Source organism: Theobroma cacao, chromosome 2 (assembly GCF_053813885.1).
Source record: "Theobroma cacao isolate CCN51 chromosome 2, ASM5381388v1, whole genome shotgun sequence".
NCBI classification, from domain to species: Eukaryota; Viridiplantae; Streptophyta; class Magnoliopsida; order Malvales; family Malvaceae; genus Theobroma; species Theobroma cacao.
The window spans coordinates 41,842,817-41,955,496 of NC_142640.1; the positions used below are offsets into that span (position 1 = coordinate 41,842,817).

At 32.7% G+C, this 112,680-nt stretch overlaps 9 protein-coding genes, 3 long non-coding RNA genes and 2 pseudogenes across 22 annotated transcripts; 4 read left to right on the top strand and 10 right to left on the bottom strand.

The window, feature by feature from the left end:
• The first annotated feature begins 9,150 nt into the window (after window positions 1-9,150).
• LOC18609480 (type 2 DNA topoisomerase 6 subunit B-like) lies at window positions 9,151-15,245 on the top strand. 3 transcript variants are annotated; one of them, XM_088803279.1, is made up of 12 exons: window positions 9,151-9,220; window positions 9,362-9,464; window positions 9,782-9,865; window positions 9,965-9,991; window positions 10,542-10,650; window positions 10,725-10,800; window positions 11,498-11,518; window positions 12,019-12,215; window positions 13,090-13,234; window positions 13,395-13,603; window positions 13,734-13,851; window positions 14,769-15,245. In XM_088803279.1, exons 1-12 carry the CDS (start codon window positions 9,185-9,187, stop codon window positions 15,063-15,065), a joined length of 1,422 nt encoding a protein of 473 aa, XP_088659405.1. In that variant the 5' UTR covers window positions 9,151-9,184; the 3' UTR covers window positions 15,066-15,245. The 3 variants fall into 3 exon arrangements, with proteins under 3 accessions (XP_088659405.1, XP_088659404.1, XP_088659403.1); XM_088803278.1 differs by lacking the exon at window positions 13,734-13,851 and having other exon boundaries at window positions 13,395-13,509; window positions 14,769-14,956; XM_088803277.1 differs by lacking the exons at window positions 13,395-13,603; window positions 13,734-13,851.
• A 1,210-nt stretch (window positions 15,246-16,455) lies between these two features.
• Window positions 16,456-18,560, bottom strand: GOLS4 (galactinol synthase 4). Its single transcript, XM_007044611.3, has 4 exons — window positions 18,076-18,560; window positions 17,244-17,564; window positions 16,984-17,118; window positions 16,456-16,797 (listed from the first exon to the last, which is right to left on the bottom strand). The coding sequence occupies exons 1-4, from the start codon at window positions 18,400-18,402 to the stop codon at window positions 16,570-16,572; spliced, it is 1,011 nt and encodes a 336-aa protein (XP_007044673.2). The 5' UTR covers window positions 18,403-18,560; the 3' UTR covers window positions 16,456-16,569.
• Window positions 18,561-27,132: 8,572 nt separating this feature from the next.
• On the bottom strand, window positions 27,133-30,152 carry LOC18609483 (ADP-ribosylation factor 2). The gene is made up of 7 exons (XM_007044613.3): window positions 29,994-30,152; window positions 29,311-29,481; window positions 28,696-28,766; window positions 28,415-28,534; window positions 27,820-27,938; window positions 27,655-27,736; window positions 27,133-27,422 (listed from the first exon to the last, which is right to left on the bottom strand). The coding sequence occupies exons 2-7, from the start codon at window positions 29,456-29,458 to the stop codon at window positions 27,417-27,419; spliced, it is 546 nt and encodes a 181-aa protein (XP_007044675.1). The 5' UTR covers window positions 29,459-29,481; window positions 29,994-30,152; the 3' UTR covers window positions 27,133-27,416.
• Window positions 30,153-31,370: 1,218 nt separating this feature from the next.
• On the bottom strand, window positions 31,371-39,964 carry VPS34 (vacuolar protein sorting 34). Of its 3 annotated transcripts, XR_016024767.1 has the most exons (18): window positions 39,642-39,964; window positions 39,242-39,356; window positions 39,006-39,102; window positions 38,038-38,196; window positions 37,738-37,947; window positions 37,127-37,305; window positions 36,637-36,784; window positions 35,991-36,086; window positions 35,220-35,355; window positions 34,314-34,435; window positions 33,809-34,003; window positions 33,534-33,704; window positions 33,293-33,430; window positions 32,842-32,996; window positions 32,554-32,697; window positions 32,226-32,373; window positions 31,943-32,135; window positions 31,371-31,853 (listed from the first exon to the last, which is right to left on the bottom strand). XR_016024767.1 is itself a non-coding variant. In XM_088803983.1 (17 exons), the coding sequence occupies exons 1-17, from the start codon at window positions 39,751-39,753 to the stop codon at window positions 31,998-32,000; spliced, it is 2,463 nt and encodes an 820-aa protein (XP_088660109.1). In that variant the 5' UTR covers window positions 39,754-39,964; the 3' UTR covers window positions 31,371-31,997. The 3 variants fall into 3 exon arrangements, 2 of the variants coding, with proteins under 2 accessions (XP_088660109.1, XP_017971708.1); XM_088803983.1 differs by having other exon boundaries at window positions 31,371-32,135; XM_018116219.2 differs by having other exon boundaries at window positions 31,371-32,135; window positions 39,242-39,338; window positions 39,642-39,963.
• A 22,140-nt stretch (window positions 39,965-62,104) lies between these two features.
• LOC18609485 (uncharacterized) lies at window positions 62,105-64,733 on the top strand. 2 transcript variants are annotated; one of them, XR_001926849.2, is made up of 3 exons: window positions 62,105-62,265; window positions 62,855-62,980; window positions 64,470-64,733. It is a non-coding gene; the product is annotated as an uncharacterized LOC18609485 (long non-coding RNA). The 2 variants fall into 2 exon arrangements; XR_016024459.1 differs by having other exon boundaries at window positions 62,106-62,265; window positions 62,900-62,980.
• A 4,620-nt stretch (window positions 64,734-69,353) lies between these two features.
• On the bottom strand, window positions 69,354-73,012 carry ECHID (enoyl-CoA hydratase/isomerase D). The gene is made up of 9 exons (XM_018116586.2): window positions 72,633-73,012; window positions 72,415-72,537; window positions 72,211-72,312; window positions 70,762-70,800; window positions 70,532-70,630; window positions 70,299-70,346; window positions 70,085-70,180; window positions 69,845-69,967; window positions 69,354-69,718 (listed from the first exon to the last, which is right to left on the bottom strand). The coding sequence occupies exons 1-9, from the start codon at window positions 72,882-72,884 to the stop codon at window positions 69,602-69,604; spliced, it is 999 nt and encodes a 332-aa protein (XP_017972075.1). The 5' UTR covers window positions 72,885-73,012; the 3' UTR covers window positions 69,354-69,601.
• Window positions 73,013-73,742: 730 nt separating this feature from the next.
• Window positions 73,743-79,312, bottom strand: LOC148764294 (uncharacterized; annotated as a pseudogene).
• On the bottom strand, window positions 74,794-77,485 carry LOC148764295 (uncharacterized; annotated as a pseudogene). The gene is made up of 4 exons (XR_016024486.1): window positions 77,284-77,485; window positions 75,869-76,366; window positions 75,562-75,787; window positions 74,794-75,469 (listed from the first exon to the last, which is right to left on the bottom strand). The product of XR_016024486.1 is annotated as an uncharacterized LOC148764295 (transcript).
• Window positions 79,313-80,202: 890 nt separating the features above from the next.
• Window positions 80,203-85,500, top strand: LOC18609488 (uncharacterized). 3 transcript variants are annotated; one of them, XR_016024647.1, is made up of 5 exons: window positions 80,203-81,138; window positions 81,221-83,637; window positions 84,197-84,257; window positions 84,804-85,069; window positions 85,198-85,500. It is a non-coding gene; the product is annotated as an uncharacterized LOC18609488 (long non-coding RNA). The 3 variants fall into 3 exon arrangements; XR_016024645.1 differs by having other exon boundaries at window positions 84,804-85,057; XR_016024646.1 differs by having other exon boundaries at window positions 80,248-81,138; window positions 81,221-83,021; window positions 84,804-85,057.
• On the bottom strand, window positions 81,993-86,749 carry LOC18609489 (Pectin lyase-like superfamily protein). Its single transcript, XM_018115968.2, has 7 exons — window positions 85,961-86,749; window positions 85,173-85,304; window positions 84,737-84,964; window positions 84,599-84,643; window positions 84,305-84,512; window positions 83,415-83,605; window positions 81,993-82,591 (listed from the first exon to the last, which is right to left on the bottom strand). The coding sequence occupies exons 1-7, from the start codon at window positions 86,336-86,338 to the stop codon at window positions 82,199-82,201; spliced, it is 1,575 nt and encodes a 524-aa protein (XP_017971457.1). The 5' UTR covers window positions 86,339-86,749; the 3' UTR covers window positions 81,993-82,198.
• Window positions 86,750-93,057: 6,308 nt separating this feature from the next.
• LOC18609492 (Pectin lyase-like superfamily protein) lies at window positions 93,058-96,816 on the bottom strand. 3 transcript variants are annotated; one of them, XM_088803711.1, is made up of 10 exons: window positions 96,799-96,816; window positions 95,878-96,134; window positions 95,387-95,515; window positions 95,039-95,209; window positions 94,912-94,932; window positions 94,586-94,793; window positions 94,313-94,394; window positions 94,029-94,137; window positions 93,725-93,841; window positions 93,058-93,600 (listed from the first exon to the last, which is right to left on the bottom strand). In XM_088803711.1, exons 2-10 carry the CDS (start codon window positions 96,112-96,114, stop codon window positions 93,286-93,288), a joined length of 1,389 nt encoding a protein of 462 aa, XP_088659837.1. In that variant the 5' UTR covers window positions 96,115-96,134; window positions 96,799-96,816; the 3' UTR covers window positions 93,058-93,285. The 3 variants fall into 3 exon arrangements, with proteins under 3 accessions (XP_088659837.1, XP_017972106.1, XP_017972107.1); XM_018116617.2 differs by lacking the exon at window positions 96,799-96,816 and having other exon boundaries at window positions 95,878-96,524; XM_018116618.2 differs by lacking the exons at window positions 95,387-95,515; window positions 96,799-96,816 and having other exon boundaries at window positions 95,878-96,531.
• On the top strand, window positions 93,596-95,205 carry LOC18609491 (uncharacterized). Its single transcript, XR_001926861.2, has 3 exons — window positions 93,596-93,922; window positions 94,544-94,746; window positions 95,065-95,205. It is a non-coding gene; the product is annotated as an uncharacterized LOC18609491 (long non-coding RNA).
• LOC108661004 (PPR superfamily protein) lies at window positions 95,943-98,913 on the bottom strand. Its single transcript, XM_018116619.2, has 2 exons — window positions 96,799-98,913; window positions 95,943-96,053 (listed from the first exon to the last, which is right to left on the bottom strand). Exons 1-2 carry the CDS (start codon window positions 98,755-98,757, stop codon window positions 96,042-96,044), a joined length of 1,971 nt encoding a protein of 656 aa, XP_017972108.2. The 5' UTR covers window positions 98,758-98,913; the 3' UTR covers window positions 95,943-96,041.
• Window positions 98,914-99,301: 388 nt separating this feature from the next.
• Window positions 99,302-102,124, bottom strand: LOC18609493 (Peptidase C15, pyroglutamyl peptidase I-like protein). The gene is given in 7 exon segments (XM_018114633.2): window positions 99,302-99,610; window positions 99,612-99,718; window positions 100,044-100,091; window positions 100,253-100,357; window positions 100,918-101,271; window positions 101,565-101,729; window positions 101,981-102,124. Coding segments are annotated over 5 exon segments (642 nt in total). The 5' UTR covers window positions 101,179-101,271; window positions 101,565-101,729; window positions 101,981-102,124; the 3' UTR covers window positions 99,302-99,489.
• Window positions 102,125-112,680: the final 10,556 nt, after the last annotated feature.

The window sequence follows — 112,680 nt, forward strand, 5'->3', positions numbered from 1 at the left end:
TCAAACTCATTTACAGTAAAAATGGGATAATGATGATTATATATGCATGGGACACATTTTAAATGAAATGTCGGATGCATTGTTCGATGCATACCAAAATGAAGCTAGTGCAAAACAACTTTGGGACAAATTAGAAGCAAGATACATAGTCGAAGATGTAAGTAATAAGAAATTTTTGGTTAGTCATTTCAATAACTACAAAATGGTAGATAATCGTTCTGTAATGGAGCAATTACTTGAACTTGAACACATTCTAAATAGCTTTAAGCAATATAGTCTTAAAATGAATAAAGCTATTGTGGTATCTTCTATAATTGATAAGCTTCCCTCTTCATGGAGAGACACTAAGAAAACTCTAAAACATAAGAACAAGTAAATGTCTCTTGAAGACCTTAGTAATCATCTTCAAATAGAAGAAAATTATAGTAAACAATAAGAAGTCAAGCAAGATGAAAAAGAAAATGATTCTAATGAAAAGAATCTTGAGACTTCAAAAGTCCATGTGATGGAATACAAACCATCATATAAGTCGGTTTTATGCAACAAAAGAAAATATTCCATTGGTATGAATGACCTAAGTCATAAGATCAAAAGGAATAAAAAGGGGCCATGTTTTCATTGTAACAAACGTAGACACTTCAAGGTGAAATGTAAACTTTTGAAAAATAAAACACAAGGTATGAACAACAATAAGTTTATGGCTATGGTTTCCAAGGTCAATCTTCTCTAAGATGATGGAGCATGGTGGATTAATACTAATGCAACTAATCATGTATTTAAAGAGAAGAGGTTTTTCAAGACTTTAGAAGCAGTTAATGATGGAACCGTGCTAGACATGGAAAATTCCTCCACTACACAAGTGAAAGGAAAAGGCATTGTGGAACTCATGTTTACTTTTGAAAAAATACTTGTATAAAACAATGTATATTATGTATCTGAAGTTAAAAAGAATCATGTGTCAAGTGGTTTGTTGAATAAGTATGGCTTCAAATTAGTATATAAAGCGAATAAGTTCGTCTTTACAAAAAGTGGACAATATGTAATAAGTGGATGCATATGTGAAAGTATGTTCAAGCTTAATATTAATAAAAGTGCTACTAGTTCTACTTATATTAATGACTCCTTTAATGTTCATGATAGTAAAGCAACATTGTCTAATTTATGGCATAATAGATTAGTCATGTTCATTATAGAAGAACGCTAGATATGGCTAAACTAAAGTTGATACCTAATGTTGATGGAAATAATGATATGTGCAAGACATGCATGGTTACTAAAATCACAAGAAGCTCATTTCCTAAGGTAGGAAGAAACTCCAAATTACTTGCATTAATACATTCCGATGTTTATGATTTGCATAGCACTCCATCTATTAGTGGAAAGAAATATTTTATAATATTTATAGATGACTTCTCTAGATATTGCTATATTTACTTATTGTATGCTAAAAATGAAGTAATTGAGAAATTTAAAATCTATAAAAATAAAATTGAATTGCATTGTAAATTGCTTATCAAATGTTTATGAAGTGATAGGGGAGGTGAATATTATGATCTCAAATATTTCGAGTCCACTACTATAACTCATGAGATTACTACTCCATACACATAGAAACAAAATGGTGTAGCGGAATGTAAGAATCGAGTTCTTACGAAAATGGTCAATACTTTGCTTTCTAATTCAGGTTTTAGAAAAGGATTTTAGGGCGAAACCTTATTAACGACTTGCCATATACTAAATAGAATCACAAGCAAAAGGAGTAAACTACTCCTTATGAGCTATGAAAAGGCAGAAAGGCAAACTTCAATTATTTAAGAGTTTGGGGATGTCGAGCCATAATAAAAGTTTCGGAACGAAAGAAAAGGAAATTGAGTGAAAGAGGAATTGAATGTATATTTGTAGGATATGCTGAACATAGGAAAGCATATTATTTCATGGTGATAAAGTTTAATGATTCATATCCTATTAAAACAATCATAGAATCAAGGGACATTATCTTTGATGAAACAAGCTTCAATTCAATTCCAAGACTTAAAGAACTAGTAACGGAAAATGATAAACTTTTGAAAAATGGTGAGGAAACTACTAAGCTTCGAAAAAGTAAAAGAATTAAAAAAGTAAAGACATATGGATCTGATTTTCCTAGATACTTAGTAGAAGGTGCAAGAAAAAAAACATGTGAATAATTACCTTACTGCTTAGAAGATGAAGGTGATCCTTAAGCTTATGAGGAGGTAATGAAGTCTCAAGATGCTTTATTTTTTAGAGAAGTAATACAAGATGAAACGGACTTGATAATAAGAAACAAAACTTGAAAGTTGGTAGACCTTTTTTCGGGTTCCAAGCCAATAAGCTATAAATGGATTTTCAAAAAAAAAAATGAAAGTTGATGGAACCATAGATAAATTTAAAGGCAGGCTAGTGGTAAAAGGCTTTAAATAAAAAAATGGTGTTGATTATTTTGATATATATGCACTGATAGCAAGAATAGCTAAAATTAGAGTGTTTATAGCACATACATCTATACATAAGATGGTAATTCACCAAATGGATGTTAAAATAACATTTTTAAATGGTGAATTAGATGAAAAGGTGTATATAGAACAACTTGAAGGGTTTGTCTTTCTTGGCCAAGAAAGGAAAATAAGTAAGCTTGTAAAGTCCTTGTATGGATTAAAACAAGAGCTTAAACAATGGCATCAAAAGTTTAATGAAGTTATGCTAGTTAATGGCTACAAGATCAATCAATATGAAAAATATGTCTATAGTAAGTTCCATAATGGTAAAAGTGTCATCATTTATTTATATGTGGATGACATGTTAATCTTTGGTACTGATTTAGAACAAATGAAAGACACGAAAAGGTTCTTGTCAAAGAATTTTGACATGAAAGATATATGTGTGACAGATGTTATTCTTGGTATAAGAATAATGAGAGAGAATAATGGCCTAACATTGTCACAATCTCATTGCATTGAAAAAATTGTAATGAAGTGTAGTAAATCAGATTGTACGCCAATGTCCACGCTTTATGATTGTAATCTAAGGCAAGTACCCAACAAAGACAAATCGATAGCACAAAATGAATATGCAAAGGTGATTAGATATCTAATATATGCTATGGTGTGTACAAGGTCGAACATTGCTTTTGTGGTTGGGATGCTAAGCCGATTTACAATTAATCCAAGAAAATAACATTGGTATGGTATTCATAGAGTTATAAGGTACTTAAAAATACAATGAATTATGGTATTTGTTATTCAGGTTTTCCTTCAATTTTTGAAAAGTATACAAATGCTAGTTGGAATTCAAATAGAACAGATCTTACTTCTACAACTGGTTGAATTTTTATAATTGGTGGGGGTGCTATTTCTTATTGTTCTAAGAAACAATCTTCTTAAATGGACTCCACCATGGTGGTTGAATTTATGGCCTTAGAATCTGTCACCCAAGAAATGGAACGGTTGAGGGATTGACTCTATGAAATTTTGTTATGGCTTTAAACCAATGGTACCAATCTTGATACATTGTGATAATGAAGCAACGATATCAAAGTCATATAATCAAGCATATAATGAGAAAAGTCTAAATATTGGATTTTGACGTAGCATTGTAAGACAAAGAATTAGTGATGGTATAGTCACTATAAGTTCTGTGAGGTTTTGTGACAATTTAGTGGATCCGTTTACCAAAAGTCTGATAAAAAAAAAACTTAGTGATAAAGACCTTAAGAGGGATAGGTTTCAAGCTTATCAACTAAATCTCCAATGGTGGGAGCTCACCTTGACATTTGTGGCTAACTTACAAGTCTTGGGTATCGACCATTATACCACATCGATGATTGTAAGTACTAATTTATATTTTCCATCCCAATGTGTATAATGCTTGGTTTTTGTAATGTGTAAGGCAAAGTTGAACAAAAGTTCTTAATAGACCCATAACATGTATATGTTGAAGTATTATAATTACAAGGTACTTTCAATGAGGGCTACCTATGCAAGTGGAAGTGTGGCTGTTTCTGGGAGTTAAAGGCTTGACTCTTACAACACTCATGAATGGATGCAAAACACCAGGTCATAAAACATGTTGGCAAAACTAGATACAAAGTGAGCAATGAAACTTGTGTGTGTTTAATGGCTCGACTAGTCAAATGAAAAATCGATGGTTCAATGCTTGGTCAAATCACTCAATTTAGACTAGAACCAACCACACTCAAGAAGTGAAGGTTCCGGTGAGATACCTTCATTTTTACAATAGATTCTCAAAGTTATTGGTATTTGGAAATTTTGAAAATTGTGGGAGATTGTTGGTGTATTTTCAAAATAAAATATTGTCTCACATAATGGAAAGCTATTTTAACTCAAATGTTATGTCACATAAAGTAACATAGTATGACTATTGAATTGTAAGTAGGTTTTTCATGTAAATGTTTATGTTTGTTGGTAAAATTACATATTAGTAAAATACCTTTAAATCTAAAAGTTATGAGACAATTGGAAAAGCACCATATCTTAAAAGTTTGGATATAAAAAGTTATCTTTTCATATTGTAGCTTAAAGATTATATCTTGTGGAATGAATGGTCGTCCTTTTATAAAGTGATTATTAAAATAATACCTTTATCCAAGAGTTATGTCTTACAAAATGCAAAAGGTATATTTAAAACAAAGAGATGTCTTGATGAAAGGGTTATGTCTTTGAAGAAGAGACACTTGAAAGCCTATATAAAATACTACTGTGAACCATTTTGACACATCAAAATAAAAACAAAACAAGAGTAGAAAAATCGAGAGTAAGAGAAGTGTTGTGTTCTAAAAATTAATATAAACACTTAAGTTCTCATCAACTACAAAAGTGTCCAAATTCCTTATAATCTACTTGCTGTAGAAAATAGGCTTTAAGGCCGAACAACTTTATAAACCTTATTGTGTATCTAGCAATCTATTATCATAAAGTGCAATACGAAGTTAAACATTGGCTTTATTGTATCCCTAAGGCAATTCACATTATTCCTTTTTGCATGCTAAATGGTGGGGACGAAATAAGTCTTAAGGATAGTGTTTATTGAAAGGCTCACCTTGAAGTCAATTTTGCTGGTTCCTTGAATTCCATCTAAACCCCATTTGCACCAACAACAAATCTATTTATGTGATCTTTCTTTGAGAAGGATCTGTGGTAGCCATGTTTGCAACCATTGGAGGTCAAGTAATTGAGTGGCTTGAGTTCTCTTCCTTTCTTATGGCGTACCATGGGTTTAAAGAAGGAAAAGGGATTACCATCATGATCATGATATCATTTAGCTAGGTAATATTATCTTTCAAAATAGTGCATTTGTTTTGATTGTGTTAAAACACCGAGGAGATCCATGGGATACAACGTAAGAACTTTCGATTTTATTTTATTTATTTAGTCCGTTGTGTGTGTGATTCAATCACACGCTTATGATGTTTTCTTTTAGTTTTAGCATGCACAACTAAGTAGATCGAATGAGAACAAAGGCAACTTAATAACTTTAAAAGTCTAAAACTAAATATTCAAATGAGATTTTTTTTTATTATTATTGAATGCTTATTGCAAACAACAAATGAAAGTCATGGTTTCATAAAAATACTCACATAATAGGCTTCTTATGTGTTTTTTTGAAGAAATTAAAGTTAAGGAACAAAGAGCAAATGAGGAAAGAAGAAGTCATAAGTGGATATTATAAATTGAAAAAAAATATTTTATATATAGAAAAAAAAAATTACCATAATTATCATTATCATATGATACGCGATATGTATTGTACGATATGATACAATATTAGTAAAAAACGATACGTATATATAGTTGTATCGTATTTAATTAAGTATAAAAAATATATCGTACGATATACGACACGCATCTTACAATACGGGACATATCATACAATACAGTCAATACACTTTTTATAAACTTAATTTTAATAAATTATTTAAAGTTTTATTTTTTTTATTTTTTTGAGTTGAAACATGAAAAATTATATTTTATGAGTTTTAATCTTTAGAGTTTAAACAAAAAAGTACTAAAAAAATCGAATTTCCTTTTAATTTCAACATGATAAATGTTTTTTAATTTTTAATTAATAAATTAATATGAAAATTTGTATATTTTATTTGAAAATCTTTATTGTTAGGGAATGTGTTGAGAGTTTAAATTAAAAAAATAATCTTTTTAGTTTACATCTCATAATCTTCAATTCTGTTAAAAAATATAATATTTTTAATTTTTTTTATTTTACATGTATAAAATATTATTTATAATTAATTTTAAAATTTTTTATTGTATCTTATGATATGATATGATACTCGATACTAAAAAGTAAGATTTCGATACACGATACGTATATCGATTTAACAACTATAGGTATTACTAAGAAATAGTTGAGAATTAATGGTATTGTGAGAATTGAAAAGTGATAACAAATTAAGATTTATTAGATACATAATTATAAAAAGTGAAAGAATATATTATTTATTAATTATTTTAATTAATTTAAAATATTTTTAATGAAAAATGAAATAAATAGTTGAGAATCAATAAAAATGTAGAAAAGGAGAGAATATTATTATAAAATTATGACAACTATGAAAAATTGGTACCGACCATAAATGAGAAACAAGAAAAAATAATTTGGGTCAACTGTCAAGATTGGCTTTTTATGTTTATTTTGTTTTAAAAAAATTGTATACATCCTCATGATTCACCCGAAAAAAATATAAATATAGCATTATAATAGGAGTAGAAGTAGAATGACCCTTCGAGGAAGTTGGTTTATCCCTTTGAAACTGATCTTCATGCATTTGTTGAGTATTGACTAGCTTTGATAGCTTCAACTGACGCTAGCTTTGTTAGCAACTTAGATTTGACTAGCATGTGTAAACGCTGCAAAAGCAACATTGATCATTGACTTTGTCTAATGACCTACCAAATGCTGAGGCAGCAGCTTGGAATGGTTGGGTCTTTTTTTGTTTTTTTTTTCCTTCAATTTTTTTTTGAAAATAACAACAGAAAACACATTTAGCATTATGTTTATTTATTACAAAAATAGAAAACAAAAACGAAAATAAAATTTCTAAAATTGTTTGGAAGCAAAAATGTTTTTTTTGTTGTTTTTGAAAATAATATTTTCATGTCTAACATTGTTCATAATTAGTTAACTAATCTTTTGATTACTTTATTAGGTTTTATTGTAGTTTTTTTTTTAATTTTTTTGTCTTTTTTAATAATAAAAGCAAAAAAAAAAAGATTTTGGATATAAAATAAATGAATAATATATTTGAAACAGTACAAATAAAATATGTAATTTTTTTAATAAAAAAAATACATGATTCTACTTCTATATTAGAATTGTCCATTGGTTTTGTTGCTCATCCAAACTCAAGACATAAGTTTTAGGCCCGAGCTCGACCTAACTTGGTATGAGAGTATCTTATTAATAAATAATATGTTTTATTTAGTTTTAATTTTAAAAATATTGTTTAATATTTTCATGATAAATATAACGTAAATGGGTTAATCAAGTTCGGACGCGACCTTAGTTTTTCAATGTGTTAAGTAGACCTTGACAGTCCGTTCGGCCCATGAACATCTTTTTTTTTATATAAACTAATTACGTTTTTTGACAATAAAAAAAGAGACTAATTAGGTTTACATCTTAATTATGTGTGCAGTTTTCGTTATTTACTTTTTATTTTTTCTTTTGTTCTGTAGTAATTTTTTTCAAAAAAAAAAAAGCAATAAAAGTATTTATCAATCAAATGAAACTTAATTATAAATTATTCATGGTTATTGTAGATAATTCTAACACTTGACAAAGAAAAATGATTTTTTGTTTCTTTTTTCCTTGAACAAAGACAAAATATGCATGCAAAATGCGTTGAAAATGCACAATGCTGTTTTTTCCTTGGAAAAATAAATTAAAAACATGCATGCAAAATGCTTTGAAAATGCAAAATGCTGTTTTTCCCTTGGACAAAGAAATTAAGAACATGCATGCAACATGCATTGAAAAAAATACAATGAGACACATTTCTTTATTATTTTAACAAATGAGCGATATCTGGGTGATCAGAAGCATTTTGGTTAGAATGATTATAATTAAACTTATTAAGCACATGATTAATGCATCTTTATTCACGACAAGTCCAGACAATCCTAGCTCTTGAATCTCGGACACGAGGATCGGCTCAACAGGAACCAATCTGTCTGGAAAGTAGACTCCTACTCTTCTTGATTGCCGATAATCATTAATATCTATGTGTTAGAATGAAAAATAATTGGGTTATTGAGTGTTTATAGGTATTTATTAAAATTAATTAAATTATTATTTTTTAAGTAATAATATTTTATATAATGTATTTTTCACTAAATTAAAAAAGAAATAATACCTTAGTTAAAGTTCTATTTAGACACTAATTAATGTCGATGTTTCTGAAAACAGAAAGCCTTTTTGATGTTACAAGTCTCCACCCACGAACGCATCAACCACCTCTTGTCTTTCTTTCTTCCTTCCTATACATATATATATATATATATGAAAAGAGGAAGCAAAATGTTACATAATAATATTTTCTTTATTTAGCAAAACAGAAGAAAATCATGCAATGATAAAGAAAAAGATGGAGAAAAAATGAAGAACAAAGTAAAGTGAGACAATGACTTCTATATCCCTGGATAAGTGTCTGTTTAGAGACCATTTTTATATATTAGTATAGATAAATTTATTTGAAGAGAAAAGGTTAGAATTGATAGCAAATTGTTGGTTGAAAATTTCAACCCAGACTTGAAAGTCAAAAGTGCAGCCCACATAAAATGAAAGAATACTAAATCTCATTCACCACCAAGAAAATCCTTTCAATTTTGGTTTAGACTAGCGGTCAGTTGTTTTCGATAAATGCACATGATATGACAAACACTTTTGAACCATCGACATTATGGAGAAAAGTTTTACAAAATAAAAAAACAAATAACAAACTCAAAAAACAAAATAAACAGAAATCTAAATTAATGTTTGGGCCCAAGTGGTGAGACAACCCAAAACTCTCTTTTGGCCCAACTTTTTAAATTTCTTCTGTAAATTTGAAATCAATTTCTGGAAGTGACCTATAAAACAAACAATACGCGAATTTGAGCTTGCAAGTGCGCGGGAGTGTGTGTGTTTCGAAATGAATGTTTCTTCGATTCAGAAGCTTTGCACTCATGTCAGTTGCAAATTGGAATCTTCACATTAAGCTTCCAGATTGGTTTATCGATCTTTCATTGTTAGTAATCGTCTGTTATCCACCCTAATTCCGTACTAATTTTGATTTTCTTTTTTTGCTTTCATTTTTGTATTTTGGCAGTTAATTTCTTCCGCATTTCAAAGATGTCGTTTATCCAAAGATCTTTGCCGATTATCAGTCGTTCTCGAGAGCTCTCCTACTACTCCTATGATTCGAGTTTCAAGTGAATACTTCCTTTGATTTTTGCCTTATTATTCCGCTTTATTTGCTTCGTTTTTTAGGACGTAATATGCACAAAAATTCAAAATAATCTGCCTTGGAAAAAATGCATTGAAAATGTGAGAACATGTCATTTAGAAGTTGAAACGGTATAGTTTGGCTGTTTTTGATTCAAATGAGTTCCTCAAAAGCAATTTAAATAAGATTTTAAAAATGATAGCAAGGTGTATGAAAGGTAAATATTAGCAGAATTTTAGTTAAAATGGTAGAGATATTTTATTTTTATACATATTATATATTTATTTGTGTTTAAATGAACAGTATCAGATACGGGCATCGGTAGTTGCTTGGAGGAGTTCCAGGACCTGAAATACACCAGAGAAGGTATTGGAACCGAAAAGTGGGGTAAGTAAATGATGACCATGGCATGCTCATTTGATTCTAGACGTAAAGATCCGGATACATATATAAATTTGATGATTATTTGCCTTTATTGTGGCGCAGATGGGTTGCTCTCTGTCATAACTACGTGTAAGTTTTTCATGCCTCGGGATTTTTTTCCTTGCATTTAGTGGAAAAAATTTTGGACTTCCTAATGAAATGTACCTGGTTAAACGACTTAAATTTTGACTCCTAACTTTCTCCACTCCTTTTTGTAAGTTATATTAGGGGAAGAGGGAGTTAGAGCCCTGGACCTCCTTTTTTGAGGACTGGTGTGGTTACCACTAGGCTATGCCTTGGTCCATAAGTTGATTACTGCTGTAGATGTTGTTGATTACTGCTGTAGGGTTGTTGTTTCTGCTTCAAGTTTACAATGCTTTGCAATATGTATTTAGGGATCTGAAAATTTGATTCATTCATAGGGATGAACAACTTATTCTGGTGCCTGAGTTAAATTTACGCTGTCAAGTTCAGAGGCATATATATATGTTTTTTTCTTTCAATTTCTTGCCATCAATTCTGTCAGTTAGTGGAGGTTAACTAACAATACATGTCTATTCTTAGATTCTTCATTTGTTTTCAGCATTCTATTTAATACATATGTATCTAAAGAAATCTAATTTGTGTCTGGAAGTTGCAGGCATTAGTGATAATGAGATATATCATTATCACTTAAATCTTAGGGAAAGTGTCTCTGCCAGAAGGCTCACTAGGCTGCCTTCAAATCCTAAGAATGGTGCGAAATTCAGGCATGCACTTTACTGAAACTTTTGTCTGGTTTTAGATTTTATAGAACTTGATGATTTTATCTGTTTATTTTCAGTGGAACTGAAGTATGTCTGTCCATTTCTGACACTGTTGATTCCTTGCTGGCAGAGATCAATCACTTCTTTCAAAAGGTTTGTTTGTATTTGACTGACTTTATTTTTGGATCACAATATACAAATAGATTTTCTTGGACACATTTTTCTCCGTTTTTCTTTCTGTTATTTGGTTTTGGCTGTTTAGTGCAACTTTAGTATAGGCAGAAATCCTCCAAAAATTATGGCTGATCCTAATATGAATTTAGAAATCCAAGACTCTATATTTGTTTCACTGCTGTCTCTGGATGATAAGCCTAATTACTTAAATCAGCTTGATAGAGAGTCATTAGACAAAGCCATAACTTTGTGGATAAATCAAATCAGCAGCTAAGGTGATGTTAGAATGTCACCTTTGTGACTGTAATATTTTTTTGCTAAGGTATTATTTCAAGCAGCCTCTTTGGCAATGCTTGAGAAATCTCACATAAGCTGATGGAGGCAATAAATCGCTGTCAGCAATCATATGCTAATATGGAAACAGAAAGTTGAAGAACTTAAGAGTCAATTCATCAGGTTCTTGATTTAAAAAGGGCCCATATTGGAAAGGTTTTGTAAGAGACTGTCATTCATCAATCTTCTACAGTGGACCTAAGAAATTTCCCACAGATGTGTCTTCTCATAATACATGGAAACTGCTGTGCATTTTTCATTTTTTTACCTGTGTGGATTTTAATGTCTGCTGCCTTCTCTCTCCTTTCCATTTACCAAGTCCAAATCTCTTTTGGTTTTGCAGATGCTTATTCTAAAGATCCCGGTAAGTTCAACTGCTACTTCGATGCCTTATAATCTGTAAAATGAAAGGTATGGTCAAAATTTTGTATTTCAAGGAAACTTTTTTAAAGTAGCTGAAGAAAGTAACTTTTTTCAGTTTGGGTTACCCATGGAAAACTGACTGGATGGAAAGGAAATTTTCTAAAATGCTCAAGCACCAATTTCTTAAGTAATCTGAAAATCTTTGAAGCTTCTGAGATACCATGGGACCTTATGGTAATGAGGCTAGCAATGAATTTTCTTTAGTTATTCTGTTATAAAGGGAACCAAAAGTGGGCCCTTGACTTTAGTAGAATACTGTTTTCTTTTGTCTCTGATCTTATGATTTCAATTAATAGCTTTTTGGAGCTTTTTGGAAATCATTTACTATTTACAAGTGGAACTTAAATTCATACGGCAAAATGGAGAAACTGAGACATCTGCTCTACCATTATGAAAACTTCCTATTACAAAGGAATTGACTAGATTTGGATTTTTGTCCAGAATGTTGCTGCTGAGCTAGTGATTGAACGAGGGGATGTTCTTGGATTGCAATGTGAAAATGTCTTTTTAACAAATGAATGCAGTTCTTTGCGCTTTTCAACCTCAAATGTTGAACGACTAAAGTCAGGCCTTGAAGAATATGTTTTAAAGCATGGAAATAGCTTAAACATTAAATGTGACTCTTGCTTCTGCAGTAGGTAAATTCAAGCTGAATTCATTCTGTTTTCTGTTTTGAAGTGACTCTATATCCATTGATTTTGGAGCTGGAAAAATTTTGGTGTGCTTTGATCCAACTTTTGGTTTAAAATTACTTTATAGTAGTTGACTGCTCACCGCTGACCTGACACATAAAGAGAATGTCTTGATTCAATTAAACAACTTGAGGTTTGCATATTTACTTTTCACCCAAAATTCAAGGTTATATTTACTACTACCAATTGCCTGTCATACATTCTGTTCCAAACTTCCAATTTTTCTTACAATTTTCAATGCCCACAAGTTTTGCCTCCTGAATCACTTGCTTCTGGTACTTGTCACTATTAAGACATGGCCATTAATTAGTACAGGGGTGGTGCATCAGGGTCCCTTTCTCTTATGTTGCACTATCTATTGGAGTTATATTCTTGCCAAACGTTTCAAGGGAAGAGGATAGGCCTTCATTTGACTGATTTACAAATTTTGCTTGATATTCATACTTCCACCTAATATTTCTGCCAATTGTTTAAATTTCTCTATATATACTGCCATGGATTTATGCATGCGTGCATCTTGATCTATTCCACTAGAGTTTTGGAAGATCTAGGTTAGTTCTTTGAACATGACCACTTAAAAATGGAGTGAGTGAATTGTATTTGAGGTTGGTATTTGTACTTATATTATGTTCCTTATTTGTTAGTTAAGAATGTGTTTTGCCTTTTGCAGTCTAATTTTCTATTTGTGATTTCAATGTAGATTTCTTTCGGAAAATTTGTATGATTTGCTGCTCAGTTATGTAGTTATAGTTCCAGGAGTAAGTAACCTAAGGCTACATGTCTTCAATCCCCTTAACAAGTATATTTCCTTTCCTACTAGGGAGCAACTTAAGATTGGTACTGGAGTAGCTTGCAGCCTGGAAAGCCATAGGAATTCCGAACTACTGATGGAAGCAGTGATTGTAATTAGTGAAGTTTCTGAGTTAACCACTTCTTGCTTCAGGTCATGCAGCAATAAAACAGAGGTTTGTATCTGAAGTTCAACTCTGACTAGCACACCTAAATGCTTCAAAGGAAGAGCTTTTTGCTCTGTTCATTTGCATTAACTTAGTTGTTCGGTTTTTCATTTTTTTTGTTTGAATATTTTATAATTAAGTTGATTTAATTGACTACCTCTATATCCAGGTTCTGCATTTTAAAGACTTCTCACCATGTTCAGTATCCCAAGCATCCCTCAAAGCATTGACTAGCATTGACTGGAGAAATTATGGGTTAACTTTGGGGAGTGTTGTGGATCAAGGTGACCATGCATTGATAGAGTGGGAAAGTTTACCCCCTTATCTTCATATTGATATGGCCCTCCACTGCTATCATAAGCAATATCCAATATCCAACATCATATTAAATGATTCAATTTCTTCATTGCTCATGACCTTTACCCCAAGATGCTCTGCTTTTGTAGCTTTTTCTTGTCTCTGAAAATGTTATATGTATTCCTTGACTTGTTACCAAGGTCATGATATTGCCAGGAAAGTATAAAACTCAACCTGATAGACATCTTATTAGAAAGGCAGTCAAACTAGCTTTAGATGATTTGAAGGAGAGACACACAGGGTTTCTTCTAAGTGCACATGCTGTGAAGGTAGGCCATGTGATCCTCTTGGAATAAAGCATTGCTAGAAAATATATGCTTACTTACAACTATTGGTAACAGTTTAGTTTATTGAACAAATGTAGCTCAATGTTCGGATTAACTTGGTGTTTGGCTCTCTATTTCTAAAACCTTATAACCAAGTTCTTCCTCGATCTACTCCTAAGGAGGAGTTGATTCTCATAAAGCCTTTGTCTTTTGAAATTTAACCTTTACCTTTGTGGTTGAGTGCTTGGTTGTTATTAACGTTATCAAACTCCATCTACAAAACATTATTTTGAATTAATCATGTACATTGTGTAATAAATATGAACCTATATAAAAGCTGCTAAAGTTCTAAGTGCTTGTTCATCAGTTGGTCATTGCCTTTTGAGCATTCTCTCTGGGTTTCCTTTTCTTCTCAAATTTGATGTTAGGATTTCTCACTCACCTCATCTTTGTCTCTCTCTAATGCTTGCTTTCTGTTTATAAATTAGGCATTGATTCAGGAGTAATCCCTTAAACTGCTTATATTATGCTGCTATTTTAAGATACATTTTCCCCGGGAGTCCATTTAGAGGGGAAAGGAAAGCGAAAAGGGCTTTGCCTTGAATGGATATAAGACGGTCATTTATGAAGAGACCTTATTACGAAGGTCATTTCTCACAATTTTCAATTATTTTTTTAGACAAGTTTTCTATGAACAAAGCATCAACTTAATCACCTGTGTGAACTAGGAACTTACAATGACAAGAATATCTGTATCTTCATAATAAATTTGGCTATTTTCTAGTTTTTCCTATTTTTTAAAATTTATATGCTCCAAATAATGGTTATCTGGCATGCATAGTATTCATGATTAATTTAAATTTTGTGAAAATTAGATCAAGTAATTTATCACATACATAACTTGTTGCCATGAACCCCAGATTTGCAGTTACGCCCCAGACCTTGCAAGCACAATTGCTGGCCTCATCTTGTCATCTAATGACTCAGACTTCCAAAGCGAATGCATCTCACTTCTTGGAATACAGTCTCAAGAGATTGTAGGGGAGGCCATTGAAGATTGTATCGAGAAAAAGATAATCTCAGTCATAGAGTCAAACGATCAGAAACCAGAGAAATGCAAAGAGGCTGCACTTTTCCTATTTGAAGATGACTGTCCCCAGGGCCCATATTTTGAGGTATATGAAGAAGGTGAGGATGTTTTTAGTTCCCCAGATTGAGGGATGTTGTGCTTTAGCCTTATGCAATTAATTCACATTCCTGATACTTACACTAATTTTTGAGAATTCTGCATCACTGTTAAGTGTAGATAAGGTGTTAATAGGATAATAGACGAATCATATGCAGCTTGAATACGTGAGGTTTATAGTTTACTCCCAAACATAACTCGTGTTGAGCCATGAAGTCAATGAAAAAAAAAAGGCTGGGTGTGAAAAACAAAAAAGGGGCTGGATCATGGACTCATCAAAGGGACCTTTAATGTGTGCCTTAATCGTAAATGTTCAGTGAATATAGATAGGCAATAGAAGAATCCATATCGCAAACTAACTTAAGCCCAAAAAAGGTTGGTTTTATGGTTGTATTCAGAGAAATGGTCCAGTCTCACTGCAAACTACCGCGTGTGTAGTGAGATAGATGTGAGCTCCATGCACTCAAACCCAAGGAGGGAAAGGACAAAAAAGGTTGGTGTCGTTTTATATCTTTTTTTTCGTTGGTTCAATTCTTTGAATTGTGAACTGAACTGATGAAAAGGATTATTCTATATATATATATATATCAAAGGGTGGAGAATTTAATCCACAACTAATGCGTGAGATAATTTTCTTGAAAATTATTTTGATTTGGAAAGGTGGAATTTTTTTCTTTTTGCCTTCGGTGGATCCAAAAGAGCAATGGTCCTTTCTGAGGTCACTTTTAAATTTTGGCCACTTGGCTTGGAATAGTTTTTTTTAATTTTTAAAATGATTTTAGCCATAACATTTTCGCCAAATTACACCTCTCTCCTGCCATCCACCGAATTGGCGTTGTTGATGACGCAAGGGCAACAAGATTGCACCGTCGGCTATGCTAAGGGAGAAGAAGTGGGACAAAAACAGAAAGAGGAGCAAAATAAAAGAGGTAAGAAAAAAAGGGAAACTAAATTAAAATGCTCAGTAAAAAAAGGGATAGGAGTTTGGCCTCAAAACTTGTTTAGGAAAATCAATAATTCACATGAAAACTTCTTGCTAATAATCTTCGTATTTTAATATAATTCAACAAAGTACAAAAAATATTAGTCAATATCATAAAAATTACCTAAATATGTATATCACACGAATAAAGCTGTTAGCATAATTCCAGACAAAAGCAGTATTAATACAAATATTATTTGTTTAACCATATATGAAAATCCTATTAAAATCATTATTATAGAGTATATATTTTCTTGACTTTACAAGAATAATGGCGTATACATAAGTATTCGAGAGAAAAGCTCTTACACTCTTTTGATACTAGAGTTTATATGTATGATTAATGCCACATGCTTTTATAAACTCTTAAGCATATATATATATATATATATAAATACTCACTATATATTTGTGTAGTCTTACAAGAGCAACAAGGCAATAACTAAAACAAAACCCTTTTATAACGAACAGTTGTCCAAGCAGACCCCCAAAGATAGGAATAAATAATATTACAGCAACTTTACTTTAAGACGGTGTCTTTTAATTTAGGCCTTTAAGCAGCAGAGGGTGCAGGAATGTAGGAAACGGCAGGGTCAGGCAGTGAAGCCATGATTGATGGCTTTGATGAAAACGTTTGGTCTGCCTCTGGAACTGGGTTTTGATCTGCATTCATATCCAGAGACTCATCGTTGTAAATGTCCCACCATTTTGCCACTAGCATCTTGACGTCCTCTCTGTCCATGTTCGCCTCCTTTCCTGTGTACCTCCATGGTTTTGATCCCTATTTGATTTCCACAAGATAACAACAAATTAATGCAGACAAAGGTTATTTATCAAGTTGAAATTTCAGTACAATTAATTAATTGTGGTTATTGTTAGATAATTAATTCAGTGGCATACAATATATACTTAAATTAATTTGTATAAGTAATACAGCTGATGAATTTGAAGGTAAGACAACACTTACAGCTGCACAATAGTGGACCACCTTTATCTTGTCAAGCTCCACATTCTCTGGGTGGCGCCATAACATTGCAAGAACCAGGTTGTATACGAGAGGGATGGGTTTGTACACTTTTTGGAAAAACATATTCAAGAAATCCTGTCAATTTTTGCAATCAAGAAGAAAATTAGAAACATATATATATATATATATATATATATATATTTATGATTTATTAATTTTGTTGATATATAGAAACCAATTAAGATTTAAGTGATCAGTACCTGCTCTGCAAATGGAGTTGGTGGGGTGATCTGCAGAGTCTCAAGCAGGCTATCGTAAGTCAAACAGCTAGGCTCAAACACGAACATGCCGGCGTTGAAGTACAGAGGAGGAGGAGATCCCATCTCCGCCGGCCATGTCACCTTATCAGGGCACTGCTGGCAGTAACCAATAGAGTATTGGCGTGAATGGCTCCATACCTTCTCGCAAAAGCAGTCCATTACAGCATAGAAGTAGCCGTCTGGTGTGTCAAGAAGATGGTCTATGTTCTCGTACACTTGAATATCCGCATCCAAATACACCATCTTGCTGTACTCCTCGAACTGTTAACATGATCGGTTGTATCATCAAAATTTACGCCACCTCAGACTAAAACCATGGATTTCTTTTACAATATTCCATTAAGACATTTAACTCAGGGTTTTTATTACTTGAATCTGCAAACTACTCTTTGGTTCCTAGATTCTGGGATCAGAGATAGACTGGATTGATGGGAGATCAAGCTAATTTTATTTACTTACTAAAGATTGAATTATATATATATATATATATAATATAATATTATTGGTAATAAAGGAAAAAGCTTACTGCCATGGAGATAATTAGGTAACTAGACACAGACTAAAGTAACAAAAAAAGATGCTTCTGAAATTAATAATATGATATTGATGCCTTTGTTTCAACTTTGGATTTAAATGTTGTGTAGATCAAATTAAACAAAAAAAAAAAAGGAGTAGGTGGTATCTATTTTCGTTTGTACGGACTTTATTCTATAACGAATCAATGGAATGGATGATATATATATATATATATGTTGGTTTTACATTTACTTACGTTCCATATACGAAGCTTGGAGTAATTGATGACGTAGTAGGCCATGGCAAAGTGAACCTGGTTCTGTGGTGGATAAATAGGCTCGATCTCCCGAACAATGCAACCTTGGGACCTCAAAATCTCTCGGTGTTCCTCAGGCACATCGGGCAAGATAGCAACTACAAGAGGGTATGCACTCTTGACCTTGCGCAAACCCTTGGCCAATCCAACCACCCCTTTAACGTAATCACCATTACCAGCTAAAAATGTTACGTAAGCCTTCTTCGAGTAGCCTCCGTTAACCTTGCCCGAGGTTGAAAAGACGTCCAAGGGCACTCCCGGGGCCATTTCTACTGCAAGCTTTTTAAGTGATCTATAGAGGTGATGATCAGAAAATGTGGAGAGGGGCCAAGAGGCTTAGTTTTGAGGAGTGGGAGGAAAGTAAACCAGCAAACTTTTAGGATGCTTGCCACCCTACTAACCTTTACTTCCTGACTTGTATAATGGCACCGTTGGCCTCCTTAAATACAAGTAAAAAGTGGCCTAAATTCACCCCCAAATGAACTCCAAATGAAACTCAAATTTAGTATTATTTCGATAGTCCTTTTCATGTTTTCCTTTAACTATTATTATTTCCTTTGAAAGGTCTAATAAAAATTAAAGGAGAAAAAAAAAACACACACAAAAACGAATGAACATCCTTTACTGTTCAACCTACCATATACGTAGCCTTATCATCAAGATAGACGGTTGACATTTTACGGGTCCAAGTCGTAATCGGCTGAAGATCAAAGCCCATTACATTTTTCTATTTACTTACTAATATATCTAAATAGGAAGGAAAATGCAAAAGGCATTCAAGTCATTTTCGTTTGTGGAAAAATAATAAAGCAAAGAAAACATATAGCATCCATTTTACGTGTAGGCGTATTGCAGTGGGATAATAAGCCAGCTCCGAGGTTGGCCTTAATTTGTGAGTGGAAATTAGGGGACACTGCAATATTAATATATGGGAAGATCAAGGAGTTTTAACTCAAAACTATGAAAGCTAATTAGCGATTAAGGTTGAATTAGATTAAAGCTAGCTTTGCCAATTAAGCAAGACAAAGAATATACAGTTGGAAACAGACACAACGTAACGACAAGGTACAACCCATAACAGGATTCGTAACGTCTTGAATAATGAAGGATGATACAGTAGGAAATTAGGAGCTAGCTCATGCTAGAACTGTCTTCCCAAACAAATGATGTCTTAAATCGTAACTAATTAATCAATGTATAATTAACGACGTGATAATTATTAGCACTTGTATACATATTATCCAATTACGAATACCACCTAGTGATAATTATATGTTGTTTCTGAATTAAGTGAAGTGTTGAGAAAGCAATAAGTTTGTGCCAAAAGTTATGGTCGACCAAAGTACAAAATGATTCAAGTGAAAAACAAGTCTCATAGTATCTACTGCAATTGTCAGTGGAAGGGTAACGCTCTGCTACCAGATTTAATTCATTGATTGGGTTTGAGGTTGCTTTGCAATTTAGACTTGGAGACTTCCAATGGTGTTTCCTTTGGAAGCATTTGTTGGGGTCCACACTCCAAAGCATCCACTCCATTTTTCTTCACACCTTGTTCTTTTTTCCTTTTGTAAAGGTTATTAACAAGTTAAATGCCTGGGAACATTATATGACTATGAAGATGCCCTGAAATTGAGCTGAGAGTATAATAAGTACAACAAAGCAAATTGATTACTTTAGGTTACTTGCATTAAGCCATTTAATGTCTTGATTCCTAATTATGCAGTTATAATAATCTGCTGCTAATATGCATGACCCTTTTTATTATTTTTATTTGTTGAGACATTAGGTAATATGTAAATAAAAATATAGAAAGATAAATTATCTTTTTAAAAATGTAGGTGACTTTGAACTAATCAAAATATGAAGTATTCAAATGGCTCAAGATGGAAGCGGTCATTAACTGATGACTGACGATCTGAAGTCGAAAACAAATTGAGGACTGATCATTATATTAAAGCAAAAGGTTTAGGAAAAATTATGTGATTGCTTTCAGAATATAACAAACTAATTTGGATCATAATGATTAGTAGGTGCGGGCCATGGCTACGACAGGTAAAGTGAAAGTTAGAATAAAAAAAATGTTGAAAGAAATAAACTTGCTTTCACTGAATTATCTCTTCTTAATTTATTTACTAGCTATACCTAGCTAATAGATTATCACTGCCGACAAAGCTTTTATTTTTATTTTTGAAAAGCAATTTTATTAAGCTTATCACCGGTATGTCTTTATAAGTCTGTGGGCTCGTCGACGAGCTAAAGCTAGCTTTTCAAAGGATAAAACACATGGGAGTTAATCAACTTGGAGAAGAGTCTAGGCAAATAATTAAATTAAGAAACTTTGGATAAACTTGTTAATTATATATATATATATATATAGACGAATTAGAATTCAACCAGATTTAAACTACTGAGAGATATTTATGATGGAAACTTGACACCGTGCTTAATTATATTCCGTGTGCTGATATTTAAGGAATTGGTAAAAACAATGGTGAGATATTTGTTATACAAATACGGAATAGCAGTACTGAAGAAGATTCTGAGGAGTGAGGCGGCGTTAGATATAGGTAGGGCTGGGTTATGGGAGCTCCAGGTTTTATTTAGGGTTGATCAAGACTCGCGGCCCCTCTGCCTCTCCACAGTCTTTTTCCGAGAAGGTTTTGTAGGATATTTCTACAATCCTACATCTCAAATCCAATGCTAATGTCGCAGCGTTCAACTGCGCACGGGGACCCAATGCTTCCCTCTTGCTCATTAAGTTAACTCAGGTCCCTTAACTTTAATATACATTTTTTGATATATGCAACCTACTTGGGGAACAAAGAATTAAACTGTTGCAAACGCTTTGTGTATATAAGAAGGGTGAAAAAAGAGGAACAAGATTGAAGAAAAAAGGAGTCCTAGTCCTTGCTCAGATGGTGTTGCATTCACTCCAAAAGGAATCTCAACTTTTGCCAACCTTCGGAAAATAAATATAGAAAAGAAAAAACTGAAAATATACGATCGAAAGCGTATGTGCGTTACAATATTATCATTTCAGTCTTAAGGCTGTCCAATTTGTTCTGCAACATAACAAATCTACTAGATTCAACCCAAATGACTAGAAAGTAACAAGTTTGGATAAAAATCTTAGATTTTATTTAAAGTTGATTCGCACTTGCATGGACAGGAAAGCAAAAAACACAGGGGTTCATGGCAATGGGCCGTAACAGATTCGTTTGATTTTGACATTCACAGAAAATCAATCCGATAAATAAGTCTCGACTCTTTCTGGGTGTAGACAAATGCTGAAGCTGTCACTCACGTCGCCAACAAAGCTACCACACATTTCCTATAATGCTATCAACTTACTACAATCTCCATATTCCAAAAATCCTGCAAAGTCTCCAACAAGCTTCACCGGTAACTTATTGAAAAATAAATCTTAATTGCTACACGAATCTGTTACTGACATTCTGTTTTAATAGTAAGAATGGGAGACCAGAACTTTTTTTATTTCAAATTCAAATTTCTTATTTGATTGTGAATGTAACTTTATACTACTTATAAGTGTATCAGCATTTGATAGGATGTACTGCACTACTCCATGGTAGAAGTTATAAATCATAAATTATGGGCTTTGAGACTTGATATGAATACCTATTTCAAGATTTTTTTTTTCCTTCTTTTGCTTATCAAAGATAATTTTATTTTGAAACATAAATAATTCTTGTTCTGTGGTCTTCTCTAAAATCAAACAATTTATTTGTCTGCTTAAACATATATATGTTTATATATACATAAAAAAAATTCTCTTTTGATAAAAAAAACCTTGTTCATGTATGAAAAATTTTCTTTTCTCATATTTCAATTAGAAAAAATTTCATGCAAGGGCCAACAAGCAAAAGAAATTTAAATTTTTTTTTTTGAAAAGCAATAAAGAGAGAGAGAGAGAGAGAGCAAACAAGAAATTATAAAAAGAAGAAGAAAAAACTTACTTGTTAAAAAAAAAAAGATTCATAAAAGAACAAACCTTGTTTTGAATTTCGTTTAGCTTGGAGTCTAAATAAAGAAAATTGTTCATAGTATTGTTATATGATTAATCAACTATTACACAAGACAATAACCTGTTACTACTTGAAGCATTTCTAGTTACGGTGTTACGGTCTAAGGTGGTACTACCTAAGGCAGTATGACCTGAAGTGTTACTGTACAATACATTATAGTACAAAACAAAAGCTTTACACTCTAAATTAATACATAAGAATTATTTTTTAAAAAAATAATTCTTATACAGGGAATAAAATGTAGATAGTCGATTTTGATTAATACCTATTTTTTAAAAAATTATTTTAGAGCATAATATTGTACAGAGAATAATGAGAACAACCACTACAAAAAAAGTACTACTTCACATAAAACAATTAAAATAAGTGAAGTATTACTTCACACGAAACAACTAGAATAAGTGGAGCACTATTTTGCACAGAATAACCACTTCACATGGATGACTGTGGAAGTAATTCGAAATAAGTGATAGAGTTTATGAGTTACTTTCATCTTGGGATGTTCCAAATAATTTGGCTTGATGGTTCAGACGTGGAGGTAGTTAAGAGGTCTTTCTCTTAAACTTTTCTTGAAGTACAAGTATTTCTCCCTCTTATCTATTTTTCTTGTACTTTTTCTCGTACACTTTCTTCTTTTAACTTGTTCTTGTATAGCTTTTCATGTATACCCCTTCTTTCTTACTTGACAACAAGTTTTATTACACCAAATTACTTCAACAATCACATATTGAATTTCTAACCGTTACTTATTATATGCAATAAAATCATCATTTTAATATCCACATAATGGATTTCAGTAACGGTTACTCACATTAAAACTCTTCATAATAATGTCATTCATTATGCACATTAAAACCAATTCTTGAGTAACTGTCATTTTTGGCACTATATATAAAAACTTCACAATTCATTTGAGGGATCTTCACTTTTCAAAACTATCTTACTCTCACTCAGAGCTTCTCTCTCTAGCCATCTTATACATTCTCTACCTATTCTCTTCCATCTGCAACGACACTTAATACTTCAAGAACTACTCCGACCTTCTTCTCCACCGCTTCCAATACATCTCTTACTTATTTACAACGTTTCCTCTTCCTATCACAAGAACCACCTTTATAGATTCAAAACAGATTTTATTTTGTTTTCGGTGTTTGCCAAAAAATATTTTATAGGAAGCACTGAAGCATTATGTGAGATTAATATTATATTAGTAATTACTAACAGTCTGCACGATTAAAAAATAGCCAAAGTTGGGAGATAACTATTTGAGAATGTCCTTGTTTTTCCCTTCCCACTAAGATAATTTAATACATAAACAAATAAAAATTAGTGAGGCATGAAACTTGAAGCTTTCATGCAGGCAAGTGGTGGTACCCGGTAGAGCCTGCTGCCATTGAAGTGGACAGTGGACAGATGTGGGGCATGGCTGGAAATTTAAATGCGTGTCTTTTCCTTCGCCACCCATGGAATGACCACAAGCTAGCAGCGTTTAACGAAGCGATTTGTTCATTCAACTACTCATTCGATGTGTGTTTCATGCACCAAAGTTTATTAGTGAGTAGGAGAGTGAAACATACAACTCATATCAGCTACGAAGAAGGGATATTGAAACTCCAAAAGAATTTCATGACAGATATTATGTTCTTGCAATTTTTTGATTCTTACTCTTCCAATTCTAAACAATATTCCCAGCAACTTTAATATGCATGTGGTCAACTAGAAAGTGAGATTTGAAAATGGATGACTGCAAGACAAGAAGATAATTATGTTAGAACATACGAATGTCTTTCTGCACAAGAAAGAGATTATTACTAGAGCAGTTTTGATTGCTTATGCAGCAATTGATCCTTGATTAAATTGAAAGATTACAAGGCTCCTATTTGAACATGAAAAAAGGAAAGCTAATTTTCGACTAGTTTTTCCCATCAGAATCCATTCATAATCATTTATAAATCACAATTGACCCCATGTTTGCTTTGCAGCAACAGTGAAAAAATTTCCAGGAATCCGGCCACATTCTATGCCATCAGATGGAGTAAAATCACATTTTGGCATCTCCTGTTCACTGTAATTGTCTCATAAGCATTAATCATGCTGGACTCTAAATAAAATTTTCTTGTCCTAGTCCAGAATAAACTACAAAGTAAAATTTGGCCACCAGAGAAAGTAAGCAAAAACAAAGAAGAAAGAAACAGTGTTTAATTTTGTTCACATGAATGGATATTTATGCTGTAAGCTTGCCCTTTTATCCTCATGTGGACCCAAACATTGTTCTGTTTTGATTGTCAGGTCTCCCTCTGGAGGGTCCCAAACCCAAACTATAGAAAATGGAGGAAGCAAGAAAGAAAGCGACTCTGAATAGGCGCTTGAGGTCAAAGACTTTATCCTTCACAACGTTAAAATACGTCCTTTAGTTCAAATACGGCTTAGCATTAATTGGCAGTATTCGGATGTGTGTAGGAAACCAGAAACAAAGGCTCAGCCACTCATCCTGAGCCTGAGGGAATGGTAGAATCTCAATCACGCACTTCCTGCTTGGAAACGAGACCTCCCAAATAACTCAATAAGGTTTTTAACTTTTTGGTCCTCCACGACTTATTCAGGATATTCCCGCTCAACTTGTGCATCAAAAAGACTTTCCTACTCATGTTGAAGTATCTAACTTGTGGTGGAAACTCGAAAGGCACGCCTGCCATTACATGATTTGGCAGATTGCATATATATCTTATTGGTGTGTGCATATAATTAGCACGTTTCAGATTTGCCTAGATTCTGCAAAACCAATGACCTTCTGACACTGTATAAGCTCTTAAGCAGGCCAAAAGAAAGAATTTGCAATTTAATTGTATTATTGTGGTACCCATTTGTTACTGAACAATCATTTAAAATAAAACTAAAGCGCCAAATGACAGAAAAAGCAACCAGATCCATTCAACAAAGTAGAAGTAGTCTGACCTGGGTTCGGTTTGTAGCTATATGAAGAATTTCAAAGCTGGCATATTCCGTTGCGATTCTCAACTGGTATTTAGTTTGGAGCGAAGTGATGGTTCGCTGGCTAGAGCACTCTAGGAGGGGCACATGGCTTGATATGCGGGTCTTTGGAGATTGTTTTTTGAGAGCGACTGTTTGCTCTTTCAATTATTTGTGATTGAAGAGGTGTCCGAACGCCGCACAAATCTGAAAGACATTATACGTGTAAAGGCTTTTATATTCAGGGAAAAAAACATCTCTAATCAGTCCAACTCAAATAATTATTCCGAAAAACTAGTGAACAGCAGAATTCCGGCGTTCACATATAAGAAGAATCCTAAATACCAGGTGCAAAACTATAGCATTTTTAAAAAGAGTCAAATAAAAAAAAAATTAAACAGTTAAAAAAATTATATATATAATTCAATTACCCTTCGTCTAAAAGATTAAATAAAATTTAGAAGACATTAAATATATAAAAAAAATACACATTAACAGTAATAATGGTGTTATTTATATATATGACTAAATGGAACTATAAAAAAGAGTACCTCTCAAACTTTGAGCACAAAAGTGAAAAAAAAAATAATTTTTCAAACTCGAATAAATTTCCTCTTTACTTTGTGTGTTCTACTTTTTTCTTATTTTCTATTTGCCTCATAAACTATTATTTAACATATTAGGTTATTGAATTGAATAATATGTTATGATAAGTTATTAGGTTAGACTGTTAAAATATAATATGCTATGATAGATTTAAATTTATATTAAAACTTAATGAGTTTAGATTAACAGAATTAATTTTTTTTAACTTTGATAAGTTTAACATATTAATTAATTTAGGATTTATTTGCTATGCTTAACTAACAATATACTAATCGTAATAATTCTAATTTTATTAAACAGTTTGAATAATAAAATTAATTATTAAATAAAAAATTATTTTAAGAGCCGTGACAAATATATATAATAAATAAAATTATATTAAAAAATATATAATTATTTCATTTTATCAATTTTTATGTATATTCTTGTTATTTAAAGTCTGTAATATACATACTAGAATGTATTGATTATTCTAAATAAAAAATAATATATTGATGAAACTCTAAACAACAGATAATACTGTAATTTATATTTGAGAATTATATAATAATTTATTTATTTTTAAAAATTAAAATTATAAAAAATAAAATTTATAAGATAAAAAAAAATATGACAAGTATAAGATAAAATCTATATATGATATAATAATAATAAAAAATTAATATGATCGATGGTTCGTAAAAATTTGTGAAATAAAATTTATAGAAATTTAAAACACGACTAAATAAAATAAATAAATATAAATAACAATTATATAAATTAAAAAAAACTAAAACTGAATCAAGCATATAAAATTATTTTATTATTTTTTATTGGTATTTATTATTAAATAATATTTTGAGGGGGTTATTAAGAAAATTTATAAAAAATTTAAAAAAGTTTATATAGTATACAAAAAAAATTTTAAATTTTGGGGGGCCGGGCTCCGCCCCTGATCCTAATGAAGCTAAGCGGAAAGATAACCAGGTCAAGGGAGGCGGGGCGCCGTAATTCTCAATAATCCAGTCTCCCTCAATCTGTTGAGGAATAGGCAAATCTGTCTTGCAGAGAACAGCTTCCCCAATCTCTGCTGGTTTTAGTTGTAAAAGGCAATGGTTGAGCTTACATTCACACCACCATATCAGCCTCAATTGATCCAAACAAAACACGCATTCTTGCATTTAGGTTAAGGAAGGCACCACCTCATATAAAAAGCTTCTACTCGATCTCGATCTTGAAAGAACGACAGGAGACTGAAATTACAAAGCTCTATCACAGAAACGTCATAAGCACAAGCATTTTAACCTATGAATCGGTAGGGTATCAAGTGAACGTGTGCGTCAAAGCAGAAAATGCAAATTTGAATCGTAAAAACCCAAAAATGTAAATGGATCAATTGCAAAAATGCACAATGAGATTTGATTACAGCCAGAAACATTGCATCCAAAAGGTGTAAATCCAACCGACTGTTTTTTGTTACAATATAGCCTTAAGGTCCTAACTACAATGCGCATCACCAAACGAAAAAAGGGCATAACAACAATCCAACTGTCTCAGATGAAAATTGGGGGAGAAGGAGAACGATATTATATAAAAAAAAAAAAAAAAAGAAAAAGAAACTAGATAATATTCACCCCTGCATCCAGAATTTCCCATATTGCAAAAATCTTCTCAATAGCTTCAGGCCTGCAAAATGTAGGTAAACATAAGAAAACGGTAAAAGGTAACTTAAGTGTAATTTTTCAAAACATGCATACTTCAGTCTAGAATCTTGCTGCAACCTACGGTTCGAGAAAAAGAAACACAGAATGTACAACACAACAAACATCCAACTGTTTGACCATTAAACTTATCATTCAAGGATGTATAGAATAAGTAAAATGATCCATAAAGATATTTGTGCAAAATCCATTCTTACCTTGTTAGCTATGTTGTTTGAAAGCCAGTCCAGGCCCTCATAAAGCCCCTCACCAGAGGTTGCACAGGTGCTCTGGATGTACCTGAAAAGATCACCAAGGCCCATTAGAGGTCATGAACAAGAAGATTGCAAATTAGTGGAGGAAAACACAAGGAGAAAGCTTACCAGTGACGCTGTCGAAGGGAATGGAGGCCAAGCTTATCAGTAATTTCTGCAGCATTCATTGCATTTGGAAGATCCTGCTTGTTTGCAAATACAAGCAAGACTGCATCTCGCAGCTCATCCTGAAAACAAGGAGTAGTATACTTGTTAACCATGAAAATCCAGTAAACCAAGAGCAGAAGATTCAACTCATGCTCCTAAGTTTACCCTCAATCTTTTAGTATACATCCCTTTTCCTTGATAACTATCCTCAAGGACTCTAGATGTCAAAAATCATTAATTTAACATACAAGATGCTTTGAGAACATTAAACTACTTTTGGTCAATAAATATTTAGAAGAAAACCAGCAGCATAAATAAGCAAACAATTTTCGTTGAAATTAATCATTAGCTTATAAAACTTATAATTTTATATGCTCAATTATTTCTTTGGATTCACATATCTATCAACACCACTTTGCTTGTGTATGGCTACTAAATCTAATTGCATTTGAAGGCAGCAAGGATAGCATCCAAAGCACTTATAACAGCAAAGGAATACATGCATAAACAATGACCATAAGAACACCGGTAGTTTCACTTAAAAGTAACTACCCACCTCATTCAACATTCTATGCAATTCATCCCTAGCCTCAACAACACGGTCTCTGTCGTTGCTGTCAACCACAAAGATGAGACCCTGCGTATTCTGGAAGTAATGCCTCCACAAGGGACGAATCTGCACAATTAAGAATGAAAAACTAGGAAGTTATTATTTAGCTGTTCCTTGAATATCAGAATATGTAAAGACCCATAAACTACTACTGTGTCAGAAATTACATGGTTACTTACAATGTTTCTGATATAACAAGGCTAAACATCAAAGTGAAAAGCTCATACCTTGTCCTGACCACCAACATCCCACACGGTGAAACTGATGTTCTTATATTCCACAGTCTCCACATTAAACCCTGAAAAGAAAAACACATGACTAGTTAACCATCATAAACCTGAGTATGAATCTACACATCACAAACATGAACTAATCAATGTAGTAAGCAAATCACAATATGCAATACTTGTCTCAAAGCTAGTTCATCATCTTGGATCTAGAAATCATAGGTGTAACTTGGTTGCATTCATGTTTTATACACAGGACTCTCCAGTTCCAACATCTCAAATATACAAAACAATAAAATAAAAAGGATCTCATTGGACTCACATGCTCAACTTTCCAAACAATCCTATAATGAAAATCTACTATCTATAATGCAACTAAAGTTCCACAGGACTAAGAAAGTTAAATTCTAATACTCAAAGACAACATAGAGACAGAACAGACATGCTTTGCCAACTAATTTTGTCCATGGAGTACATGTCAAAGACATTGTATAAATAAAGTGCAAGCAGATCATAACAATAGAAAGAATTATCACAGTTCTAATACACAATTAGACATAATCACCAAAAGCAGAAATTTAAAATAAAAAAATGATTTCGAATAAGAGCGCTTACCAATGGTAGGAATTGTGGTGACAATCTCTCCTAGCTTGAGCTTGTATAAGATGGTAGTCTTACCAGCTGCATCAAGACCCACCATCAAAATTCGCATCTCTTTCTTGGCAAAAAGCCGGCTGAAAAGCTTCGTGAATGTCAGCCCCATTTCTCTTCCCTCGCTGTTGATCCCTAAATATTCGAATTCACAAATATTATTTCCAAATAATCCGAAACGAATAACTCAATTCTACCATTTCTCAATCAATTATCAAATTTCAACGAATCAAATAGATCTGAAGGTACAGGCGCTAAAAATCAATGCCATGACGGCATTTCCATAAAATTCCTTTGAGAGTTCGAATAAAATCACATACAAACAAAGATAAACGACAGATCTAGAATAATTCATCACAAAAATCTTCAGATCAGAAAGGCAACCAACAAGAAAATCTTCAGATCAGAAAGGCAACCAACAAGATTTCTCAAAATTCGACTCGCAAGCCATGAAACGACTACTAAGCAGCGAAATCAAGACACGAATCGTTCTTAACCAACGAAATTCAAACGATGATGAAAGGCGTTCAAAGCCTCGCGTCTAAAGTGAAGAGAGGATCTGTGAAGCGCATTGAATCGGTTTCTTTACATTTCTCGCCTGCGAGATCGAAAAGCAAAAATAGGAATAGAGATTTGAGTTATTATACCTTTGGAGATAATCGCAGAGGGATCTGTGAGAGGAAAACGCGAGAGATTTTGATTTTGAACCAAAAGGGGGAAGAGAGTCAGAGAGAATTTCGAGAAATGAAAGCTTGAGACCAACGCGGAACATGGGGTGAGAAATGCCAATTTGGATGATTTATAGTGGGAAGGATGCAAGGAGCGGGCCGCGTGGTGTACCACACCAGAAACTTTTCCCGATCCTTTCACAGAAAATAACCAAATTGCCCCCCATAAAGTATAGCCGTTAGGTTCCAATCAGTCATCGCCACGTCACAGTCACTGTTGTTCACAAAATGCGTGCGATCTCAGACTCCCCAGACAACCAGCTTTGACCTCTGTCATGCACAAAGACATAAATTTTAATTTAATAAATAAATTAATCATTTCAAAATTTATTATTAAAATGATTAAAGATAACAATTAAAAAACATTGACATGAAATATATAATTAAATTATTGTTTAATTTTTTAATATAGTAAAAAAATTCATTTTGGATATTAGCCAATCTTATTATTGCATTACAATTTAATACAAACAAATCTATCACCTAACAATGCATGGTGAAATATTTAAAAATGTAAGTTAATATTATCTAAAAAAAAGAAAATCCAACAACATGCATGACCATACCTGCCTCATATTTTTTAAGTGAATGGCAATCATTTTAGTAAAAAAAAAAAAGTAAAATATATTATTTTTGTTAATGTTTCTTTCATAACTGTATAAAAATAAAAAGCATTGTTAAATGCATAATTACCATAATCAATTTTTAAAAAAAGTATTTGATTATTAGGTGAATAGTTCAATAGCTGAATAAGCAGTTAAACTGTATATTTAATTTTTTATTTAAACATATTGATATATAATATGTTATTATATATTTAAATAATAAAATTTAAAGAATATTTACAAACATTTAAGGGATTTTAATTTAGTATAATTTTTTGACTATGAATCAACCCGAGTCAAAATCCGTTTAACCATATGAGTTAATAAAAAAACCCAACAAGCTTGCGAATTTGACCAAGTTTGACCAGTTCAATAAGTTGGATTAACGATTTGGTTCAATTTTAATAAATATGGTTAAATGCACATATATATGGCGACCAAGTAATAACATACATGTATGCTGTAGACCTTAATCATGGGTTAGTGCTTTACGCTCCTAAGAAACTGCGGCAACATCACAATAAGCAAGCAATCTTGTAAATCTATCCCCTGCCTTAAAAAGGTGCAAGAGATAAGAAGCATAAAACATGCGTTCATGGGTTTATGCAGTTGACGTCACAGTTGCATTGGTCTGGTAGAAGGCTTCTAAAGATTCAAAACCACAACACCAAGCCATATTCATATCCCATCATTTGAGGAGACCAATATGTAACTATTAATTAATAAGGGAAAGAAAAGCGACCACAAGTAAATAATTAATCGATACGCCCTTATGTACAGTGAATAACACCCCAAAAGGAATATCTTCCAAGCCCACGTCTTGGAGTGAGGAGCATCTGAAAGCTAGGGCATCCTGGGCACACAATTACTATCACAGTTTGCTGCCATGCAGGTGGTGATCCACGTGGGAATCATCATACATATAGCTGGTTGAAACGAAACCATGCAGTACACCCACCCATGAGGTTCAAACCTATATCCAATGACACGGCCAGAAAAAGAATATATTTACTATCATTCACAATTGCAGATCAGGTTTACATCCTCAATAGCTGTCGCAAAGAGCCTTGTTATAAAATCCAGAGTATTGTCTAAAAAAGCACAGCGGCTGTTGGAAAACCTATCAGATCTTGTGAGTGATTTTTGGCCCAGTCAGCTTCATCTACTGTGGAATCTGTTTGCCATAACACGCAAAACCTCAAAATATTGAAGGGTTTGAGTCCCAAGTGGGGAGAGAGTCCAGGGGAGGCAAGCTAAATATACCATTGACCATTGTATTTACAAAAGCCAGTGAACATCCCAAACTTGTTTATGAGGATCAGCGCCAGTATTGAGCCCACCGATGAATAGTCTCAACCATTTGAGGAAACAAGGCACTAACACTCTCATTGATAAGATCTTGGAAGAAGTGTATGCAGGCCTCATCATCCAAGTCCAACCGAAATTTCTCCTGGAGCTGTATTGCCAACAGAATTGGTCATAACAGGGGGAAAATAAAATCATGTTCCAGCATGATCATCAGATTTGAAACATTAAGAAAACTCACCTTAAGGATGCCCTTTTCAGGGTCACATGCTATGTCAGGAATGTTGGAACCGGCCATAAGATGGAAAAGATTTAAAATAAGGTTGCTAGATTTGCGAAGAATGTTGTATGCTTCACAACAATAGGATTTGAACCTTGTATAATACTGGCTGCAAAATGAAATAACTAATCAACCATCCCATTTATGCATATCAATGTCACAGCACAACATTTAAGTTACCTTGGTCATGACCAAGTATGGGCATGTATAAATCTAATAGAGCTTATCCAGCAAGAAATAGGAGAAAAAAAAGGTTGAACAAAATTTGTGAAAGGAGGAACAAAAATACCTCTCTGCTCCACCCATAGCTTCAACCATTTCTTTGCAAAGTTTCATTGGTGGTGGAAATGGTTTAGGATCTCGGCCAAGAATAAAACCAAAATCAACATGGAAAAGGCGTCCATCATCCCTAAGCAGAAGATTGTCGAGGTGTCTGTAACCCATAAAGATTTGTCTTCAGTAATTAAAAACCACATGACAAAATCCATGGCTAATATTGGATGCCAATCTGCATTTTTTTGTACAAAAATGGCAATTTGCATGAGTTATTTATTTATTATAAATAATAAAAGATCACCTGTCTCCAATTCCCAGTATATATGTGATAACAGAATAGCCAGCACAGCTTTTTATAAAGGTTTCAAGACAGATAGCTGTAATTCCAAATGGTCCATGTTCATCAGGATGAAATTTCTGCAGATAGCTTATAATGCTACGATGCTCTGAAATAATCTGCATATGGAAAGAAGCAAATATCCAAAAAGTCCTTAGCAAGATCGCAAGCATTATGAACACATATTATGGAAAACTTACAAGTAAAAACATCAAGGCAGAGTATTAATAATTCATAGAGGCTATGCATATGGAAAATCTACAGAGTATGCCTATGTGTACAGAGTGCTTCATCAACAAGAAGAACAAAAACAAAGCTTTGCAGCTAAACTTGTAAACAAAACAAAATTGTTTAGTGTTAAATGCGGTGACTAAAACTCCCACAATGGAGAAGCATCATTTATAGGATATAATACCTGTGCCAAAGAACGGGATGGTATGAATTCCAACATGCCCTCATCTTGTCCAGTTGCCAGCACCTTATATGGAGTTAAGTGCAGGTCAAGATTTTCCAACTTGAGTAATCTATCCATAAGAGATACCATTTGAATAACCTAAAGGAACCACATCAGTTACATTAACCAAATGAAGAATTGCAACCACCTCTTCTGATCTTTCTATTACAATTTGTTAATGCAACATAATTTTGTCAATTACCAATTGGTCTTGCCGAATATCATCACCCTTCTTAAATATGACCTTGCATTGTCCACCGTTAGCAGTTCGGAAAGTCAGTCGCAAAGGATGCAGTGCGCTTTTGAATATTGACGACTCTGAAGGCACAATTCCAGTGATAAGGACATTTGGAGCCAGGGGTGACCGAATTGGCTGAAAACATGATTGAAAGCCAAACTTTGTAAAACTTAGCAGACATTTGTTCAAATAAGCCTTAGAAGGTTATAAAATATGGAAATTCGTGTCAATAGAAATACCTCATCAAAATAAGTAAGTTCACTAAGAAGACCAGAAAGAAGCTGTCTAAGCTTTTCAATTTTCTTCTGTGTATTGCCACGCACATTTCTCACATCTCTCATTATAGAACACAACTGGGCTGTCAATTCTGTCTGACGTACTAAACTCTGCCACATCTTAAATCCATCTTCTTCTCCATTTACACCAGCTGTCAACTGTAACAACATAACTGATTAACTAAACCACGGAAAGAAAAATCAAGTTATTCAGTGCTGCAAATCATAAGGTGGAAATAATAATGCTAAGATTGGTGCATTAACAAGCACCAGTGATCTAGTGGTAGAATAGTACCTTGACACAGTACAGACCCAGGTTCAATTAAAAAAATTCAAAAAAAAAAAAACTTGCACCCTTCAAAAATGTAAATTAGAGACCAATCATTGATCATGATGGTACAAAAAATTTTCATTCCTAAACAGAAAAGTAGATGGAAATAACGCGGCAATTTAAAATTGGAACTCATACCTTCATCATATTTTCTTCTAGGAACTCATAGGTAGAATAAAACCGTTTTGCATAGGCAGGATCATGAAGTTCCACAGCAACAAACCAGCGTAGAAAACTAGCCAATTCAATATTACGTAAAGCTGTAAAAATTCAAGAATACTTTCAGATGCTACCAACCCATAGGGTGTATTGTTGTTTGTGAATCTTTTTAACATGAGATAAATATCCAATTTAATTACATCAACAGAAAATTTAATTTACTTAAGTAAATGGTAAATAGACCCTTTTTATCTCAAGAAAATAAAATATACTGTAATTTTTATGGATCACTCCCAACCAAACATAATTCCATAGTTAATTACATCACAAAATGACAACCTGCAATTAAAGTTTAGAGCATAATAAAAGAATTAAACTAAATAAATGAAGAACATTTGAAACATGTCATTTGAATGGAATTATAATTTTTATTGCTCTTGAGGAATTGAGTACCCAAAAAAATAATCAAGAGGTGAAAAACTTGATACAGGAAATTACAAGAAAAGACTAAACTTACTTCTCCTTCTACCTGTAATTGTCCATTGAAAAGGACAAGATACGGCTAGAGAGAGAAAGGAGGGCAAAAGAAAGGTTTGATGAAAACAGAGAAACATTCAACTTTTGTTTTTTTTTTTTTTTGAAAAGTGAGAAGCATTCAACTTAAGGGTTTTGAGAGGAAAGACAGTTCTTCCAAAGACATTTGTTGAGAAATAATAGAGAGAGAGAAAGGTGAATCTTGGAATTTGTAACCAGGAGAAAGGAAAAGAAATAGCAAAGCTTTGCAAAAACAGTGTCAACAAGTGTACTAAAAAAATTCAGCAATATTGTGTTCAAACACAAAAAGACACACAAACATTATTTTCAAATGCGCATAAAGTAACATACAGCGTTGCACAAGGAATTGAGAAAGGCGAGATTTATCAGTGCGTTCAAATCGAAGTGCCTGAACTAGTTGAAGCAAGTAACATTGGAGCTCTTCATCATCAGCTCTTTCAAGTACGCTAACAGCGTATGCACGAACCTGTTAAGAATGATCAACACTTAAACATTATTCAATCAAGAATAAGATAGTGTAATTATCCAGTTCCATAAACTGTAGACAACTAGAAGGATACTTTAGTTGGACTCATTCCAGATCAGCCTGTCAAGTATAAGGTAATAGATTTTGGTCTGAATAAATACATTTGTGCAAATGTTCCCCCCCCCCCCCCCCCCCCCTAACTTTAAACCTTAAAAAATGATGTGTACCTAAGCTTGTGTGTGCATACACTAAATTTTGTGAAACAGGGATGCTAAACAAAAAAGATGTGTTTTAATACTTATGAACGATGAGAAGAAATTACATTAAAAACAAAAATAGAAAATTAGTAAGAGTGCAGAAGTTTTATAATGTATAAAGAGCGAAAACATAGGAGAAGTGATGTATTATGTGGAAAGATGTCATACTCACTTGAAATATTTAAAAGGAGACTAAGATGGTGAGAAACCAACTCAGTTTGGCACATTGTATATTAGAATAGATTTTAAGACCTTTACAGTTAATAATACAGTAAAAAAGCAAACTAAGATCTAAGGGTATATTATGCAGTTTCTGGTTCCAACAGTGGTCCCAAAAGATATCCCCACAAATACTGGCCAAATCTTACTTAGACCTACCTCTTCACTTTCAAAAAGAGGTGATAGAAGCTCTAGAGCATCACAGACATCAATCGTCTCCCACTTGCCCATAAGTTCTATTGCCTGCTTTGCTTCCTGCAGATATACAGACCACAATCTTCAAATATGATCTTTTTTTGTTTAATAAGAATAGTTGCTATCTATTTTGTTCAGTAACCATATTAAAAAAAAAAAAAACATATAGTACATGGAGCAAGGCAGCAGTTCAGAACTCTAAATATGAGCTTAATGCCTGCTAATCCCTACCAAATACAAAAACAGATCCATTTACAAATTATCATATCACATATAACAAGTTTCTTTCTTCCCCACCTCTTTTATAATTTCCAAAAAATAGATTGTTTATCAGATCCAAAAACAGAATTCATAAAACAATATATTGGTTCAAGGAAGATTCTCTGACCCACCATGTAAGATCCAGTATTAGATAAAAGGTGATAGCATATAGAATAAGAAGATGCTACCATGATGAATTAGAAGAAATTGATTGGGAAAAAGGAGGGAGAGAAAGAACTTTAAGGCACAAGAGATACAAGGAAAGAATAATCAAGGAGTAGTGTTCCCATATATTAGCCCAGACATTGGAATTTACATAAAAAAACAAGAACAGAAAGGAAGTGCTAACCTGAACATCACTCCATTCAACACATCTAAGGAATTTCGTGAGGGCCCTCTTCTCAGACATCAATGAAAAGCGAAATTTCCAAAGGAGCTGCCTCTCATCTCCGCTCAAAGCCCTTGTAGGTGGATATTTCAAAATTCTTTGTATTGACCTTGCAAATTAAGATAAATTATATACCTCTTACTCAAAGAAAAATTGATCAATGAACACAATTATATCAAAGAAACAATTAGAAGACTGCACACTGTAGGTATAACAAAACAACCCATCAGAGTCTCCAAAGAGTTGTTGGTCACATATTGCTCAACAGAACATCAGTAAACACTTGCTACAGAACTATAAACTTCCATGCAAAATCAGATGAATTGATGTAGCATTCTATCTCAACTATAATATGCATGTCAGAAAGGAAACATCCAGACTAACAGACAAATTTGCAGTATAGAAGAAGCTTGAAGTTATTTTTAAACTTTGCACAAAATTTCTAACTTACTTTCGTTCATTAGAGCTTGGCTTAAGATCCCTGTCAATGATACCACGAGTTAAACTCCTTGCCAGCTTCAGTTGCTTGTGCTCAGAGGGGTTTATCTTTCCCACCTCTGGGTCCCACACAATGACCAATTCATTTGAAGAAGCTATTGGAGATGGTAAAATGAAATTGGCCCCTGATTCCTGCACACCAGAAGAAAATAAGGTAGGATTATTCTGGTTGGTAAACAGAAATTGGCATTAAATGGTTAATGCAGTTTCCTTCAAAATATGCATTTCAATGTAACTGTAGAAACGGTCAGAGATGCCATTAATATGCTAGATTTACCTAATAAGTCCTAGACAAATCGAGTATAAGAAAGAAGAAAAATACAATATTGTTATCAAATATCAGATTTCAGCTTTTGAACCAATATTAAATCATCTTTTTATAGAACTAATAATAAATTATTCAGTGATTAATTGTCATAATTAAATTTGACCAGTATATGATTAGTGTTACGAGAGAGAAGAAAATCAAACTCAGGACATTATTGTTGAGAATATAATTATATCAATTGTAACAATTCAACCAAAACCACTGCCCAGTAAGTTTATTATGAGCACGGATAATACCTGAAAAACAACTCGATGTTCAAAACTACAAAAGTCAACAACTAAGTATAAATGAGAGCTTCCATTTTTCAAGCTTTCCCGTTCCTTGATTCTTTCCATAGCCTTGAAGGTAAGACGGTCCAGCCAATCAACAGGTTGAATCTGTCCCCTTTCATACTTATTTGCAAGCTTTTCCAGACGCTCCAACTCTCCACACTCTTGCCTGGGGACCTATAGTGGGATATATTACAGTACACTTAAAAAATTGTAACTGTCCAACCAAATGCCAAACAGGAAACATTATGCACCAATAATCAGAACCTTTCCAGGAGTAGTCGTAGGAAATGATCCATCTGCTTGCTTTCCTAACCAGAGCCTAAGTTTCTGTTTCCCCGTTTTGAGTTGCGCTTTGCTGTTAAATAAAAGAATAGTAGCCCCACCAATTAATCCATCATCTTTCCCACATGAAACATCCCAAACCTGAGCATTCCAGAAGACTGGCATTAAGTAAAGGCCAAAACCAGGGAATTTCAAAATATTCTTTTTTTTTTTTGGAAAAAGAAAAAGAAAGATAAAGGCAAAGAAAAGTTACTCTAAAAAGCTCAATAACATTAATTTTCAATGACTTGCGTGACAAAGACATAAGTCTCCATGCAAGCAACAACGCAAACTCCAAAAGTTTATATCTTCAGCACTGAAAACAGTTGAACTTAGGTAATCTCCATTATTATCTGTATGAAAAATAACAAACAAAATCTAACCCCTAGTGTGGTACATGTCCATGAAACACTTTAAGAGCATTCCAGCTCAATCTCAAGAATAGAGACCTGACCTCTAGAAGCTAACTTTTTGAGGGGTTATAGATAGGTGATCATTAATTTTAAAGGCTTTGACAAAACATGTTCAGTGCCCAACAAATGGAGTTCTTCTACATTTACAGAACTAACCACAAGGACATCATACCAAGAAAGATACCATCATATTCATACTAAGAGAGACCAATTGATTCTTACTAGCATTTTGAAAAAGCCTTTTCCATTTCAGAATTACGCAGGAATTCCTATAGAAAGATAACACATCATGCGCAGCTAAGGTTTGCCCCACCTTCCTTGAAAGAATCAAATAAGGGAGGAAGTTGATACCATGGATGTCACAAAATGTATGATAAAATTCTCATTGCATTTTCACTCATAACTGACACTCAAATCCACATTGCCAACCCACACAAACACAAAATACAACCTACGCAATGAAATAGCAAAGCAACTTTTTTTTTTTTTTCTACTCACTGTCAAAGCAAGTTGCGAGTGTGCAGTCAAGTCTCGATATTTAGTACTCAATGTGATGAGTTCGTTCCAGCAATACAACGGTCCTGTAGATTCCAACCTGATACCGAAACAAGATATGAATACCCTAACACTGATAAACTATATGAGAATTAAAAAAAAAAAAACTTGAAACGCAGGTAAAGAAACTGATTAATTAGTTGATTAATGGGAATTTAAATTGTAACAAAAAGAAAAACCTTGTTTTTGTTGGAAGGCCAAATGGAGCACCATCAATGTACAATGCACACTCCACATAGAGCTCCGCTTTCCTCTCCTCTGTAGTGGAATCAATTCCTGTAAAGAAACCGAAAGCTAAATAGAGGATAGATAATTATACCGGTATTAGAAAAAAAATGCTAATTTCAGATATTTCAAATTGAAAGTGAATGAAAATTAGAATTTCACTACGCTGCAGCATACAACTTTAAAAAATTTAAATAATCCGCTAAATTTTGGGTACTAACTGTAATACTGAAATTACCATAAAATTGCTATAAATCAGTCGGAAAGATGACTTATAAATTCACAAGTTAAAACAAAGTGATTAAAATTCGCAATAGTAACTGAATTAGGACTCAAAATTTGACGGTTGGGTACCTGAATTGGGAGATTTGGTGGAAGGCAAAGTCCCTTCCAATCTGTCGACGCGAAAGGTAACAGGAAGATTGATGTCGCAAGACAAGAAGAATCGAAATTCGTTGCCACTCATTCTCTCTTTTTTAGGGTTTTGATTAGCTCCTGATTTTCATAATTAATCATAGAGTAATAACTGATAATGGAACTTTTCAATACAGAAAGGTTTTTCTGGCGTTGAAGACAGACAAAACCGACATTGATTTCGGCTTTTCTATTCAAATAAAATACTAGTATACCTTATTGGACACTGAATTCAACTTGATTTGCAGAAGTAGAGAAGAGAGGAAAGCGGATTGGAGAAAGGTGCAGCTACGTATTAACAGAAGTTGACGTGGAAATGCCACGTAGGATCATAAAAGCTGGGCCCGCAATCCAGTGGTAAATATCAGATAGAGTTCGACTTACAGTACGATTAAGGTTAACCAATGAAAAGAAATTAATTAATACTACTATTATTCGCTATTTATATATTATTTTCTGTTGTTATAAGTGATAGATTAAATTTGTAAGATCACACAACACAAATTACACCACAAGAGTTGTTTATAGCCATAGGTAATAATGCCTCTATTTTTCATTTGAAAATTTCATTAAAAATAAGAAAAATAAAATAAAATAATTAACATACAAAAAGAAAACCCTTTTCGTTGCTTTGTAATGTGATAGTATTACATATTTGGTTTCTAATACATAAGTTTGGGGTGTAAAATCCATTTTAAAAATAAATTATGCATTTTTTATCCATATTAATAATGACATTCATAACATGTCCTTATCAAATAAATGAGTACAATAGTTCTTTAAAAAAAATTTTAATTCATAAAATCCATATCTATAATTAATATTAAATTAGTGTAGCAATACTTAATTGACCCTCGATTAAGGGCCTATGGTCTCTAACAACTTTTAACTAGCTCCCAATTGAGAGCCACGAGGCTTTTTTTTAATTGAAAGAGAGACAAGAAAAAAAAAAGCCCCACCCTTGTTGTTGTCACTGTCAACAAGGACACGATCTATGTTAGGAACAATATAAGAGCATTAGAAAATCCAAAATAAAAATTCAAATAATTTCACATAAATCACAAATCAAACTCAAGCAAAGTGAAAAAGGAAAAAAAGTGTAGAAAATTCTCAAAATTACAAAAAAAAAAAATCACGATAAATCATACAATCAACTTTTAAAAAAATTTTCAACAGAATTCAAAGCACTTCTTACTTTTTTAATCAACTTAGATTTTTGAAAGAGTCAAGGAAGGAATCAACTATAACACTAGTGCAAATAGTTGGAGAGTAGTATGAAGAGTATAACTTGTTGGGACTATTTATGAGGAAGATGGCTACTAGATCTTAAAATGTCATAGTATTCAGAAAAGCATATATGTGCACTCCATATCCTTATCACAACCAACTTTTCTGTAAAGTGGATTCTTGTGATAGTGAGAGGAAGTGTTGCAAATAATTAAATAATATACTAGAGACGGTAGAGAGGAAGATCGAAATAGTTTTTAAAATACTTAATGTCGTGACAAAAGGAAAAGAATAAGTAGAGAATCAAAGGGTAGAAGAGAATTAGAGAGAAGCTTTGAGTGAGAATAAGATAGTTAGAAACAAAATCCCTCAAATAAATTGTAAAGGCTTTATATATAGTACTAGAAATAATAGTTTCTCAAAAATAGGCTTTAATGCATGTAATGAATAACGGCTTTAATATTGGGTGACCGTTATTGAGTTTTAATATTGAGTAACTATTAAAAATCCATTATGTGACTATTAAAGTAATAGATTTTATGACCATTAATAATATAATGAGATTTATTCTTGAGTAGAAGGTAAATGGAAGAAGTATACAAAAAAAGCTATATAAGAACAACTTAAGAAAAATGTGTACGTGAATAGATACAAGACAAGAAGGTAAGAGGGAGAAACTTTGTATTCAAGAAAAGGTTAAAAGAAGACCTCTTAACTATCTTCATATCTTAGTCATCAAACCAAATTCTTCAAAATATCCCAAGATTAAAGTAACCTGTGAACCTTGTCACTTATTTCAGGTTATTTTCGTTACCCTCCATGTGAAATGGTTTTTCTATATGAAGTAGTTGTTCTACTTATATTAGTTGTTCTCATTATTCTCTATATAATATTATACTGTAAAATAATTCTTTACAGCATGCTTGGTTTACTGAAAGAATAGAATGGGAATAGAATAAGAGAATAATAACTATTATGTAATTTCGTTAATGAGAATGGAATAGGATAGAAATTGCTATTATTACTTATTCTATTATTTGGTTGGTAGGAATAATTTTAAAAATAGTTAAGAAATAATGGGTAAATGATAAAAATATAATTTTTATTAAAATTTTAAATTTTTTAATTAAAAAACAAAAATACTATGATAAGAAAAAATACTCTTTATAAAAATTAAAGAATTTATTTTGTTAAAAGATAAAAATATTCTAAGTAATAAAATTAAAATAACTTTTACTATAATTAAAAAATATTTTCATCAAAATACAAATATATTTTTATTATAATTTAATAATATTTTGTATTAGAAGATAATTAAACCTTTTATTATAATTAAATAATATTTAATATTAAAAGTAAAATATATTCTTCATTTAATTAAATATTTATTACATTTATTATATTCAAATAATAATATTAAATAATATTCTTTATAATATTTGTTATAGTTAAATAATATTAATATATTAAATAATATTTAAATATTTTTATTTTCTTTTTTTTAAATGAAGTAAAATATTTTGTCTTCTTTGCTTTAGAGAGAGGAGTGAGGAAGAGAGAGAAAAAAATAAGTTTAGTATTTTTTTATAATGTAGTTTTTTAAATTGTTAAATGATATATTTGTTTAATAATTTTTTTTCTTATTCCCAACAATTTGGAATAGCCATTATCAAGGGAGGCCTTGGTAATGGCTATTCAAGCTTCTCTTGGAATGGCTATTCCAAAGAATAACTATTCCATTGACTCGAATGTAGCTTTATCTCAAGAATGAGAATAGAGGAGAAATGACTATTCCATTTTTCCCAACCAAGCATACCTTTAAAAAATAAATATTAACTAAAATCAAGTATCTATATTTTACCTCTTGTATAAGAATTCTTACTTAAAAATAATTCTTATGCATTTATTTAGTGAAAAGTTTTATTTTGTACTATAACGCATTGTACTGTAACACCTTAGGTAGTAACGTCTCAAGCAATATCGCCTTCGACAATAACACTTTAAATAGTAATGCCTTAAGTAGTAACATGTTACCATTTTGTGTAAGGTGTGATGCTAATATCTTGTGTAATATTTGATTGATTATGTAATAATATGTTTTTCATATAAAATAAGATTTTCAAGATACAAGTGGTCAAAAGAAAGTTATTCTTTCTCATTAAAACCTTAATTCTATGTGCCTTATAAATACGAAGTTACTATGAACAATTTTCTTCGTTTAAATTCAAAGTAAAGCATAATTCAAAGAAAAACAAATTCAAAGCAAAGTTGGTCCTTTTGCAAGTAAGTTTTTTTCCTTCTTCTTGTAATTTCTTACTTTTCAAAAAAAATTATAATTTTTCTTGCTTGTTGTCCATTGCATGAATTTTTTTTAAATTAAAATATGAAATAAAAATTTCTTTCATGCATATGATGAAGCTTTTTCACTAAAAGAGAAATTATATATATATATACTCAGACAAATAAACGTATTTTATGATTTTAGAAGAAAGACGACAAAAATTAAAGAAAAAGCTATTTTGATAACCAAAGGAAAAATAATTCTTCTTGGAACATGGATTTTGTCTTTAGACTTAACCTATTTGACCTGACTTTTTTTTAACTTAAAAACTATTATGAAGTTCTTATGAAATATAATAGCTTTAAAAATTAAGTTAAAACTATTTGGTAAGTTTACTTTATAAGCTTTTTTTATAGATAAACTGTTTGACAAAACAACTTATATAAACTCTAATTTTGGTTAAAATTACTATAAAAGGTTTATTTTTAATAGATGGGGACTTTTTTTTTTTTTTTGAAAGGGGTGATTTGCAGAGAAAAAGAAAGGAAAGGAAAGGGAGATCGATTAAGAGAGAGGGGCCATTTGCAAAAAGATGGAGAGGAGAGGGAGATTGATTGAGAGAGAGGGGGTATTTTTTGAGAACGTAATGTTGGGATTGTTTTTAATAAATGAGAACATTTTTGGAATAAAATGAAAAATTTTCCTTAAAAGCTTGCGTGTTTTTAAAAGAAAAGAACAAAAAACTCCTTTTTAGGGCTTTTCTTGAAGGTTTTTTTCTTAGATTTTGTTATTTAAAACAATTACTTTTTTTAAGAGTTTCTCAAAATCTTATTTGGCCTAACTTTTGCTTTTAAGAGGTAAATAAGCTGAAAAAAAAGTTGAGCCAAAAAGACATGTAAGACAAGCAAAATAATGCAGGGATATCTTTTTCTCATTTAATTGCCGCGAGCCTTTTGTTTTGTGCCTCGAGCTTTTTAATTGAAGCTTGCTGCATGTGTCGCAAGCTTTTCTATTATTATTATTATTTGAAGCTACAAATTTTTTCTTTTTTTTTTGTTTTACTTATTTATTATTTTTTATTATATATATTTATACTGCATATTTACAACTTTCTTATTATATATTATTAAAAATCAAAACAATATCAAAATCTATAATTTTGATAAGTTTTGCTGTTTTACTTTGTTATTGCTATTATTGTTGTGTTTTTAAACTTAATAAATAAATAATGAAAAATTATTGCGTATATATATTTATCTCTTTTTCCATGATCATGTTTGTAAGCTTCCTTTTCCATCTTCCTCTATGCCTAGGATGTGTTTCCCCCTAAAGATCTATTATGGTGAACCTAAAATGGCTGCAATAAGGAAAAAGTCCACTACACATGAAAAGAAGAATACTACTTTCGAAGTAGTTTCTCCCAAAAGGATTAGAGTAAAAAAGAATGGTAAAGTTCTTCCTATTTTTGAAAATTGGGAAAATGAAATTATTAGAGAGAAAAAAAGATCGTTTTGGGAAGAAATTCGTGCCAGACAAGTTGACGCACATCTTTCTGAATCCGTTGGCTATGATCAGATCATCTATGCTCAAAAGCACCTTTTCATTAAAGAATTGGTATCCTAAGACTATCAATTCTGAAGTTCAGGTTTGAGCATGGTGAGTTTTCACTTTTCGTTACTAAGCTAGGCTCCAATTCTCAATTGTTCATGGTTGGGATGAATGGAAAAACAAAGTGTTGAAGAATCTTACTTATGTTAAACTTCTCTCAATTGCTTGAATACTTGATGTTGTATGTGTCATCTCAAAGCTCAACATTCGTTGAAAGAAAATGATGGATGTATAGCGTGCTATTCTTACAAGGTGGAGCATTTTTTTCATATTATGATTACAGCATGGGGGAACTTACTTTCACTTTGGAAAATGTGTGTGTTCTCTTGGAACTTCCTTGTATGGGAAAGCATGATTTTCACTTTATCAAGCTTTCTAAAGAGAAAGTATGTATTCAAGACTCGTTCCTCGATCTACTCAAGAGTCTAAGTAAAATTTCAAAAGTTACACAGTTTTTCCCATTAGGTAGAGGTAATTTATAAAAAGTTCAATGTTAAAAGAGTTAAGATTGGCCCTCCTGAATACCAAAATCATGAGCACGAGCTAATGGTTTTAATAATATTTTGGTTGGCATGACACATATTCCCAAGATGTCTAGATGATGGTCTTCAACAATCGTTCTTTTAGCAATAAAGATTGTTAAAAGAATACGTTTTCCTTTTGCTCCACTGTATTTAAGATCTCTATATTAGAGGCTAAACTTGTACCAACTTAAAACTGACGAGTCAGTTGGGCATTACAAAATTTTGACTTATGTGGATGCTTCTTTCATTCAAATGTGTTTATCGAAAAAGTTTGGTATTTGCGCTCTTGTGCCTAATGCATATCATTTTACATTTTTTTTTTCGTGAATAACCCCTTATCCGGGAACAACTATAAGGCTTAGGCATGACATGATTAGGCTTCAAAAGGTAACGTTCTTTAAATGATAACTGTGACTAAGGAATTCAATCTCAAACCTTATGTGCAACCTAAAAGTGGATTCAGTGATTTTGGAATTTATAATGATTGCCACTCACCACAATCTAGAAGGATAAGCTCACGAGGTATTAACTTTTGTGTATGGGTTCACAATTTCAAGATTTCCTTCTATGATTGAGAGTTCTAATTCAAGTGGAGATGGAGACTTTCCTTTCGTCGAGGTGTATTCTCCTTATAAAATGACACACCAATTTGGGTTTGACTAGCCAACTCCGCCTGACTCTTTTTCATCTATCAGTTTTTCTTCTTGTGTTTTCTCATTTCTCATAACGAGACTTTAACTTCATTTAGATAGTAGTAAGAGTTGTACTGTCCTAGTTTTTTATAGAGATGATATCTAACCTTATTGATAGTTTGCTTATTAGAGAAAGTGTCTTGACGAATGAAGATCTTTTATTGTGCCATTAGCTAATCCCAAAGCTAGTTTCTACACTTCTCATGTAAGTAACCCCAATGTATCATTGTGTTTAATTCCTCTTATAAAGAAGAAAAATATAAATGAAAAAGAAGACGTTGCTCCTCATGCTCCTACTCATTGAACAAAAGATAAACATGCCTATCAAGAAGTAGATTCATCTTTTGCTTCTTTTACCTTTTTTTTTATTTTGTTTATTTATTTATTTATTTTTAGAAAAAATCAATTGTAAGAGTAAAACTTAACTCGGTTGAAAAGAAATAGACTTTTAAAGTTGAGATTGAAGAGGAATCATGTGACTTTGAACATAGTGATGAATCTGATGATCAGTCTGTTGATATTGACGAGGCTGAAATTAAGGGTGAGCCAACCATTTTGATGATTTTGTTGATTCGAAAATTTTATTTCCAACTCATGCTCAAATTTACAAAATAAATCAGGTAGAAACATATTATTATGTTACTCTAATTGATGTTGTTTCATTTTTTTTTTGTGAAACTAAGATCATTCTTACTCCTTAGGTTACTCAAGATGAGGTTATTCCTGACACTGAACTACTCCTATTGTTGAAGTTTTCCTTAAAGCTACTCTGAATTTTGAGGTTATTCATGATGCTAGTGTTGATGAATTACTTCGAATGTTGAGGTTGTTATGTTGTTGGAGTTGCTACTGATGATGCTAGAGTTACTCTAATTGTTACGACCCGGAACTCCCTATCGAGCCCGTGACAATCGCCGTGAAGCCTCGATAGACATTTTTCACCCCTAATGCCAATCGAAACCTCGCAAGGCTCTCGTATCAGCTTTCGCACTTCCTCGATGAGCAATAGTTATCAAATATCGTAATTCAAAGGATTATGAGTCATTTCCAAATCAAAACATAACATATTGTTTTCTGGCTCACAGGGGCATTTTCGTCATGTTTCGTCGAAAATCTCAAAACTTGCTAAAAATGTAGTAGGTAAGCATAAAATATATATTTAGTGATTTAAAAATAAATTAAATATCTAAAACGTTTATTTGAAGTGAAAATTTGACCATTTGAATATAATAAAAATATTCAATAAAATAAATTATTTTCTTGTAAAATAATTTTTATAAAGCTATTAGTAAATAATTCTTATAGCGTAAAAGTTAATTATATTCATATATACTATAAAGCAAATAACCAAAGCATAAAATTATTTTTATAGTTACACATGGGCCCACATCTAACCAAAATATATCAAAAGCTGAAAACCTATAGCTTTTGCCTATTCAAGTCCAAGTGAAGGTCCTTGTCAAAGTAAGCTAATTATGGAATTCCACGAGCCTGAAATGTAAGGAAAAGAGAGTGGTGAGATTATAAAATCCTAGTGAGTAAACAAACACCATCTAAACTATCTAAAGGCGAGTAAATGGAAACGAATTAAAATAAGTCATCATATTATAATTTCATTACCTTTCAACTCATTTCAACCAAATAAACAACTAGGCTTATGATTTCCTGAAAAGCTTGGCTCGTGCCAAAAATCATTCTCATACTCAGTTATCAGGGATACCTTGATCGAGGGTTATCCCAACCGAGTCCGCCAAGGCTGTTAAATGTCTTTACATCCAAAATTTTAGCCATGCCTTGACGTTGGCTGAGTTTCACTCTCACGCGGTGGTCCACGTGAAGTGCACTCAAATATTTACCTCAGGAGATACTTCATCCAACATCTCCCCCCGGAGGTAAATATATAATTGGGTTACCGTGCCTCTCTCATAGGCAGTCCATAGAAACCCCCACCACTGTAGTGACTATGGATTATTTTATATACTACATGATTTATAAAATCTTTTTTTACATGACATGGCAATTTATCGCAACCTAACCTCTCAAGGCTGAATACACAGTACAAATAATTCTAACACCAAAATCAGTTTAGCCATTCATGCTCATTTATTGTCATAAGCCATTCAATTTAAAACCATAAATTTACAACACAAGCAGGCAGTCTCCAATTACTCTATTTTCAAAACCAATATTCAATTTTTCATAAAATTTATAAAATCATTTTATGAAAGCACAATTTCTCCTAAAACATAGCAATTTACCATTTAAATCCATTTTTCATAAAATCACACAATTGTATAAAACTACTCTAGATAATTAAGACGATGATAGGTTTACTCACAGTTCTAGGAGTCAATGTACTCATAATCTCAATCTTCAAGCACAATCTCTATACTTTTACCAGTGTAATTTGCTCACCACCTATCCACAATGTACAATACATAATTCACCACATTAATGCTTGACCATTATAAAATCAATTCAGGCTCGGTGCATATGCATGATATGATATGCAACTTATCCAACTACCACTTAAATGCGGTGCTGACCTAATTCGACCTATTACCTGATTAAATGACAATTGTGTCCAATTTGGCTCCAAATTGCTCCATTTCATTTCTAATATTTCAATTCACTAAATACAATTCCAATAATCTAAAATTCAGCCTAACAACCTTCACAATTCTTCTTGAAAATTTCGGCCATTGTGGTGCACTATCACTAAAAATTTTCTCATTCCATTTTCTCACCATAAATCATCATTTCATCAATTTTTCAACCAATTAACTTGATCACAAAATCAATTAATTACTTCTACACTTCACATAGGGTTCGGCCATTGAAGGTTCATGGGGAAAATGGATTCTTTTCTTATTGTTTTACTTCTAAATATGCTAAACTAACCTTAATCACTAACATAACTTAAAATCAAACAATTCCAACTTCATTCTCTCTCCATACCCATTTTGACCAGCCATGAATTCACCATGAAAGCATGCTTTTCAACCATGGAAATTAAGGAAAAATACATAGGAAAAATAGTTCATAAACTAAAAACAAGAAATTTCACCTTTTTTTACTTGATTTCCTTGAAAATCCACACTTTTCCCTTGAAATCCTCCACCTAGGTTTTGTTCTTGTCTTTCTTTTCTTTCCTTTTGTCTTGGCCGAATATGAAGAAGAAGAATGGGATAAATATGGGCTGATTTTAATGGAAAATAATAAAATATTCATGCTTGACACATGGCATGTTTCTTATAGTAAAAATATATTAAGATATGAATTAGGTGAGTGGATTTATAATAGAATGAGATAGAAAAATAGAGTTGATGCACTAAGTGTATTGAATTTAAATGGTTGCTAGGAAAGAGTGTTGAACGAAGTAGGTGACAGGCAATTAGGTATAATTATACACGTATATGAATCAATAGCGATGTAGAAATCCCGTTATTGTGAGGTGAGTAACCTTACTATCATTTTAATTATCTAAAGTATATTTTTATTCGATTTTGGTGAAATTTTTGAAAATGAGTTTAAATAGTAAATCTTTGTGTTTTACAAACAAAATGTATTTACATGAAAGGATTTTATAAATTATCTTAAAATCGAATAATGATTTTGAAAAATAGAGTAATTGGAGACAACTTGTTATATTGTAAATTTATGATTTGAAATCGAATGGCTTATGACAATATTTGCATGAATGGCTGAATTGATATTTGTGTTGAAATGTATTAAATATGTATTTAGTCTTGAAAGGCTGTGAATTACAATAATTGTCATATCATGTTATTGAATTTTATTGTATGGTAGGTTTAGCTTGCTGCAGTGGGCGAATTCTGTGGACCAACCTATTAGAGGGGCACAAAATCCGGATATATATATATGTACCTCGGTCGGAGAGGCGCGTAGGGTATCTCCTGAGATATGGATAGAGTTCACATCACGTCGAACCACCTCGTGATGATGAACTCCTCTAACGTCAAGGAACGGTTGTGTTTTTCTCAAACTAAAAATATGTTTTACGTATAGATGAAATTTTAACAACCTTGGCGGGCTCGAGTGTACGCCTCTGATGAAGGCGTTATCGAGTACTATTTGATGACATGAGCCAAATGTTTATGGAAGTCATAAGCCTTAATGAGAAATTAAATGAAATACAACCGTTTGCATGGGTTGGGATAAATTTTCAAATTGTGAAATACTTAAAATGATGAGATACTTTAATTGTCTCCTTTTACTTGGCTTTAGCTTATTTAAATGATGTTTGTTTACTCACTGAGATTTTATAATCTCATCACCCTCCTTTCCACCCATTTCAAGCTCAGAGTAGACTGTAGATAGCTGATTCCATTGAGGGCTTCCATTAGACTTGCGTCCTCTGAACTGTAGGTTCACCATTTTCCTCACTTTTAGTCATTCGTGGGCCCGCTTGATATTGTAAATTAAATTAAATTAATTTAAATGCATTGGTTTACTGTGTCATAGTATGAATGAAATTATTTTGCTTTTATGTTATAAAAAAATATTTACATATAACTCTAAAATTACTGTTTATAAAAAAATAAATCATTTTATTGAACATTTTGTTTTATCTTCTCATTATGTTCAAATAATTATAATTTCATTTTAAATAAAGGTTTTAGATGCTTAAACTTGTTTTTGAATGTGAATTATGCGATTAGTACTTGCTTACTAAATTTTTAACTGGTTTCAAAATTTTTCAGTGAAAAATGATCAAAATGCTCATGTGAGACAAAAACTTTTATTTTATTTGTTTTAAGTTGGAAATAGCTCAAAATCCTTTGAAACATAAAATTTAGCAACGGTTACTCACCGGGGGAAATGAGAAACTGATATTAAGCCTTGTGGGGTTCCGATTGGTATTTCAAAAAATGAGTGTCCATCGAGGCACCGCAACGATTGTCATGGGCTCGAGGGGAGTTTCGGGTCGTGACAATTGATGAGTCCAATCAAATCAAACACCTAAGTAAGGAAAGGCCAAGGAGTAGTAATACTATGAAGTTGTACAACCAAAGCATGTACAACATTCCCATGAACTTGACACGGGTAACACTTTTTCGCATAATTCACTGCATCTACTTCCATAGTAAGCCAATAATACCCAAGATTCAAAAGCTTTTAATAAAGCTTTCTCCCATCTTCATGTTCTCCACTACTACTTGCATGCACTTCTTCCAACAATGGATTGACATCAGTTGAAGAAACACATTTTAATGGTGTTATTGCAAATGAAAGTCTGAACAAGTCATTCCTTTTGAGAAAAAAATGTTGAGCTCTTCTCTTAAGTTGTCTTGCACCTTGAAAGTTAAATGGTGCAATCCCATTTTGGAGAAAATCAATATAAAGCCTATGTCAATTGCCAACGCTTCCCACAAAATGACATTTTTGTACATCGGGTGGTTTAGAACATCTAGTGCAAGACTTTTAAAGTTGTAGATAATCTTTAGATATAGATGGTCAGAAATATCCCACTATTTGGAGTAAGTGATGTAAAGGTGGTCTTTTCTCCCCACACCATTGTTCATGAGCTATTCTTACTCTTTCTTTTGGCTCTTGCTTTGAAATACATCTTTCTAAAACTCTATTATTGCCTTTATGGTGAAGTGTACCATGAATTAAAATGAAGTGTTTCAAGCAGGGAATAGCAGCAGAACATAGATTAAGCATCTCTTCTATGATAGGTTTCCTGCTAGGAATGATATTATTAGAACATCAATACAGTAGATTAACAAAAATTGAAACAAATTTAAAACAATGTTCCTACCTTTGGATCACCTTGATTGTTTACGCAAAGTTAAATACCATTGAAAATCATAAAAAAGTTTTTACCTTTCCAAAAGATATTTTAATCAAATAGATTTCTTTTAGTGCCAAAAAAAGTGAACACTATCTTGTGTAAAAGAATCCCAGCCACTCAATCACTTGGCCTTCAATGTTGCACTCACGATCGTAATAGATCCTTCTCAAGAAGAGAGCTTTATGCCATGGGCTCGTGCTAACAAGTGGACAACTTTTGTCTTATTTTCTTCTTTAATTTTCAATAAAGAATCAATGAAGAAATTTTCTAAAAAACCCTCTCAAGAGTGACAACACTTAAGAGAAAAACTATTAGTTTTTTTTGTTGCCACATAAAATAATGGCTATAATGTGATATTTATATCTAGGTTTAATTTTATTATTAGACTTATTAAAATTTACAAAATAAGTCCTTAATATTATAACAATTATAATATTTAATTAATTCCTAATTAAATTCTTTTAATTAAGTCCTTAATAGTTAAAACCTAGAATTTGATTTAAGTTTAACTTGAATCATCACATTCTCAATTTAATCCAAGTTGCAATATTTGTGTGTGACCCATTAGGTTCCTAACGTGTTGGCAATCAAATTGAATTATAATTTTATCAATTAATTAAGTTAAATGAATCATATTCAATTTCAAATTAACTAATTCAATTCCATAGATCAAGATTAGCATCTAGCAATCCATTATGGCCACCCAATTGTTAGAAGAGTCAAAGATTTCTTTGACAATCTTTCAGTGTACAGTTTATCAGTGTAATTCATTCCCTCATTATATATCTTGGAGATGATAAGAGCTTGGTGTAGTGCCTACTCTTATTAACCTCCATATTTGTTGTTGCAATTAGATTGTTAGTTTTATGGAGACTTATGAAACTCATTTCATAATCTCCTAATCACCTTAGCCAAGGATTTGATTAAGCTAATGTCAACCAAGAACTAATGAGATATTTCCTCTTGAATCACTTAGGATGATGATTCCTATCTTGACTATTCATTTGCCTTCATATGCTTCATATTATACATAAAAATATCTTGTTTTGGCATACTTGGCTAGGCACCCGTAGGAATGAAATCAAAGCATAGTACTCTACATACAAGACAACCTGATGTCTCAAGTCTAGGGAGTAGTTACATAATTAACACATGAGAAGTATTGCATAGACACTTGAGTGAGATATCAAACGCACTTCTCATGGTTGGTCATGTTTAGTAAACTCGCTCTCCCATAGCAAGTACCCACATGCTAGTTCTAAGTATCTTTGTACTTCAACTTATGAGAGCAATTGCTTACTTCACAAGTAAGGAACATAGCATGTGTCGATCATTGAGTATTATTGATGCCCTGTCTCAATAATACAATGATCAGAAACTTTTAGAAATAATGCTTTTATGCATAAGGATCTCATAATTGTATCCCAATACAATTCCTTTACAAGGCATATATAGTTCCATAGTCTTTATCTACATAACTACAAAAAGTAATTAAATCACAAATCAATGGATAAAGAATTACCTCATAATTATTATAAATTAATAAAACGTCATGCATGAATAACTCAAAAGGTAATTCTCATACAACCAGAGATTAACTTGCAAGGCTCATACCAACATTTTTGCCAATCCTTTTCTTCATAATTTAGAGGTTGTAATAGCTCACTAAATGGACGTGGGATAGTCTTCTTGGGTACAACTACATGAATACTTTGTTTTTCTTTGGAATATGGATTTCAGAAGCCAATGTAACAAGTGTATCTGCATAACAGTTTATAGTTCTTGGAGTATGTTCACATCTCTTTTAAGGAGAACTCACCATTGGTCTACTTCACAATAAGATTGGAATCTCCATGAATGCAAAAATTGCTTACTCCGATTGTTGTTGCCTTGTACAAACCCAAAGCTAATGCTTTATAGTCTACTTGATTATTAGTGCATGGGAAATCTAGCTTGAAAGCTAAAGAGATAGGTCCTCTACCTGACTCTAAAGAGTTTAACTATAAACTAAAATTTAAGAATTCCCATCTTTACTTGATGCTTTAAGACATATAGATCTTTTTCTTTCAATGAGATATGACTTTTACTTAAATGAGATGAGGTTAACTTAGAATTTTGTATAAAGGAGTTATCTTCTTTACCTACTGGAATGAGAACTATTCTATCACCTCCTCCAAAATTGTTTAAAGAACCATCAAAGTATAGATTCCATTCCCCTTTTCTATATTCACTGAACATACCTTTTCATGAAATTCAGCTGGAATAGCATCAAGAATAACTTTTTCAAATTAAGAATGGAAATATGCTAACAAATTTGAAAGAGCTTGAGACTTGATAGCTTTCGGTTGAATAACTAATATATCGAATTCTCCCAATAAAAGAACCCGGTTTGTTATTCTTCTAGATAAAGTTGACTTAGAGAATAAGAACTTTATGGGGTTTAACTTTGTCACTTTTATGAGCTTGTAAGCCAAGAAATAATATCAGAGCTTTTGAGTTGCGTACATCGAAGCAAGACATTACTTCTTCATAAGTGGATAATTTAACTCACTTTCGTGTAAGCATCTACTTAGGTAGTGTATAGGTTTTTCTTCTCAATCCACTTCTTGTACAAGTAAAGCACCAATTGAACGTGAAGTAAAAGTTAGATACAACATCATTGGCACTCCTTTGATAGGCATGGTCATTGTTGTAAGAGAAATAATAATCTTTTTTATCTTCTCAAATGATAGTTATTGTGGTTCATCCCATGTGCATGGAACACCTTTCTCAAGCAAAAGTTGAAAGGCACAAGGATTTCTCTTAAAGTTGGAATGAATCCCTTAATATAAAAGACTTTTCCCAATAAACTTTTGAGTTGTTTCTAATTCATTGGAGACAGAATGGATTGAATAGCCATTATCTTCGCAGGATCAACATCTATGCTTTTTCTATGAACCATAAAATCCAAGAATTTTCGGACCGTTACTCTTAATGCACACTTTAAAGATTCAGGCAAAGATTGTACTTTTTACACCGTTCAAATACTCTTTTCAGGTCTTCAAGGTTATTGGGAGCCTTCTTGGACTTCACCACTATATCATCTACATAATCTTCCATATAGTCATGCATATGTAATGGAAGATTGCTATCATGGCACATTAATAGGTTGCACTTGCATTCTTTAATCTAAATGGCATCACAGTGTAATAGAAATTACCAAATGAAGTTCTAAAAGTTGTTATCTCTTCATCTTCCCTGTGCCATCTTTATTTGATTGTATCCACTGAATCCATCTGTGAAGGAGAACATCTCATGACCAATTGTAGCATCTACTAAAGTATTAATATTGGGAAGAAGAAAGTCATCTTTTGGGCATGCGTTGTTCAAATCTATGAAATGTACACATACCTGAATTGTTCCATTCTTTTTCTTCACAAGAACTACATTTGCTAACCAAGTAGGATAACGTATGGGTATGATGAATCCAACCTTGAGAAGTTTGTTAATGTCCTCCTTTATCTGATTCTCTATTTCATGGTGAAATACGCAAGTATATTGCTTTGCTAGCTTACTTTGCTAAGAAATGTGTAACTCGTGAGTAATGAGGTTCTTTTCCAGTCCAAACATTTGTTAATAAGTCCAAGCAAACACACCTTGAAATTCTCTCAATAACTCAATTAATGCAATTCTTTACTCACGAGAAAAGCTCTTGCTTATGAAAAGTGGCTTAATCGTCTTTCCTTTTTTTGCCATATTTATTTCCTCTAACTCATTACCCTAGGGCTTGGTTGATCTTCAGCAAAAGCTTAAGAGAAGACTTCTTAACTATCTCCATATCTGAGCCACCAAGCCAAACTATTCGAAACATCCTAAAATCAAAGTAACCTATGAACCCTGCCACTTATTCCAGGTTGCTTTCACTACCCTCCATATGAAATGGTTATTCTATGTGAAGTAGTTATTTTACTTGTATTAGTTGTTCTCATTATTCTCTGTATAATATTATGTTGTGAAATAATTCTTTAGAGAATAAATATTAACCAAAATCACCTCCTTACATGGAAAGCACTAACAATGAAAATCTTATTATGAGAACATATATTTATTATGGGTTTTCAATGAATCTCATAACCTTCTTCACCTTAGAAGTGATGAAATTAGATTTGAAGAGTTTACGTTGCCCTATGACCATCACTTCTTCTAACAATAAAGAGATCACGACTTTGGGATAAGTGATGATGAATTTCAAGATGGTGTCAATTCAAGATTATATTTGCTTCTATGTTATTGATGCGATTATGGCTTAACATGCTCTCAAAAGAATAAAAAAATTCTTACACATATACGACATCATTCCTTCCTATAAAGGATCATTAAAAAAAGGAAAGAAATTTTCATTCTAGCCACTAAGACATCGTTCAAATGATAGCAGGTGAATTGTTCGAAAGTTTTTTTCTTTAAAAATCTAGCAAAATATGAGAAAATAACTATTGCTTAATCCATGAGTGTTCCACTTTCGCGATAGGAAAAGTATTTTTAGAAGAAAGTAGAGAACAATGGAAAGAAAAATAAGCAATGTGGGAAGAGAAGACAAGAAAGCACTTATGGAGATAAGTAAAAAAGAAAAAAAGGTCATTTACTAAGGTGACCTTTTACACTTGAAGATGGGAAAGCAATTTACTAATTTTGATGGGGTGCGGGGTCTGGGGAAGCATTTTCTCCAACTTCATACAATGGGAACCACTAGACGAATTACTATCTTGCCTTTCAAGTGGAAGTGAACAGAGAAGAAGTATGTGGAGCTACTACAGTAGGACACTTCGAGACCTACCCAAGTCTTGAAATGATGAGTTGAAGGTGATAAATATGGCTGAAAAAAGAAAGATAACCAAACCATTATTTATAAGCAAGATCTTTTTTGGTAAACAAAGAGTTACATTAAATCAACTATTAAGAGAATTTCAAGATATGTTTGCTTAGACTTATGAGTAGATACATGTATTGGAGAAAAACCACATTACCCATGAGTTACATATCTTTCCTAGAAGTAATCAGACAAGTAACATGCTTGACTATTTTGTCATAAGATAAAGAGCTAGATAAATGAGGAGATCAATAAACTCTTTAAGGTTGGGTTTATCAAGTCGTTACACTACCTTACTTGGCTAGCAAACATGATTCACTTGCAAAAGAAGAAGAATGGAACAATTCAGGTAAATGTAGATATTAAAGATCTAAATAAGGCATGTCCAAATGATGACTTTTCTCTTTCAAATATTGACACTTTAGGTGACGTTACAATTGGGCATGAGATATTCTATTGTAGTGGATACAACTAGATAAAAATGACACCAAATGATGCAAAGAAGACAACTTTTAAAACTCCATTTGGTAATTTTTATAATATTGTCATGCCATTTGGATTAAAGAATGAAGGTGCAATGAATTTGCATGCCATGACAACAATATTCCATGACATGATATACAACTACGTGAAAGACTATGCAGATGATATAGTGATAAAGTTTACAAGAACTTCTGATCAGTTAATGGATAAAAGAAGAGTGTTTAAATAGTGCAAAAAGTATACATTTAGCATAAATCCTATGAAGTGCGCATTTGAAGTCATTATTGTGAAGTTTTAGGTTTTGTGGTTCATAGAAAAAGTATAGATGTTGATCCTACAAAGTTAAAAGCTATTCAATCTATGCCACCTCTAGTGAATTAGAAACAACTCAAAAACTTGTGGGGAAAATCTCTTACATTAGGAGGTACATTCCAACTTTAAGAGAAATCAGTATGCCTTTTCAAATTCTCCTTTAGAAAGAAGTACCATTTGCTTAGGGTGAAAAGCAATTGAAAGCATTTGAGAGGATTAATAAAATTCTAACTTCTCAAGCAATGATGACCTGCCTATCAAAGACAAACCAATGATGTTGCATCTCATTTTAACTCCACATTTAATAAGTGTCTAACTTGTACAAGAAGTGGATGGGTAAGAACGTCCTGTGTACTATTTAAGTAAATGTTTACATAATAGTGAGTTGAATTATGTGTGGAGAATTACAATCTTTCCTTGGTTTACATAATTCAAAAACTCAGACATTACTTTTTGGATACAAACTCATAATAGTGACTCAGTCAAATCCTACCAAATTCTTACACTCTAATCCTTCTCTATCAAGAATAACAAAATGGCTTCCTTTAAAGAGAGAAGTTGATATATCAATTGTTCAGCCAAAAGCTTTTAAGTCTTTTACCCTTTTAGATTTGTTAACACACTTCTCATTTTATTTGAAAGAAGTTATACATGATATTATTTCAAATAAATTTCATGAAGAGGTATGTTCTATAAATGCAAAAGAAAAGAATGAAACTTATATTTTGATGGTTCTTTAACTACTTCTAGGGAAAATGCTCGATAAATTGCAGATTAGGTTCTTACATTTTAAAAGTTTGTTAATTGAATAAGTCCTAGAGCTATTAGGAGGTTAGCTAATTAATTTCCTAGTCAGTAGGAGTAGTTCCTACTTATCTACTATTTAGTTCCTATTTATTTGCTATTTTGTTAGATGTAAAGTTTATTTAAAGACTCTCAATAAATGGAAGTATCATCATTGAATCTTCAATTTAAGTATTAAGCTAAGGTCATAATTTCCTCCATCAAACCAATCATCTTTTATTTTTATTTTCATCATAGGTTCCCTTAAACAAAAAAAGTAGTCCATATTAAAGTGGTATTAGAGCACAGGCATGGATGAGTGGGTGGAGCAGGTCGAAAAATTGAATGGCATTACTCTCCTTCGGCCAACATCAAATAATGGAGCGCATCAACAATCTGTTTGGGCAGCTTAGCATGAGTCTAGATGACCTTAAATCTAAGGGCAACATGCATGAGGATGGTGAAGGTTCAATAGTTGCAGCAAAGGGCAATAGTGGGCAATCCAACAATGCTTTATAAACTCACTTTTACAACATTTTAGCACCTAATGAGGGTAAGTTGGATTTTGTGCATTATAATGGTGAAAGAGATCCTACGAGTTAGTTGTGCAGAGCTGAAGCATTTTTTAGTGTCCATATTATTCCAGAGTCCGAATAGGTTTCAATAGTTGCATTCCATTTAGAAGATGAGGCGCAACTTTGGTACCAAACTCTGAAACAAAAGACTACAATCATGCCATGGGAAGAGTTTAAGCAAAGGCTCTATGCGCGTTAAGAGGTTGAATCAATTTCTTGATCTTTTTAGAGAATTTGCCAAATCGCTTCAATCTAGATAGTAAGAGAATACTAAGCCTAATTCGAGAAAATACTTGTTGAGATTAGGACCTTACCGTAGGCACAACAAGTGAGTTGTTTCGTTCGTGGGCTAATTGATTCCATTCGAGTCAATGTGCAGGCCAATCAACCCACCACATTGTTCTTAGCTATTAGGTTGGCACGTTTATATGAAAGGTGTAACACAACAAAAGGGCAGTCGTGTTTAACATCTACAATGACTACCAATTCTACAACCACCTCCTAATCTTTGATAAAAATGTTAACTTCGAAGCAAGTTAGAGAATGTAGACGGAAGAGGCTTTTGTTTTAGATGCAATGGGAAATTTGTTCTTGGATATTGGTGCAAGAAGTTGTTCCTTATCCAAGCATGCCGAGAAGACAACAATGAAGATATGGAGATGAAAGTTGAAGACAACAATAGCAAAATGCCAGAGATCTCTTTACATGCTATGGTCGAGAACAATGCACCAGAAACCATGCAAGTTATAGGGAGCCTACATCAGAAGGCAATTACTGTTCTTATTGATTCTAGAAGTACTCATAATTTTATGAGTGAAAGGGTGGCAAGGAAGATGAGGTTATAGCTGAATTCGTGCAATAGATTTGAGATAATAGTAGCTTCTAGTGAACACTTAACAAGCTCAGGTAAATGTTCTCATGCTCAATTAAATTTACAAAGAGTTCCAATGTTTGTAAATTGTTTTAACCCCTTGGGGGCTATGACATTGTGTTAGGTGTCCAATGGTTAAGCACATTAAGACCAATTATGTGGGATTTTTTAAAACTAGTAAAGAGGTTTACATTGAGTGGAAAAAAAGTTAAAATATTGTGAATGAAGGTTTTAAAAAATAGAATGGTTGGCAACTCTCAATTGCAATGTGCAACTAAGAAAAGAAATGAAGGAATTTTGTTAAAGCTGCATTCCATCAGGGCTCCGCAAGCTGATCCAATTATTCATTCCCAAGTGCAGCAACTTATGAAAAAATATAAAAAGGTGCTAGTTGAACTTACAAGTTTACCACCTGGACGATCACGAGATTCCACTACAACGTACATTACAAGAAAACTGGTTTTTTCTGACAGAAAAAATTTGGTTGGAAATTTTCAATGGATTTCCAACGGAAATTTATTTTAACTTTTTCTTATGGATTTTCGGCAGATTTTCAACGAAAATTTTTCCAACGAAAAATTTTCATTAGAAATTCATTGAAATCTTTTTTGGTGCAAAAAAAATTTACTCCCCTAAACTTTCAGACGGAATTTTCGACAGATTTCCATTAGAAATCCGTTAGAAAATTTAAGGCATCATCAAAATTTAAACTCCATTAAATTTTCCAACAAAATTTTTCGCTTGAAAAAACTATTACCAACAGAAATTTTCCAACGAAATATTTCGTTAGAGAATTTCATCAGTATTACTATTTTAAAAATTTTTAATGTAAAAATACAAAGAATTTTTTAAAAGTTTATTAATCCTTTATAGGAAATATGTTAATAAATTTAAATATATACATATTGAGTTTTATAGTATTAAAAATTTAAATATGTTTTCCTTTGCTTATTACTTTTTTATATATTTTGAAAACTTTATTGAATCGTAAATTATAAATTAATAGTTTCAAATTTATTATTGTTATAAAATTAAAAAGTTTAAGAAAATAACATAATAAAATTTTTAATTTTATAAAAATAGATGAAAATCATAATCATATTATTAATTTTTTAAACATTTTATAAAAAATTTTTAATTTTAAAAATATGTTATTACCATTAATAACTTTATTAGTTATTATTTTAGTTTTTATAACATATTATTTACAATTAGTGATTAGTTATAGAAACTTTGTAATATATAATTTTATAACATATAAATTGTGTCATTAATATATATATTATAAAGTAATATATCATTATGTTTTACATTGATTAATCATATTCATATCAGATAATTCTTATATTACTTTGAGTACGTCGTCTTTTACTATTAGTTTCATACTATAATTTTAATAATTGAAATGATGAGTATTTATAAATATATAATCATATAAGGTCTACAAAAATAATAATACTTGATGTATACTAATGTTAGTTAATATAAATTAAGAAGAATGATAGTAAACTTAATTAATAATATACTTAAAACATACTAATTTATTATATGTGCATGTACAAATCATAATTATAGCAATTTAATATTAGCTAAATATATGTATATTTATTTATAAATCTGTATTAATATGAAATTACAAATTATATACTTTAAATTATATAACTTATATGTTAATATTAATATATGATAGTAAATATCATATATATATTAATATGTTATAATTATTACATCTATATATAGTAATATTTTGTAATATAAAATGTTATGAATATATATATGATTGAATAAATATATTATATACGTATATATTTAATTTATACATAAGCATTACTATAACTTATAATAAACTTTATTATATGATTACACTTAATAACTTTATTAGTTGTCACTATAATTTTTATAAGATATTGTTTACAATTAGTTATTATTTATACAAACTTTGTACTACATAATATTATAGCATATAAGTTGTGTCATTAATTTCATGTATATATAATAAAGTAATTTATATAAATATATACTATATAAAATTAATATATTACTACTTATTGAAATATAAGTAATTAATATTTTATAAAATAATAAATTTAGTTAATAATTAGTAAAACTATATTGTAAATAAAGAGCAAAATAATATTGGTCTTATATATAATTTAATAATATTAAATATTATATTATATATTAATATTTAATATATTATAAATATCTAAAGATATTATTTATTTTTACAATGTTTATAGTTTATATAGTAAAGTTTAATATACATATATTAAAATTTATTACTATTAATAATTATTCATTTATTAATAAAATATAAAATATTTAACTCTACAACCCGTTCAACTTAGATTAAAAATTTACCAACTTAGTCTAATTTTAAACCAAAGCAAGGACTCAGATACTAAGCCCTAACCCATATGGGTCAATCAATTTACCAAATTTTCGTTTCTAAAATTGATCCCTACCCCGTTCCCTACTTTGCCCTCCGAACTCTTCACTTCCTCTGCGATTCCGTGGTTTCGATCTATAGTTTTGGAGCTTAAGGTCTTTTTCTTCTTCTCTCTCCCCCTTTTTCTCGTTCTTTCTCTCTTTGTTTTTTTCCTGTTTGATTACCGAGAAATATGGAGGAAAACTAACCCTAAATTGATTTTTTTTGTCTGTACCTTACAATTTCAACGATTGAATATGTTTTTCTGTGGTTTTTGTTTGTTTTGTTTTTTCTTTTTATACGTTTTGGATTTTCGTGTCTTAATTGTTGCTTGTTTGCAGGGTCTGTTTATCACTGGTTATCAAACGCTTATCATTATTGTTGCTCGAGTTTTTATGCTAGATTTCTTTTCTTGTTTCTGGTTTTGGAATCCTGGAAGCGTAAGGAGTTTTGTCTTTATTGTTGCCGAGTCTTTACTGTTTGGTTTTGGAGCTTTTATTGAAATATTTTACATTGATAGCATTAAAAACAATGACTGTCATAATGCCTATGGAACTGACTTGCTTATGTAATGGGCTTACTTTTGTTGGCAAGTGTGAAGCTATTGACTTCTTCATTTTGCTAATTTTTTCCTTTTAAATATTGCCTTGTTTAGGAGTTTTATTTCTTTAAAGTATCTTAGTTTATGAAATTGTTTGTTGGCAGGGGATACCACCAGTTAGTAAATTGTTGAATAATTCTGATGCACAGGTGACTGCACTTTGCAAGAAACTTGCCACGTGGTGGCCATGGGTGAGGCAAATTTTTGCTATTGGATATGCCACCTTCATGGTAAACTGGATGACTTTATGATTTTTATACTCTCACTGCTTGTAATGGGTATTAATGACAATACTCTCATTGTTTTAACTAAATCTGTGCTTTATCCTTGATGTCAAATCAAGCTTTTATTGAGGCTATTTTACTTTGTCATTTCATCTCATTGGCAAGATAAACCCTTGACTAGCAAGATTGCAGCAAAAGTAGCTATTCACAACAGTATTAATACTAATGCCATTTCTGTTGTGGAGAAATTGCAAAAGGTAAGGTTGAAATTCCCTTTTCCATCCTCTGGTAAATTATTGGTGTAGCACATTGTTTCATGTGCTTTTGTTTTATTTATTGTATCTTTTAGTAAACTCATTCACTTTATTGTGCATATACAATTGATATAATCCAATGGTGTGTCATAGTTTCTTGATGAATTTCAACTTTTGACTATAAACTTGTGTACGTGGTTCTATCTTTGTTCAGTTTAATAGCTACCTTTCAACATGTTTACTAGAAAATGTCAAGTTTATAACTTCACTTGTATGTTGAGTGATCGGAAATGATGAAAGTTCTACCACAGGTTTAGACATAATGGTTTTAAGTAGGTTTCATGTTCTACTTAATATTTAAAAGGTTTAAAAAAAGGCTTTTAGTTCTTATCCTTTATAAAGTTAAGGCTTAAGCAAGTCAATCGTGTAAAGGTAAATCTTGCTATTGATATGCTCTGATTTTGCTCCATAGTGGTTTATTGATGTTATGTTGTTAGTCTAGCTAAACTGTAGCACTTTTTCTTATTAAATTCACATTGATTGACTTATGATCTGTTTTGTCATGTAAAATATGTGATAGAACTGATTCTTAAATGCTTGAATTTTGCATTTGTAAGAGAGCTTGTTATTATTGCTGATGAATACAGGAATTTTTTAGTTTTTTTTCCTTGACTCAGTTTGCTTTCAATATAAATTGTGCATTTATGGTAAGAAAGTTTCATTTACTTCGAGATTTTAATATGCAAATGAATTTGACCGTGCCATTGATGAGGCTATAACAAAGTAAGATTTGTTTATTCTTATTACATTGTTTGTTTATTTTTATCTTCTCAACTATCTTTGTTGATATAATCATATATACTTCAAAGATGTAATTTTTGGAATGTGCACAAATATCTTTCAATAATTTTACTTCTGCAAAAGTTTGCAAATAATAGGTTCTCTAGCCCCATCAACATATAAGAAGTGATTTAATTTGGCAAAACTGTTAAAACTGCTGGGTTGTTAATGTCTGTTACCTTTTTTTGAACTTTTAATATTGGCTCAATGTATAGTTGTTGTGTATGGTTGTGGTTCCACCTCAATTGAAATTGAACTGTTACTTCTATTTCAACTGAAATAGCCTTTACTTAAGAATTTCCTTTTTAGATGGGAGGTTACACTAAATAGCCAATTTAGACTAAGTGCTTTGCTTTCATGGTTTAACCATTTATTGGTTGTGGCTTCAAATTGTGGTACAGAAGGAAGAAGATTATTAAGGAGCAAAGGTGGGGACAGAACCTTGCGAGGCAAACATTTGCATTCAATGGAGGTTCAGATGCGGAGGGCTCAGTCATAGAAGGCAGTTCAAATGGGGTAAAGGGCCTGGTTTAGGATTGCAATGGCATATTTAGCTTTATGTTTATATTTGTTTGACAAATTTAGGTGTTTTGTGTTTACGATGATTTTTAATTGCATGAACTCGATTTTGAATTTTAGATTTTAATACATATTTTTCTTATAAATTTTGAATGTGAATTGTGGATTCAATTGATAATTTATTATCGAAATTTTGGTTAGTAATTTTCATTGGAAAGGTATATTACTAACGGAATTTTTAATGAAATTTTTCGTTGGAAAAGTATTTCCAACGAAAATTCTGTGGGAAATTTTTCAATGAAATTTCGTGGGAAATGTTTTTCCAATTAAAAGTTCCATTGGAAATTTTCAATGGAATTCCATTGGAAATGCTTTTTCAACGAAAAATTCTATTGAAAATTTCCAACAGAATTCCGTTGGAAAAACATTTCCAACGAAAATTTCATTAAAAATTTCTAACAGAATTGATACAGATTGTCGATAGATTATATATATATATTTTTTATGGAATTTTGTAACGGAATTTTTCATTGGAAATTTTTGATGAATTTCCAGCAGAAAGTATTTCCGACGATACTTTTATTGACGGAATTGCCAACAGAATTTTTTGTTGGAAATCTGTCGAAAAAAAGTATTTTTAATAGAATTTTAACTATTTTCAATAAAAAATTTCGTCAGAAAAGCTTGTTTTTTAGTAGTCATAGGTAGGGACTTGTCTTGGTTAAGCCATATCATTATCCACATTTTCAAAAAGTGGAAATAGAGAAAATGATGGAGATGTTGTCTTCAGGAGTAATTCATCCAAGCATAGTCCTTATTCTTCCCCCGTGATCTTGGTGACAAAAAATGATGGTTCGTGACAAATGCGTGTGGATTATCGGGCATTAAATCAGATTACCGTCAAGGATAAATTTCTAATTCCTGTGATTGATGAGCTTTTAGATAAATTGAATGGTGCACAATTTTTTTCGAAGTTGGACCTTCGTTCCGGTTATCATCAAATACGAGTACATCCAAGCAACATTGAGAAAACTACTTTGCATACTCACCACAGTCACTACGAGTATGTAACGATGCCTTTCAACTTCATATATGCACCATAAGCATTTCAAGCATTATGAATGAGGTATTCAAAATTTACTTAAGAAAATTTGTCCTTATCTTCTTTGATGATATTTTAATATATAAAAAACATGGGCAAAACATGTCAAGCATCTGGACATTGTATTTTCAATTTTAAAATATCATCAATTACATTTAAGAATGGAAAAGTATTATTTTTTTTTATTTTTTTATAATTGGAGAGGGGATTCAAATTTTGCTTTTTGGACAAAAAATCATGCATCAACTAATGAGTCAAATGTTCGGGTGCTGAAAAAGTATTATTTTAGTCAAAAGGAAGTTAAATACCTAGGCCATCTAATCTCAAGTGTGGGAGTAGTTGTAGACCAAGAAAACATTGAAGTAATGTTGAATTGGCCCAAACTATAGACATTAAAGGCATTACTTGGGTTTTTGGGGTTAACAGACTACTACTGTAAATTAATTCAAAATTACGGTAAAATAGCCAGCCCTCTTACAAAGATGTTGAAGAGAGACTCATTTCACTAGATTCAATCAGCGGATGAGGCATTTGAAAGACTCAAGGAAGTCATGACTTGCACGCCAATTTTAGCATTACTAGATTTCATAAAAAAATTCATTGTGGAGCGTGATGCATCAGGATTAGGTGTTGGTGTAGTTTTACTTCAAGAAAGGCCAATTGCTTTTTTCAGTTATGCTCTACAGGAAAGGCATTTACTCTTATCTACTTATGAGAAAGAAATTCTAGCACTCGTTCTTGCAGTTCAAAAATGGAGGGCTTATCTTCTTGGTCGACAATTTATCATTCGAACCGATCACCAAAATTTGACGCATTTGTGGACGCAAAAGATTACTACAACAACGCACTAGAGGTGGCTATTCAAATTGATGGGGTTTGACTTTATAATTGAGTACAAAAAGGGTCGAGAAAATATGGTAGCAAATGCCATCTCTAGAAGAAAGGAAAATTTGAGTGAGCGAAAAATGTTTGCACTATCTGAACTTATTCCTTCTTGGGTAGAGACGATTAAAGAAGAAAATCACTCGAAGCCTATTCTTAAGAGGCTAGTATGTTTGGTACAAGATGGAGAGGCAGTAGAACCCTGGAGATATTATGAAGGAATTCTTTTCTTTAAGGAAAAAATTTACTTGTCAAAAGACTCTAGTTTGCTCAAAGAGATTATTGGGCAATTTCATAATGGCACACTTGAAGGTTTCCTCAAAACTCTCCATAGAATTCGTTCAAATTTCTATTGAAAGGGTATAAGAACGTATGTTTGAGATTTTATTAAGGAGTGCGATGTTTGTCAAAGACACAAGGTGGAGCAAACCAAACCTACAGGGCTTTTTTAGCCCCTAACAATTCCAGACAAAATATGGGAGGGCATCTCCATGGATTTCATTGAATGCTTGCCAAATTTAAGAGGTAAGAGTGTTATATTTGTCGTGGTAGATAGATTGTCAAAATATGCCATTTTACTGCCATTTCCTATCCACATTATTGTGCCACTATGGCTCAAGTCTTCTTTGAAAATATTTTTGCTTTCATGGAATGCCTAAATCCATTGTTTGCGATAGAGATCCCACTTTCACTAGTTTATTTTGGAAGGAAATCTTTCAATTGCATGGCACTCAGTTCAGTTTTAGTCTAGCATACTGCCTCATACGAACTGACGGTCAAATGGAAGTGGTAAATCTCACGTTGGAGATGTATTTAAGGTGTTTCACAAGTGCTAAGCCAAAGATGTGGCTTAAGTGGCTCGCATAGGTAGAGTATTGTTATAACACTAGCGTCCACTTTACCATCAGGAAGTCTCCATTTGAAGTTGTGTATGGCAGGCTTCCACCCACCTTGTTATCATACGTTCCGGGAACCGCTAAAGTGGCAGCAGTGGAGCAAGAATTAATTGAGAGGGGATGCAGTAATTCAGGTGATCAAGGAAAAAATTCACCAAGCTGAAAATCGAATGAAACGTGTGTATGATGCAAGACATCAAGAAAGGGAATTTGAGGTGGGAGATACAAAATAAAAAGCTCTCCCTGTAGAAGAATCTCAATTTAGCTACAAAATATTGTGGTCCGTTTAAGGTTTTACAGAGAATTGGAGCAGTTGCTTATAAGTTGGAGTTGCCTGGGGATGTTCGAATACATCCTATATTCCATGTACGCTTCTTAAAAAGCATATTGGAGCTTAAGTTACGGTGCAGATCCAACTGCCAGCCATAGATGATGACAATAAGATATCAATTCCATAACCAATAGCTATCCTGGACAATCGTATGAAGAGAAAGGAAAGGGAGTTCTCATTCAGTGGCATGGAATGCCCCCATCAAAAGCTACGTGGGAAAGGTTGAAGGACATCAAAACACAGTTTCTTGATGCTGCTCTTGAGAACAAGAGCAAATTTTAAGAGGAAGGGAAATGATAAGTTACAAATCAAGTTCCTGCATTTTAGGAGTTTGTTAATTGAATAAGTCCTAGAGCTGCAATGAGGTTAGCTAATTTATTTCCTAGTCAGTAGGAGTAGTTCCTATTTATTTGCTATTTTATTAAATGTAAAGTCTATTTAAAGACTCCAAATAAATGGAAGTGTCATCATTGAATCTTCAATCTACGTATTAAGATGAGGTCCTGGTTTCCTCCATCAAGCCAATCATCTCTTGTTTTTATTTTCATCATAAGTTCCCCTAAACAAAAAAAAAAAAAGAAAAAAAAAAGAAGCAATTCATACCAATGCTGGATATAGTTCTGATTCCACCGAATAGAGAAGTTGACACATTGAGTTTTGAGTTAATCTCCTCTTATTCAAGTGAAAGAGACGTCTCTTCAAAGGGAAAGGATCTTCATGTGGACTCATTGACGCATCGAGTAGAGAAAGGAACTCCTTGATCCCAAGTTTAGAATTTAACTAGAGAACATCTCTCTCTAGCCCCCAAGTTAGACTTCATGTGCACCATTAATCAAGTAGAATATGAAGCGTTAATTTTAGACTTATACATCGCAACTGTTATTAGGATTAGCAATCTTTGCATTCACTAAACCTTTTCAACGATTATAACTTTCAATAATAAAAAGTCACTTCAACCATTTATATTTTTTTCAAATACGTTCATGTTTAGTCCACTATCGTAAATGTTTATTCAACAAACTTATATTGTCTAGAAATTAGTTCCTCAATTGGTTGACTAACTAATCCACTAAATTACTCTGAAAACAAAATACAATCTTAAAATCATATTTTAATGGATTAAAAGCAGAAATTAGTTGATTAACTTGTTTAAAAGTTCCAATACTTGATTGCTATGATGCTTTAATTTTTTTTTTTTTTTGGAAGATCAGAAAATGGGGATTATATTATGAACTTGAAGCCAAGCTCAGGAATACATGATCTTTGTTTACAATTCTTGGACTTCAGACGAATCTGCGAAAGGTCTAAAATGTAAATTCAGCTCCAGATCCAAGCTCATAGCGGTGCTGTATAAATGAAAACTAGTAACCCAAGTTGCCCCTTGCAACGAAGCCTTCATGCAAAAGAACATTTGAGCCACCAGCAACAAGATGCTTCAATTGACCAACATAACAACTTAACCTATTAATGTTAGGTCTCTATACAATTTTTTCATTCTTTTTCTTTCTTTCTTTCTTTCTTATAATTAACACACACATATACTACTATATAAGTATATTATAAAATTATTAGTATTATTACTAGGAAACAACAAACCACACATGGGCACATGATGCAATGGCGTAGTCCAAATTACAAACCATTCAAATCCCAAGCCCCCAATTTCCTGTTTTTGTTGATGCAGTTGTCTCATTTTCATGAATTGAAAAACATAGTTTTAAATACTACTTACTGAAATTTATAGAAAATGAGACTACAAAAGTTTGACATTTTTAATGCAAATGCAGCTGCAAGATTCAACTTCTAAGGTCGCCTAGGAAATTTTGAAAAATCTGGGCGTCTACGTTGCACATATGCTGTCTTCCCTTCATTTCCTTCTTCAGTGCCATAAAAAAGGAGTGTGGCATTTCCACCAAGTTCCTGCAAAAGTAAAGGAAATGAAACCATAGTTATTTTCATATTGGAAATTGTTATTAGAGCGGTTATTATGATCCAAATCAGTTTAGCCATTGGGTCAAAACAGACGAAAACAACAAATGCAGGTACCTGGAGTCCAGCATGGCCATCATCAACTGCATTAAGAGCTGATTTGAGCACTCGAATTGCTGTTGGACTATTTCGTAGGATCTCTCTGCACCATTTAATCGTTTCCTGCTCTAATTTCTCTAGCTGGATAAAATGACGAAACAATTATTAACTATTTTAGAATTGATCAATGGTAGAAAATGAGGAATTGGTAAATTAGATGGAAGATGCAGAGGGACTCTTCATAACAGAACAACTTACCGGCACAACAGCATTGACAAGTCCCATTTTCTCTGCCTCAGAAGCTGTGTAAAATCTTGCTAGAAACCACATTTCACGTGCCTTTTTAGGTCCAACCTGTTAATCAAAATTCATACCCCACACACTATTCAGATTGCATGTAAGACACAGAGTAATATGATTACAATACAAGTATCATGCCAGATCAATGGTGACATTCTTCTTTAGTGCTTACCAAGCGGGACATAATGGAACTTCCATAACCAGCATCAAAACTTCCTACCTGTGGCATGTGCAGTTAGATAAAGGTAACCCGGGGAACAATATTAACAGCCATTGACCGGAACATCAGCATACTTTGCAGTTTGGACCAGCAACACTATCCAACAAGAAAATCACAATCAACCAAGCAGGGCATTTCTTGTGAGCTTTATTACAGAAATAACAGAGCAAATGATATGTAAGCACCTTAGGACCAGTTTGGCCGAAAATAGCATTATCCGCCGCAATGGTCAGATCACAAACCATATGTAACACATGTCCTCCTCCAACAGCATAACCAGCAACCTGGTTTATAGAAATAGACAGTAATTTAGTGACCAAAATCAAATTGGAAAGCATGATGTAATCCCACACAAAGAAACCGCCAAAGGTTGAAAATTGTCATCATGCTGGAATAAGGGGAAAACAAAAATTACCATTGCTATCACTGGTTTCGGAAGACGCCTAATTTGTACCTACAATTGGACAAATATCAAGAAAGATACAGTAACTAATACAATAAAGATGATTAGTGCCATAGCAATGGAGGAAAATATAAGCTGTTGCCTGTTTTATTCACAGGTCAGAAGATTAGGCATATTTTGTGAATTCATAGGAATGTAAACAGTACTAATTAGTAGGGGTGAGCAAAATCAATCCAGACCAATTATCCATCCAAACCAAATGTAATTTGGGTAAAACGGTTCAGTTTAATTGGTCTATTGGATCAATTGGTCCAAAATGTTTTGTTCAATTAGTTTTTTGTTCGATTTTCGGTTTTAAAATTCTTGGACCAATCCACCCAAAAAACCAAACTAGTTATATATATATATATTAATATATAAAATCCTTTTATATATATTAAGAAGAATTAATAGTAAACTTGATTAATAATATACTTAAAATATATTAAGGTATTATATGTACATATACAAATCATAATCATAGCAATTTAATATTAGTTATATATATTTATTTATAAATATGTATTAATGTGAAATTACAAGTTATATATTTTAAATGATATAACTTACATGTTAATATTATAATATATAATAGTAAATATCTTATATATTAATATGTTATAATTATTACACTTTAGTAATGTTTCGTAATATAAAATGTTATGAGCATATATATAATTGGATAAATATATTATATATACATATATTTAATTTATACATAAACATTACAATAACTTATAATAAACTTTATTTATATGATTATGCTTAATAACTTTATTAGTTATCACCTTAGATTTTATAACATATTATTTATAATTAGTTATTATTTATACAAACTGTGATATAAAATATTTTAACCTACAATTTGTATCATTAATTTTATATATATAATAAAATAATAAATTCTATATATATATATATTTAATTTATGTAAAAGCATTACTACAACTTGTAATAAACTTTATTTATATGATTACACTTAATAAGTTTATTAGCTATCACTTTAGATTTTATAACATATTGTTTATAATTAGTTATTATTTATACAAACTTTGATATAAAATATTATAATATATAAGTTATATCATTAATTTCACATATATATATAATTAAAAATGAAGTTTATAAATTTTAATGTTATAATTTGCAAAAAAGATAGTGATAAAATTTTGATCCATTGATTTAAAGCCGAATCAACCAAATCAATTTTATATATGGTTAGTTTGATTTTTTTTTTATATATTTGATCAGTTTTGGTTGATTTTTTAAAAATGATTAATTCATTTAGTCCTTTTTAAGTATGGTGGACCAAACCATCTAATCCACCCATTTGCTCACTCCTACTAATTAGACCCCAGCTTCCATCAAATTTTGGTTGAAATCAACTCCATGCAAATTTACAACATGTAAAAATTGCAATACCTGAAGATCTAAAACATTAAGGCGGCCAAAATTTTCAAAATCAGCATAACCATCTGCTTTTCTTAACTCCTGGTCACCCCCACTACAAAATGCCTTGGTTCCCTACACCAACAGATCCCCAAATATCAACAGCCCAAAACGGGGAATAGAAATAGACGGCATCTACCAAAAGATAAGAAATTTATGGGAAATTGAAAACTATACCTTCCCAGTGAGAATTATGACTCCCACGGAACTATCATCCCTGGCGTCATTAAAAGCACGCATAAGCTCCTTAATTGTCTGCGGCCGGAACGCATTTCTTCTCTGTGGCCTATTTATTGTAATCTAAGAAAAGGCAACAACAACAACAACAAATTGAGAACTTGTTTCAGTCAACAATACTCTTTTTAGGTTTCTAATAAAGGTCAAGTTTAATGTACCTTTGCAATGCCCTCATCCACTGCCTTTTCACAAATAATATCGGTGAACTCTTTCCCATGCTCATCACAAGCAGTTTTCCACTCAACCTCGTGGCTCGGAACTTCACCATGGATTCGATGATAGCTATCATTCATTGAAGCATTACAGAACCCGATGGAACCACCGCTCGAACCGACCGGTAGTAGATGGTTGGAGAAGGTTGCGATCCTCCTTGTGACGGCGTTGAGTTCCTTGTCTGAAATCTGCGCCATTGTAGGAGCTCAGAAAGTATTGGTGAGAAAAGAGATAATGCGATCTTTGACTTTGGATTTTGAAGATTTGGTGTGATTTAAAAAGATGGCTATCGAAGTGAAGAGTGGACTCGAAAGAGACGGAAGGGTTTTATTTTATGCGGTTGGTGGAGACTTGCGCTGGCGTTGGTGGCGTTGGTATGGTCGCTGGCGCATTGGTGATTGAGACCTCGTGCGTTGGTGTCGTAGCCAGTCTTAGAGATCGGATAAGATAAGAGATCGGGTTACGATTTACCAAATCGTTCCAAGTGGCTGCGTCTTGAACATTGGCGGGAGTTCGGAGAAACGCACCGTTTTGTTAACATATATAAGGTCTGTTTGTTTAACTATAAAATAAGCTGTTGAGAGAAAAAAAAAATTTATGTAAAATATTTTATAACAAAATTTAATATTTTTTTATTATTTGGATAAATTGTTGAAAATATTTTTTTTTGTTTGGATCGTCTTTTGCAAAATATTTTCCCACATCACTAAAATTATAAAAATTATATAAATACTAATTCTCTAACATCTTAAGTCTGAAAATATTAATATTCATTAATTACATATAACCTCCAAAATTTAATTTTTAATATAAAAAATATGATATAATAATAAAATACCTAAAAATCTATGCATCAGTCAAAATTAATAATCTTGCATAATAAAAACATTTCACATTAATAATAAAACATATCATTAATCATCCTACAAATTCATATTGCATATATAATTAAAAACATCTGAAAAATATCTAACAAACATCTTACAAGTATTATCCAAATTAATAAAACCTACAAGTAATATAATTAATTATTTTACATAAACTTACTAGTAATATAATTAATCATCCTTCATAAACTTTATTAGGAATATAGTTAGTCATCATACATTATGGTTCCTACATATATAATTAAGCATCTTACAAATATCCAACATATATCCTGCAAATCATAAAATCTAATCGTTAGTCCCGCGAAACATGATATCGTCTAGCCAAGTTCTTTTTAGATTGTCGCTCCTGACCATGAATGCCCTTGCTTGCTTCTCATGCTCTATTAAATAATCAAATGCAGAGATAAGAAAGTGCTGATCATATCCATCCATATTCATCACTTGAGCATAAAAAAGACTATCATCAATTGTATCATCACTTAGCCTTTTGATAGTAGATGCAATCTCTCTCAATTTTTCGGACATGAATATTATGCTATCATCTTCAAAAGACTGATTGTGCGATCTTTTGAGTCCAAATCAGGGTAATAAAGTTTCCATTGATAAGATGACTACCCCCCTCTCATCCCTTCATCAACATCCTTGTCCAAGTCTACAAGCTTCAGTATTAGTTTGAAAATCTATATCAACAAATAATTTGGCGAAGCTCCTGATTGCCATATCTTTTCCAACAATTAATGTCATTTCATTAAACATGTCGGTCATCTTGTTAATGAAAAGTTCATGCTTACGATATGCCTACAATATATATATATATAGAATTAGCTTTCTAATATACAATATGAAAAATGTATAATAAAACTTAATAAAAAAAGTATTAAAAATATATATACAAACCATGACTTCATCCTCATACACCTGTCTATCTATAGTGATCATCTTGAGGTTGTCATCCTATCTAATTCCACTCTTGGCTAAAATTTTTTGGATAGTATTCCATGTATTTTTCACTGTCCTAAGATGATTCTCCACATGATTTGTCTCATATTGAACATTAAATTTTTCATTTATTGCTTGTAGTACTCAAGTGTATGGTGAAGCATTCAAGACATGGAAGGTTTATGTCCTTTTTTAGCCTCATCCGCAAGGATCTCAAGTACCATATGCTCCATAGGTTTTGTCCATCGCAATTGCTTTGGCTTTCTATCTCTACCATAATGATTTATATTAAAAATAAATAAGTCACAAAAAATTACAATAAATAATCAAACATAAACATATATTGTAAACCAACAATAAAGAAAAAAGTACATAAAATGTTAATCACAACTTAAATGTTCAATACCACAATATCGAACAAGTAAAAACATACATAATATAAACATTAGCAACATATTAATGTTCGAAACATAAAATAGAAAATAGAAAACAAAATAAAAATTACATTATCCTAGCCTCATAATCAATCCACATAACATGTGTAATTTCATCTCTTTTGGTCATCCATTCTCTAGTTGCTTCTCTTTCTTCATGAGTTATTAGAACAATTATTATCCTTTCAAACTTTATGTCATTTAATGATAATTGATTAAGTAAGTTAGTAGGATCAACTCCCATTATGTGATTATGGAGGATATAACAACATAAAACAATATCTATTTATGTGCCATAATTCCAAAATGGTTCGAAATCCAACACTTGAAAATGCTTCTTCAAAATCCCAAATACTCGTTCAACAGTTGTTCGCAATGATGAATGGCGAAGATTAAAAAGTTCTTTCTCATTTTCACGACGAGCATTACTAAACTCTTTCAAATGATATCGAACACCTTTATATGGACTTATAATTCCATTTCGAATACCATATCTAGCACCAGCAAGATAATTTTTGCTTACAAGTTTACAAAAATTATTTTATTGCTAAATAAATTAGTTATCAAATGAATGACAACTCGTTATAAATTTTTAAAATTCATTATCTAACCTTTCAAAATTCTAAATCCTCTTGGCCTTGAAAGTGCATCACTCAAAATACGAGAATCGTGTGCACTACCTTCCCAACCAACAATCACAAAAGTAAATTTCAAGTCAAAACTAATTGTAGCTAATACATTTTCTGTGGTTCCCCTTTTTTGACCACAAAATCTTCCTTGAATCTCAAGTGGCACAAATGCACAAACATGAGTACCATCTAACGCTCCCACACAATCCTACTATTATTGTACAATTTAAATATAAATCTTTTTTATACCAATAAAAAAGAAAAAAAAAGAACTAATATTAATTCGTACCTTAAAGTATGGATAAAATCTTTGAGTATTCCTTATCTCAAGTGGAGTAGAATCATCAGGTAGCCTAATCATATCTTTATGTAATTTCAATAATGCTTTCAAGACAATTCTAAAGTATCGATAAACTGTCCCAATTGATCTAAATATCTCGATCCAATTACTCACAACCTTACATTATGACAAATTATCTGCAAAAATATAATCGTTTGTTCTCTCACAGACACATATCTACTTGATTGTAACAAACTGTTCCTATTAAAAATGTCACACAACTTAAAAAATGCTAGTGGTCTCATCCTAATTTGGTTCATACAATAGAGATCACTTTTATATAAAACACTATTAATGTACAGCTCTCTCTCTCTGTTGATCTCGATTGACACTAGGCTCACTAGGTATATAGTCCTTAGATTTATATATTTCAATAAAAACAACTCCGAAAGCTAATACAGATGCAGTTGCACCCATAACTGCTGTGAGCAAAGATTTTTTATCCATCTACAAAACATAAATATAATATCACATATATATATATATATATATATATATATATATATATATTTAAAGAAATCACCAAATACGAAATTCCTAAACAAAGTTGTTGGAAGTTACACCACAAAACAGAGGACAGAAAATGAGTCATGGATCATGCATACACCAATGAACATTACTACTTTCTCAAACAATTACCTTCAAGTATTGTTAATGTCAACAGGACACCAACTAGCATGCATAAATGATACAAAAAATGTGTAACTAATTTGTTGATTCCTCTTTTCATAAATGATACAAAAAAAATATTTATTTATGCTCATAGTGATGATGAGAAGTTTGAGTTTGAATATGAATCTGGGAATACAAACATTTTGGTAAATAATTATACCACTGACCTTGAGATATCCCATCAGGTGACAAGTGTAAATTTTTTCTTCAATGTTTTGATGTCTTCTGGGTATAGAAAAAGTCAAATAAAAAAGCTACTTGTGAAAATGTGTGGATAAATGGCTTTATGGTTTTGCCTTGTCAACTAATATTTATGAGTGCAATGTGAGGAAGAAAGGCACATTTGAAATTCCAGGTGAAAGAAGGACAAATAGGAGAAAAGTGACATTGCCAAAGGCTCTAGTGTTTACCGCATATGCATTCCTAGTGGTGTAATCAAACTGAGAAGTAGATCTGATAAGAAGCTTGAGCTCAGCTTGAGATACAATCGAGCTACCCAACCATGATTTGATTAGGTTCAATTATCATCAACTTAAGTAAAGAGCTAAAAACATTCAACCAAAAAAGATTTTGGGTTAATTGTTCAATCATATATTTTGCTCAAAAATCATAGATCCCCAATATATTTTGGTCAATCATACATAACTGAAGGAAATTTCAATTTAAGAGGGAGGAAAGAGAGCAAAGCATACCTAGTTGAAAGAAGAGAGATTTGCCATTAGAGGAAGCTTTACCACAACCGATGGAGGAATTCGAGGAGGAGGGATGGACGGTGAAGAAGGGATGACAAAGCTAAGGACTCAGGCTTTAGAGCAAGAGTCTTTCTTTTTTTTAACAACAGTCTATTTTTTGAGCCTTGAGGAAATTGTCTTATGCCCTTCAAAGGCGTAAGACAATTTCCATAGTCAATGGGTGTTGTACCCATTGACTTGTAAAACATTTTCTTTTAGAATTTCATTTTCAGTCTTCCAAACACCTACATGTCCAAAAAGTGTTTTCCAAAAAAACCTTTACTTCAAAACAAAAAGCTTAAAATCTATATCAACAAATGATTTGGCGAAGCTCCCAATGGTCATATCTTTTCCAACAACTAATGTCATTTCATTAAACATGTCAATCTTCTTGTTGATGAAAGGTTCATGCTTAGGATGTGCCTACAATTATATATATAAAAAAGAGAATTAACTTTCTAATATACAATATGAAAAGTGTATAGTAAAACTTAACAAAAAAGAATTAAGAAAAATATATACAAATCGTGACTTCATCTTCATACACCTGTTTGTCTGCAGTGATCATCTTGAGGTTGTCATCCCATCCAAATCCACTCTTGGCTAAAATTTTTTGAATAGTATTCCATGTATTTTTCACTGTCCTAAGATGATTCTCCACATGGTTTGTCTCACATTGAATATTAAATTTTTCATTTATAGCTTGCAGTACTCGAGTGTACAATGAGGTATTAAAGACATTAAAAGGCTTATTTCTTTTTTGAGCCTCATCAGCAAAGATCTCACATAACATATGCTCCATAGGTTTCATCCACCGAAATTGCTTTGGCTTTACTATCTCTACCGTAATGATTTATATTGAAAAAAAATAAGTCACAAAAAATTACAATAAATAATCATACATAAACATATATAGTAAATCAATAACAAAAAAAAAGTATATAAAATGTTAATAACAACTTAAATGTTCAATAGCACAATTTCAAACAAGTAAAAACATACATAATATAAACCTTAGCAATATATCAATGTTCGAAACATAAAATAGAAAACAGAAAACAAAATAAAAATTACATTATATTAGCCTCATAATCAATCCACATAGCATGTGCAATTTCATCTCTTTTGGTCATCCATTTTCTAGTTGATTCTCTTTCTTCACAAGCTATTGGAACAATTCTTATCCTTTTACAGTCTATGTTATTTAATGATAATTGATTAAGTAAGCCACTAGGATCAACTCCCATTATGTGGTTTTGGAGGATACAACAATATAAAACGATATCTACTTGTGTGTCATAATTCCAAAATGGTTCGAAATCAAACACGCGAAAACGTTTCTTCAAAATCCTAAATACTCGTTTAACAATTGTTCACAATGATGAATGGCGAAGATTAAAAAGTTTCTTCTCATTTTCAAGATGACTATTACTAAACTCTTTCAAATGATATCAAACACCTTTATATGGACTTATAATTCCATTTCGAATGCCATATCTAGCATCAGCTAGATAATATTTCCCTACAAGTTTACAAACATTATATTATTATTAAATAAATTTGTTATCAAATGAATGACAATTCTTAAATTTTTAAAGTTCATTATTTAACCTTTCGGAATTCTAAATCCTCTTGGCCTTGAAAGTGCATCACTCAAAATACGAGAACCGTGTGCATTGTCTTCCTAACCAACAAGCACAAAGGTAAATTTCAAGTCAAAACTAATTGTAGCTAATACATTTTGTGTGGTTTCTCCTTTTCGACCACGAAATCTTCCTTAAATTTCAAGTGGCACAGATGCACGAATATGAGTGCCATTTAATGCTCTCACACAATCCCATTATTATTGTACAATTTAATTATAAATCTTTTTTATACAAATGAAAAAAAAAAAAAAAGAACTAACATCAATTCGTACCTTAAAGTATGGATAAAATCTGTGATTATTCCTTATCTCAAGTGGAGCAGAATCATCGGACAACCTAATCATATCTTTATGTAATTTCAATATTGCTTTCAAGACAATTCTAAAGTATCGATGAACTATCTCAATTGATCTAAAATATCTTGATCCAATCACTCGCAACCTTACATTATGACCAATTATATGCAAAAATATAATCATTTGTTCTCTCACAAACACATATCTACTTGATTGTAACAAATTGTTCCTTCTAAGAATGTCACACAACTTAAAAAATGCTAGTGGTCTCTTCCTTAAATTCAATACAATAGAGATCACTTTTATATAAAATACTATTAATATACAGCTCTCTCTCTTGATCTCGATTGACACTAGGCTCACTAGGTATATAGTTCCTAGATTTATATCTTTCAATAAAAATAACTTCGAAAGCTAATACCGATGCAGCTGCACCCACAACTACTGCGTGCAAAGATTTTTTATCCATCTACAAGACATAAATATAAAATCACACACACACACACACACATATATATTTAAAGAAATCACCAAATAAGAAATTCTTAAATAGAACTACTGAAAATTACATCACAAAATAGAGGACAGAAATCGAGTCATGGATCATGCATACACTAATTAACATTACTACTTTCTCAAACAATTACCTTCAAGTGTTGTTAATGCCAACATGACACCAACTAGCATGCATAAATGATACAAAAAAAATTGTAACTGACTTGTTGATTCCTCTTTGCATAAATGATAAAAAAAAAATTTATTTATGCTCATAACGATGATGAGAAGCTTGAGTTTGACTATGAATGTGGGAATACAAACAATTTGGCAATAATTATATTGCTCACCCTGAGATATCCCATCAGGTAACAATGTAAATTTTTTTTTCAATGTTTTAATGTCTTCTGGGTATGGGAAAAGTCGAATAAGAAAAGCTACTTGTGAAAATGTGTGGATAAATGGTTTTATGGTTTTACCTTGTCAACTAAAATTTACGAGTGCAATGTGAGGAAGAAAGGCACATGTCAAATTCCAAGTGAAAGAAGGACAAATAGGAGAAAAGTGGCATTGCCAGAGGCCCTAGGATTTACCACATATGCATTCCTAGTGGTGTAATCAAACTAAGAAGTAGATCCAATGAGCAGCTTGAGCTAAGCTTGCGATACAATCGAGCTATTCAAGCATGATTTGATTAGGTTCAATTATCATCAACTTAAGTAAAGAGCTAAAAACACCCAACCAGGAAAGATTTTGGGTTAATTGTTCAATCATATATTTTGCTGAAAAATCATAGATCCCTAATATATTTTACTCAATCATACGTAACTCAAGAAAATTTTAATTTGAGAGGGAGGAAGGAGAGCAAAGCATATTTGGGTAAAGCAAGAGAGATTTGCCGTTGGAGGAAGCTTTACCACTACCGATGGAGGAATCCGAGGAAGAGGGATGGACGGTGAGGAAGGGATGACAGAACTAAGGACTCAGGTTTTAAGGTAAGAGTTTTTTTTTTTTTTAACAGCAATCTATTTTTTGAGCCCTAAGGAAATTGTCTTACGCCTTCAAAGGCGTAAGACAATTTCCACAGCCAACGGATATTTTACTCATTGAGTTGTAAAATATTTTCTCTTAAATTTTCATTTTCAATCTTCCAAACACCTATATATCCAGAAATGTTTTTCAGAAAAACTTTTACTTCAAAACAAACACACCCATAATATGCAAAAATGCTGCGGGCTGCAAGGTCAGTGACCTTGGGGATAACTGCAGAATGGAGGGGTTTTTTACGGGGGAGAAGGATCGAGGACGTCCAAGGAAAAAACCAGAGAGAGAAAAGGAAGGAAATGATGCCGGATCATCTCCTCGATCTATCGGTTTAGGTTCCCTAATTACTCTGCTTTTTTATTATTATTTAATTTAAACTCAAACCTATTGGTTGATTTTGTGTTTTTTTTTTTCTAGGTTGTTGCTGCACTCTGAATTTACTTGAATTGTCTGTTTAAGAAACGAGAAACGAAATCGGGTGCTTACTTGAATTATTTATGTAAAGTAATTATTAATCGATCTGGTAAATCATGAAATAATTGTAGTTGTAGTAACAACTAAGTTTCATTCTGACTCAATTATCAGTTATATATATATATTAAATGTGCGAATGATTCATGCGGATTCAGAAAACAGATCAAATCCAAGTGAAAGAGCTGATTCCCACCCCCTGCATGTCATCTAAGATTGCAGTTCATGGTTGTCTCATTGTTTTTTTATTGATATTTAGTGTTTGTCTTAGCTTGTGCCTTTTGTCTCATAATTGACTTCCCAGGACATAGATTTCTAATGCGATCTTCATGCTTGCTTCTACTGTAATTCTTTGTCAGTGCCTGACCAAACTTGCATGCTTTATAAGATAGACAGTTTGTGCAAGTTTAATAGTGTTTAACCTTATGCTTACGCCTTGTCCTTGTAGTCTTTTTAAGTGATTGTTACATCTGAAGAAAGAAATGTAGACATATAGCAATTTATTGATGCACATCTAGTTGATAATGCATTTGTATAATATCTCACAATCAAATAATCTGCCTTAACAAACAAGGCAGTCTTTGTACTGCAGTATTGGACTCGACCTGATAACATGCCTGTATAATCTCACATAGTGGGAACTGGGAACGAGTGTAATCCCATCAAAGAAGAATGCCTTGCCTGTATAATCTCACATAGTGGGAACTGGGAACGAGTGTAATCCCATCAAAGAAGAATGCCTTGCCTGTATAATCTCACATAGTGGGAACTGGGAACGAGTGTAATCCCATCAAAGAAGAATGCCTATAAACTAGGATGATGCCTAAATTTACACTCTATACCTAATAAACCGATGGTGTGAAAGGGGTCAGAAAACCATGCCGACCTCACAAGCGGATACACCATAAATTACCTAGACTAAGCTCAGCACACATCATGATCAGCTTGGACTCTGTTATTCGACGGCTTGCCAATCTGTAAACAACTGATTGGAGGGACAGTGGGGGTGGTCAACTCTCCAAAACTTTGCCAGCAAAATGGATCATATAGGTGGTAGCGTTCCTGCAGTGGCTTTAGCTCAATGGCAGATAGAGTTACACCTATACATGGAAGGCTGTCGCTACAGGCTAAGTGCACAGGTTTTACTGTGTATGTCCCTCTTATTTTTTCATAGGTGATTCCTGATAGAGCAACTGCAGCGGTTTCATTCTTACATGCCCTTTTGTCACAGTAATATTGATCAATCACAATTGGAAGTTGGACCTCAGAAACTTGAATGTTTGAGAACAGAACCCCCTGCACAGAGCCCGATCCACCCTGCAGATGTGATTTGAAATTATATGAAAGAAAAGTTACCATCAACATGAAGTTGTAAAAGAACTTAGAATGTTAAGAACTTGCATTAACGGCTTTTCTCTTGGTAAAAGCTAGGATTTGTTGGACCTTTTAAAGAAATGAAATAACATATAAAGTTGTAGGGAAAACTCAAATTACATTCAGTTTTCAAAATTTTCAGTAAAACTGATATTAATTGAGAAGGGAGGTGAATTCAAAACGATCAAACTTATTTGAAACTGTCAAACGCTGTATATTATGTTTGGAAGAGGATTTTTCTGGAAATCTATGAAATACGGCTAAACCCAGTGTTGACTGATTCCAACATCAGACCTTGTTGAGGCAAATCTCAGGCAGCACATCTATACTATATGGATAACTGAGCTGCAAATTTACCAAAAACTTGAATAAGGTAATAATGGATCATATTAGATAGGGACACATTAGTTATTTTATTCATATTAAGATTATGTCTTTACTTCAAGTATTGCTGATCCTGCTTCTGTTTATTTAAGAAAACATGCAAGTTTCTTGTAATTTTTCTCTCTCTCTCTCCTTTCCTCTTGCTTTTATCTGTCTTCAATTTTGCTTTTACCTGCTCATGTATGTGAGTGTGCAGGTGGTCTGTAATATACTACATTATCTGAAGCCAGTCTTGTTATGAATCTTGATTGAAATAATAGTTTTGGATGTGTTTGGATTTAATTTAAAGCCAGTGTGGCACATTTACTCAAACAGTGTTCAATTGCTGTATTTCAAACTTGATGAGTTTTTGATCATGTGGGAGTGAAGATTGTGTGGTTACCTGCCATGTTTTTATTCTGACACCATTCATCGTGTTTTGCATAATGATATCACGGACAGTGATGTTTGAGACACAGGCTTTGGTATTATCCTTTCCCAAGCTTCCAATGCTGATCCCATGCCCTGGTCCACAGTTCACGTTGTGAATGTATACATTTGAGCATCCTGTTTGTATGGAAACACAGTCATCACCTGCACCAATTATTAGATTTTTAAGAGCTCAGGTTAGCGTAAACACAAAACATAGATGTCTTTTATGTTCATTGGCAATTAGCTCTGTGTTCAGGGCTGATTCTATATAAGCATTTATTGCCTGCCGAAAGCATTAGATTTGTATGGACTTATTATCTTATTAGAAGTTGTCATGAGAACCTATTTCTAAGCAAAGTAGACAAGAGACTATGGGAACAAAACAAACGTTCTAGCTGTTAGTGGAGACAAAGAAAATTTGAAAGAATAAAACAAAAAATGTATTCTTGTTGTCTCTGTGGTTCGACCCTAATACTTTTTTGAGTGGTTGATGCCACACCAATTTTTAGAATTTGACATGTGTCAAGCGACAAGTGGCTGTAACTTTTAAAATTTTGGATATTGTTGGCAGCCACTTGTCAAATTTTAGTGGTAAGGGAGAATGTGTGGAATAAAATTGTGAGCAGGATAAGATTGTGATGGGTTTCTTTCAGGATCCTAGCAGAGATACCTCAATTCAGCACCTTTTCTATGATGCCGTCAGTTGTTCACAAGTTCCTAACTTAACCCTGTATCCTCAATGTCGACCTGCAGGTCTTACTCCTTGTCAATACCGGAGCTCAACTTGCGGTCCACCGTTGTTTAACTGAATGTGGTATGGCAACAATATTTATTTAAAAGCAAGACAATTAAAATAATTACCACAGGCAAGATTACTGCCATGAATTAGCACATCTTTGGAGTTTTGTAGGTGGATTCCATCTGTGTTAGGACTGTCCCCAGGAGATGAAACGGTCATATCATGCACCACGACTCCCATGCAATTATCAAACTTGAGATGGCATTGAGGACTGTTTTGAATTGTTATGCCTGTGACTGTCACATTAAAACTCCCATAAAACCTAAGTGCCTGTGCCACAGAAAGAATGAAAAATGTCATAAGACTGCATTGTCATGAAGATGATTGGTTTTTTGGTTGTTTCAAGTGGTCCTTACTGTTGGTTTGATGCTTGGCATTTTTCCACTAAGTTCATTTCTGACCTACCACCCAATTAACGGGAAAAAAACATGATTAGTTACAGATAATCAACACTAGAGTTTTAGGGGTAAGTGGAAACTGTTTTAGCTAATTACCGGCATTGGTGGCATTTCTTGAACTATGCTGTTTAGTGGGATTATGAGTTTTCTTTCATCATCATAGGGATCTTCGTATGGGGCATCTTGCCACCACCCTGAGCCTCTTCCATCAATGATACCTTTTCCCTGAACTGTTATACCTCTCAGCTTTGAGAATTCAAGCCATTGTAAAATTCCTTGACCCCAGGGTTGAGAGTCAGCTGGAGCAATTATTGTACCATCCAGCTGAGAACAAAAAAAAAAGAAAAAAAACAGCTCATCAGCGTTGATCTCAGGCCTGAATTCTACTAGTATGACAATCAGAAGGTGCAGCAGCAGGTATTTTGCTTGGTATCAAGCCGTAGTTAACTTTTCTGTCCTTTTTCTTTTGATTGTTTTATATGGATATGCCACTAACTCATTGTATAATGTAATTAATGTTCACACTTTTTACCTGAAATACAATGTTTGCTTGGCAGTATGGACCAGAGAATGAAATGGGTCCTACAAGGAACACGAATTCAGCTGGAACGACAACCGTTGATGCTTCCACTTTACATGCAGCTGCCCATGCGGATTGGAATGCCTGCGTTGCAGCGAAGCAGATCAGCTATGTGGCCACTGTGCGAGTGCGACAATAACTAAATTCATAGAATTAGGGTTGAATCTTGATTTGTGCCGAACTGTAAAGTAATTACTGCTCCAAGCTTGACTAAACTACGGTAAATAGAATATTTTTCTTTATTTAGAAGTGGACCCGCCCGGCTTCGGCTATTTCTGCTCTCTCGTTAGTGTACCACATATTTTTTTTATGCATTTCTTTGTTTTTCCATGAACTCTGTATTGTGCATTTCATATTTTAACCAATAAATAAACTCTGCTGTACCCAATTTTTGTAATTTTTCTTATAACCCCAAAAAAGTTCTTTCTTTTTATTAAAAAAAAAAGAAAATAATAAAACAATGCATGAGGTGTACTTTGAACTAGAATTGATTGAATCAAACTTCAAACTATGGAAGTTTGATTTAGCCAAAAAAAACAACAAAACAATGCATGGAAGTTTGAGAATTTTGAATGCCTTCCCTTCATGTTGCTACATAGACCATTTTGTTGTGTGATTTAGAGGGAAATATTAAAAAGTTTTTGAGAATTGGTGAAATTTAAAGAGCCTTGTTGTAATGATGGAGAATTTTTAAGCAGCATGGAACATTGTGGTGAGCATAATTAAGGAGCGGACATCACCTTGGTATCATCAGTTTTCCCATCACCCTTGGCGCCAAAATCTACCACGTCGAAGACGTCAGAATGCTGTCCGCTGCCGTAACCTTTCTGGGGCGGTGGCGTTGAAGGGACTTCTTCTTTGGGCTTGGGTGATGGAGGAGCTTTCGGCTTAGGAGATGGAGGAGTTTTATGAGAAGGAGCTTTAGGCTTTGATCCTCCTTTGTGGTAATTGTGATTACCATGACCTTTTCCTTTCTTCTTAGATAGTGAAGCTGCTGTAAGCCTGCTCCGCCTCCAATGCTTGCCTCTTCTAGCAATGCAAGTTTCAATACTCGAAGACCACACAAGAAAAGCAATCAAAAACAAAAATGTGAGGCTTTTGAAGCTGAGATGACTCATTTTTCTTTTCCTTTTGCTAATTTTGGTATCTCTCAAGGTTCTTGAGAAGAGAGAGAGAGAGTGGGAGAGGGAGAACTAGTGCTTGGGAGCCAAAATAAGTGATGATGTTTAAATAGGGAGAGGACTCCAAAGCAATGACACTATTTGGACATATGAGCAAAAATAAAAAATAAAAAAGGTTTGATAATACCGGGTATTTAACTTTCATTCCTCCTAGTCCTTCCCTTCTCACTTTTGTGTATTGGTATTAATTATCATATTCCCCTTTGTGTGAATATTGGTTGGGATTTATTTAGCTGAAACAACAGGTACTTGCAGAGCCTATTTACATGCCACATGTAACACTGTTGTTACACGTGACTCATCTAATTTCCTTGTGCAAACCCTTCCTCATCAATTATCCTCACCCAAAAAATGCACCTGGCTATCCTCCTCGCTACTAAAGAATTTTCTTCATCCTTCCACCTGTTCAATTCTAGACACACAATCTACAACTCAGAATATCAAATTAACAGAAAAAAACAGAACAGTTCACGAGGATCAGGAAAACAAAGAATGAAAAACAATGTGGTTGCATTATTTTTCATCATAATTGGAATGCTTTTGCAGTTGCAATTCTTCTCATGTACTTAATAAATTGCAAGACATCTCAACAAAGCGTACACAGGAGTAAATAAATATGTGAGGCGAACCCTCTTAATCTCTTTTTATAATTAAAATGAGCATTTCGTAGAGAACGATTTAAGCTTAGAATCTAGTGTTCAAAGCAAAGATATGATGTGACTACTAACAGAAACAAGCTTGGACGACCACTCTCTCTTTCTATCTGCTATACTTGCAAAATGGTGGTTGGTTTGCCATGCCGCGGCTGCCATCCATTATCTTTCCTTGAATGTGTTTTAATTATTTAAGGTGGATTGAGAATTTGATGTAATAAAAAAAAGGCCAAAAAGGGACACGTGAGTGGGTCTATATGTTGTCCAAAGGGCACTGATTATAACAGCTCTCTATCGTCACATGCAACGTTCACGGGCTAGAGTTTTTTGCTTTGTCTTCTTAAACCCACAACGTCGGCTACAAAACTCGAAGGCTTTCTTTCTTTTTTTTTTTTTTTGGCTCTCCTCTCATTCATTTTCTGATAGTATTTTCTTTTGCCCTTTCCTTTAAACAGAAATTCTGCAATTTCATTTTTCCCAATGACCCCACCATGGCACAGAGAAATAGTGGAAGGAAAAAAAACTTACTCTCGCAACTGAAACTAACTGTCTCCCAAAAGAAACTGATGGTCTGGCCTGATGAGTTTTGTTTTTTCAATTGGAAACAGAAATTTATCCTGCAACTCTGCATACAGCTCCAAGCTGCATGTAAAACTTGACAGGAACTTTTGAAAGAAACCCCCATGCGCCCATAGTTTTGCTCTGCTCTTATTCTTACCACGTTCATAGAAATAGTACAATTGTCCTACCTACCTACTGTTGCAAAGAATATTGAAAAACATTTACACAAGTCATATGTTTAATTATATGAAAGTGAAAGATATGGAATATAATTACAAAGAAAAGAAGGGCAGGAAAGATTTGTCGCACATTTTTTTACCTTGTGTTAACCATTGCTTGCCTTTTTAGGTATGCTTTCTTTTTGCTAGCCGTAGATTGGGAAACATAAACTTCTCTTGACGACAAATTAAGGAGTTACCGTGATCTTTAATTGACAAATCAAAATGCATTGGATATTGGACTTAATTATCACATGAATTTTACATGACAGTATCGAAAATTTTATAATATCGACAAAAAGAGAGTTGAATGGTGTTACGACTATTTAATTACATGAACAAGAGATTTTTTTCAAAAATTAATTCAGAGCATGAAAAATAATCAAAGAAACCGAAATTGGCAGATTTGGTTTGATTACTGCTCTGCATGCTTTTGTCAGTTTCCTTTTTCTTTTAGCAAGCAAGCTAGCTAACAATATATATATACACACAGGGACGTTATGTATCGCCATCCTTGTCAGAGAAAAAAAAAATATGAGAAGGTATGGATGTTTGGAACCACGTCTCATTTTCATCACCCAATAATGTCTTTCTTGAGCCCCTTGACCTTTTCCTTTGGTCTCTTCCCCTTCCACAAAATCTCTCTCTCCTCTCACTCGTTCGGGTGCATCGATGCAGGTGAACCCTTTTCTTGAACTAGTATAGCTTAAGGTATTTAATTAATTCCTCCATCAACAGCGAAAACCTTAATTAGATTGAATGGACACTGCTCTTTGCTTTCGTTTGAGCAATTGAGTGGACATCCAATTTAATTAAACTCCATTTGTAATAAAATGTCTTGAAATTTATTTAACATTATTTTGACACTTTATAATTTAAAAAATTAAAATAATATTAATAAAGCCTCACATGTATATCGGAATTGGAAGACTACAATTACAGCTTGAGAATATGCCAGCTAATTAATCTATATACGTATCGTACACCTTCATTTGTCCTAATGAAAAACCGTTATAGTCAAAATTTTTACATTTTCCGCCATACATGTACTTTGTCTTCGTCCCCATCTTTATTTTATACACTATTTTAATTAATCCCACCCTAAAAAGAACAACCAGAATAGTACCCAAGGAGTAAAGTCCAGTGACTTCATTGGCAAATTAAGGAGATGACAAAAGAGGAGTTCGTGTTTTATAAAAGTGCCTTTATTTATGCTAGAATTAAATAAATATGGCACACATCTCCCGTACCTGAGGACACGAAAGCTAGCTATAGCCGCATATACACAAAACAAACTGGTGATTAATTACAGTAATTATTTGTATTCCAAATGGCTTGAGAGTTTGCAAGGCCAATTTTTGTTGCTTTGAGACAACCACAAAATGACTAGGAGACACAGTTTTGGAACCAAGAAGAAGAGTACGACCTTCGTAGCCGTCGTTTTGTGCACGCATGTAGGCTCGTGAACTATGTTCCTCTCGTGAACTCCTTGCGTAGATATATATATATTTATATATATATATATAATTAATTATTAGGGTTACATCATGTTCATCCCCGCTAGCTCCATTATTAATTTCGGGTCGATAGTTTTGTCACCAACTGTGGCACGGAAATTCATGCCAATGGCTTCAATTTCTTATTTCTCTTTTAATTTTCTAGCCACCTAACAGCATGGGAAAAAGCAATATCAATTTGAGGTTTAGGGGTTAAGCTATGGTTGCATAAAGATTTCATGCATTTTCTACCTACTTAATCTGATTATGTTGTGGTTAGGAATTTTGATCCCCATTTTAACAAATATTTAAATTTTCATATAGCAAGCTGGATACTTGTCATATTCCTTGTCTTTATAATCCATTATTACTACGACATATACCAATAATGTTTCTATGTAAGGCTTGAGAATTAAGCAACAAATTATAACTACAGCACTAGTGATTAAATAATAGCACCTCAAAATGAGCAACTACGTACGGTAAGTAAGTGCTAATTCCCGAATTATATACTCCAAGGTTAACTTTTGTTGCCGTCAAGCGACTGTTAATTAAATTAACAATTGGATCCTCAATAGCATTAACCAAAAGAAACCTAAATAAAGCACATCATGAACCAAAATTTGAAGAATAGTAACATAATTTCACTTCAAATAGATATTGCATAACTTGGAAAACCTCAAATTGGCAAGTGATTGACCACAAAATTTGATAGAAATTAAGCAAAAATTTAGGAGAAAGTTTTCGATTCTCTTAAAGTTAATGTTCAATGTTTTATGGAGGCGAGAATATATATTCTAAGTTTGTTAAGAATAGGTAATTATAGAATGACCTACATGGAGTAATTAAGAAACATCCTGTTCAGAGATCCCCCACTAGCTATTGGGACTCAATAGAGTTGAATTGTGTCTAAATTCTGAATCCTTCCCTGACACACACTCTTTTAGAAAGTTATTTTTTGTTCCTCCCCCTCCCAACCGGAAGAAAGGAAAAGTAAACCATGACCCACCATAGATTAAAGGTGAAACAAAAGAAAAAAGCACCGGAAGAGAAGGCTGCCATCATCTCCTTACCATTCAATTTCTTTTAAGTGGGGGAACTGTGCAAAATGCAACTGATTCTTAATCAAGATAGCAATCATGATTCCAGCCAAAAAACAAAGATGAAGAGGTCGAAAATATATAATTAAATAAGAGTTCACGGATCGTTCTAGAATTTTGAAGCTGCATGTATGATTCCTAATACTTTCAAATTCATTAAGTACACAAACAACAATGCAATCATGATCATAAGCTAGCTAGAGATTAGATTTTCTTTCTTTCTTTTGTTTTTGTGGGTTAAGAGAGTTTCTCGTTGTTGTGTTGTGGGTGCATGTTTAATGCAAATAATGTTATAGATGTGGAGAAGTGTTAATGTTGGGCATGTGAAATTTCAGTTGGGGAACACAGACCCCTCTACTTTGCATAACTGCAAGATCAGATCTCTTCTCTGATTCTTAGATTCAGAAAGACAAAAACTATTTTTGTCTTCATTACTTTGTTTGTATTACAAGACTCTTAATTCATGGCCTACGCAAAAGCAAGCCTTCCTACCAAATGTCACGGATCTTATATTGAGCCCCTAAAAAGCTCTTCCATTTGCCTCTCCTTTCATTGCTTTCATTCTTTCTTTGATTGACAAAATCACACCTCGGTCGCTTTTCTCTCTTCTTCTTCTTCTTCTTCTTGATCGATCTTCCTGTGACTTGGGCTTGTAATGCAAGCAATGCGTAAAGCAGCAGAACCCACATGGGGGACCAAGCCATGAATCCTGATCAACCTCATTTACAACCATATCGCCCAACTGACAGTACCCATAAGGCCATAAACTCTGCCATCACGTCCTCACACTGTGCATACACATGCAAATTTGATTTTGCAAAGTTGGAATGTTCTCTCTTGTCGAGATTCGGGACCCCCCCTCCCTCCCTCTTTTTGCTTTGCTTTCATTTACATTTTGTACGAATATCCACCAATAATTTCAATGGTCAATATTGGTATATGAGATAGCCTACCCGATGGTTACAATGTTTAAACATTCAAACTTGGTAGTAGAAGCACCTGAATGCACTCCGACATTTATGTAGAGTACTCATGTCCATTTCACTCCATTTTAAATTGAGAATCCAATTCCCCTCCAAAATCAAAACTATACCTCCAAGGAAAAATTAAAAAAAGAAAGATGCACCAAGATATATTTTGTGAAACAAAAATACACATGAATGAGCGTGAGTTGTAATTGTGACTTTAAAATAAGTCATCCAACTTCCATGCGTGACCTTAAATGCAAATTCATCAACCCTGGCTGGCTGGCTGACTGACTGAGGGTGAAAAGAAAGAGAAAGTGTGGAGCATACCACAACTTGTGTTCGTTAGCAGTCTCTCGTGACTAGCCAGTGGTGTACCTTAATTGGCTTTGCTCAGTTACGGACACCATGTAATAATCTCTGAGACAGAAATCTAACCATTTTTCTTGCATTCCAGATGAATTCGTACCCTAATTTCATTAGACAAGTTCTGATGTTTACCCCGAAAACCAACGAAAAAAAAGGGGAGGTTGGAGAAATCTGTGCTGGGCCTGCTGGCCGCCGGGAACAGACATCTCTCTTTTTAACTTGGGGGAAGTTTTTTGGGTTTTTGTCTCTCTAATCAGTTGACTGTTCCAGTTGGCCTCTAAATGCCAAAAATATTGGACCAGTTGATGGGTAAACAACTAAATTGCGGACTATTGGGTCTGTTCAAGATAAAAGTGGCACAGCTTCAGAAACAAGTTCATATGATTATTATCTGTTTTTCATGTCTTTTAAGCGTATATACGCATGAAAACAGTTGTCCATCCAACAAACATTATTCAAAAATCAAAATCAATGTTAAAACTTGTTTCTGTTTTTCGTGCCCATTGAGGAGGTCATGGACCACCTTTGATTTATTACACGAGATGTCACGCATTTGTCACTTTGCCATCGACAGGGAAGCTGAAGCTCCATTTTTTTTACTATAAAAATTTGGTGGTTCTTCAAGCCAACCAACTTTTAATTTTTTTTCACTTTTTTGGTGATTCTCAGTTAATGTTTATATTTGAACAGTGAAGCTGTACCTCAGTGGTCCCTGATTGTCCTTGCTTCATTCAAAGCACTCAAATCGATCTCTTCATAGCCACAGCATTCGCTGGTGTATTTTCCTCACCTCCTAACAGGCATAACAAACATATGGTCGTATGGCTATTAACATTTATTATAAACCCTTTCTTGTGAGGGAAACCTGAAAAAGATGTTAGCAGCAGCCGAAAATGTTCGAAAGTCTGGATCTAAAATAAGGTGAAATATTTGAAGGATAAGGTGGTGGCCAGGCCAATTCTGGACAAGAAGCAGAGTCAGTGTTCGATCTTAATATGGATCATTTTTGGACTTTCCTTCTGTAGGGATTTTATACCTTGTGTTTACAAGTTGCAATATGGACACTATTGAAAATAAGGGTACTATTTAGGAATACTAAAGGAACAAGTTCGCGGATGCTCGATCCAATAACATAGAATTCAAATATCCTATATTAGGGTTTGAGATGAATTCAGGTAAGATTTTTAATACCTGTCTTAGGTTCGGTTAGTTTCAAATATCACTCTTAGTATTGATACACTTTCACATCAATAAGTAAAAAAAATTTACAACATTAGCAATCAATCTCATTAAATTGTTTTTTCTTCTTTAATATGAATAGGTATATTAACCGCATCTTAAATATCCTTGAAATTGTCTGGATAAGTTTCAATGCAGTTTGTGCATAAAACATCAATGACATCCGCAACTTCCCATAAAATTTAACTTGTGCCTCAAACCTCCTCGGACCTCTGCTGCTCTAGTTATGTTACTCTTGGTGTAGTAATACTATGACATCGTTATTTATATGCCTATAGGGAGCTTAGAGTTCTGTGTGAGCAATATGATCTCTGGTGGGTTCAACAAGCTCCGCATTTTCTTTCTGATCAATAAGAATAGAGCCTTTGTCGTGGGAACTTAGGCAGTCAGCTGAAGGATGCACGACACCATAGCCAAAGCCTTGGGCGGAGTTGCAGTAGGTCTCCACCGTGCCATCCTTTTTCTCTAAGTTTATATTGCTCAGCACTATATTGAGGCAGGGAACAGTATCACTGCAGGCAAACTTCATTGCTTCTGTGCTTTTTGTTATCCCACTAATGTTTCGGTACATAATCTGGCTTATTTGCACTGCTGATGTCTAACAAATAAAAGAGAAGAACGAGAATTCATGTGATCAGTGTTCTCATTGGGTGGAAGACTCATGCAAGAATCAGGAATCTAATCTGATCACAAGACATGACAGACAAGAACTTGGACTGCACCTGGTTTTGGCAGGTTGTTGGTGAATCGCAGTAGAATTGATCAATAATGATGGGGTTGGCAACATCTTCCATCCTCACATTTTCGAAACGCACCCCACGAACATAACCGGAACCACCCTTTATTTAAGAATCACAAGGAGATACATGTCATTCTCAAAGAGATGAATTGGTATGAGTGCTATATTCTTGTTTTTTCAGGTATGTTAACTGAAGCCCCATATAGTCTTCTACTTTCTATTTTCCTAATATTGGGTATTCTTATTGATAAATGGTGCTAGGTTTACAAGATATGTCATCACAATACCTGCCAAGTTTTAATCCTGACCCCATTGCTAGTCTCCCTTAGAAATGCTGTATCCAAGACCACCTTCGTAACAATGCCCATGGAGTTATCCTTCCCAAGGCTTCCAATGCTAAGTAGCCAAATTTCCCATAAAAGAGAAAAAAACAAAAATAAAACATATAACAATCAATTTACACTGTAGGGGATGGAATGGTCAACAAAGCACCAAATGTCTCTCTTGAGTGGATGAGGAAACAATCTGTTGACTTAGTTTATATAATCTAACTGAAAGTTTTGGAACACACCTGACTCCATGTCCTGGTCCACAATATATTCTCTTCATCTTGATAGCAGATGAAGCATTGACAATTGAGATGCAATCATCCCCTGAATTTTATATGCACAATTAACATAAAAAACTTAACCAGTCAGTATGCTTCCCCACATTCAATATGCACACATGTAATTGTTTGTATTATCATTTCTGTAAGGCATTCTTTCAGCTTAGCTTAAGATGTACTTATCTTTTTGCACAGAAAAACAGATGCAAGGGAAGACAAAAGACAAGGTTTAAGAACCTGTTCCTATTTTGCAGTCTTGAAGAACAACATTAGTTGATCCAGTTATGTGGATCCCATCAGTGTTTGGACTGTCTCCTGGAGATGAGACTCGTACTTCATATACTCGTACAGATTCAGACTTGGAAATGACGAAATTCATCTGTTGGCTGTTCTGAATGGTAAGGCCTTTTACCTTAATAGATGAGCTTGAATCTATAGTCAGTGCCTGCAACAAACTCATATGTTAAATCTAATTTGAGAAACATTTGGTAGTTCACATGCACAACTTTGGCATGCTGCTTAATGGAAGCATGACTAGTATAATTGTGGGGAAAGATCCTCACTGTTGGTGCCCCTCTGCAAGGCTGTCAAAATAAAAGCAAACAGAAAAAGAAATATGTGTTACATTCTATTTGTTTGACTTTTAACTTGAGCATGAAAGAATTTGCAAAGAGAATCATAAGGAATTACATTTGACTTGTTCTTTTTGCAAGAAGATGCCCACCATTTGCCGCCAGAGCCATCAATAACTCCGTTTCCTTGGAACGCCACTCCGTGCAGCTTAGAAAAATCAAGCCAGAGTCGTGCAAGATCTGGGTCCCAGTTCTTAGGTTCATCTGGTGCTACTATTGTTCCATCGATCTGTAAAATAACAATAATGATTTTGATATAATAGCTAATAGAAAAAAAAAAAAACAACTGCAATTAAAGTTAAAATTAATATCAACATTGAATTACATGTGTAATGATTTATTCTATAACATAGATACTCAAGACATTATTTCCATATATGTCCAATTTGATGTATATTGACATTACCTGAACAACTAACTTATCTGCACATGGCCCCTTAAACTTCGTAGCATTAACTAAATAACTGCGTCCAGGAGGAACCAAGAAAACTGATTTTGGAGTAGAGCATGCTGTTTCCCATGCTTTTCTAAAAGCCTGATGATGATGACATTGCAGAAAGACAAAATGCCAATTTATCAAATGAGAAATTTGCTTATATTTTGATGACAACAAAAACATATTTGGTCAAACAGTAATACACTAAAAGTTTAAAATTTTCCAGATCATATCAAATGCTAAAGTTAGTCAAAAAAAATCTTCACAGCAAACTATTTTCTTAATCCTTGAGAGAGCTCATGTGTCATAACCTCCATGGAAACAGAGACTGCCAATTACTGGCAAGCAAAGTCTTAATTGGTAGAGGATGTCATTTCAATGTGTCTTGAAAAAAACCATGAATATAATTTGCAAGGGAGTCCAACCAAAAAAAAAAAGAAAAAATGAACTCAAGCATATACCTGGGTGTCATCAGAAACTCCATCTCCAACTGCACCAAAGCTATCCACATTCACAAGAACCTTGCCACCACGTTCACTTGTCCAAGATGGGATCTCAAAAAGTTCCACATCATCTTCTGCTATGTCCAGGTCTTCAGCCTCTCTAAGTAGGTTAAAGTTGTCATCTAGCATGTTTCCTGCTACTCCACATGCTGCTATCAGCAAACCAAGGAAGGAAACCAGGAATAATTTATCCATGATTTGTTCCTTTTTTTTTTCTGTTTGGAAGATTGATTGATTTGTATAAATCCAATAAGACATTGGTTTAATTTATATGGGAAGTTTAGTTTTGGAAATGAATGGTTTGTGGGCTATATGGCTTGGCTTAAAAGTAGATGAAGGTGCTACATTTTCTACACGCCCACACTTAAAGTACAAGGGAAATTTATTTTTAAGTTTTTTGCTTTACTCTTCAACCAGTTGGCAAAAATTCACCAGTCAAATGCTCATGGATTCTGTATAATCTCTCTCTCTCTCTCTCTCTCTCTCTCTCTCTCTCTCTCATGAAAGTGGATTAATGAGTCAGCAAAGGAATTTCCCGAGTGACCTCAATCTTATAAAATGCAAATGAAACATCACCATGCAGCCATGCATGGATAATCTGTAGCATGAAATATGGCAATAAATACCTAAAAAGAATTTTAAATTAGCGAATCAGGGGGAAAAAGGTCCTTTTCCTGTTACAAGCCAAGGGCTTCAAGCTAAAGTAACTGCTCTTAAAAAAATTTAAGCAGAAGATGCAGACTTCACAAACAGGTTTCAGTTTCATGGAACTAAAGCTGAAACAGACAAACAAGCATTGTTCCAAAGTTATCCATTTGATTACTATGCACAGTCAAATTTTATCAGTACAAAAAATGAAAGTTAACAGGAAGTCTTCACCTCAATTAAACTGCGACCAATCTCCCTCATCACCTTTCTTGCCATACCAATCTCTCTAATCTGCAATGCGGCTTCAAATTCCCCTACTTCAGAATAAAAATTTGAGACCTGCAAACAACTGGCAAAATCCTCCTGCCCGAGATCCATCAAGACTTTTGCTGCTCTTTTTCCCACTATCTCATTCTTGTAGATACTACAACTTCGTAGCAATGAACTCCACATCACAGGATCACCCCCTCCTGGTGCCTGTTGCAACAACTTTTCAGCTTCACTCAGCAGACCTGCTCGGCCTAAAAGGTCTATCATACATGAAAAATGCTGCCGTTCCGGGCAAATGCCATAAAAAGATTTCATTAAGTTAAACACTAACTTTCCTTCTTCAACCAACCCTGCATGGTCACACCCACTTAAAACACACAAGAATGTCACTTTGTCAGGTATCAGGCCCTTCTGGATCATTGCTTCCAACAGGCTGACACCTTCTTTTCCCATTCCATTTCGGGCATATCCATTGATTATAGACGTAAAGCAGAAGACATTTGGTGAAGGAAGTGTTTTGAAAACCTGGCAAGAAAGTTCAAAATGACCACATCTTGAATACCCATTGATTAGAGAACATGAAACTGCCATATCAGATTCATAACCGGATTTTATAGCACAACAGTGCAACAGTTTGCAGCTGCCCAAACTAGCATAAGTGGTCACTGATAATGCTTTCAGCGTGGTAGAGAGAGTAACCTCATCAATCCCAATTCCTTCATCAACCATCAAACCGAACATCTCAAACACATCTTCAGTGATACCACAGTGCAACAACGAGGTTACCAATGAGTTACAGCACTCCAACGTTCTCTCAGAAGCACTCTCATATACAGACACAGAGCTTCCAATGTCACCACATTTCCCGTACATATCAATTAAAGCTGACTGAATATGAACACTCCCAGAATAAAAGCCAATTTTTGTAACAAAACAGTGAATTTGCCTCCCAAATAGTATATCCCCTTTCCTACTGGATAAATTCAAGAACCCCAAAAAGCAAAGAACAGATGGTTTTTTCTCCCAGAAATGCATCCTACCCAATAACTCAAGTACGTCACACAACATATTGTTCTCGGCGTGTACAGAAATAATTGAATTCCATGATATCACATCCTCAACTGGAATAATCGAAAACGCTTTCCTGGCATCAACAACACTCCTGCAGGCAGAATAAAAATCCACCAAAGCATTGGCAACAAAAACATTAAGTTCCACCCATCCAGCCTTAATCACATGGCAATGCAGCTGCTTTCCTTCATTAAAAAACCTCTCATTACAACAAGCGCGAAACAAATAACAAAAACTATGCCCATTTGGCTTGACACCGTCCCACTCCATTTGGCCGTAAAACTCAAATAATTTCTCTATTTTACCAAGCTCCAAAAATCCATTTAGCATCAAATTCCATACAGCTAAATTCCGCTCAGGCAATTGATCAAACAACTTCAAAGCCACGTCATCAAGTCCCATACGCAGATAAAGATTCACAAGTGAGCTTCCAATAAACAAATTCAATCTAAACCCAAGGGAAATCACCCTGCAATGAACTTGAATTCCTTCTCTATAAAACCCCCCATTCCCACAAACAGTAACCACAGAAGAAAATGTAGGACCACTTTCTTTGATTCCTCCCGAAACCATTTCTTTATAAAGATACAGAGCTTGCTTTAGATTCCCATATCGACCGTGCCCAGAAATCAACAAGTTATATGTAATGCTATCTCTTGTGGGCATTTGGTTGAACAGGTTTTGGGCATCGTTTAAACGCCCGGATTTAATTAAGTCATTAATTGTTTCGTTTTTGTAGTAAATACCCAGATGAGGGCTTGGATCACAGTAGGATGTGAAGGACTTGAAATTGGATGGTGCTAAGGTTGTCAACCTACGGACCAAGGACAAAAATCTAGTTCCCTGCATTGGTCGTTTACCATTTTGACCAAGTTGCCATCCGACAGAGAAAATGCAATTGTATTGATGTCACCTTGGTCTTTTGCCTCTTGTTTGGTGACATGCACTTACAACTAATAACACGGAATATCGTGGTGGATCACGACCATTCAAATCTAAGATCACTTTGGTATTTTCTTCCAAGTTAAACGATCCTTACAAATTAACATTCTTGGACGTCCATGTCCTCGGCTAATTATATAGGTACATGACAGTTTGTTAAACTTCTCAGCCGGTTGTCGGTTGATATAAGAGATAAAGTATATTCCATTCCACTTTGAATTAAATAGTTGGATTGCACCTTTACCTTATCAGACCAGGCTGATAAATAAACTTGAGGTTTTTGTTCTTTGCTTGTAGTAAACGTCAGAAATGGTAACTTGCCCATTATACTTTTCCAATCTTTAATGCAACCATTTCATTATATAAAACCCACTTTAACAAATACAATTCATGAAAGGAATACAAAGGTGAAGTAACGGCAAAGAAGGAGAAAGGGTGGTGGGGAGGAAAGGAAACTCCAAGTCTCATCCTTTATATCACTGAATATAAGATAAAAGAGAATTATTTACATAAATATAGCACAATCATTTGCCTCACAGAAAGCAAGCATCATTGGGGTTGAAAATAGGGGTATGCACACACCAGCGGACAAACAGTCACAAAATATTTTGAAATAACAATATAAATCACTTATTAACATTAGCAGGTTGATGCGATGGCCTCCAAAAGGGAAGCTGAAAATTGCATCTGTGTCTCTTCATTAATTTTTGAGAAGATGGGAACATGAACAAAAAGAGATTTGTGACCCTTCTGTTCCGCAGTGGTAGTAGACATAATTGCATACAAATCGGCCTGCATCATCGGATATTGTCACATCATAGCCCATGCGCTTTAAAAACTTGAGGATCACTTCAGTAGAACAAGTCGTCTTCAAGAACCAAAAGATTTACCATGTTAAACACCGTTTCTATTTATTGGATATAAGAGAAGGGGGGGAAGACAGCTGATACCAAAGGCATGACAAAGAAAAGCGACAAAGAAATGGCATGTAGGGATGCATTACTACTTCCTCATAGGTGTCAAACAATGCTAAATATTTCAGCCAAAATTGAAACTACGCCATTAAGATCCTCAACTAAAGATGTTCAGTAAGTAATACCAGGTGACAGTAGCCACAAGGTAGGTTTCTTTGATATAATGGGGTATAAAACATAAGAAACCTAAAGAATAAATTGAAAAAGATCACAAAGTACCTCTCGTTTCCGATAAGTTCCTCCATCCTCAGCAACAACCTGGAGTTGCTGGAGACATCAAACAGAAATTTAAGTACAAAAGCCTTCAAGATAGAAAGGAATATAAAAGGACTTTGCATCTAAAAGTTCAAGAAAATAATAAACACAAATATAGTTAATAATAGAACAACAGAGAATATTTGCTAGGTTAAAAGAAAATGCGTGTCCACCTGAGGTTGCCATCCTAGCTCATCTGGACATCGGAAAGTGGCTTCATTTACAGCCTGCTTTTCAAGGGCAAATTGTTGAGCTCCACTGTTAACCCCCATGTGAAGCTGAAGAAACAATAAAATTGAGGTCAATTAGATCAACAAATGTCATTCCAGAAGACACTGGACACTATCAATAGCATGTACCGCACATATCCTCTATAAATACTTTTCCCAAGTCTGAGTTCACAGGATAGTCAATATGGATGACCTCAAACCAATTTAATTAACAGCAATGGGCATTGAAAGCAAAATAAAATGGAATAACAAGGAAAAATAAGATGAAAAGGACTATCAATGAGTAGACAACCAAACATATAACTTCAAAGGCTAAGTTGGCATGGGACACATTAGGAAGAAAGTTATGCATATTTTAAGAAATATTCATAGGCTTTATGTGAGTTCAACTCATCTTCACAATAATCATAGAGAAAGGCATCCTTAGACTCCTGTGGTTACCATATTAAATTGATAAGTTGCCACCAATATCTCTAAACAGCTATACACGACTCAAAATGGCAATGACATTAGGTAGGATTAGTTAACTTTTAAATGTGAATTTCTGGAAATTTACATTTCTAAACAGATAAATCCGCAAGACATAAAGCTGCATAATGGAAACTGACCCATATAACTTGTTCATTGTTTGCGTTGATTCCTGAGATGCCTGATTCCAAGACCTTGTAAAGCATGGGAAGAGCACCATTGCCTGCAGTCTCAAGGACAGTGCAACTCCCTAGAGTAACACCAGCAGGCAACGACTTTTTCCTTTGAACAAAATTCATCAGGGTATTAACTATAGTTTCTGTTGGATTTTCAGCAACCCCTTGAAACTTCTTAAATCCAGTTACATGAATAGTTACAGCCTTTGGTCCTTCAGACCCCATCTCCTTGTCTTCGACAAAAATGTAATTCCCAATTTTCAGTGAGCAATATTAGTAACGGATGTCTGAGCACCAACCCCCTATCATAATGAAACACTAACAAGAAGCGAAAGAACAAGCACTATCAGATATTCATTCTGATACTCCAGCAAAATCATCGATCAACACTAACATTTTTTCTGCGCGGGAAGAGGGAAAAAACAAAAACAAAAACAAGAAACAAGAAAGAGCAACAAGGAAAAAGTTAAAGCACATTTCTAGCATTGGCCCCATTAAAAAAATTCCTATAAGTACTTATAAGAATATGGTCCAAAAGTATACAACTCGAACCAGTAGACGAGAAAACCAAAACCCATGTTAGCAAGCGCTATAAGAATAGAATCAAAGACCTTTTGGTCAAATAGAAAGACAGAATGGTTGAATCCGATTCCATTTAAGGGAAAGTAATCTGATTCTTGGTGTAGTTCACTTGAAAGAATGTTGTATTCAAACCAGGACTTTAAAGGAGCAATAAAATTCTTGTTCTTTCTCCCAAATAAACGAACTCCTGAGTCCTGAGTCCAGAAAATACGTCCAAGAAAAAAAGGAAAGCACTTGTAAAAAAGTGGAGCGAAACAACAATAACGAAAACCAGAACCAGATTGAATCAACCAAAGCATGTCTTTCAAAAGCAACATAAACACAGAAACTCGAAAATAGATTATAAAAGAGTTGGGTTTCTATATTATCAGAAGACCTGAAATGGGAGGGCTTGAGAGTAATCCAACATATAAAACCCTGAGACAGGGGAAGGTTCGAAAATTACCTCGTACAAACGACTCTTGGCTCAGCGAAAATTATTCATTTGATAAGTTTCAACTCTGAACTTCGATTTATCGGCAGCTACAAAAGTAACGACCTTGTTTGGTTAACTTATTACGTAAGTGCCACGAGCTTTGACTGATTCCAATTTCTGTGAGGTACGTCGGTTTGTCAACTCCATTGTCGAGTTTTTTTAAGCGACCGGCCAGCGATGATGTTTGTTGGGTACGTGGCACTCAGTTATTGGGCTAAAAATGGCGTAAGATTTTGTGGCCTTTTCGGATCTGATTCTGATGGGCCCATTTGGGAGTGTCAACGATGTAATCCGATGTTTATTAATTAAGATTAAATTAATCTAAAAAGACTAAAATTATTATTTATAACGAGTTTAGGCAAGATTCGTGTAGGGATTTGAAGATATTCACTAGGTAGATTCGTTTATAAATAATAATTTTTAATATTAAATTTTAGTTTTATATATTATTTTTTATTTATAATTTTTTTATAATTAATATAATATATACTAAAATTCATTAATTATTTTAATTATAATTTTAAATTTTAATTTATATTTCATGACTTAATTTTAATTTATTAATTTATTTTTCATTAATAATATATAAAAAAATTATTTTAAATTTATTTTAATCAAATATTTAACGACTATGAGTAGTTAATAGTAATATCTAAAATACTAAGATGCGAGTTCAAGTAATAATTAAAAAATTTAATTGAGTATTTATAGGGTTTGGGTATCTTATAAAATAATAGTATCAGGTTAAGGTATTTCCAAAATAATAGATACTCTACCCATTAACATCTCTAACCCATTTGATAGTTGAGACAAACCATTTCATCGTGCTACTTACCCATAAAGCTTATATGTAGATTTTATTTTTTTTGATTTGTTTAGGAAATGGATCAATATTTGCAATTGGCAAGTCTTAGGTATTGAAAATGACCGAGGTGCAAGTAAAGGTGTGAAGGTGATTGTCGATGGTGCAAATGTCTAAACTATAGGAGTTTGCTACAAAGGTGGCTAAAAAGCGGTTGGACAATTGTACAAATTTGAACACAAATTAGTGTTCATGGATTGAAAAACTAATCAAATAGTAGTAAGTTGGAGATATGTGCTTGGTTGCAAACCACTATTGGAAAGTTGTGTTGGACTCGGAGACCCGAACATAGACATAAGGCTCTTCAGTTCAATCATTTGTGTGTTCAACTCGTCCATCCCTTTCATGACTTTTTCCAAGCCTTGGATCCTCGTTTGGGCCACTAAGCACATTGTCAAGCTCATCATAGATCAATTGGTTGTCATTCAACAATTGCTTGAGGCAAGATTCCATTTGAAATGACGACAATTCTTAAACATGAATTTTGTTGGTCTCATTGAGATGTTCAACTATATTCATTAATTTGGCAATCTGTCTTTTCATTTCTCGAAGTTCATGTGCAAACACCTATTGATTACGTTATAGTGCATTTATCTTTTCTTCTAATTGATGTTCCATATCTTTCAACCTCTTAACTCAAACCAAAATAAATTAAAAGAGAAAATTGAAACTTCAGTAAAAATTTTCTAGATGTTTGCTCTAAAGATGGGTTTTTTTTTTCTTCAAAAATAACATCATTTGGTTCTTTATTATTGGAATGAATATGACGAAAAGTAAACATAAGATGAATTAATGCATGGAATATAATGATGCCTTGATGAATGGATGATATAAAGTGATAAAATGAAGAAGTGCCACTAAAATATAAGAAAATTTAAGGCATAATATTCAAATAAGCTCCTAAACTATTCAAGAAAATTCCAATAAGCTTTTATATTTTTATTGCATTCAATCAAACTCTTATACTTTTATTTTGAATCAATTAAACCCTTATGACTAATGATTGACTGATTATCATTAGTCAAAATGCTACTTGTCATTTTATATCTACATAGCACTGATATGGCGTTGATCTGAAGGGTGAAAAATGTCATTTTGTCATATTATCATACCAAATTAATATTTCACGTTATCATCAATTATAACATATCAACATGTCACATCATCATCAATTATGATATGGTAGCATACCACGTCAACGTCACATGACATAAAATAATAAAGGGTATTTTAACTAAATCAATCATTAATCATAAAAGCTTATTTGACTCAAAATAAAAGTAAAAAAACTTATTTGGATCAAAATAAAAGTATAAGAACTTATTTGGTTTAAAATAAGTGTACAAAAACTTGATTGAACACAATAAAAATATAAGGGTTATTTAAATTTTCTTGAATAATTTAGAATTTTTTTGGATATTATGCCAAAATTTAAACATTTTGCACGAGTTTTATTAAAAGAAATAGTTGGCAATTGATCATGAGCATTATCATATTCAAATGTGTTCAATTTTGTGAAATATGAGTCAATCCAATTTAAGGTTGATTGGATTATATTTAATCATTGATTTTTTAAAAAAAAACTAGCTTAAGTTTAATGTGATATTGGATCCCTAATAAATTAAATCAATATGTTAAAGTTGAGTTAATATTTATCATCTCTTTTTTAAAGGATAATATTTGTCATTTTCAATTTAAAAGAAAACATAAAGAAAAGCCGTTGCGTTATTCAAAGTCTTATTTTTCTTTTTTATTTTTTAATACACTTTAATTATATTTAAAAGTATAAATTCACAATTTACAATGAATTTCATGTATTTAAATAATAATGATAAATATATTAAAAAGCAACATATATAAGAGTAATTGATTAGAGTTCAATTGAAAAAAAAATGTTTTACTTTAGTTTAATTTCATAAGTAAATGTAAGACTTATTAATTTCAAATCAATAACAATAGATTAAAGTTAGTCCTCAAGTGGGGACAATTCCCAATAGGAAACAAAGAAGGAATGGAAAAAAGGAAAAGAAAGTAGAAGGGAAAAAGAAAGGTTGTTTTGGTCAACCTTATAGGAGCAAAGCCCAATGTAGATTAGTAAATAAAAAAGATAGAAAGAAAGGGAGAGAAGAAGACAACCAACAATGAAGATCGACATTACAAGTGACAAAAAGAAAGGAGAAAGAAAGGAAGGTAGTTGAGAAGAAAGCGATATTTAAGGTAAGAAGTTGGAGAGAAAAGAAGGAATGAAGGAAAAGAAAATGTGTGTCACGACCTGGAACTCCTCTCGAGCCCGTGACAACCGCCGCGGTACCCCGATGGACACTCATCTCCCGAAATGTCAATCGAAACTCCGCAAGGCTTAATATCAGTTTCTCATTTACCCCGATGAGTAACCGTTGCCAAATATTATGTTCCAAAAGGATTTTAAGCTATTTCCAACTTAAAACAGATAAAATAAAAGTTTTCGTCTCACAGGGACGTTTTGGTCATTTTCCACTGAAAAATTTTGAAACTAGTTAAAAATTTAATAAGTAAGTACTAATCGCATAATTCACAATCAAAAATAAGTTTAAGCATCTAAAACCTTTATTTAAAATGAAATTATAATTATTTGAATATAATGAGAAGATAAAACAAAATATTCAATAAAATATTTTATTTTCTTATAAACAGTAATTTTAGTATTATACGTAAATACTTTTTGTAACATAAAAGCAAAATAATTTCATTCATACTGTGACACAGTAAACCAATGCATTTAAATTAATTTAATTTAATTTACAATATCAAGCGAGCCCACAAATAACTAGAAGTGAGGAAAATGGTGAACCTACAATTCGGAGGACGCAAGTCCAATGGAAGCCCTCGATGGAATCAACTATCTACAGCCTACTCTGAGCCTGAAATGAGTAGAGATGAGGGTGGTGAGATTATAAAATCTCAGTGAGTAAACAAATATCATTCAAAAGATCTAAAGTCGAGTAAAATGAGACAATTAAAATATCCCATCATTTTAAGTATTTCACAATTTGAAAATTTATCCCAACCCATGCAAACGGTTGTATTTCATTTAATTTCTCATTAAGGCTTATGACTTCCATAAACATTTGGCTCATGCCATCAAATAGTACTCGATGACACATTGATCAGAAGCGTACACTCGAGCCTGCCAAGGCTGTTAAAATTTCGTATACACGTAAAACATATTTTTAGTTTGAAAAACACAGTCATTCCTTAGCGTTAGCAGAGTTCATCATCACGAGGTGGTTCGGCATGACGTGAACTCTATCCATAACTTAGGAGATACCCTACACGCCTTTCTGACCAAGGTACATATATATATATCCGAATTTCGTGCCCCTCTAATAAGTTGGTCCACAAAATTCACCTACTACAGCAAGTTAAACCCACCATACAATAAATTTTGACAACATGACAAGGCTAATATTTTACTACCTAGCCTGCAAGGATAAAATAAAAGAATTCATACAATTCATAAAACACAGCCCAACCAGTCATGCCAACACAATAACAATAAAACATAAGCCATCAATTTCCAATCATAAATTTACAACATACCGGTGGTCTCCAATTGCTCTATTTTCAAAATCGTTACTCAATTTCAAGACAATTTATAAAATATTTTCATGTAAACACATTCTGTTTGTAAAACACAAAAATTTACCATTTAAACTCATTTTCATAAAATTTCACCAAAATCGATTAAAAACATACTTTAAATAATTAAAATGATGGTAAGGTTACTCACAGTACTAGGAGTTCGATATACCCCTATTCTCGATCTTCGGGCACAATTTCTTTACCCTTGTTAGAGGGCTCACCACTTATACATCATACGTGACACGAATTTCAATAAATTGTGTCAATTTATCATAAACTATTTCAAGCTCTCTAAATCCAAATGAATGCATGCGATGGGATGCAAAATGTCTGATTAATCACTTAAATGTGATATTCGACCTAAGTCACATTATACTCGGCCTAATCGGCTAAAATCTCCAATTTAACTCTAAAAAAATTCTTCTCACTTTCTACACTCCAATTGTACCTAAATTACCTCAGTGATTGTGAATGAGATTCAATTTATCAATCCCAGGTCAATAATCACACATGTCTATACATTAGGTAAAAATTCAAATTTTCACACCAAAATTTCCCATTTAATTTCTAGCCTCACCAAACATCAAATATCACCCAAATATCATGAAATATCATCAATTTCAGCCACAATATCCTCCCTAGAAAATTCAGCCAATGATGGTGATGGGGGAAAATGAATTCTTTTCTTGTTGTTTTGTTTCTAAATATGCTAAACTAACTAAAAACACTAACATAACTTAAAATCAAATCAATCCAACATCTTTCTCTCACCATACCCATTTTGACCAGCCATGAATTCATCATGAAAACATGTAATTTAACCTTGAAAAATAAGGAGAAATGCCTAAGGAAAATAGATTTCAAGTTTAAATTGAAAAATCCTACCTTTTTCACTTGTTTTTCTTGATTTTCCACACTTTTTCTCTTGAAATCCTCCACCTAGGTTTTGTTCTTGTTTTTCCTTTCTTTCCTTTTGTCTTGGCCGAATATGGAGAAGAAGAATGGGATAAATATGGGCTGATTTTAATAGAAAATAATAAAATATCATTACTTGACACGTGGCATGTTTTCATTGGTTTATTTTTAAAACTTTAAAAATTTTAAACATTTTATCTCCACCACATGATTAGTCAAATGTCAAAATGAGAATAAGAGAAGACCATGTGCTGGACAAGTGTCCTGGTGGTGAAAAATTATTGTTTTGCCCTTGGGGTGACAAAATTATCATTTTGCCCCAATGCTCCAAAAATACCGAAATTATAACTTTTCACTTATCAACCTTAAATTATACTCCAATGAGTCAAATGTGATCAATCTTGATCAAAAACTTCTTCCAATATTCCAATTTTATCCTCAAATGGCCAAAATTACCATTTTACCCCTATATAGTGAAATTTTGATTTGACTCCAAATTAATCCTCAAACTCTGAATCACCATTTTAAGTCATTCATTGATTGTAAAATTTTCAATTTCACCCTAAAATCTCTATTTGATCTAGTTCGAGACTTAAATCAACTTTGTTGTACCTCTAGGTACAATACCGACTTTTGTAAATTTTTCGGGACTCTCCTAGCATGCAAACATGCTATCCATCACATGTATGTCATGACAAGTATTTTATAGAGTCAGGCTTTACATCTTCTCCCCTACTTGGATCAACCATATGATCCTTCTTCATGACTAATTTCGATATTTGGCTAAATATTAATATTTTAATATTATTTTATTAATAAAATATTATTTTATTTTAAAAATTTTATCTTGTCTCTTTGGTTCCCAAAGTTCTTTATTATACCTCAATTCACATCCAACCAACTTTATTTATCACTATATCAAAATATGGGGCATTTCAAAGTGAAAGAGAAGGAAAAGGGTGAGAGGAAGAGAACATTGTTGACGTCGATGATGAGATTGAGAGGAGGTGGCAGTAGTTGTGATCATTGACAATAGAGGTGGTTAAAGAGAAGAGCTGGCTTGGTGAGAAATAAAGAAGAAAGGCAAATTGAAAATTTTATTATTTTTTTATTTAAATACAGTTAAATCTTTATAAATTAATATTCGATAAATTAATAATCTCGTTTATATAATATTTTTTATTAGTCTCGACTTGGAACTAACGTAGTAAATTAATAATTTGTTAACCTTATAAAATAATATATTTAAAAAAACACATAGATCTCACTTGATATATAAATTAATAATCTCCTTATACATCAAAATTATATATATATATATATATATATATATATATATATATATATAAATTACCCAATTAGAAAGTCTTTATAAAATATGAGTCCAATATTACTTGTTTCTTCTTGAAATTGATGTTTTCTTGGACTTCATTTTTAACTTTTCTTATTGCATGGGGAAGTTTTGATGTAGTATTCTTGTATCACGCGAGAAAATTATGTAATATGATTGTTACTTTGAGTGTATCTTTGCATGAGACAGGCTTTAGTACAAAACTATCATTTTCAACTTCATCTTCTTTGTCATTTCTCATGATGTTCTCAATAATTTACTCATTATAAATAATGATAATTCGTGATTCGGTAATTAGATAATATTCGTATAATCATAATACAAAAAAAATACATGTATTAAATTCAATGTTTTGAAAAAAAATAAAAAATACCTTGATAAATTAATTTTTTTATTAATTAAAGTATAAATTAATAAATTATTAATTTATAAATTAAATAATATCTTAATTAATTAATAAATTTTCATGATCCTAATGGTATTAATTTATAGAAGTTTTACTGTACAAAATCTAAACCAATGTAGTTTTGGGATAGGAAAAATGAAAAAAAAAAAAAAAGAAAGAAAGAGAAAGAAGTGTTATGGGCTATGACTAGGGATGGGCAATTGGTTGATTCTATTTATGAAAATCGAAAATAAAAAAAAAACCACAAACTTTCTTTAAAGATAAAAGAAATAATCGTATAACAAATATGATTGACAAATGTTCAATTGGTTTGATTGATTTTTCTAATTTTTTTCAATATTTTTATAATAATTTTTAATGTAGATTAATATTCTCATTTCTTAGTAAATATATCATACATAGCTAGATAGTTGCATGGAAAAAAATTGAAAATGAGATTGAGATAGATAAAAAGTGAGTAAGACTTGATACTTTATATGTTACAAAGCTAAAAAAAAAGATGCAGAAAATATTGCAATGCCCAAAATTTTCCAAGAAAACAAAGATACAAAATTATGCTCTACACCAAATTCAACTCATGAATGCAATCAATAATGGATTCAGTTGACTTGACATTGGTGGATGAGGTTCAGAAAGCAAGTCAACTAGCAAAAGATTTAAGGGTGGCAAGTCTAGATCCAACAATTCAGTGATTTCAATCGAAGGATATGGATTCTAGTTGTGTCATTCACGTATGCTCCCAAAAAATTATTTTGATTTACTTTAAGAAGGGTGGTCAAGGATTTGATTTTGGGTGATACATTCATAATGAAGGTCATGGGCCTTGGAGTTGTGAGAATCAAAATGTTTAAAAAGGTTGTGCTTTCTTTAGGTGGTGTGGCCTAAGTCTTAAAGATGTGTAAGAATCTAATGTCATTGATGATAATTCTATTTTATAGAATTATTTTAGTCCAATTTTGTTATGAAATATTAGCTAAGTCCTCAATTTTCAATTATAATTTACTTATTTTTAGTTATTTTTATAATTAGTTTATTTTTAAGTAAGTTATTTTAATTTTATGTTATTTCTTTTAATTTGGTTATTTTTTATTAGTTTTTATATTTTTTGTAGGAACTAAAAGAATTGGGCTTAATTTTGAAAAGTAAGGTGTTGAAAAACCTAAAAGTCTGTTTGCATATGCTTCAGTATTTTGTCCATAACTCGAGCGATAGAACTCCAAATGATGCGATTCTTAACCATTGAAAAGCTTAGAGACAGAGTTACAACTTTCATGAAGATCACTTTACCCAGTTCTACCTTGAAGATAGAGAAAATTGAGTTGGAATATGGCTAGATGTACTGTGCCGGGAATAAAAAATTTTAAAGACTGACAATTGATTTTTTGGGCCTCTCATTACACTTTTAAGCCCAATTAAACCATAAGTCAACTTAGAAAACTATAGGTTAAGTTTATTAGTATAAATAGGATATTTTTAAGAACATTAAGGGAGACAGCTTTTGGAGATTTAAGAAGCTAGCAGTTGAGGCTGGAACTTGGAGAGCAAGGCGGCAAAAATATTTGTTTTGTTTTCTTTCTTGGCTTTTATTTTCCTTGTTACTCTCAATGGTTGAATTATATACAATGTTATTTGTCTTTGCGATCATAAGTAGCTAATTTTCTTTTCATAGGATTGCAATTGAACTCACATGTAATCTAAATGTTTAATCTCTTTCTTATTTATCGTCAATGGGAATTGAATTGTTTATTTCAATTTGTTCTTAATGCTTTTAATTGCTTGGCCACCAATTAAATTGATTTAGGAAACTTAAACAAACTTAGGAAAAGGGGTTTAAAGTAGACTAAAATTAGGATAGCATATAATCATATTAATTAATTTACGTATAAGATAGGAATATACCTATAGGTCATATGTAGCCAGATTAGAGCCTGAACTTAATGAGTCTGTTTTAATTTCAATTCACATAGAGATATAGTGTTTTGGTTAAAATAGATATTTTTATAAGATGAGTTTGGAGACCCTTATAAATAATTTAGAACTCTAGGTTAGCAATTCAACCCATTGAAATAAGTTAAGGAAGAAAGGTAAGATTTAGATGAAGTGTGAGGGATATTGTAATCCTAAGCTTGTTTGATTTGATATTTACTCAAGTTATTATTATTTTGATTTTTCTTGTTAGTTTAAATTTTAGTTAATCAATTAATTTTAAGTGTTTGGATAAGATTAATTTGTTCTAATTTTAGTACTTAGTAAAATTTTAGATCAATTCTTTGAGGGATCAATACTTTGCTTGCTTATATACTATCTATTCGATACATATACTTGCGTAGTTGAATTTTAACTGACAATTGAGCCTATTAGACCTCAAAGGGTATGGATCTTCTGCCTGCAATAAAATGTATGTATGGGTTTTTTACTTATGGTGGAGTAATAAAAGTTACACAAGACAACATGATCTTGATGAAGGGAATTTGCATAATGGTTTGTATCAGCTAAATGGTGAGGCCTCGAAGGGATGGTAGCTATCGAAGTAAAATTTCATTTACCGATGAGGGTGTAGACGAAAATGAAAACATGACAAATCTTACCAATGTTGGTGAATTTGGAGGAGTTGTGGAAGTCCCTCTTCGAAGTCAATAAGTGCCATTGACTTGACGACTACACATATGCATTACTCATTTGTGGAATCAGAGTGTTGGACCATACTTGATTCGTTATGTGTAATTGGGGTAAATTTGAAAATCAATAGTTTGGAAAGTCTTGTGCTTAGAGAGTTGTTGAATATGTTGAAAAGTAATTCAAAAGTAGGTGGAGTTGAAGACTTGCAATTGGGTGCAACTAGTGAAAAAAGGTTTAAAAATTTTGAACTCAAGTTAAAGGTGGAGATTTGTTGAGTTTTGGGTTTACTAGAACTCAAAATCTTATTTGACTAGGATTCTAATTTGTGTATAACATTAAATAGTTGTACAATTTTAAACTTCTTGTTCGATGTTAAATCCTAATCCTATTTTGAACTTTTATATTATAAAAGTGGGTTTGAAAACCCTAGAAAAGACATTTTATAACCCTATCATTTACTCTAAGTGGAGCTCGAGTAAATGTGGGTGAGTGTTTTTGTGAAGCTAGTGAGAAAAGATGTACAAAGAGTTTTTCGATTGGTTTGGAAAACCATTGAGAAAGATTTTACTATATTTTAATTTCTCAATAATAGAAGAATTACTTCATTTTGTGGACGTAGGTTGTAATGACCTTTCCCACAATTGCTACTAGCACTTAAGTCTCGCAAGCAAGCCCGTCAAGCCCAAACCAGCCTTAATTTAACTTTTCTTACCAATCACCAATTATCCACTTGCTATGAGCTCATCCTATCATAATAGTAAGATTTTAATTGTTTTCTTTTTTTAACCCATATGGATTTACCTTAATCAAATTGCATCATAAATTTATTTAATTTAATCATAATTGCCTCAAACCAAATAATCAATAACCATACTTAAGTTGATTATCACACTTTT

What these genes read in the sequence shown, in the direction of transcription:
- LOC18609483 (XM_007044613.3), bottom strand. Translation starts at nt 29,458, where the DNA reads ATGGGGCTGACATTCACGAAGCTTTTCAGCCGGCTTTTTGCCAAGAAA. An exon ending in TGCATAGAATGTTGAATGAG is followed by an intron (nt 27,939 to 28,414) that starts GTGGGTAGTTAC and finishes CCTTGTTTTCAG; the next exon opens with GATGAGCTGCGAGATGCAGT. An exon ending in TCCCTTCGACAGCGTCACTG is followed by an intron (nt 27,737 to 27,819) that starts GTAAGCTTTCTC and finishes TGATCTTTTCAG; the next exon opens with GTACATCCAGAGCACCTGTG.
- LOC18609492 (XM_018116617.2), bottom strand. Translation starts at nt 96,177, where the DNA reads ATGTCTTATTGGATTTATACAAATCAATCAATCTTCCAAACAGAAAAA. An exon ending in CAGATAAGTTAGTTGTTCAG is followed by an intron (nt 95,210 to 95,386) that starts GTAATGTCAATA and finishes GTTATTTTACAG; the next exon opens with ATCGATGGAACAATAGTAGC. An exon ending in TCAGGATTAAAACTTGGCAG is followed by an intron (nt 93,842 to 94,028) that starts GTATTGTGATGA and finishes TCTTAAATAAAG; the next exon opens with GGTGGTTCCGGTTATGTTCG.
- LOC108661004 (XM_018116619.2), bottom strand. Translation starts at nt 98,757, where the DNA reads ATGCAGGGAACTAGATTTTTGTCCTTGGTCCGTAGGTTGACAACCTTA.
- LOC18609480 (XM_088803279.1), top strand. Translation starts at nt 9,185, where the DNA reads ATGAATGTTTCTTCGATTCAGAAGCTTTGCACTCAT. An exon ending in TCAATCACTTCTTTCAAAAG is followed by an intron (nt 10,801 to 11,497) that starts GTTTGTTTGTAT and finishes TTGGTTTTGCAG; the next exon opens with ATGCTTATTCTAAAGATCCC. An exon ending in GACTCTTGCTTCTGCAGTAG is followed by an intron (nt 12,216 to 13,089) that starts GTAAATTCAAGC and finishes CTTTCCTACTAG; the next exon opens with GGAGCAACTTAAGATTGGTA.
- VPS34 (XM_088803983.1), bottom strand. Translation starts at nt 39,753, where the DNA reads ATGAGTGGCAACGAATTTCGATTCTTCTTGTCTTGCGACATCAATCTT. An exon ending in TTGAATGGAGTGATGTTCAG is followed by an intron (nt 36,087 to 36,636) that starts GTTAGCACTTCC and finishes GTATATCTGCAG; the next exon opens with GAAGCAAAGCAGGCAATAGA. An exon ending in ATACTGGGAATTGGAGACAG is followed by an intron (nt 32,698 to 32,841) that starts GTGATCTTTTAT and finishes TATGGGTTACAG; the next exon opens with ACACCTCGACAATCTTCTGC.
- GOLS4 (XM_007044611.3), bottom strand. Translation starts at nt 18,402, where the DNA reads ATGGCCCCGGGAGTGCCCTTGGACGTCTTTTCAACCTCGGGCAAGGTT. An exon ending in CAACTCCATTTGCAGAGCAG is followed by an intron (nt 17,119 to 17,243) that starts GTACTGATCACT and finishes AAAAATTGACAG; the next exon opens with GATTTCTTGAATATGTTTTT. An exon ending in TGGTCCACTATTGTGCAGCT is followed by an intron (nt 16,798 to 16,983) that starts GTAAGTGTTGTC and finishes GAAATCAAATAG; the next exon opens with GGATCAAAACCATGGAGGTA.
- LOC18609489 (XM_018115968.2), bottom strand. Translation starts at nt 86,338, where the DNA reads ATGAGTCATCTCAGCTTCAAAAGCCTCACATTTTTGTTTTTGATTGCT. An exon ending in TGCCAAGCATCAAACCAACA is followed by an intron (nt 84,513 to 84,598) that starts GTAAGGACCACT and finishes TCTGTGGCACAG; the next exon opens with GCACTTAGGTTTTATGGGAG. An exon ending in TCAGAATAAAAACATGGCAG is followed by an intron (nt 82,592 to 83,414) that starts GTAACCACACAA and finishes TCACATCTGCAG; the next exon opens with GGTGGATCGGGCTCTGTGCA.
- ECHID (XM_018116586.2), bottom strand. Translation starts at nt 72,884, where the DNA reads ATGGCGCAGATTTCAGACAAGGAACTCAACGCCGTCACAAGGAGGATC. An exon ending in TCATAATTCTCACTGGGAAG is followed by an intron (nt 72,313 to 72,414) that starts GTATAGTTTTCA and finishes CTGTTGGTGTAG; the next exon opens with GGAACCAAGGCATTTTGTAG. An exon ending in TCGGCCAAACTGGTCCTAAG is followed by an intron (nt 70,347 to 70,531) that starts GTGCTTACATAT and finishes CACATGCCACAG; the next exon opens with GTAGGAAGTTTTGATGCTGG.